A 144179-nucleotide genomic window follows, 5' to 3' on the forward strand; every position below is an offset into this window, starting at 1 on the left:
TCCAGGATAATATAATTTCCATTTTGTTTTAAAAGAAATAAATATATTAATAGTTATGAATCATAAGAATTCTGTTATAAAAAGGTACAACATAATAGTGACCCTTCATGAATGATAGCTTATTAAGTGATTTCAATTAATTTTTGTTTATCCTTGTTTTAAGTTTTTCTTCTCTGGTCTTATATGGCTCAGGTTATAGTAAATGACTAGAGGCCCAGTGCATGATATTCATGCACTAGGCGGGGTGGGGAACCCTCAACCTGGATTGTATCCTTTAGCAGTCCTGGAGCCCTAAGGGGATATGCAACTGATGGCTAGGCCACAGCTGGACATCCTTAGCACAGCCACAGAGGTGAGAGAGGCCCCACCACCACTGCTGCACTTGCCAGACTTCAGCCCTATGGGAGCACACTGACCACCAGGGGGCAGCTCCTGCATTGAGCATCTGCCTCACGGTGTTCAGTGCATATCATAGCAACTGGTCATTCTGCTGTTCAATCAATTTGCATATTACACTTTTATTATGTAGGATAATAAAGAGGAAAATATTTCCCTAAATAGAATGCACCTATCTATATTCTGCTTGTATTAAAACTACATGGTTTTATAATTAACATGTTTAAATATAATTTTCCCAAAGAATCTTAGGATCTGTTTTGTTTGTCTAGAAACCAAATTATGAATAAATAGGGTTAATTATGCTTACCCCTCCACCCTCTTCTTTCTCTTTCTTTCTTTCCCACAACCAGTATGAGCATGCAATATGGGACTGAACACACTCAACTGGGTATTCCCTGAGTGTGGCCTATTTTCTGCAAAGATTTTAGGTCCTGTGGGGCAACAATGTATTAACCTGTTGAAGGACCATCCTCTGTTTTTTTTTAAGTGGAAATTTTTAGACATGTGACTTGAAGAGCATCCTAAAGGTCAAATGTCTTCCTGGGGAGTAATTTAAACAGAGGGGAAAACCAGAATTTCTTCTGTGAATCACTTTACTTGAGTTCCTATGAATTCAGAATGCATGGAGGTTGAAGTGACTTTGTGGAAAGCACTTGAGCCAACTCTTAGTGCCTGTGAGAAAATTCAATCTAATAATGTGTGTTGAATATTTACATTTTTATATGGTTCATAATATCTTTGTTTTCCCCAGCCTTTGTTATTACTTATGTATACTTCTCCATTCGATACTTACCAAACCCTGAGGCTACCCAATAACAGTGTAATGTTCCTCACTTAAGTCAATGAACTTTAACAGAAACCAATGCATTTTTACTGAATTTTTGTTTATCTCAAGGAGCACATTTTAATGAAATCAATACATTCTTGCTGAAAGCCACATGAATCCACTGGAAAGCATACATTGTTACCAAATCCAATATACAGTTTTTTAATGTCTGTATGTTTTAGGGTAAGCATAGCCATACATTTTCGCTGTAACCAATATATTTCTGTAGGGCTGATACTGAGAAAGCCTTATTTCATAATGAAGCAATTCATTCTTACAGAAACAAATACTGTGTTCCAGCAATGTCAGGCTGAATGAAGACTAAGATTTATAAAATGTAAATTCTTCCCAAAATTACATTTTTTTAAAAGTAGTTTTGAAAGTGTATAAAATATTTTAATATCTTTATAATGTTAAAAAAAAAAAGAAGCTGGAGAAAAGTTTTCAAAATGAAAAGCTAAGGGCCTTGTTTATAATTTGAGTTTAAAAACTCAAATATATTTATTATATTTATATCTTAGTCACTACATTTTTGAAAATCTGTGTTTATTTCATTAGATACCTATAAAAAGTGGATATATTTTGGGAAAAATCATAAGTTAAAATATTTAGAAATTTCCAGTCCTAACAATATTACATCTACTCTGTCTTGCCTAAGAATGACAAACCTCATACGATTATTCCTGTGAATTCCCTCCCCAAAATATTAATGAAGTCATTGTAGTAAAAAAAATCAATCAAACAAACAAACAAAAAACCCTACATTAAAGAAAATAAATATGACTCAACAATAAAATGATCAAATAAAAATACATTAAGTGTCATGCAAAGTTTTACCTATGTAATACCCATGCATGTATATTTATATTTGTAGTTGTTGTTGCATAAGTCTCTTGACATGTGTTTATGGTACTTTCACACCTAGACTGGCCTATTCCATTTAACACTTAGCCCAGAAATTGAAAAAGCATCACCTTTTATAGAGTTAATATTTTAAAATTCAAATGTGCTTGTATTTAGAAAGTGGCCGGTTATCTCCCAAGACATTATCTAATTGGGAGAGTAACCTTGTTGTATAATTCATCCAGAAGAAAAGCAAGGGCAGCTTGTTTCCCCAGATATCTTAATTTGCTCTTTTAGTTTTCTCCCCTAATGACATTTCCAGAGGATGAATAAAATGAAGGGGAGAATTTTACTACAGTAAATGTAATAAACCTAGTCAAACTTTTTAAAAAGCAGCTTTCACGGAAATATGCATCCTGGTTAAAATTAAAATGTTATAGTTCACATTCATAGAAACAGTAAGAACCCAATAAGCAATAAAAAAAATTCTCAAACCACCCAATGAATTTCTCGAATTAGAAAACGTAGAAAAACTCCAAAGTTCTAAAGGAAGTACAATATTGTTGTTAAAACCAACAAATAATTCAATGACACAGATGCTAAACCAAAATATAGCCCTGGAAACATTTTCTCTTATTAAAACAACTCTAAGTTATTCCAAGTCCTTTGTCTTCAAGGCAGCTTTGTAAACTTGTCCCCCTTAGGGATATGTCTCTGCACCTATAAAGATCAAAATTTTTAAATAGTTATTTTTGCTCAAGATGTGTGTGTGTGTGTGTCTCTGTGTGTATGTGTGTGTGTTTAATAAGGTCAAACTCAGATGTAGCACTTCATTTTACACAATTAAATAGCAAATCCCTTTAATCTCCTTGTTTAAGAATTAGGATTCCAGACACTGAAGCAGTTAGTGCATCTCAAAAAGCACATTACTACAACCTGGAACGTCACAAAAAGAAATGCCATATTCTCTCACTTCCCCTATTTGGAGGGGCAGGAGGTCTATAGTAACTTTATCGTAACCTGAGAAAGGAGGCAACAAGAAATGTATGTGACTAGAGGAGAGGGGGGCTATCTTTCCAAAGCTTGAGCCTGAGCTCAGTGGGCAGCACACAGGTGAAAACCAAAGCCCAGGATGTGATCTTTCCTGGTTTCCCCGCACTGCCCAACTCACCAAGTGAGGTGAGCGACTGCGCACGCGCACAGAAGGCAGCAAGAAGTCTGCCTGGGCAGAGGCAACATCCATCCCTACAGGAGATGATCCAACAAGCATTCAGAGGATGCTGAACTAGGGTGCAAACAAGTGAACCCTGAAGCTTAATTTAATGTTTTAATCCACAATTAAAGCTCTTCCATATGGAGCCTGGTAGGCTACTCCCCAGCTTCCACTTCCAGGTTACTATCCGCTCACCCACCCTGAAGTAGCACCATCGCTGTTAATCATTGTCCATGTACACATCATTTGAGATTGAATCTAAATCTCAGCTCCTGCTCTGCACAATCTCCCCATATCATACTGTTTTTTGTGGTGTGTGTTTGTTTGTTTTTTCGTTTTTAGCAACTTCTGGGCATTTACTGTTTCCTACCTAGCACTCACAATGCTCTTCACGCCCAGTAGGTCCCCTTTCCTTTTTCACACCACTCCATAATTGGCCTCTCCTCCCCTGGCTTCACTTTGTCAAGCCATCAAATAACCTTTAAGCCTCAGCAATTTACCAGCAATAGTGTGGCCTGTCACACGTCTATGGATGCAGCCAAGAAAGCTAAACTGAATGAACTTAGACGGTTTATTGCTTATGGCGCAAGAGGCCTGGATATCATGTTTGTAATGTTCAACCACAACCCCCAGTGTAGGAAGAAGTTATAGGGTTAAGCCCTGGACTGACCTACTGGCAAAGTCGTAAACAAGTTTCAGCTTGGAGGAGGGGACAGTCCTCTAAGCATAATTAAGCTTGATCTTGTAACTGCTTCATAGATCTTTCCTGGGTAGCAGGTGGCCTGAGGGAGGGGCAGCAAGTGCTGCCAAAACAAGTGAAACTTACAAGAACATTGTAAACTACCTTGTTTGTCCCTGACTATAAAATAAACCATCAGCTTACAGTCTGGACCTGTTCTGTGGCCTCAGCCAGGCACAGAAGATCCACCTAGACCCAGCTTTTTCTCTTTGTCTATCATTTCTCCATCTTTCATCACCCCAGCTCAGGCTCACCGAACCCTTGGCATGGCACACCCTAGGTCCTGAGGTGCAATGCAAAGGCAGGCCCACAGTGGATACTACACACATAATAAGTTGGTGTCACAGTTGAGAAATTCCAAGATAAGGAGATCCTGATCTTATATAGGACACCCTGGCAAACCTGCCACTCTCTCCCTCCAAAAAGTGACATTGTCTTTATTTCCAAGAGCACCTCTAGGGATGGGAAGGAGACATTCAGGAAGAGAAAGCCCTCAATGTTTATGGAGGGAATCGCTATTTCTATATGCCCCATACCTGTCTACTGTGCAAACATCCTTGGCAAGTTATTAATACCCTTTGCTCAGAAGATGTGCAGGAATGCCAGATTGTGGAGAATAATCTCCCACATACTTCCATGTCCAGCCTAGACCCCACGGTTTATTATATCAACATGTTTCTTGCCAGCATCATCAGATTTCTGCACCTGTCTTGCCACAATTTGCACATTAACTTTTTCATGGAACTTAAGCAATGTTGGAAGGAAGATCTCACAATAGAAGAGACTGGTGTCACTTCAAGTTACTTATCTCAAGGTCAGATGGGCCCTCAAAACTCCTGAGTAAGCCTTTTCTGTCTTTTATCAGGTCCTTTCTCTTTCTCCCCTCCCCCCCCCCAATGGCTAATTCAAACCCTGAAAGCTCCTATAATATAAGCCTTCATATCTCCCTGCCAATCAACCTGCGGGAAAACATCTACACCATGTACCCAGCCTAATTGCTCAAGTCATCTGCCTTAGACAGAGTCACTTCTTGTTCTGTCCCAGGTTTATGATGTAAATCTCACTCCTTTTCATGCCTTGCCCAGTCCGTATTTCCTGTCTATCTTGTTTCTCCATCCTCTTTATTCCTCATTTCCCTGAAATCCAAGCTTTCTAAATTTCTTTCATAGCTAAACTCCTTAATAAACTAATTAAATTACATTTACTTTTCTGCATACTGTCCTCACCTCCATCAAACCAAAGCTGCTTTCTCCAGAGCAGCGACAGTGAGCAACCTCTACTCAGTCACTCAAGCCAGAACCAAAGGACACCTGCTTTAATAGACATATTTTCAGTAGGTCTCTCTCTTTAAAAAAGCTCCAGCAGAATCATTTATAAAGCTCTTTACAAAATAGCACAAGAAGTATACATCATTTTCCAGACTTGATGGCATCCCCCCAAAGAAATTATAAAGGATCCTAACTTCTCCTTTATTTTCACTTATAAAGAAAAACTTGCATGTTACTGAGTGAGGAAGAAGTTAATTGCTCCCCAAGAAATCACTATTGTGTTTTAAAGGAAGGGAAACTGGGGCACACAGCAATTTTGAAGACTGGCACAAAGTTGCTGCATGGATAAATGATTAAGCACAAATTTCATTACTTTTGCAATAGATGGTCCTCCTTTCCAAAGAACAAAAAGGACATGAAATTCGCTAATTAATACTCTCGTTGAAGAGAATTTTACAGAAGTTAAAAATATGGGTTCTAGAATATTCCATGAAATACTTGTCTACTACTTTCAAATCAACACATAGGTTAATGTTACTACCCTGTTTCCCCTAAAATAAGACAGTGTCTTATATTAATTTTTTCTCTCAAAGTTGTGCTAGGTCTTATTTTCAGGGGATGTCTTATTTTCGGGGAAACAAGGTATTAACCAAGTGTTGCCAAAGATAAGACCTGCTTAGATAGTCTTTAATGAAGAGTTAAACTCCTTCAAGAGTTAAACATAGGTTGCTTGCAATTAAAACATCAAAATGGTGGCTGTTAAAATTAAAGTGCTTTGCAATTGGTTTGTTTCCAGTACATTAAATACCCCCCTAAGACCTTTTCACCCTATTAATTTACTTAGGTAGTACGAAGGTAGACTTCAACCAGCCACATAACTATTACAAATTTTGAGATAGGTGGAATTAAAAAATGAGATTTTACTATATAAATTTAGGACAAAAGGAAAGCATTGAATTGTGTGAGAACTTGAAAGAAAATGTGTGATATTTTTTTTAAAAGTGTTGTCATATTGCAACTCAAAATGTGCATTTTCACCTCTTCTGTGAATGGCCCACATCAGACAGACCCTTCCCCCTAATATATACTATGTTATAGATACATCTGCACCATAGCACTTATTACAGTGTTTTGTAACCATTTATATGTCTGCCTCACCTTTATAATTTGTGATCTTCAAAGGAAAACAGATTTGTCTTGTATGTCTTTGTATGAAAAATAATATGGTATTATTTGAGCATCTTTTGAGCCAAATGGATTAAAATTTAGCGGCCTGCTCTGCAAATAGATATGAACATTTGTGTTAGAGACTTAACATGCCTGGCACATAAAAGGCTCTTAATAAAAGATTGCTGCTATCACTATTAAAATGACCATTATTGGTATTATTGATTCTCCAGTGTACTCCCCATTGTCTGGTAACTTTAGGTGCTCAATAAACAGTTTACCAATGAATAATGTATAATCTATAATATTATATAAACAATAGATGCTTGATGCACAAATTTGTATACAAGGTGGGGTTTCTAGGGGAGGAGGAGGCCGGGACATGATGGGCCCTCCAGGCGGGTAGTGGGACGTCCTTGCAGGCCCGGGATCCAGATTTGTCCCACTGACATTCATGTCAATTGTTGGGAGCCACCTGGCAGCCACTTTTATATTGTTCCTTTTTTTTGTGGAGCATCCAGGGAGGGGAAGCAGCTGTAGTCGTGGAGGCCAATTTCCAGGAGGTCTGAAGTGCTGTCGGGATTCTGCCACTGGCACTGGTCCTTTGGTGCCTGGCCCATCCTCCGGAGATTGAATCTGCAGGACTACTGAGGGAGGGAGTGGCTGCTCCTGGGCTGGTGGGGTCCCTGAACAGATCAGTCAGCTGAGCTGCACTCCCACTGTGGGAACTTAACTGATCCTGCATTGAGCATCTATCCCCTAGTGGTCAGCGTGCATCATAGTGACTGGTTGTCCATAGTTCTGGAGTGACATAATAGTCACTTAGGCTTAGTGTGTGTGTGTGTGTGTGTGTGTGTGTGTGTGTGTGTGTGTAATTACTTTAAATTATTAATATCTTATTTGTTGACAATGGCTCTATGTTACTTCTTGGTATTCTTCCAACAACTTTTCAAGTAGGTATTCATTAGATGTTTATTAACTAAATTTCTCAGTGGTCTTTCACTTCTCTGGAGGATAAAGAATAATTATTTTTCTATTTTGGTTTTATTTATTCATCTTTATTCAAATTTTTATTATTGGCATTCATAATCCTACAGAGAGTTTTATATCTTTAAAGATGCTGTTTGAATTCAATTAAAATTTTCTTGCTACTTAAAAGACGTTCAAGAAAGAAATTAAAGATTGGGCTTTTGAAAATAAGCCTACTTTAAAATACTCAAGCCTCATGACCAGTTTTCAAAGCTCTCAAAAAACAACTTGAAAATGTTATACACTATGCACAGGTTAAGATTAAAGTTCCAGTGTTTCATTCTTGAACTCGTCTGGATTATGAGACATTTAAGATGTTTTGATAAAAATCAAGTGGCATGGTTGTGAATTTAGTTAATTAAGAAAAGGATTATAATAAGTGCTAAACATAGTAACATTGCTTTGTGTGGTGTAGATTTAATATTGTTAAAGACAGCAGATCACATTTCTTCCAGTCCTTAAGGCATTTCCCACCAGGCTGGGAAACCAGTGTGGAGCTGGTACTTGCTATAGCTGCTGTGAGTGGTTATGATGATAATCTCATGGACGAGTGTCAATAGACATAGACTCACAAACAAAATTATTATACAGTCTGCAAAACCCCCTTTCTAACCACGTTACAAATGCCTACTTTTGATCATGGAGTTTTCAAGTACAATCAATGTCAAAAGACCTTGATTACTTCAACAAAACCACCTCAATTACCAATGGCTGGGGGCGGGAAATTGAGACCAATTTCAGAAACCACTGTTTTCCCCTCTTGCTTATATAAAACTCACTCTTTTTAAGGGCAACTTTTAAAGGCTTTATATCCTTCTAACCCATAGGGCATCATTATAATAATGAGTAAGAGTTAGAAAACTCAGAGTTAACTGACTTTTCTTCACCAAAAAGGATACTGTATTCAACAGTTAGGGGAACATGACTATCAGAAATATTTATAAAGCATATAGCTATTACTTTGAAAATACAGGTATTTTCTTTATTTTGTGATACCTTTCAACATATTCCTCATTGAAGTATAACCTATAGGACTCCCAAAAAGAAAACCTTTGCATGTGGGAATCACATTAGTCCTGTGAAAGGGAACAACCTGGGCTTCTATTTGGACTGTTGTTCATTTTCATATCACATGACCTTATATTCTCATCCCTTCATCTACACAGTGGACAGCACTCATAGCTTCATAACTTCAAAGGCATATTGAGTGATCCTTGACAGTCTCTGAGTATTTTAAAAATAAGGTAAAAAATTTCTATTGTCTGGGACTCACCTCACCCTACAGCTAGAGTTTGTGACTGAAATCATAGGGAATAATGTTTGCAATGGTGACCTCTGGTGGTGATTTTTATTCTACTCTTTTTTTGTTTGCTTACATGTCCTAATCACTTTCATAGTAACAAACACACACAAAAAAATGTTTAAGTCAGTATAAATACCAAATAGAACCTTTCAACTTTAACTTTACACATGAAACTGGACCTATCAAAACTACTGAGATTTGCTCCTTATCCTTTAGTCACACATTTAGTTAAATGTACTTTTATTATCTCTTAACTCTAATCACTAAAAAACTCTAATCATTATTAAGCATCTTCCATAATCATTTAAAATAAGTTAATTCATATATCTTTACCTATCCACAGATAGATTATTATTAGTGAAATGTGTTTTTTATTTTTCCCTCCTATTCATTTCTAAAATATTTTAGCATAAAATTGTGCTTGCTGTTAAAATCTGGTGACTACAAAACCAATGGTTTTATTTTCTTTGCTCATGCCTTTTGTAAAATGCAGCCCTAATTATCATATTTCTTCTATCTGTGAGTCATTATTCTAGTCTATGTCACATCCTTTGCAGAATATGAAACATGGCGTGAAGTCCAAAGCTTCACTGTCTCTATCAAATGATGACTGGTAACCCCAGTGGAAGCTATATTAGAACATTTTCTCTCAGCACACTTGGAAGTTGGTTCTTCTTAGATTAGAGAAATAGACTAGCATCAATCTAGATAAATGTGATCTTTAAAAAAACATGACCTCTGGGTACTAATTTCTAACGTTTGAGTAATTTGGGATGCCACTAACCCTCTGTACTAAATCTCAGGGCTACAAAGATACAGAGTTCCTAGAGGTGAATAAAGGTGTGCTGTGGACAGGAATTAATATTTGTGCTACGTTCTCAGGTTATGTGGTTGTAGCACTTTCTAGATTGTTTTAATGTGTTTGACAATTTAAGAATTATAGTTTGCATCCCCATAGCCATGTCATTTCTCAACCAGTGCATGCTTTGATTCTATCTAGGGACACTAATCAACCCAAGCATATACACAGACCAGTGAGCTTCTACTATTTCCTATTGTTTGGTTCTTTCTTCTCCATCTATGTCATATCCCAGATTCAGCTTACCTTTCTCATTACTCCAATCACTACCTTCACTGCTAAATCTCAAGTTGTAACTTTAGGTAGAGTTAACAGTAGGAAGGCAATTTCTTTCCCACTGTTTGGATGGTGGTGAGGAGCATTTTCCCCCATGATTGCAATCTGCAGAGTAGATATCCAAAGCTTGTTCAGAAAAATCTACTGACTGAATTAAAATGTTCAAACATAAAGATTAGGCCAAACTATCAAAGGAAATAAGCGATTAAACCAAAAAAGAGAAAGCATTGATTACCTCCACTTGTGCATTCCATGATACCTTATACAGTTTTCTAATATTGCATCAGTCAAATTATATTGCATTTTCTATTTTATATGTATTGCTCATGTGTTAGATTATCAGCTCATCCTGAAGAATGAATATATCTTATTTATCTTATATCCCTGGTGCTTAGGCCAGGGCCTGGTGTACACACACATACACACCTAAATGAGTGAAAAAATGAGAAATGCAATGTAAGGTCTATGACTCCTCCATAAATTCTATTAAATATTAGTAGATTCACAGGCTCTCTGAAGCACAGAGTCTTCGCTATTGAAGGTCTTTAGGTGCAACCTCACCCAACAAAGGACCTCTTTCTAACCTGTGATTTAAGATGATAGGAAACTTACTGTCTTCTGAGGCTGTTTGTTCATTCTTTGACCATTTTAAATTGTTAGAAAGTTGTTACTTTTATTGACATATCTGTCTTCCTTTCACATTCTAGTTGTGTCCTTCAGGCTTTCAGTGAATAAATATAATCTTTCAAAATATTATCTGTAGTTTATTTGAGAGCTTTGTCTAGGACATATTTGATTTCATACTGAATTTGTTACCAGTCTTATGTCATTTCATTTACAAATCATAATAAATCATTATCAGAAACCCAACTGAAATTGTTCAGTACAGCAACATCAAAGAGATGGCTGCTTTTTTAGGATTTACCCATGTTGAATCAAGAAGGGAGAAAAGAACTGCGAGTTGTTTAGTGCCAGCAATGTGTCAGCTAGTTTCCACACACTTCTTACTTCATCTAATTTAACTTATCTCATCAAATTATGCTGCAAACAGTATCATTATTCTCCTTTTATAGATAGGCTAACTGGTATTGTTAAAGGAGAAAAGTATACGTAGTTCAATAACATAATAATCTGTATGTGATTTTAGATAACATTGACTGGAAGATTGTCATAAATTAATACATGGATTTTTAAAAATCCATTATTGGCAGAGAAATTTACTTCCTCTAGGCAGGCACCATGGATTTTAGAATGAAAGAAATCTTGGCTCTTATTCCTGGCTCTGCCTCTTTCTAGCTGAATCATAGAGCAAGTCATGTAACTTCTCTGGGATAGAGTATCCAAATATGTGAAATGATAATTATCGTTCAGACTCGGGAAGGTTGAAGTGTGGAAAAAATGAGATCATGTATGGGAAGGTTGAGTACAATGCCCAAAACATGACAGTGGTGATAATGATGAAGAGACATTTAGATCCAGTTCAAAAGACTCATAAGATTTCAGAGCTGGGAGGTGCTTTAGCAATATATACACAGACCCTGAGGGGACATGGGTTTTATTTAATGTCATAGAGCAAGTCAGCATTGCCTGCCAGTTCCCTAGGACTGTGCTACTCCCTGCAGTCCACAGAGTCCCCACACTTGACACCTCTTTCTACAGGTTGGGACAGAAATCGGCAAGCAAGGCAGCCCCTGCAGTCAGCATGTCCTCCAGCCTGTGAGAGAGGTCCAGTAGAGAGAGAAAGCACAGCCTGGTTATCCCCAATGTGCTCTTTCTCTACTGTACTCTTTGTATTTAATGGCTAAAGACAGTCACATGAAAGATAAATTTTCATTTCTGTGTGGTCCATCTGTTCCCATTACTCACCTGCAGTGAAAGTTGCCTATTCATAAATGCATCTCAATTTCTAATGAACAATCAAATAAAAAGCTACTATTATCAAGGCTGCCTCATAGGTGATCAAAGCCACAAAGCAGGGCTCCTCCTGGGGCAACAAGCTCATGGCTTCCCAGCATCACGACCATGCTCCTAATACTGAGGCAGGTAAGAAGAGCCTGTCAGAGCCACTTCCCCAGGACCTGGGTCCCTCAAGCAGACAGATGTGTTGAGCTGGAAGAGAAGTTTCGAAAAGCTTGCTCAACCCCAGCCTGAGGCAGAGCAAACAGGGCTGGGAGCACTGAGTCCAGAGATACTATAATAGCTTCAGGGCTGAGGCCCTAGGTACAGGATTTTAGCTTCACCTTCTTTCTCACCCCTGCTCCAGTTAGTTTAGTTGTGTGTTTTAGTACACTTGTAAAGTTATTTTTCTTTTATCTTTTCCCTCTTACCTATGAGCTACTGTGATACCAAATTGAAAAGTCAGGCACCTGAATAATTCTGACTGAGTGAAGAAGACATATGGTTGTCAGGAAAATGCTGAATCTTGTATTTTTAGTAACTCCCACTTTTCTTGATACTACTATCCAATTTGTGCATTCTACATAGCAGTGATGGGTGGGAATCATGCCTGAAGTACTGTGAATTTTCTGAAGGAAATAACATTTCCCCCATAAGGTTTATTTTAGACTATTAGAAAAGAATTAAGTTCTTGCATCTGTGGACTTCAATAGGGAAATATATGAGCCTAGAAATGTTGGGGACCACCATGTGGAATCAAAGAATGAAGGCTACCCAATTGAAGGCAGAGCCCAGAAATGAAGAAAAACTGAACTCTGATAAAACCAACTGAAAAACTAGATTAAGCAATGAGTGAAGCTATAAATATTCCTTTTTGCCAGTGTCTGCATTTTGTTATTCTTTTGTAAAAAGAACTAACTTATCAATTTAATTCAATAATCTTCCTTAATAAAGACTTTGGTAAGACAGATTCAGTGCAAAGATATGTGAATTTGCTAGCACAAAATATTGAAATAAAGCCTCACATATTATTTCATAACATAATACGATGATTTCTTTTGGCAAGTACCAAACAAGAAGAAAGCTATTAGGAACAAGTTATTTTAATGATGTATTCCCTCAAATGTATTGAGCAGTACAATAAATTGTCACCCATTTACTACCTTGATTAAACATTTTGAAAGTCCAGTTCCCACTTTGTAGCAATGTCCTCTTTTCTTTCCTAGACAATGAGCACCTTCCCTGGGTTCCTTTCAATGCAAAGGGTCAGTTTGACTGGTGTTCCTGCATGAGAAAAAGTAAAGAGCATGCTCAATGCTGCAGGCTCATGTGCTCCTCAATTATAGCCATCGCCAACATCTGTGGCTGTTAGTTTTAGGAGCTACAGTGACTGAGGACTCACTAAATTTATGGCCTAGAGAGAGAGTTTCTCTAGATGCTAGAGAAAGAGAATGATCCTTCATCCTCAGTGTGATGCTCCAATATTGTCACTCCATGTCAACATGGGCATGACCCAGTGCCAAAAGGTTCTAGAAATCTTGCTAACCGTTCTTTGGGGTGTGGCCAAAGTACCGGGGTGACTTGGATTGCATAGAATTTGGCTATGGGTCCCATTTTGTATCAAGAAGTAAACCTTCCCTAGGAATATGGAGAGAAGGAGGGGGTGCTCTTATGCAGGAGCACCTTTATTGGGTTCAAAAGGTCATTCTGGTTCCTCTCACTGAATGTTATAATTCCCTGGCCTCAAGGTGGTGTAAGCATATGGATGGAGGAAGGTTCGGAGATGATGGGCAGTCAAAATAACTCTCTTTCCAGTAGCTCCCAGTTGACCACCACACATCTTAATTTCAGTCTGATTCTATGTTTCTCCAAGACATCATGTTTTCTAAATAATTTGGGTTTTCCTGTAACACCCAGAGCAGGTTATATTTTCAATGGAGATCATTTCTCTATTCCACTATACACTGGATCCTCCCAGCATTAGTCCCTGCATCCTGCACTTGTTTTTTCCTTCATCACAAACTGTTCTTTCCTGTTTTAGAACAGCATTAGCATCCAGTGTATGCATGAAAGAGTACCTAACCCACTTTCTATCTGTGGTATCTATGGAAATAATGCATCTGCCAAATACTCTGAGATATTAATAAAAATCCAAAAGTTTTATCTGTAAGCTACCCTAGGCATGATATTTACCATCAAGTAGGGATTCACACTTTCACAGACAATGCAGTCCTTCCACATTGTCGGAGGAGGGCTGGCCTCACTCCAAATCACTCTGACTCCATGTAAGAAGCACTGAGACCTGAAGGGCCAAGTTGCACTACCTTGATCAGAAGAGTGAAACCTCCATGCTCTTGAGTGAGGACACCCTTCTCCTCACCTAGATTTTCTGGGCCCAGATGAAATGCTTCTGATGTGTCGCACATGATTGCAAAGTCTCAGCCAGGGGTTTCTCGTTCCAAAATTTGGAAGCAATGTGGGAATGTCGATCTGGAAGCCAGGTAGTAACCAGCCATTTTAGATGTCACACCAGCATAGACCAACCCATACTAACGGCTCTGTAAGGTGTCAGGAAAATGAAAAAAAAGACACTTCGCTGGGAACAGACACAAGAAGTTAAGAAAGAAAAATGAGAGTTCATCTGAAAATCTGAGAAGAACTGACCATCACTCTCCACCTAGTAGCTTCAGCAGCTCCACAGAAATAACAGAATGACAAGAGTAGACCAACAGGTGACATTGAGGGGGACAGAGTGACACCCTCAAAGCAGCCGACCTCAGTCTGACAGCCTCCTGTGCCCTCAGGATTCTGACTACGTGTCCCGGGGACTGTGTCAACCTAAAGAATTGGGATTTGAAGCTTTTCAATCACATCAAAATGTTGAATCTCCAGCAGCTGTTGAGTGGATGACAGAGAAAGCGAGAGAGTGTTTTATTTATTTGTTTTGGTTTTAGTTTGGGGTTTTTTGTTTGTGTTCAGTGAAACTGTCAATTCTGAGAGAAACTGTGAGGGAAGCAGAATCTGCTCATCCAGATGGAAGGTTGGACACCCGCCTGCCAGAGGGGCTGTGGGAGTAAGAACACGAGAAAGAAACAGGAGGGAGCCCAGGGAACTGGTGGGAGGGGAGGAGGAGGCTACATGAGCAAGGAGGACAAGCTTGAATCAGGGGTGAAAATAGAAATGGAGGGGGCCCGGGCATTCTGACAAAGGCACCAGGTGAGACCTGCATTTGACTTGCAGCCAAAAGGGAGGGACTCTGGTGACCCATCATTGAGGGAAGGAAGCTACACTTGAAATTAGAAGTGGAAAGAAGAGCAGTTTTTTGCATAGTTTCTGAATGGTAGAAATTAACATAGTTGAAAAGGACACTTTTTGTCTTATAATTGTGTGTTCTGTTTTTAAACTTCTGAGGTATGACATCATTTTTAGCAATGTTGTAAACCTTATTGACTACACTCAGACTTAATAGGGTTTTCTGGAGACTGTTACTTCATATGTGAAAGTCAGACTTTTGTATTCAGACTCTGCCTGCTGTAGTGTACAAACTGATAAGAGGAAAGGAGGTAAAAACACAGTTTTGTGGATATATATTAAATTTAAAACATTTAATTTTTGTTGTTGTTGTTAATCTTCACCAGAGGATTTTCCCCCATAGATTTATAGAAAGTGGAAGGAAGGGAGAAAGAGAGACAGACAGAAACACTGACAGAGAGAGACATGTTGATTGGTTGCCTCCCACAAATGGCTCTAGGGGTCCAGGGATCCAACCTGCAACCAAGGTAAATGCCCTTGACTGGAATTGAACCCATGACCCTTCAGTCTGAGGGCTGATACTTTAACCCCTGAGCAAAACCTGCCAGGGCTAAAACATCTGATTTTTAACATTTGGATGTGAATATTAAGATAGAGACAAAAGCTACAGGTGAAATAAATGTTAAATACAAAAGACTAAAAATCTTCCATCACAACAATAATTGCCTAAGTCACTTTTAAAGAATTAAAATGTTATTACTTAGGATTTTCTGAGGTAGGTGGTAAAAAGATCGCCTAGTGTGGATGTGAGCATAGAGCATTCTGGTCTGACTGGCAATAAGATGTGTTAAAAACAAAGGCTGAGTGAGTTATGAGCTTCAGTAACTAAAACTGTTGAAAGTTTTTTTTTAAATAAGATTTAGATGAAATGTTATTATCTACACTAATCAAGAGTAAGATGCAAATTGTCCATACCTTCACAATGCCCACCACCAAATCATGGCAATGATGCAGGTGTTCCGTACCACTCCAGCTGCTCCGGGCATCTGGGCAGCTTGGGAAGGCAGAAAGGCAGCTCCTGACCGGAGCAAAGGCAGTGCCAGCAGCCAGGGAAGGAAGGCCCATTCTTACATGAATCTTCGTGCATCTGGCCTCTAGTATAACTCATAATGAAGAAAAAAACTTTTTTTTTCTCAAAATGCCTAATTTTAGTTTTCAAGGAATATGCTAAAAATAGACAAAGGATTTTTTTAGCAATTCCCCAAACAATATATACTAGAATAATGTAAATCCTGTAATAAGCAAAGAACATCAGTTCTCAAATTGCAGGAAAAGATGAATTCTTTTTAAAATTGTTGTTAGCAGGTGTAATGAAGAAAATAAGTTTGAACAATTAGAAACTAATGAAGACTGTATAAAAATTGTTATTTACAAAGAATAACTGAGAAAATTGAGGGGGGAAATGGACATATATTAAGTAATAGATCTAATTTGTGGTTAACACTGGTATAGGATATTAAGGAAATTAGTCAAGAAACTTAACTTAAAATGGTATTTCAAAACTCTTATAGGGGATCAGATACTGGCAGCATGGTGTCCAGCTTCAAGAAAAGATCAGAAAGAATGAACTCAGAAATTGCCAGGGGCAATATTTTCATGAATTATATTAATCATTAATAAAATCATAAGGTTAGAATGCAGTATATGATAAAAATATCATTGCAACAGAATCATAATAATCATGCGCATATAATTGTTTAAAAAACATACAATGTAAAAAAAATCATTAATTTTTCCCCCTTAATACAACTAACGTGCAGAGAGAAGGAAAATAAAGTTTACATTGACTAAGAACATATATAGTTCTATAAATTTGGAATATAAAAAAATCAAACATTCACTTGAAAAATTACTTTGAATTGATTTGTTTAGAAGTTTAGCTTTGTACACTGAAACCTGCCCTTGGCAAGGAAAGACTGATCATTATCTTCACATAAAAGAAATCCCTAGTGAAGAGTCAGAATAGTTATTGGAGTCTAATTTCCATTAGTCTGTACCATATAGTAATGATGTCAAGACCCAATATTGTGACATTTGGTTAAATCTCAATAGTAAAAGTAATCTGAGGATTTAAACTTTCATTGCATTGGGAATTTGTGGTTAATACTGGTATTGGTTAAAAAAAAAAAAAAAAAGAAGAAAGAAAGAGAAAGAAAAAAGAGTGTATCTAAAAACTCAAAGCCAGGAGAGAAAATAAATAGCTTTAAGTGGAAAAAATTAGAGACAAGTATTTGAGAGGAAACAAAGTCTTTAATGAAGATAAATGTGTGGATAAAAAGCAAGTAATCAGTGGAAGAAAGATATTCCCCAGCCAGTGGCCGTCCTGATGAATTATTCACTAGAACCATGCCCAGGGCCTGTCCTCTCCTCAACTCTGCAATTACTGGCAAAGGCAAAGGCTGTGTCCAGACTTGACTTCATGCACCCAGTGCCCAGCCTTGAGAGGAGTCAGACTGTGGCAGGTTTGGGGAAATTACCTCCATATTGTTGAAATAGACAGTAACCTACATAAAAACCTGGGTAAGATGCTTCGATATTTGATGTTCTATCTAGAGACTCTTCATACCATGTTTCCTTTTTCTTCTCATATTCTGATAAGAGAAGAGAGAAAGAAAGAATACTTGATACATTTTGTTTGATTCTAAAGACAATATTTGTCATTCAGAAGAGGAGCTTGGGAGAGCAAAAGTTGTATATCTACAGTGTAAGTGTTGCATCGTCTATTACTTCAGCATTTATGCATTTGCATTTAAAACTCAGAGCATATATACTGTGAGTCAGAATCAATTTTGCTTTAAATCATTTGGGTAGGTCCAGAGCCAAGGCACACTGGAAGCCAAGGTACCTGTTAAGGGAGATGATAAATTGAGTCCTTAAGTCCTTGGCAGAGGAGCTGACTTGGAGATAAGAGATAAGAAAATTAGTTTGCAATAGAATCTCTAATGATTACTTGGGATGAAAATCAGAAGGTCTTCTGCAGTCTTTATTGCATTTTTTATTACCTTGGCAACTTATTTGGCATATCAGCATCTTTGCAACTTTTCCCCCTCAGTCCCTTCAGTGGCATCTTTTGCTTGAGTGAGCAGTAAATAACAAGGAGAACTAAAGACAATTAACTATTATCGTAGCCCTATGACTAATGAAAATCCGTACATTGGACTTTGGGGGGAAATGTACTTATTAGCATGCCTGTGGGGGGTAGGTTAATGTTGCTATTTAAACTTTGCTTGGGAGAAACTGAAGTAGAATAACTTAACCAAGGTTATACAGCTACCTATGGCAGCCAGAATTACACAGATTTCCTCCCAGCAATGGCCCTAAGCTGCCTTGAGAAAAAAGTCCAGAGTACCTACAGCATCCTCTTGCCATACCTCAGACTCTACACAGAGGATTCATCTCTGCATAGTGAAGTGGCTTAGATGACTAACTAAAAATGTATGTATAAACTAACACATCCTAATACTCCCAAGTCTTTTCACATGCATTCAAAATTTACATAATCATTAATTTTTGAGGATTTTTTAGCCCAACTCAAATTTCCAGACTTCCCAAAAAAATAAAGTTTCAGTGGTGTTGTAGCAATCGGCAGGGTTGGAGTGCAAGTCTATTCTCCATCACATCACACTTAAATTCAAATTTCCTTGAGCACTTTCTGGTAGTTCAATGTGGCCATAGCATAAATCTTGGCAGATACTGTAATATTACACAGGGAGTAGATGCTAAGGCTTTCTGATTTTTATCCTGTAGTTAATGGTTAGATACTGGGAAATTCTGAACACAAGTGTGACTTGATTAGATTTTCTTGGCTGGTTCTGGCAATAATCTAGAGGACAGAGTAGAGGAGAAACTGGGGCAAGAGTTAGGAAATAGTCCTATTCTGTGAAAGAGATGATGAGAACTTGAACTAGGTTATTGGCCATGGGTATGGAGAGATGAGGACAAATTGTCAGAGATATCAGTATCCAGAGGACAGACAGGAAGACATGAGTGACTGGCTATAAGAGACAGGAGAATAGGGAAGTCCAGGATGACTTCTAGGCTTTCTGGCTTGAAGAATGGGGTGAATGATGGTGCCCCTGGAATCCCAGGGGGCAAATGAAATGGGGGCTGGTTGGGGTGCAGCAGATACAGGGATGAAAATGTCTTTACTTTGAAATATGCTGAGTTTGAAATACCTTCAAACATTCTCAAAGACTAAGACGTTTGCTATACAGGTCTAGACCTCAAGGCAAAATCAGTACTAACATAAAGATTTGGTAATCATGATGTAGGTGACTTTCATGCATGTTGATTGGCCTGGATTTTTCACCCAGCTGGTATTTACTCTAAAATAAAGGTTATAATCCTTGTAATTGAAAAACTGAAGACAGTTTTTCTTTTTGTCTTCATTATTAATATGTATTTTATTTAACCATGAAGAAATATGATGAATTTAGGAGCAATGTGCAGTCAAATATCAAGCTGTCTAATAAGCTTTGGTACACTTTTATAAATCCATAATAATAGGGAGTATTACTCATGGATGTTTCTCCTTTCTCTTCTTTGTTTCTAGTTTCCCTGCGTATTTTTTGACATTTTCCCTCTGCTTCATGGGAGTCATTAAGATAATGCATAATATTAAAGAATTAAAATGGTCATGATGATGATGATTAGACTTTTAAAATGTTAATCACTTAACAAAATATATCCACATGGTAAGTACTCAATCATTTTTTTTCTATTCACCTCAGTGGACCACATGCTTACAACTTCAGCATCATAAAAACTAGAACAGTACTAATAACCAAGTTACCATTTGGAAAAAAACAACTCTAAATATTCCAACTCACTTTGCATTGATTTGGCCTTGACAGCATTTTTAAGAATTTCCTTCTGGTCCTTTTATTTCTGCTCAAAACACTGAGAAGACTTGGATGCAATAACCAAGGCTTTTTATTCTTAATTATAGATCTATTTGTTCAGAAATATGTCTACTGAAATAAACCCAATGTTTTGAAAAATAATATTTAAAAGCAAGACATTTAGTTGAATTCTGATATATCTATTTCAGCTTAGCCCAAAAGTATTTCTTTAAAATAAGCAAGTTGTCATTTGTCTAGAATATATATACACACTGAAAGGAAATCATTGTTTGGCCAACAGGCTAACAGCGACATCAAGTGGTATCATGATAGAAATGTTTTTAGTCTGGTTTTTAAACATCTGAGAGAAATTACAACATGGGAGAATGGTTATTGTGACCAGCCTATCTGTGATCTGGCCCTAAGTGGGTGGAATTTTTAAAATTATAATTACAACCAATGCTTCTATAACACAAGTTTTGTCTCCAGCGCAGACTCAGAGTCTAATAAGAAATTCCACTGAGACAACCATGATTAGTACGTAAATGAGCATAAGTAATTTTGCTTGTCCTTTTAGAAATAAGAGGGAGGCAGGTGTTGAGCAGTGTGGCGTCAGCATTCTACAGAGGGACCTTCTAATCATGAGAAGTACCAATGGGAGGTTCAACCCAAAAGGTTAAATCCTCCTTTGCTGACTATTAGGTGTACTATTTGCAGCCCATTAATCTCTCATTAATATGTTGTTCCTCCACCTCTAAAATGGGAAACCTGACCTTATCTGTATGAGAGAAGGCCAAACAGTGGATCTGTGAAAACATTCTGATAGCTGTGCACCTCTTGTCTTACATATATCTGGAACCACCTGAGTTTTCCAGGTTGCAAGATGCTCCATATGATAAAAAGAAATAGAGAGTAGGCCCCTTTTTAACTGATTCCCATGGGCATGAGGACACGAAGCCATGTGGGATATTTATCAAAGAACTCCATTCACCACAGCTGAAATATTATGTACAAGTGCCAGTAATCTCATACCTCCCTTCTTCCACACCCATCATTCAGGACTGCCACCAACAAGATTTGTGCTCCAGAACACTCAGTCAAAATAGTTAATAAACTTACAAAATGTGTAAGGCAGGGTTCTGGGTAATTCATACAAGCTTTATAGGTCTTAGATATCATAAAAAAGAGTGGTATTTAGATTATTCAAAAATCCCTTCCCATTCAAATACCAAAACTGTGGCTTTCCAACAAACCAGTCTCCATCTCTTGTCTTAGCAATAACAATGTTTAACCCTTCCACTCATCACCATTGGCGTTTCTCTCTGGTGTCTACCTAAACATACGGAAATCATCCTTCAACTGCCCCTGAAAACAGAAGTATCAGAGATTCTGAGCTTTCTAGAACAAACCTGATTTCAACTAAAACAATCTTGATTTCAAGCTAGAAAAGAAAACCTGGGTTCAAACCTGTTTCTCAGAAGATACACCTATGTTGTGCCCTGATTCCACTTGAACACTTTCTTTGTGTGCCTTTAGGAAAGCTCTCTGACCCACTGGATAAGCGAGGTCTCTCCTGGCTGAAGGGCTTTATGGTGTCTCACCAGCTATGCTTCTCAGGAAGGGATAGCCAGGTCAGCTACCCCCTCTCCCCCCAAACCCAGGGCTCCCAGGCCTCTCTTGGGGAAGAGGGAGGCATAGAGGGTCTGGAATATAAATAAGCTAATTCCGGTTAGCAGCAGGAAGGCTACAGGAGCCACCAAGCCTTAAGGGAGTTGTTTCCTCCAAATTGTGGTCCCCTAATTGAATGCCGGCTCTCTTTAACCAGAGGAGAGGAAATTGCCCAGAGACCTTGGTTAGCACAAGCAGGTTTGCCTAAACCTCTTTCTGGGGCACAAGCAGCAGCCCTGAGAACTATTAGCAGAAGCTTTAATTCTGATGAGAAAATCTTCAAAGGCCCTGAGTGAGGGAAGAAGTGTCACTGAAAAATGTTGAAATGACAAATAGCAATATTCCCGCTGACAAAAGATGAAGATGAGACAAATGTTAGAACAGAAAACATGATTTTATTTGATGATGCTCTCCCTGGCAACTGTCATCAAAGTCTTGAACTGAAATGAAAAAGGTTATCGATATAACAAGCACACGAGAGCATACTTAGATTTCTAACAACAAAAAATCATATTTGAAATAACAATAGCTTGTAACAAAATGAAAACTCAGAAGGTAGAAAGTAAAGCATGTGGCCTCAAATAGCCTCGTGCTGCACATTTGTTAGAGAACGTCAGAGCTGGAAGCCACGTAGGGATCATCTGGACAAATCCTTTAATGTTACAAAGGAGGAGATGCTGAACCCAAAGAACTTTAAGTTACTTGTTCAAGGTCATATAACTAGTTAGTGACTTCTGAATTGTTAGCAACTGCCTTCTCTGCTTCCACAGAGCCAATTTCTGAAGTCCTCAACCTGCAAACTTACCTTTGCCAAGCTACTGAAGTTCAAGGTCACTAGATGCTGCGGCCTTGTATTTGTCTTGTTGTCTTTGATCCATTCTGTGTTCTGCTCGTATAGACTTGCTGGAAGGCACATCACTACCTTTGACTACCACCCCCTCAGACTGTAAATCCCAGGAAAACCTTGAGCAAAAAAAAATAGAGAAAGAGATGGCATCCTAGAAACTGGAGCCCACAGAATTAAGTATTATGAATCAAAGGAAAGATAGAAAACCTAAAAAGTAAAAAAATAAAAAACTTTAATCACTGCTCAGTATGAGAGGTCCTGAAGATCAGTCAATAGGTGAGGCCTTTGGATAATTTACTTTTTAGAAACGTGTCAAGGATTTGGAGCTCTGTAACTTAATCTCCTTTTCAGATAAACAGATTGTACATTTTTTAAATATTGTGGGAAAAACATTTTTAAAAAAAGCATGGAGCATATAGAGCAAAATAACTTCAGATCAAAGGGAAAGAAGCAACATGAAAAATACTGAGAAACACAAATGGAGAAAGGTCTGCAGAATCTAGTGTACTGGGATATGCAGCAAAAATCAAAATGTGTTATTTATGAAATAACATCAAGGAGAGAAGAGTCTACATGGCAAGGCTGAGATAACTGGCATAAGGAAGGATGTTCCACGAACTCAATGCACTCTCTTTTCCCAGGTCTCTGGCTTTCCCAGCCTCTTCTGAGCTCCAGACCCAAATATGAAGCTGTCTTTATGAAATAAAATGGTGGAATCCCAATGTTAACAAGTTCAAGATGGGACTCTTGGCCCCCATCCCACCTGAAATCTCTTACTCCTTAACCCCTTCAGCTATTTCTTATTGCAGGAAACACTTCTCCTTCCATTCCTTTGCTCATCCCAACCCTTCAATAACTTTACTTCTCTGCACCAAAACCACATGTATGTTGACACTTTCTGTCCAACACTTGGACCTATGATTTCTTCTCTAAAAGATGACTCCACCACATTCTTTTTCCTACATATATTTCTCTACCAATCCAGTGTGAATAGGCCTCATCTCTTGTCAAGCCTATTAAATAATCTTCCAATTGGGCTTCTTGTTCCTATTTTTGACCCTTTTATTTTATTCCCCATTTAGTAGTCCAAATAATCTTTAGAAATTGCTAATTTAAATGTACTTTTCCTCAATATAAACTCTTTATTCATTGGTTTAACAGAAAGACAAATATTGACACTCAGCAGAGTTGATCTGGAAGAAACAATTTAGGTAAGAACATGAAAAACCTTAATTAATATATTTAGCTAATTCTAGAAGTTATTGTACATGCTTACACACACATAGACAAACACACACACTGATATGAAAAAAGATATAATCAAAAGGCAAAAAAAAAAAGCCACATTATTATCTCCCAAATCAATAGAGGAATCAGAAGAAAAAGCTCAAGAAATATTTTAAAATTCAAGAAGGGAAAATAGAAAAAGTTGAGTTGTAGGGTTCAACACTCAATGCACATGCATTCTAGACTATAGGATAGTAAGAGAAGAAATAACCCAATAAACTATACCCCATTTCATCAATTCTAAAATGACCTCAGCTCTGAAATGCATTATTATTTCATGTACCACTAAGGAAATGAAAGCTCTGTCAATTGAATTAGGATATGATACTCTTACTTAAATTTTTATTCTGTATGTATGTAGTGTTCTTTTATGTACTTAGATATATATTTTAATATACCTTATTCTTGTTCATAAATAAAATTAAATATTTGCAATATATAATTCAAAATAACCTTAGAACATATTTAGAGTCTGAGTCTTTTTCATCATCATGGGGCATAAACTATGGATGTTCATGTTTTCCATCACAACACGGTGTATTGATTGTGCCATCAAGAGCTTTGCTATGTGGATATCACCAAACACCATCAAACAGGAGCAAACACAGCACTATTGTCTCTGGGATTTTCTTCCAAGCAGCTAATACCCTTTCTGCAGATTCTGCTGTTGGTATGTGGTCAGTCATCCTTTATTTAGCACAACTTCTGCTGCTTGTCTGTTCTTAGCACCTATAAATCATGGCCACTATTTTGCAAGAAAATAGAAAAAAGCACTGATTCCTCCAAATATAAAGTGTTTGCTTCTCTAATATCAAATTCCACATCAATTTCACTTCAATAATTTTTTACATTCACAATAATTTTCTCAATATCAAATAATAATATAATCTTAAAAATAATGACAACTATACTCAATACATATATCACCAATGATAACTTAAAGTGGGGAAAAATTATAGGCACCTATGACTAAATGCAAGCATGTATGGGCCATAAAATTACATCAAGACATATCTTAATTTCAAAGGTATAAAGGTGAGCAAAAATGGGTGTTAGTGTAAAGTACAGTGTAATATTGAACTTTTCATCCAACTTTTATGATTTATTTTTTCTATATTCTTCTGTCCAGTATTGAAAAATTTACCTTTCCTATGAATCATGCCCTTTTGTATATCAAAAAATAGCACTTCTCTATTTTTATTAATTTCCTTAAAGTCTACTTGTTCTGATATTATTAATAACTTGACTACTGCTGTCCTTTTAAATTTGCCTAATACATTTTTACCTACCAGTTCACGTACATATTTTGTGTCACTTTGTTTGAGAAATGCTAATTGAAATCACATTTGGCAAAATACTGTTTTTTCACCTTCAATCTAAAAGGTTTTTCTGTCTTTTAACAGGAAAGTTACACTTAGTTTGATTATTAAATTTGCAATATTTGATTTTTTCTATCTTAACTGATTGTAGTTCTCACCACATCATATACCATGATTTATCAATTATTTTCTTAAATTTCTTTTCATTGTTAAACGCACCATACATATAATGCAATAAATTTACATATATAAACATAAAATGTAATAATAGATTGAATAAATATCTAATATCCACTACCCTGTTTAAGAAACAAAATCATGAATAATTTTAAGGTTCCCTGCTGACCTAGCTAATCACATTCTTTCCTGGATTTAATATTATTCTATGTTTTGCATGAATTTCTTTGTTCTTTCCTCTGTTAGTTTAATATATAAATAATCATAATCAGTTTGCCTATTGTTTAACATTATGCAAATGCAACAGATACTTGTTATTTTTGGTTGGCATTGTGTTTTATGGTGGTAGCTATGGTAAATTTATTTTGCCTAATATATGGTATTCTGCACAAATTTGTACAAACTTTAGAAGAGGCCAGTAATATTATGTTCTGTATGAAATGTGCAGACTATGTAAATGGTGCCCCAGAGCTGAGCAAGGCAATGACCCTGATTCTTTCCATTGCATGAGTGCAACATGATTTATTCATTTTAATAATTCAGTGTTTTTCCTATATTTCTATATTTTTTCCTTGCTATTATGAACAATGTTGCTATGAGCATTATTTTACATGCTTCTTGAACATAGAGTTTTTCTTGGGTTTCTAGCCAGGAGTGGAATACCTGGACATAGTATATACAAATGCTTAACATTACTAAGTCATGCAGGATTCTTTTTCTAAGTGGTTTTACCAATTTCTGCTTCCTCTAGCCTTACATGAGAATTGCTCCTGATCTTTGCCAAGATTTTGTATTTGCAAGCTTTTTTTTTTAATCTAGAGACTATAAAATATAATTTATATTTTTAAAGAGTAATTCAAACTTATTAATGGTTTATGAGTATGTGGTAAAATATGCTTTTTTTTTTTTTTTACTTTGACATATCAGCACAAACATCATTAAAAAGATGATTCCATTTCCTGCAAAAATGCCACAAAGCAGGAGTTTGACTCTCTTTCCAAAACTCAGCTCTAGAGAAATTAAAGGCAGGAGAGAAACAAGAGAACTAATCAATCAAACAAATAGTAAAAATAAGATAAGACTCACCAAGCAACAAGACAGCAAAACCATCCATGGGAAGCAGAACGGTGCTTGGACTCGTGCTCAAGCAGTGCACAGCTGCCATTTGGAAAGGGAGACACCTGCTGCCTACAGAGAAGATAAGCTGGGCCAGATGTTTTAAGTTCCTGCCTTGCTGGCCTTGTTCCTTCAGAACAAAACTCTAAATCAATAGACTATATCATCTGTATTAGATCCTTGAGATTATATTGGTACGTTTTAAAAGCCTAGTAAGAGGAGGAGTTGAAGTTAACAGGTATGAATTTCGTACCCTTTGTGTATTACTGTTCAATCCTGACCATGAGATTTTCCTGGTGGACTGACAGAAAATGTGTCATCAAACTAGGTAGGACTGTCACTAAAAAAATAAAAAATAAAAAAAGGTTTGACTTTGAAGCCTTACTCATCCCCTATCAGCAGATCATATCTGATAACCCAAGGCACTTGAACCCACAGACCAAAAACTGGATATTTGAGGAAGAAAAACACTATAAAATAAATTGACTGAGGTGAGCAAAATGGGAGTAGGGGCTGGGAAGGGAGAATGTGGGATATCTGTAATAATGTCAATAATAAAAAAAGAAAGAAATTGACCAACCTAAACATTTGAAACAGAACTGTTGCAACAGACATTTTATTTTTTATATTTTTATTGATTTTGAGAGAGAGGAAGGGAAAGGGAGAGACAGAAACATTGATGAGAGAGAAACATCAACTGGTTGCCTCCTGTGGGACCCACTACTAGGGATTGAGCCCACAACTCGGACATGTGCCCTGACTGGGAATTGTACCAGTGACCTCTCAGTGTATGGGTCAATATTTAACTACTAAGTCACATCAGCCAGATACAAAAGACATTTTAAATAAGAAAACAAAAGGAGATAATAGTGATAAAAAGTAAACAATTTAAAATATCTGATAAGAAAACACAATTAAAAAGAAAATAGATGAGGTCCATATAGTAAGATTTATAAGGAAGCCAAGGACATCTAAGATCAAACTATTAGGTCTAGTAATAATTAATGTCGTTTTCTAATACTTTTTTAAATCGAATTTATTTAAACAATACAACAAAATTTAATCAACAATATAGTTGCAATTGTTTTCTACTACTTGTGCCCAACGCTCAGGAAGCATTTTAATCCCTCTGTTGTAAAATTCTTGTGATTTTGATGCAAAAAATTCGGTCAATGCATTTTTGAGGCATTCTTCATTATTAAATTTTTTTCCAAGAAAGTTTTGCAAAGAACGAAACAAATGGTAATCGGAAGGGGCAATATCAGGAGAATATGCAGGTTGAGGGAGAACTTCCCATTCCAACTGGCGCAGTTTTTCAGCAGTGATTCTTGCAGTATGCGGTCGTGCGTTATCGTGGTGAAGAATTACGCCCTTCCGATTAATCAGCGTGGGTTCTTTTTCTCTTAAAGCTTGGGCTAACCTTTTCAATTGAGCACTATACACTGCACTTGTAATGGTTTGGTTAGATGGTAAAAGTTCATAATGAAGAATTCCTTTAAAATTCCACCAAACACACAACATCACTTTTTCGCATGCAAGTCAGGTTTTGGCGTGGGCTGCGGAGCCTCATTTTTGTCCAACCATTGAGGCCGCCTTTTCAAATTAACATACAGCACCCATTGTTCATCTCCGGTAACAATTTGCTCTAAAAACGGCAAATGGTTTTGACGAGAGAGGAGCAAACTGCAAATTGTGACTCTTTGATTATGGTTGTTGTCGGTCAACTCATGAGGAACCCATTTTCCAAACTTTTGGACTTTGCCAAGTGCACGCAATTGATTGGAAATTGTTTTTGTGAACAATTTAAAGTTGTCGCAAGCTCTTGTTAGGTAATTTGAGGATTTTGCACCAAAAGAGCTTGAAGAGCTTCTTGATCAAAATTGGACACCCGGCCTCGACCACTCTTGTCATCTAACGAAAAATTTCCCTCGCGAAATTTCTCAAACCAACGCTGGCATTTTCTGGTGCTAACTGCATCTTGACCAAGAGCACTACAGATGTTTTTTTGCAGCCTCACTTGCTTTTCTTCCTAATTGGAACTCGTAAAGCATGCAGTGCCGAATATGCTCTTCATCCGCCATCTTCTTAGCCCTAGTTTTGCAACAAAAACCAAACCAAACACAAACTTTTTCAAGCAAAACTTGTTAATTGCACTTCATACGTTCTGTAGATACCACGTGTTTGAAGGTTATGTCAATACAAGTCAACGCCAAACAAGATTTTAAACGAATGTTTAAAAACGACATTAATTATTACTAGATTGACAGCATTTCTCTATTTCAGATATAAATAACTAAGACATACTACAAAGCCTACCTAATTTTTTTTTAAAGGTAGTTTGTTCAAGGACAAATAGATAGAACTCCATTAAGGGTATAGAAAGAACAATATGTATGGGAGCAGAAAATACTATAATATGTTACTGCAAATCAAAAGCAGATAGTTGTAAGGGTAGAAATTAGCTACAGAAGGGCATGATTAGCTTGTGCTAAAATGTTTATAAACTTCTATTTACATATATAGAACAAGGAAGGATATTATCATTGTTAACAATAGTGATTAAAGCATTAATTCAGACTAAAAAAAAAAAAAAAAAAAAAAAAAAAACCACAATAGTGATTGATGGGTAGTCAAACTTAGAGTGACTAATTTTCTTTGTATACTTTTCTATAGTTTCCAAAGTGTTGCCATTACACACACACACACACACACACACACACACACACAAAAGTGTGTGTTTTTTTCAATCTGAAAAAAATGATGTAGGGAGATCTGCTTCCTCAGCAAGGCAGGGTGCTTGAGCCATGTCTGACTACATGTGGTTAACTAGAGGGTCATTGCTTCCAAGAAGTGCTTGATGTGGGTTCCTTCCTGGTTGTGTGTGTTTCAGAAGCAAGGGAAATGGAGAGGACTGGGCATGTTTCAGAGATTTGGCTCCAAACTCAGTCCTGAAGCTCCCTGCTGGGCCTCTGAACTCATATCAGGTTTAGGACAAAAAAAGATTTGAAGGAGTGAATTGCCTATGAAACTGTGTGAGATGTGGAACATGCAAGGCTGTCTGTGGGATATTGCCCGGGGGACACTCTGTCCCAGCTGTTATGAGACATGGGTGGCTAATGTTCATTGTAGCATCCACCCCTGGCCTTGTGTGCAGGGGGCCTGGACACTGCCATCTCCAACTGAGCCTGGCAGTGGTGGTGGGCACCTCAATGATCTTTGAGATTGTTGCAGAATAAAGGGCATGTGGAGGGCTGATTTATCAATCCTTGACATGTTCCTAAAGATGCCCACAATGGGCACAGGCTTCGAGGACTCCTGGCCATCTTATGGCAGGTAGGTGAGGGCAGAGTCTTCGAGAGGGAAGAGCTCCCCAAACATTCCAGAACAAGCATACCCTTCTCCTTCCCAAACTCCACCCATTTGAAGTCTCAATTATTCTCAGCGGCAATGGAATATTCAGTAAAGACATTCGCAGACATCCTAGGTGCAAACACTTTATTTTGGCATTCATGCCACCACATGCACCAATTTGGGCCTACAGAGTCTGAATCAAGGCAAGGTTGGCAGAAGGGAAAGGAGCACCTGTGAGCAACAGCATCTCTTTATGGAGAAGAGAACCTGCCGCAGAACAAGATGCTGTTGGTTTTGTGGTGCCTGATGAAGAAAAGGAATGGATGGTCTGCACAGAATTTTGGCTCTATTCTGATGCTCCGGGAATTCCTGATGACGGCAGTGGCTCCAGCCGCCTCTGTGCCTTCCTCATTGACCTCTACAAAGCACTTGTGTGCAACCTTGGACACGGGCACATTCTTCTTAGTTGACATTCCAGAAAAGTCTGCCTTGGTTTCCTCAAAAGCATCAGTCATTCCTAAACTTCGAAGAAAAGACTCCAAGTCATAGCTCTCCTCCAGTTTTAACCGGGGAAGGAAAACTTGAACTTTAATCTCACTCATGTTTTCTGGATCCGTCCAAGTTCTGAACTTCTCATATGTAAGTGCCTTTTCCACCTGAAATAATGAAGATTCAGATCCAAAAATCTAGATGACAATATCCTGGTGTAAACCTCTTTTATCCCATCCCCGATAACATGCAACTAGATGCTGAGTTCTGATCCAAGACAATCTACAGAGATTGTCCCTACACCAAATACACCAAGATTTCCCCTCAAATTCTTACCTTTTTCCTTTTTTGTGGAACCAAGTATAAAACAACTAGAAAACACCTAAGACAATGGGAGATGTTTTTTAAAACCCTCTATACCAAATTAATTTCAAATATTTTTAATATACTTATATTTTAATAATCAGGCAGACCCCACCCTCAACATCCTGTGCATTGGTGTGCTGGAGGAGCTAGCTTGTATATCTGGCGACAGTCAATTGTTAAACTCTTGGTAACCTAAACTTAGCCAAAGTGGAGTATTTGCATGAAATCAGCAAACATTATAAATGAGGGTTTATAAATGAGGGATCCAGACAGCCAGCACATTGATGGTCCTGTATCATCCATCTTACAAATTTACCTTCTTCCTGAGTTCTGTTCCTTTTCTGTCATGGGAAGAGGGCTCTCTGCTCCTGTCTAAGATACACTGCTCTCCTGTACTCTTGTTACTCAAAACGCAATCCATGACCAATAATAGCAGCTGTATCACCTGGAATCTTGTTAGAAATGCAAAGAATTCTCAGGCCATAGCCTCTAGTCAAATCTTCATTGTAACGAGATCCCCAGGAAATTTGTACGCACACAAATGTTTGAGGAACTCTGCCCAGATCAATCCTGTCCTTTTCTAGTACTTCCATTCAATAGTTACTGGTCCCTCAACGAGCCCCTCTCTTCAGAATAAAGAATAATGAATAATTCTCTTAAATTCTTGGAACTTTCCTTAGCTTCAACATTTGTCCTTACCCGCAATTCCATTCCTAGATATATTCTCAACAGAAATGCTTATACACCCCCCCACCAAAGACATGCCATAGTGTTTATCCAGTACTCTGTGTAATAACCCCTAATTAAAAATGCCATCTGATGGGCGGCCTTGAAGAAAGGAGCTAAGGCTGGATACACACATTCACTGTCCCGGACTTACCACTGCAAGATCCATGCCTTCATCAGGCAGCAGAATGACCATGCTCAGCTCCTCTCCCGCATAGGGCAGCTCCAGGACCTGGCTTTGCACCTCCTCTATGCAGCCCATTTTAAATTTGTCATGCTTAAACATCATCTGCACTGTCTTTTTTTCCTAATGAAAACATGAAATTAAAATCAGGTTATTGAAAAAGGAGCACAGTTCACTAAAAATATATCTAATTCACAGAACCCCTAGGTACATATAAGAGAACGATTACTTCTGTGCATTTATGCTGATAGATAAAAAGAATCCTCATTATTACATATTAGTATTGAGTACAATATGCGCATGTCCCAGCCAGATCAATTATAACCAGATAAGAGAATAAACTGGAAAATATGGACAGACATAAAACTCTCTCATTATTTTTGGAAGGAGTTTAGGTTTTCTTTTTTGAGAAAATGCATAAAGAAGCACTCCAAGAGACCTTATAATTAAAAATTATTTTTCTTAGTTTAGAGGAGAATGAACTAATATTCAGGTCTTTGGGCTGAAGGATCAGGTTATAGAAGATGTATAGGCCAAAGGAAGTTAGACTTTCATTCTGAAAAGTTGCTCAATTATACCATTGATTGTACAGCTTTGATTTTCTTTAAGGGAGAACCTCAACAAGATGTATAGAGTCCACCATTTTTAAAGCTTGTATCAAATATATTCTAGATTTTTAAATCTTTGTGCAAAATGCTATTGTAAAGCTAATGGAGGTGAAATTTCAGCTATTAGCACCAGCCATTATGATACTCAGAAAGGAATGGAGAGATGTATTTTTAATGTTAGACTTATACACCTGGATACCTAATGTACAACATGATGACTAAAGTTAATAAAACTATATTAAGCCAAAACCGGTTTGGCTCAGTGGTAGAGCGTCGGTCTGTGGACTGAAAGGTCCCAGGTTCAATTCCGGTCAAGGGCATGTACATTGGTTGTGGGCACATCCCCAGTAGGGGGTGTGCAAGAGGCAGCTGGCCGATGTTTCTCTCTCATCGACGTTTCTAGCTCTCTATCACTCTCTCTTCCTCTCTGTAAAATATCAATAAAATAAATAAATGAATAAATAAATAAATAAATAAATAAATAAAACTGTATTAAATACTGGATAATTGCTAACAGAGTAAATTTCAGGGCTCTCATTACACACACAAGAAGATAAGTATGTGGAGAAATATGTTAGTTAGCTTTTCACTATACATATTAAATCATAATCTTGAACACCTTTAAAATATACAATTTTTATTTTTAAAAGATTCCCCCCAAAATTAAAAATAAACATTCAGCCTTAACATCTGTTAACAACATTTTCCTTGTGCTTAGAACTGCATAGCCATGGATTCTAAGGCAATAAATAGGCACAGTTTTCCATGACACTAAAGAGGTGTCTAAGTAAATACAGGCAGTGATAGTACAGTACAAGCATAACTCCAAGGCTCAGAAGAAATTTTCTTTCCATTGCAAGAATGTGACCAGGGATAGAAGGTCAATTTGAACAAGGACTGAAAAAAGGAAACTATCAATAGAAAAACCATTTTCATTTTTCTCCTCCCTTTTCCAATAACATATATAGGAGGCATGAAATACATTCAGAAATGGGTCAACAATCAAAATAGTGTGAAATAAACAATTGACTTTTTTTTCCCATTCACAACCATTCCCAGTGTGCCACTTTCAGAAAATAGCATGTATCTGAAGTCACTGTCCCTACCTGGTTGACTTTGAAGGGCATCCCCCTTGTGTGCTTCCTGTCGAACTGCTCCTTCCACCTGCCTTTGAAGTAGATCGCATTCACCAGAACCAGTTTGGTCAGTGGATCAACGGTGCCAACACCCAAAATCTCCGAAATCTTACCTGTAAAGAGCAGGAGAGAAGTTTATTATTATTTATGGGAGAATAAACATTCTTTTACAAAAGTCCTCTTGACATAGAACACTGAGGCTTGGTTCACAGCCAGGCTGGAATCCTGTCTTTTTGGCTGCCTGATGACTCAGGACGATGATGCTTCAGGCAGGGCACCCACGCAGAGTACTGTCTGTCCTTCAGCAGCAATCCTGAAAGAGGCCGGTCCACTATCATTTTGCCCTCAACTGACAGATGCAGAAATCCAGGTTCAGAGCATTTGCCTGATTTTTTTGCTAAGGTCACTAGATGGCAAGTGACTGGGCTGAGAAAATAATCCAAGAGACCTGATTTGAACGATAAGCCACTCAACCTTGGCACCATAATTTCTCAACCATGCCACTATTGACATTTTAGGCCAGATAATTCTTAGCTGAGGGGAGGAGAGCCTTCCAAAGAATGGGAAATGCAGCCTGATCGTGGGAGAAGGCAGGCTTCCTGAAGAGGGTGAAAAGAACAAAGGAATTAGGGGGATGCAATGAAGAAGCCCAACTTGTCATTCAATGAAAGTGGGGACAAGGTGATCCCCAAAGTCCCTCCAGCTCTAATATTCTGGAAAACATGTGGGATGGTCAGCCTGATGGAAGGAAAGGTGTGAACAGCTATGGAGGGGATGCAACAGGTGAAGGAAGGTGAGGTACAAAGCTTCTGGCTTCGCTAGTGACTTACAGCTATTCCAACTACGGGGACGAAGAAACCACCACACATAACACCTAAGAAAACATAAAAGTCTCTTTCCTTGCAACAGTCATTATGTTATGGGCTTTCAGTATAATCATGATCGTTGCTGCTACCTGAGATGGTGGGGATGCCACAAAGATTGAATGAATGGAGTGATGAGTGCTGGGTGGGCATGTGGACATATTGAAATTAAAGTTCAGGAACTAGGGGAACTATTTCTGCTGAGACTGAACTTGGTTTGGACAGGGGACTTTGCAGGCTCTGCATAGGCTGTGGTTCCTGAATCTGGAACAGACTCAGAAAATGTCACCCTCTAAAAGCAAACTTAGCCACAGCCTCATGGCAAAGAAGGAGCAGGCCACGGATGAAACCAGAGCTGTTCCATTACCATAGGGAGATCACGTGAAAGGCGGCCCTATCTCAGCTGCCACCCAAATCGGGTGTTATCCCAGAGTGGGGCAAGGCTCCCCCAGATAGTAAACAACAGGACCCCCATCAGGATGCATTATTCTGGTATTTTCTAATAGAGTCCGGGGGGAGAAGGGGAGGAATCATCTGAGACCCCTACACCTGGTTTAAGTTTTTATTTGTAATCACCACTCTAAGATCTGATTGTTAATTACAAACAGAAAAGACCTGCAAGCCCCCACCCCCAGCCCCCCCAAAAAAATCACAGAACTGCATGCTGGCCTGAAATCACAGCAAACACACTCACACACACACAGGTTACAGGGTGCCAATAGTGGCACTGGAGGTCACAGTGCCACTCTCACCTCCTGTTCCTTCCCAGCTTCCCAAGTCCACTAAAATGAAATCTCTCACCTTCAGTCTTTTCTGCCACCCAGTCGTTGATGTGCTTCCTGCATTCCTCAGTGTCTTTAGCAAAGGACAGCTCCTCCAACTCGGCCTGATAGAACTTCTGGCAGGATTCCTTAAAGTCCTGCAAGCACAAAACACTGAGTCCGGCCCCATGCAGCAAAGGTCCCCACAGTGGGAACACATCTGTTTTTTCTGAACATGTTTCTAGCCTAACTGCTTGCACAGCTCATCCTGCACATTAACTCATTCATGCAATTATCAAAAATGCACAGACCACCCACGGGATGATGGACACCAGGGTGAAGACATGGCATGAGACCGGAGGTGGCTCCCAGCCTGTGAGAGAGATGACGTACACACACAGATAGTTACAAGATGTCTTGAGAACATGGAGGGTGGCAAGCATGCACCAAAGAGCCCATCATGAATGTCCATCAATCACTTAAACTGTGTACTGACTTTCTGGTTGATTTTTCTGTCTCCCTCCCCCAATTAAGCACTCTAACTTTCTTTATCATTTTTGCATCACTGACACCAGCCCCAGGGTCTGAAACATCTCTGTGGAGTGATTGGGAGGCTCCATGGCAGAACTAGATTATCAAGAAATCTTATAGGTCTCCCAGGAGTGGAATGTGACTGGGGTGTGTGTGTGTGTGTGTGTGTGTGTGTGTGTGTGTAAGGGATTAGAGGGGAAAAACAAGCAGCAGCAGATGACCTTTGAAATGTGAGGTAAGATAAATCAGGAAGGCCTTCTACCCAATATATTAAAACCCAACAATAACTCACCTCATAAAAACTTGGTCTCAGATATAATGTGCCTGGCAACTGGTGCCTATCCTCCGCCCATCTCCTGTTCTCAAATAGTTTAGCTTCTACAGAAGAAAGAAGATGTGGAGAGAAGAGCCCAGCAACTGAGAAAGGTGGCAGGTGGTTCGTTGTGTCCCCAATATTCCCCAATTACAATATTCAAAGATTAGGCTGATGTTCAGAATGAACATTGTTTAACCAGTAGATTCCTGGAGTCATGCTTATCCTAGAAGACCTAGCCAGCTAAAAGATCCAGAATCATCTCCAATGACTTTTTATGCCCAGTGCAGGCAACCTCCACGGGGTAGCTAGCACCCACCAGTAGGGATGTGAGCCCTACTGAAGAATCTTGGGAACTGCCAGCCAATAAGATGGCCAGGCTCATTTATCTCAAGATAGCATCTCTCTGTATATTACGTAGCATCATTTTTTGGAACTTATTTACTGAATCGTGGCAGGCTTTCTTTCACTGGACAAGGGAACCCTGAAATTATACACTGCAATCAATAACAACTACTCAGATCTAGAGGAAAAGAGTCTGTGTGTCAGAGGATGGACATGTTGAAATTAAAGTTCAGGAGGGATATACCAGAAGCAATTTAAAAAGAACATAATTCAGAAGCTATCAAAAAATTCAAAATTATAATTACAGAGGTATAAATTCTAAGCAAATGTTGAAGGCAGTAGAGTTATACTTTATCTCAGTTCCTCCTAAGTTTCATTTTATTTTCAATATTTTGTTAATCAATGTGTGAGTACTACTGCCCTGGCCCATGTGGCTCAGTTGGTTGGAGCTCTGTCCAGTACACATAAAGGTCACAGGTTCCATTCCTGGTCAGGGCACATACCCAGGTTTCAAGTACAATCACAAATCAGGGCTTGTGCGGATGCTATCTATTGATGTTTCACTCTCACATCAATGTTTTTCTCTCGCTCTCTCTCTGTCTCCCTCCCTTTTCTTTCTTTCTAAAAGCAACAAAAGTATGTCTTCAGGTGAGGATTAAAAATAATAAATAAATAAATAAATAAATAAATAAATAAATAAATAAAATGTGTGAGTACTACGTACTGGGAGGAAATCACACGTCTTTTCTCCAAATAGTCTGTTGGCAGTTCTGAGCAAGTACTGGGTGTCAGATCTGTTAACATCCGAGAGAAGTGCCTGGAAACCTTGGTGGACATCACCAGCCTTGTTCAAACAAAGTGCCTGGAGAGAGAAAACACACACATTTAACATTGTCATTTTGCTCCCCCAAACACATCTCCGTGCTGAAAATCACAGCAGATCCTATCTCGAAATGAGTTTGCTTTCACCAGTCAGCGCGGGGTTTCTCAACCTTGGACTTCTGGCATTTTGGACCAGTTTCTTTGTTGTTGGGGCTGTCCTGTACATGCCTGATATGCTGCAGCATCTCTGGCCTCCACCCACTAGATGGCAGCAGTACCTCTCAGTTATAACCACCAAAACTGCCTCCTTCCTCCACTGCAAACCCCACCCCGCCCCGCCCCTACTCACAGCCTCCCCGACATGACATCCTGAGGCCAGGAAGGCAGGATGTGAAAACCCTTGAGGGAGACGGAACACAACAAATAGGTGGCTGGAATGGATCTAGCCTGATCTGGGAAAATTTCAAGAATGAGCAGAAATAAACATGAAAATGCCTCATCAGCAATTTTACAGAGGTTCTCCGGCCCAGACTGTGATTTAAATGTCAGACCAGAGTGAGAATTCAGGTTGTTCCTGTATCAACCAACAACCCCAGCCCAAAGCCTCAGTCCTCCCATGAACTGGATGAAACAACCACAGAGATTCAGACAGTGGACTCGCTTCTGTACACCCTGATGTGACTGGCAAAGTGATGACCCTAAGCAGTATTCTGGGTCCCTTTCACAAGACGATTAAAGAAACTAAGACACAAAGAGGTTAAGGACTCTTTCCCTAAGGTATTATCCTCTACTTCAGTGTAGCTGAGGTCACACAGAACCCACATCAGATCAGTCAGATCATATATCCTACGTGACTCTGGATAATAAAAGTCCACTTCTATGTGCATTCTTCCTCCACTTGTGCACAATCATACATTAGAAATAACTTGTTTGACAAAAAGTTCATTTACATAGCAACATTTCCATTTGAAATGTGTTAGCAAAAGTTAAAATATAATAAAGCTTAAATTTTTGGCCTTCTTATGACACAAAATTATAATTTACCTTAATTCTCAAAGATAAAATTTTGCTGTATCATACTGATGCTTTATCTACAGAAAATAACCCTAATACTTGATTTCTCCCATAAACACCAAGAGGAGATTCCCTGTCCTATATAATTTCCCTGCTCTACCTATATCTGCCCTTTGTCCATCTGCAAGTGTCCCCCTTCCCACCTACCAGCCACCTTGACTTTCATCAGCTGGGACAGATATGAAAAGACCAGCCCTGCGGAAACAGAGAAAACCATGCATTGTTCTTCCATTGTGGCAGCACACCTACCTGGGACATCTGGGCTGCAGTGTCTCCTTTGGCCCCCATGAAGACCATGGCCAGGGCAGAAGAGATGCTCAGGGGAGAAAAGAACACATTCTGTGAGTTGTATTCTTCACCCAACATTTTTAATAAGGTGATGGCAAAACTGCCATTTGCTTCCCCAAAATCATCCATCACGGAAGGTCTGTTGATACCGAGGGAAGGTCTGTTGATGGATGATACCAAAATGGATCTTGCCCAATGAATCTGAAAAGGAATTAATTTCAATATTAAAACAAATGAACACCTTTGGGTACCAGTGCCACTATTCAACTGTGTCATAAAAACACAACACAGAAGCACATCAGCCAAACCCTCTGACACTGGATGTGGTCGGCAGAATAACTCTACCCCCAAAGACATTGAATTCCCCAACCTGTGACTACATTATCTTATGTGGCATGGGGGACTTTGCCGATGCCACTGAATTAGGAATAATGCGATGGGGAGAGTCTACTGGACAATCGACGTGGGCTCACTATAATCACCAGGTCCTTACAAGAGGAAGGAGGAGGATCAAAGTCAGAGAGGTGATGATGGATGCAAAAGTCAGAATGATGAGAACCCAGGAACCAAGGGATGCAGGCAGCCTTTAAGGGCTGCAAAAGGCAAGGAAACTGATTCTTTCCTTGGGCCTGCAGAAAAATAAAACAAAACAGTAACTCCGAGGACCTATTTTGGACTCTGGCCTCCAGAACTGTCTGATAATAATTTTTCGTTGCTTTCAAGCCACCAAATTTATGGTAAGGTTTTATAGCATTGATAGATAACTAATGTTCTGGTTTACTCACCAAGTAAATACCAGAGCTCATAACTGATCCCACTCTTAGCAACGGGACTTCTGCAGAGGCTCGGACACTCTCTGAGACCTGCAGACTCCTAATCCCATCTGTACACTAAAGTTGTTAAAGGATTGGAACTTTACACAAAATGAACCTTGCCCAATGAGTCTAAAAATGAATTAATTTTGATATAAAACAAAATAGCACCTTTGGGTACCAGTACCACAATTCAACTGTGTCATAAAAACACGACAATGTGATTTCCAGTCAATAAAATGAGTTGGCATGAAACTAGTCTTCCCTTCGCAGGTGAACAGACAAGGTCAGGACTCACAGTAAGGTCTCATAGTAAGAGTGGCCTAGTCAGCCGCAAAACAAGCTTTGTGGTGCCAAGTGTGTGTCATCTTCCTCTTCCTGGGAGCTTTGAACATCTGCCAACGCCCCGCTCCATCCCCTTCCTCAAACACACATTCCCAAAGTGAATCTGTTCAAAGAGCAGGCAGACCTTTCCTTATATGGGATTGGGGAAGGAAATGAACAATAAATGCCGTAATTCCCTACTGCGACCTCCCTCCCTATGGTAGACACAAAGACATAAACGCGTGGTTTCAAGCCAGCCAAGGGCCCTACAACAGGAGGATTTACAAGGAGCCATGGAAGACCACAGAACAGCAGAATGAATTTATGGTAGCAGCCGCCCGTGGTGAAGATGAGCGGTGAGCTGGCCCTACAAGGTGGGGCAACAGTTTCTGTAAGCTGGTGAAAAGAGGGAGGTGAATTTTAAGGCGGTGGCTGTGGGATTGGCAGGTGCAAAGAATGTAGCAGGGGGACATGTTTGCGTGTGGCCAGGGAGTGGTGTCCTCACAGAGGCAGCATGTGGTGAGACAGGATGGGCCCCTTGTACCAGGTTTAGAAGTCTGAACCTGAGCTATGAGCTGGAAAGCCATGCATGGTTTGTACACAAATGCTTTACAGGAATATATTAGAACTTTAGAGAAATACTATGGCTCTCCCTGTAGCATGAACAAAAGGCTGGGGATCCAGCTGTTGGAACACTGCCATTGATCCGTATAGCTGAATACAGAGGACGCTCATGCACTAGAGAGTCGGAGATGGAACTGCCCTGCTGGGGGACTGATCACATCAGGGCAGGGAGTGGCAGGAGTCAAGGATTTCACCGAAGCTTCTTAAAAGACAAGACACCCAAAATGGAGTCACTTATGCGAAGGCCCGCCTCACCAAACCAAGACTTAATTACAGTTTTGTTCTCCCAGAAATTGAATCTTAAAACAGTGGGTCAGGGATCACCTGGTCAGCACTAGTTAGGTCATCTGCCTGAGACACCCCTGCCGGCCCTAAAGGAAAGTAACTGCAATAACCAGCCGGCCTTTGGCCCGTCTAGGTTCCTTGTCCTGGTCCCTTCTGCCTACAAAAACCTTTCGTTTGCTACAGCTCCTTGGAGCTCCCTTCTGTCTGCTAGATTGGATGCTGCCAGGCTCGAACTGATCTTTTTTGCTCAAATAAACTGAGAATTTTTAATGTGCCTCAGTGTATCTTCTAATAGACGGCTAACTAATTATGCTGAGGAGGGGCCTGGAACCCCAGGCAGTTTACATGAGGAGCCGGCACGGAATGGGGAAGGTGTACATTCCAGGTGACATGTGTGGAACACACCGCACCAACAGAACAGAACTGTGACAGCCAGGGCGTCTGCCAAGGTCAGCAGGTGGCATAAGGTGAGCATGAGTCCTAGAGGGAGAGATTGGGAACCACAGCATCCTGATTCCAGAAGAGTCTAGGCAAATGGGATATTACTCAAAAGGTACAGTGGAGGTGGAAGACAAGAATGTCACCTAGTTCTGGAGAAGGTCCAATATTTGCAGGTAGCAATCAGGGACATTCTGGGAGATCTGGGAGCCTGTGTGTGTGTGTGGGGGGGGGGGGGGGGGGTCTAGGGGAGTGAAGCTGAGAGGCAGGCAGGAGGATGGGCCAGGCAGGTAGTGAACTTAGAGGCCCTGTGGGCCAGAAGCAGCCTCAACAAGGAGAGGGAGCTGGGGCTGGAGCTACAGGGCTGAGCGGCTAGGAGTGGGGACTCCATTCTATTAAGTACTGTAGCTACTGCGAAGAAACAGGTGAGGGCGCACCTTCTCAAGCTGAGAGAGCGAAGCCCATGAAGAACAGATGAACGAAAGAAAAAATGGACAAAGAATGGAAGAAAAATAGAAAAAGAAAGGAGGGAGGGAGGAAGGAATCAGAGGGGGAGGGAGGGGAAAAAGGGGAAGGAGAGAGACAAACAAACAAGCTGGATCGCAGAAGGACAGTCACGGGACAGGCATTGGCGCGGGAAGGAGGTGGCTCGACCGGAACTTGCCCCAGGAGGCACAGAAAATCCAGGCCAGGGTGCAATTAGCACCCAGCTTTCCGGCTGCGCCCTGGGGCTCCTCCCACTCACCTCCCAATGTCCCCGCCCACCCTGCTGGGTCACCTGCTACTCCTCCTCCACCGGCAAAGCGCAACGCAGGGTCCCTCCCACCCGGGGACCCCCCAGACCCAGGCGCCGCTGGAGCGCTTGGGTCCCACGCCCCCGGCCCAGGCGGACACGCACCGCGCGGTAACGCACCAGACTGCACGGCAGAGCCAGGGACGCGGCGGAGACCACGGAGACCCCGGTCCATTAACAATCCTGCCGGGTTACCCCTCGCCACCTCGCCCCTAATCCTCTCCACCCCTTCCTCCTCTAGCTTCTGCCATCTGCCTATCTCCCTCCCTTTTCTCCCTCCCTCCCTTCTTCCTCCCTGCCCCGCGCCCAAGCTCCAGGCCCGTGGGGTCCTCGCGGGAACCTGAGGGCCCCAGCGCCTCCCAGCCCGGGTACCTGGGAAGTTCCTGCCGCGGCTGCTGCTCCTGCTCCTGCAGCTACTAATCCAACTTGCAGGATGCTTCCCGTTCGCTCTGATTTGCTTCCGGCGATGACTCACTGTAGTCCGCTTACACCGGCGGAGCCCTGTGACTCCGCATCCCCAGGCTGGAGCCCGGGAGGAGCCTAAGCTAGGAGCTCACCCTCCGCCCAGGCGCCAGTGCAGAGGGTTGGCAGGGAGCCTGGTGTCCTGTCCTTCACCCAGTGGGGGATTGTTCCTTTTCCTGTGTTAGTATGCGCAGAATTCCTGCTCAGTGTGTGCAGGCAAGGAAAGTTTGGAGACTGAAACTTGCTTTTGAAAATTAACCAAAAGCAAAACCCACACGTGAAAAATGGTTCCTAAAGCCACTTGTTTCCAAACTGCGTAGGGTACCCCATCAGAACAATTGTTGAGCACACATCCCCAGTACCTATGTGAACTTATGTGTACTAATATGTTAACTATTAATATATGACGGACACCATAAAACACATCAACAGAAATTAAAACGAATAAGAAATAAAAATTTTATTAGAAATACACTTTTTTTCTGCTTACAAAAATTTAAAAATTTAATGAGACCAGTGTAATTAAATGTTTGTTTGTTTGTTTGTTTGTTTTTAGTTTAAGGCTTTGAAATAGAGTTAATTTGAAGACCTGGTTTTAAGTTCAGTTTATTTCTAAACTTGCATCATTGATGGCCATCAGGAAGAAAGGCTGCTGGAGAAATGGGCTGATTTAAATGGAATAAAAGTAGCTTTGGTTCTACTTACTAAATCTTGACACTTTATTTTTTTCAATCCATATACTAATTGTGCAAATATTTCTAGTTGAAATCTCACTGGTAAAAAACCGTTCATCCTCTTGAAAATCAGTTCTTTCTGCAAGATAATTTTTCTAAACCTTGTGTTTTAAACATTTTTACAGTTTGAAGCCCACCAAATGTTTTCTGTTTGGAGGATTTTTATGAAGTTTTGGAATTGTGTTTCCAAGTTTAAATGCAAATACATGAGAGTTTTCATATTATTTTAGTAATATTTTATTTTAGTAATAAAATCATCTAGTGATGGAAAAATATACAAAAGATGTTCTTAAATTGATCACATTTAAAAAAAAATAGTTTATTTCTCATTCACAGACAAGAAGTACCTTTACCTACAGGCAGCTTAATGCCCTGGGGCAGAGATTCAGACTTCTTTGAAGGTATGGGTGACACAGAAATGTGCTGTCTGCCAGTGGCAAAGAAATTTGCCCGAGGTCAGAACTAGCTCACAGAAGCTGTCTGCCATTACAGGAAGGTGTGGGCAATCTACAGCTGGCTGATGGAAGCAAAATGCCAGGCGGCAAAATCTCCACAAGTGATTTCTTTCATTGTGACTTAATGTGAAATGTTTCATAAAGAGATGATAAAATATCATAAATATTAAAATTTTCCATCTTTGTAGCTAAGGCATAGTCATTTGTTTAATACATTTTCTTGTACTAATTTATATAATAATGTTCAGGTCTGATCCACTCTTCCAATTGTAAAATAAAGTTAAACAAGCAATCTAGAGTGATACAGTTAATCTCTAAAGTTAGAATAACAGCTGGTGAGACTACCAATAAGCAGTTTCTATAGAGCCGAATCACTCACCTGGGCTCTATCCTGTTGCTACTTCTCCCCTGAGACCTCCTTTTGTTTCATATTCCCAGCTTTAATAATCATATCCTAAAAATTACTTGGTCTGGTACTGTGAAATCTATCTTGCACAAAGTCAAGAACCCATGCATTACAGGCCGATCCTGCTCAGAGCTTGCTCCTTTTCCAGTGACACTATTATCTAATATGACCAAGACACATCTGTGAAAACTAAGAAGCCAACATTGGTGCATTGCTGTTAAGTAAATTCCCAAATTTCATTTGGCTTTCACTAGCTTTGCCATTAATGTCAACATCGTATTTTTAAATAGATAACAGAAAAGGCAAATTTAATTTTCCAGGGGTAATTTATGAACTATCAAAATTATACTTGTCAAAACATTCTTGTTTATCAATATATTGTCTTTATAAAGATTTTTCTTCATTAAATTATCCATGTGAAACATAAGTGATAATACCATGACCAGACAGCTCAAGAATTATAAGGCATTTAGTTGAGTAACAGTAGTTTGGAAATGTAAGTAAAGGCCACATTTTAAAAAATGTCTAGTGGAAGAAATAAAATTTGCCATTCTTTCTAGCCATAAAGATATGACAGTATCACTAGCATGCATTATTTCAAGATTTATTTGCTAATATTCAAATGTGAAAAATATCTAGACTGCAAACTAGTTTTTAGTATAATTGTTTTTCCATCTTATGATGTATTTATCACATCGTCTTGTTTGATGAAAAGGAAGCAGGCTTAGGGGGAGCAGAATCTCCCATAAAAGAGAATACTATTGGTTTTGTTGTGCCTGATGAAGAAGAGGAATGGGTGGTCTGCACTGAATTCAATGGATGGGAGTCTGATTCGAAAACCCACCTCACTCCCACTACCAGCTGCAGCCTCGGTACCTTCTTCATTTATTTCCACAAAGGACTTGTGGAAAACATTGGACAGAAATAGGTTTTTCTCTGGGGACATTCCAGAGAAATCAGCCCTGTTCTGGCTGAAGGCATCGCTCATCCCCATGCTGCTTAGGGCTGACTTGAGATCATAAGACTCTTCCAGCTTAAACTTGGGAAGGTGCAGCTTCACATCATACATCTCCATCATGTCTGCACTGGTCCACTCACTCAGCTTTTCAAAGGTGATGGCCTTTTCCAGCTGCAGGTATGGAATAAGGGAGAAAAAGTCAGTCATTCCAAAGTGGAGTGGGAAATATGGGTTGAGTGAGGTCTCTATATAATTGATGGATTACGATTACTCCCATTACCCAGGGTAACAAAACACATATGTATGGAAATTCTTTGGGTCATGACATCCTTCACATGGTTGACCTACAGAACCTTTGGTCTGCAGATTGATGGGTCTCAGGATGTAAGAGAATTCTATCTTGATTCAAACTGAAAGTACTTCCATGATAATATGCACAAGATGAAAAATACACTCAGAAACATAAAATTAGATGTAATTTACATGTTATCAACACAAAAACATATACTATAGGACAAGTTGTATGTCAGGGCAAAAAATCCATTCATTTTATTAACATTGGGGACAATTTTTTTAACATAAAATCCTAGATAGAATAAGATGTCTATAATCACAACAGTATGAATTTAGTAACCATAAACAATGCAAAGAAAGAAAGGAGAAAAGAGAAAAAAAAGATAGGAAAATCCCCAAATCTTAAGAGTAATGACTTTTAAAAATTTATTGGAAACATTGGTTAATAAACTTACATAGGTTTCAAGTATACAATTCTATAATACATCATCTGTTTATTGTATTGTGTGTTCACCACCGCATGTCAAGTCTCCTTCCATCACCATCTATCCCTGAGTAATGTCTGTTTTTATAGTGATTTTGAGGGTGCTTTTTTCCTCTTTATGTTATAAATTTTAAAATAATAAATATATATGTATGGATATATACATATGTGTATGTGGAGAAAAACAGTTTTTGAGTTTTTTTAATAACCTGTTTGTCTCAAAGTATGTGCTTTTGCTACTTTGTGAATTTTTTAGACCCAAGTTTTGCTGTCAATGACATACTTGTAAATGACATCCTAATATATAAAAATCCTGGATCCATCACATCCACAACAACCAGAGGCTTCACCAACCGGAAGTCAGTCCTGCAGTCAGTGCTGAGTTGCTCTAGTGACCCACCACTGACTGCTGCAGCTACAGGTGCAGTGACCCAGCACTGACTGCAGAGGGAGTTGTGACTCAGGCCTGGAGAGAGGCCTGAAGAGAGAAGCAGGGTCTGATCTGTAGCCTCTGTGGCATCTGTTGATCAGCACTTGCCTCTCCCTTTCTAGGCCTGGCCAGCAACTGAACCTCCATTTCTCATCAGGCCTCCACTGGGGCTGCTGATCAGCCCTGCCTTTCTAATCAGGCTCCATTGATAGACCCAGAGACACTGACTGGCATAGAAACTGACCAATCAGAACCAAATTGGCCAGCAAAGGAGGGCAGTTGGGGGCAAGAGCAGACCAGCAGGGAAGGACAGTTGGGGGCAATCGGGCCACCAGGAGAGCAGGTAGGTGTTAATCAGGCTGGCAGGGGAGTGGTTAGTGGCAATTAGACAGGCAGGCAAGAAGTGGTTACCATTAGTGGCAATTAGGCAGGCAGGCAAGAAGTTTGGAGCCAACAATCCCATACTATGAGAGGGATGTCCCAGATAGAAGAGGGTGCAGGCTAAAGGGACACCCCCCAGTGAATGAATTTCATGCACCTGGCCTCTAGTACATTAATAATGTGACAATATCCTAAGTTTAAGACTGCACCCTTAGGAAGAAAGGTTTATCTTGTAAAAATGTGACTCTCACGGTTTAGTGTCCACATGTGGTCTTATTTTTACCATCCTCTCCAGTTTCAAAAATTTTATGATACAGTGAAAAAATCTTCTCTACATACTAGTAGGATCCTGAAAAGGTCTAAGTATAAAAAAAATCTAGCACACATAAAAAATCAGGCACTGTACAAAAAAAGACTGGCCACTTGCTGCAGAGAAATCAATATTCAATTTAGACATACAAATTGCTCAGGTATGTCATCTGATCAAAATTATGTATGTTTAATAGAAATTTGGTTGATAAATAAATAATACTTGAAGATGATACTTATATAGACTATTTCTTCTGAAGACTATTTACATGATAAAAATGTGTTTACAATTTTTGGAAGTAAATTTACTGTTTAAAAATGTACATCTAATGCTACTTTAATGCAGGTGACTAAAAAATTAATCTGCTACCCTAGCCAGTTTTTCTCAGTGGATAGAACCTCGGACCATGGACTGAAGGGTCTTGGGTATGATTCTGGTCAAGGGCTAGTAACCTCAGTTGCAGGCTCAATCCCCAGGCCTAGTAAGAACACATGCAGGAAGCAACAAATGGATGTGTCTCTCCTACATTGATGTTTCCCTCTTCAGTCCCTCCCTTAGGAAGCTGCACTCTTAGAAAGGCTTATCTTGTAAGAATGTGACTCTTCTTACAAGGTAAGATAGGGAGGTTTCCACTCTCTCAAAAATATCAATGGGAAAATACTCTCGGGTGAGGATTAACAAAAAATAATAATAATAATTTCCCATTAGGTAGGTCCTGCCAAAGGGAGAAGACCTGAATGATCAATCCACACAACTTTTTGACTGACAAAGAATATCTTTGTTGTTCGTGTTGCTGTTCTTGGGACTACCCCAGGCTACAGGTATCTGTCAATTACTGACACTTTCTAAGAAATAGCCATATCATCCCTACAGAGTTTTGTAAAGCTGAAATGGTATTGGTTGCCTTCCTCTACAATTTAGGAGACAGAGAGGCCATGTTACATGGAGGTAAACACCAGAATCATCCTCGAGTCAGACAGATGATGTCTTACCTCATCCAGCCCACTGATGTCTTCTGGCAGCAGTATGAACAGGCTGAGGGCCCGGCTCTCATAGTAGAGTTGAAGGCCGATTGCTTGTGGCTTTTCTATGTGAAAAACGGGAAGCTTTTTTTTCATCGACATCATTTGCACTGGTTTGCTTGTAGTCTATAGAAAATAAGGAGCAAAGTCACTGAGGAGGTGTTTCACCAAATCCTTCATTCTTTATCATCATTGGTCCCCAGGAGCCTGGTGCTTGGGCCAATTTGGTGGTCCCCTGTTAAATACTAAATAAAGTTATTCAGACTTTGCTTTCTGTAAATATGCCTTCAACTGGGTAGCATCATATGTGATAAAATATGTGAATAGTCTATTTTTAGATTAAAAAAAAAACTTTCAAGGTGGGATGAAACTGGGAATGCTCACTTTAGCCATCTGTGCCCTAGTAAGAGCCATATTTTATAAGAACATATATTTAAAAAGAGGAGTGAATTTAAAAGAGGATTTTCTTTACAATAACACATGAAAATCCATACTGATTATTAAATGATTCCTACCTTGTTTATTCTGAAAGGCTTTTCTGTGGTGTCTTGGACTAAGAATTGATGTTCCCAGGTTCCTTTAAAGTAAAGGGCATTCACCAGGACCATTCTGGTTGCAGAATCTACAGCATCATCAGGTAGGAGATTTGGGATTTTTCCTACAAGAGAAAAAGGACAGATTTCAAATGGTATAGTTAAATCTTGATGAAATACCACACTTACAAAAATGATGATTATGAAATATAATATTCCAAACCAGGAAGTCATCTTTTTTAAAATATTTTTTATTGATTTCAGAGAAGAAGGGTGAGAGAGAGAGAGATAGAAACATCAATGATGAGAAAGAATCATAGGTCAGCTGCCTCCTGCATGCCCCTTCCCAGGGATTGAGTCCTCAACCCAGGCATGTGCCCTGACCGGGAATCAAACTGAAGCTTCCTGGTTCATAGGTTAATGCTCAACCACTGAACCACACTGGCCAGACCAGGAAGTTAGCTTTAGTAGAATATTATGAACAGATCTTATTTAAATTTTATCAGTTGTTCCAATAACTTATTTTTCTGGACTAGAAATCGATCCAAGATCTCAAGCTATGTTTAATTGTCATTTCCTCTTAGTTGTTAGTTCTCTTTAATCTGGGAGAGTTTCTCAGTCAATGCTTGTCGTCCATGACCTTGACAGTTTTTAAAAAGTTGTGTAAGAATGACCATCAGCCCTAGCCAATTTGGCTCAGTGTATAGAGTCTCTACCTTGAAGACTCAAAGGTACCAGGTTCGATTCCAGTCAAGGGCACATGCCCAGATTGTGAGCTCGGTTCCCAGTAGGGGGCGTGCAGGAGGCAACCAATCAATGATTCTCTCTCATCATTGATGTTTCTATCTTTCTTTTCCTCTCTGAAATCAATAAAAATATTTTTTTTAAAAAAAGAATGTCCATTAATTCTCAGTTCAAATTTGTCTGATGTTTTCTTTAAGATAATATTTAGGTTAAGAATTTTTTTAGAACACTACCATTGTCGGTTTGTATCCTCCAAAAAAGATACGTCAAGTCCTAATCCCTGAAGAGATGTGAACTGGTTCTTATGAGCCTTTGCTATGGGCTCCAACATACGCCTCAACCGCTACAGTTTTCACAGGGGCATCTCCCAAACACTGTGCAGCTTTATTTAAATGTTCTAAGGGCAGCACTTTTAGAGATTCCACTAGATCCGAGGTGTAGCTAGAACATGTCTACTCAAAACAAAATAAAACAAACACACTTTCCCCACAAAACAGACTTTTAGGTTTTAAAAATTAAATATAAATTTGTTTTTCAATGCTGATGTAAAAATTTTCTGAAACTTTCATATTTGTTTTTCCATCTGATTAAAGACAGTATATTAAACTTAATTTGGAAAAAAAAAAAATGATGACTTAACCTGGGAGTCATGTGTCGTTTTTTGAATATGGTTTTTTGCACAGAAAGTTTTTTTTAAATCTCTGTGTCATACCAAATAAATTATTCTTTCATTTGTAGAGGGGTAGATGCAAATAGATAGCATACCGAGGACTGTGGTTTACACAGGTTGATCTCAAGGTAGTTGACTTAAGTTTCATTGCCCTGTTCTCAGGGTTCATAGGTTTTCAAGGAGCATAGCCTCTTGAATCCACAGCCATGTTGTTAGTTTATTTGACAAAGGGCTTACAAAATGTACTTACAGACAACTTCAAAGCAATGCAGAGCAAACTGACTCTTCTAAGAAATGTTGTGCTATCCTCTTCAGAGTTAAAGTGCCATCTACTGGCTTGCTCATTGCACGCATCCTTGGTAGCTCTAGGTAATGGGAAGGACATTGGCTTCACCGATATTCAGGTTACTGGTAAGTCCTGCTGGGCACATATTAATGTGACACTAGAGGGTCCAATTTGCCAAGTGCGTGATAGATTTTGAGATCACAAATATGCACACAATAACTTTCTCCAATCCCTCACATTTTAGGAGCTTATAGACTATAAAGAAAACAAATTAGAAAAAAAAATCTGTACCAACAAATGACTGGTATTATCTTTGAGAATTTGACTCTGAAAAGCCCTGTGTCCCAGTAATCCATGCGGCTATTTGGAAAAAGACCTATTTGAAGGGCTAAGGAAAGAAGCTTCTTTCAAGTGGTTCAGCTAGAACTTAGGCATGCCTAAGTGTTCCTAGCATTGTCTCCATAAGAATGAGACAAATTCAAAGTTCCTGAACAGCTGATCAATTCTTTACTTAAATTGATGTTGAATAGTCCCCATTTGTGTCCAATGTGTAAAATAACATACAGAAAATGTTCAACTTTCTTCCTCATTAGAAGGTTCCACTTCTAAGAAATAAAGTCCACAGAGCCAGTGGGAGGAATGCAGACAAGAAATTAGAGAAACAGGGACTTAAAAGATTCTGACCATGTCCAGGGTGGGCATAATTTGGGGGACCTCTCACTTGATGAGTGCAATGACAACAGAGGATTTTTCAAAGTGTGCCCATTCTGTATTTTGACCATATAGTGACCATAATCTGAAGTTTACTCTTTACTCCATAATTTAAAGTATTTATTTAGTTCTTCTAAAACATAGCATCTATGTTGTTGAATATGGTAACCGCCAGACACAAAAGTCTACTTAAATTTAAATTAAATTCATTAAAATGAACTAAAGTTAAACAATTCAGTTCCTCTGTTGAGTTAGCCACATTTCAAATCATCTCTGATCACCTGTGGATAGAACATGTGACCATATCAAATTGGGCAATGCAGATTTATGGTACATTTGTCATTACAGGAAGATTTCTAGGACAGCTTTGTCATCTAGACAGTTATCATGCCCCTGGAGTGTGTCAATCTACACTGGGAAGCATGACAAGGACCAAGCTATGTAGCATCTGATGACAAGTCTCCTCTTATGTCTGAAAGGCTTTGCTGGGTGAAAAGGTAACAGATTATTATTTGCTCCTAGCCTCCCTATCTGTAGGGTTCCCAACTGTCTTCCAGACAATATACCAGTCTTTGGGCTAAAAATTTAAGACCAGAGAACTAGTTCAGCCTCTTTCTATTCTTCTACCCTTTACCATTCTTCCACCTTTACCATGTTGAATTTGAGTTATGTATTACAAAGAGCTTTTCCTTCTACAGTCCTATTTGGTCCTCTTGTAAACTGGAATGGTGCAAGTACCCAGTAAATGCTAGCTAATTCTAATTCTAAAAGAATCAACTTTTGGATGACTCCAAATCAGGAATGAGTTCAATATAATGGTTACTCTTGCCTCACCATGGCTTTTGAGTCACTAGTTACATGAAAAAGAAACTGAGAATTTAGGGCTGCCAATTTCCTCAATTCACTCCAATGAACATTAATATTCTGAGTAACAACTATGAGTGGGCCTTTTATATGTTATTTACTTAAAGCTAAAACTAGAGCTATTATGCATGGGATCCTTCAGGGGAAGCAGAGTTAATTTCAAAAGCACTGTGGACAGTGTAGCAATAAACAATGCTTGGCCCTAGCCCATTTAGCTCAGTGGATAGAGCCCCTGGACTGAATGGTCCCCATTTTGATTCCATGCAAGGGCACATGCCTAGGTTGTAGGCTCCATCCCCAGTGTGAGGTGTTTCTATCTATTTCTCTCTCTCCCTTAAGATATGAAATCAATAAAAAAAAATTTTTTTTAACCAATGCTTAGAGAGAGCACACAGACAAGCACTTTGGTAACAGCTTACCTTCAGTCTGGCTTTCAACCCAAGAGTTGATCTCCTTTCTGATTTGGTCAGAAGCTCCCAAAAAGTTCACAGGCTGTGGCTCTGCACCAAAGTATGCTTTCATGTCTTCTAAATATTTCTGAAAGATACAGGTAAAATTTCCTTTTGTAGGGTTTTCCCAAAACTGAGAAATCAAGTCTATTTAGGTTATCACTCACACTGCTCCCTTCTTTCTTTTCCACTCCTGTATTGGTCAAAGACTACACTCCTCTTCTTTAAATTTTGCTGGGCACTGACTAGCCTTGCAAAACTTCAGGTATAGAGGAAGGTCTGCCACATACAGCTCTGACATTACAGCTTGAAATCTCAAGATAGGTTTATTGACTCTATTGCTATCCCTCCACCTTGCCAAATGTCCTTCCTCTTTGCCCACTGGACACCTCTATTCTCCTGCTCCTTTCTAAAATGTGCCAAAGATATAATGAACAAATATGAGATAAGTAAATGTTTGTCCTGGCTTCTGGGTAGATCCCTCTGAAAAGCCCTTGAGTCTGAACTAAGGATGAAGTCGTGGCCTGCTCCATGGGATTCCAAGCACTCAAGAAGGGGCAAAGTTGATATTATCTCATGTTAAGAATCTTCCAAAATCTCTGAACTCATGATGGAAAATGACTTGTCTGATTCCAATGTCAGCTTTGCTCTCCATTACACACTTTCCAGGCATATTTCTGTGGCCAACATTGCCCTCTGCTCCTTCAGATTTACCCTATGTTCATACTCTACAGATTTTATTCCATTTCCCATGAAACAAATTCTGACACACAGATTATATAAATCACATTTATATATTACTACTTTGAATAAAGATCTGATAAGTAGATCTGATTTGAGACCTATTATTGGTTTTCTTTACAAGTAGACACTTATTGACTGGTCTACATGATTGTTTACCAGAAATGCTGACCACCTTAAAATTGTCCCTGGGATCCCTAAAGAAATGTACAGAATTCATCGATTGAACTCACATAGCTCTTTTTTTTCTCATCAGCTTTAAATAACATATTTGCACTTACATTGAGAAATGGGTATGTTTTTTCTGCATATATCCCATTGGCTGTTTTAAGTATATAGGCATTACTGGGATTGTTGATTTCAGAGATGAGTGTCTGGAAATTGGAGTGTATTTCTTCAACCTTCCCCAAGGTGAAGTCCTTTAAAAGAAAAGGGATTAGTCAAATAAAAACAAAGAACAAGAATTGTATATATAAGAACAAACAACAACTAAATGAAATAATTTGGTGTATTGTGGACAAAAAGATGAAATTAATTATAAAATAGATAATATTTTCTCTAATGTTATCAGGGCAAAAACATAAAAATGATTGAGGGCATAAGTTATTTTGCAAAAGCAGAAATAATTTTGAAAGTAGAACAGTTTTGAAAGAGAAGCAAAAGAGGAGAAGAGATAAGGTTAAAAAAGATAACCCTTCCAAAGAGTGTAGACATTTTGTATTATGAAAAAAAATTTAACGTATGTTTCTAAGAATATTTACCCAGTAAAGTTTGATTAAATTAGCCATTATCATGCAGGTGCTAAAAGTGGTCTCCCCCTTATCAGCAAATGGATATTAAAAAACAAAATATACCGTTTTCCTTTTCTTTTCACCTTCAGGATAAGATTTGTTGTCCTGATCTCTGTTAAATTGAAGCACCTGTAATTTCAATAAAAAGACAGTATGTGAGTGCACTTTGCAGAGAAATAATCAAACGGATCTTGATAAATACGTTGCCACAGAACATATAATTAATAAACCAAGGGGGTTCTGATTTGATTGAACAGTAGTCAGCTGAACTAGATAGTATAGTAAGTCAAGAGTTGCTTTTAGCCCTTCCAGCATAGCTCAGTGGTTGAGTGTGGACCTATGAACCAGGAGGTCACAGTTCAATTCCCAGTCAGGGCACATGCCCAGGTTGTGAGCTCAATCCCCAGCATGGAGCATGAAGAGGCAGCTGATCAATGATTCTCTGTCATTACTGATGTTTCTATCTCTCTCTTCATCTTCCTTCCTCTCTAAAACCAATAATTATTTTTTAAAAAGAGTTGCTTTTAAATAAATTTTTTTAAAGTCTAATTTCAGTTGCTCTTTATTTTAATATTTATATAGGACATTTAGGATGATGTTGGAAATTCCCATAGAGGTAAAGTTCTCTTGTTTTCCAAGTTTCCTTTTTATGTATGGTTGCTTTGAAAAGAAGGCTAGGTGTTCCATTGAGTCCAATTAGCAATTTAAACAAAAGTCACCACACGATTATCTGGAAAATGCAGGGGTTTTAATTGTTGTTTTTCCAAGGACAGTGCTTTTGTTCCCATTGTCTATCACAGTGTTTTTCAACCTTTTTTGGGCAAAGGCACACTTGTTTCATGAAAAAAATCACGAGGCACACCACCATTAGAAAATGTTAAAAAATTTAACTCTGTGCCTATATTGACTATATATAAAGTAATTCTCTTGAATAGGAATCAAATAAACACAAAGAAAGTATTTTATAATTACTTTATTATGAAATATTAAGTAAACAAAATAGTGAAAAATTATAAAATTCTTGTCTTGTCTGCACCTACGGCACACCAGGCAACATCTCGCGGCACACTAGTGTGCCGCGGAACAGCGGTTGAAAAACGTTGGTCTATCACCTGTTGACATATGGATGCATTCTTTATTTACACCCCAGAGTTTTATTTGCAGGTTAATAGGAAGGATGTGGGCACCCTTGTTTCCCCTGAATTGTACAACTGTAAAAAAACAAGGCGATAAGTCCATCTCCTACATCCTGACCCAGCTCACAATGAGGAACAAAGTCTGACCAAAGCTCCTGCTGTCGCACAGTAACAGCACAGGGACCATTTGCCATAGAGAAAAGGGGTGCAAACTAAAGCTGTTAAAGTTTAAATGGATATGAAATAACACAAGGGCAATATATTTATATGAAACAGACCCAAAGTGAAATTCGGTTAAACCTCTGATAATTAATTATTGACCACGATTCTGGTTGTTGCTGTTTTAAACCACATGTATCTTGTGAACTACAAGAATAAAGTTGATAGCCTAAACCTAAACTCACAGAATATATATTCTGCCCATCTTACCCAGAATTACGGGCTGTACCCATGTCCATGCTTGGCACAGAAGACACCTTTTTGGGTGAAAATTCTGTAATTTGGTCTTTCCATTGTATGATTTAGGGCTGAATTTATTCTTTTTTGTTTATTTTTATTTAAAATGCACACACATATATGTATAAGTTTACATATGCATGCATACACATGTATGTGGCGATTTTATTGTGTTATTTATCTATGCATACACATACACACATACATACATACACTATGTTTTGAAGATGCTTATACCAAATCAGTAATTTGTTTTGCATTTTCATGCTCCAAATAGGCTTTTTAGATTAATCAAGACAAATAGGGATTGAAAAAAGAAACGACCAAGGTACGAAGGACAGAATTCACTTGACTTTTCTATTTGTGTTTTCAAGAAAATCCTTCTGAAATTCGAAACATACTAATTCTACTATTTAATGTGTGAACCATTACTTCTTGAAATGTCTTGATAATCCAAATAAAATAATTCTTGGTGTTGAACCAAACTTGATAAACTCATCATCTCTGTGTATGATTTTGCTAGAGAACACAGGTTCTTAAATGGTTTTCCTAGAAAATCAACTTCCTTTCCCAGAATTCTTTTATGGTCTATATAACTTTTAAAAATATATTTTTATTTATTTCAGAGAGGAAGAGAGGGAGAGAGGGAGAGAGAGAGAAAGAACATGATCAGGTGCCTCCTGCATGCCCTGCCCTGGGAACCAAGCCCCACAACCCCAGGCATATGCTCTGACAAAAAATCGAACTTTGATCTTCTGACTCCTAGGTCAATGCTCAACCACTGAACCATGCCAGCTAGGCTAGAAAACTTTTTAAAGTGCATCTTTTGTTTTGGAGGCTATGGTTATAAAATGTGATCTATCTGGAATTTAGGAGAAAAATGAAGATAAAAGGTAAATAAAACATTTTGTTTTAAGGCAAGAGAGGGTGACTGAGCTTTGCTACTCACCTGGGCTATTTGGGATGCTGTGGTACATCTGGTGCCCAAATACACCATGGCTAAGGAGGTTGAGATGCCCCAAGGAGAAAAGAAAATATTTTTACCCTCAGCAGATTCAGCTAGCTTTTTGCTAAATTCCAGGGCAAATTGATTGATTGATTTTGTTAGAGAATCCATTGGGAAAATCTAAAAAAAAAAAAAAAAAAAGCAGAGAGAGACCATGTTAATAATCTTAATAATTCTTTTCATCCATTTTATTTTTATAAAACAATTTGTTGGGTTATATGTTACTTTTTTACTCTACTTCAGTGAAATGACACAAATATATATTATCTAATTTGTATTCATAAGACCTTAATGGACTTATAGACATTAAAAACATATTAGTCCAACATTATTATTTTACATATTGGAAAACTGAAGTCCAAGGTGTTTAAGAAAATTGTCTCAAATTGCAGTGCTGATGTATTGTACATCAGAGAACAGTTCTGGTGTGTCAGCAGCTCCTTGATGAGACAGTCACAATAAAAGTGGCAATGGAACCAGGTCCCCCTCTCAGCCAGTGCCTCTTTTCATTATACAGTATAATACTACACTACTACTGACTCTGCACAGAAAATGAGGAATATAGATGCAGCTCTTCAAAATTGTACTTTTTCTCACCCACTTTCACCCATATTTTTATTTATTAACCTTACTTAACACTTTATATATATTATTCCTGTTTCCTAGAATGCCTTTTTTCCTCCTTTATTCCATTGAAATCCAAACTCTGTACAAGTACTCCTTTTCCCTGAAAGCTTTACTTGACCTTTGGGGTGAACAGAAGCATGTCTGCCACCAGGTTTCATAACATAGCTCTAGCCATGTACTTGGCATTTGTCACACTGCTAGTTCTATTTCTGTCTTTCCAACTCCAGGGTAAGTTCCTCCAGAGAGAATTTTTCTTATGCTACTTCATACATCCCACAGCTAGTAATCGCACTTTGTACAAAATGGATTCATAGAAATACTTTGTTTATCATGTTCATTGTTGGGTTCTAGCTACCCTTTTATTTATTTATTTTTTTTAGCTACTTAAACTTGAAATCATGCACAATTTAATGGGAAATAGAGAAGTAGAGAAGTAGAGAAGTAGAGAAAGTAGAGAAACTAAGATTTTTTTTATTTTTTTATTTTATTTTATTTTATTTATTTATTTAATTTAATCCCCCCTCCCCCCCCCCTCTTTATTCTCATTGACTCATGACCTTCTGAAACTGGTCTTCTTAAACAAAGGAACTCAGGATTTCTCTCTCTCTCCCCCTTTGATATTATATTCAACTTCTAAATATCACTTTTAATTACTCTAACATTTAAATTTAAGTCTTTTCTAACCGGGTCTGTATTTTTAAAAATAGCAGTTTAATTTACTGTCTCTTTATAGTCAAATAATTTCTCAACCTTGTTAAATGACTAGAAATAAATCAAATACCTGAGCGTGGAACCTCCTAAAATATTACCTAGAACTGAGTCTTCCACTGATACTACCTGACACTTGAAGGAAACTAGAATGAGAACCTGAGAAAAGCCAGTTCTCTCTAGTCAAATAGTTGAATCAAGGGAGAGGCATGTGTAGGCAAAGCCTTGGTTTCATCACATCTAGGATTAAGTGATACCATTGAAATTACTTCTAGCTACAGTCTTGTACTTAACAAAATATCTTCTCAGCCTTTAACTCATGTCCTAGTTCCATTTCCTACATATTCCAGAGGCTGATGCTAATCATAGGCTGACATTATTGATTAAAGGGAAAAACAAGTTTAGATTTATAGTAATGCTACACCTTCATAAGACATTAGAAATTTTCCTGTGAGTATTTTGTTTCTTATCAGATTCAATGTTATCTTGGAAATAACTTCTATCTTTCCTTTAGGATGATATTTATTCAGATAATGCTTTCTTTGCTGCCTATATATTACTTTATCTTTTTAGAACTCATGCATTACATTTATATGAAAAATGTTTAACCAAATCATACTCACCATGAAGGTAGAAGAGAAAATATTATCTTAGGTCTGGGATTTTTATCTTTTTAACTAATTATTCTAGAATTTAGTGTCTTACAACAAATTCCTACAAACAATAATTCTTTCCAATGAAAGAGCTAATTTCTTGTGGAAAGCTAATATTCAGTTATCTCCCACTTCATGAATTCTCCCATTAATATCATTATTAATATATCAGATGTAGCCCATATATGTTAGCTCATATACAATAGAAAAATATTTTTTTCACAGAAATTTACAGAAGTGCTAAGCCAGTCATTAGTAAAGTTTAACCCAACAGTGGAAAGTGTTTTCTGAAGAATGTGAAATTTCATGATGCAATTTTACAGGAAACAGTTTGTCCATATAAAGGTTGTACTGTTTTTTTATTTTTTTTTAGAGAAGACTATAAATCTCTAAATCAAAAGCCTAGTGTGCCTTTTTCAGAATGAAATGCTCTTTTGCTCAATTTGTAAAGGAGCTTAGAGGATAATCTAGAGAACTATGAAAATAAGAAAATGATTATGTCTTTCATCAAAATGTCTCATTGTAAATACACATACTCTTGCATATCAGAATTGGGAAGAATTTCAGAATCCCTCTAATTCAATTATCTCATTTTATCAGCTAGGAAACTAAGGCCCAGAGTGGTTAAATGGGCTGAACAGCAGGTACAGCTATCTCATAGGAGAGTTATCACTGAAATCCCATTTTCTGGCTTCTGAATACACTTGCTTTTGTCATTGTATTTTATTGTCGCTAAGATTTTAATAGTAAATCAAGGAATCAGGTTATGAAAGAAGATAGACAAAAGGAGGGTAAAAAGAGGAATGATGAGGAGGAAGATGGCATGGGAAGGAGTCCCATGCCCTTTTTCACAAGAGGAGGTCAAAAGTCCCTTGACTTCCTCATGATCCTGACGATGGTTTCATCTACTTCATGGAATTGAGTGTATCAGAAGATGACATCTCTTCACCACCCAGCACATCTATGTCCACCCAATGCTGTTTTCCCAAGGAAGTAATAGCTTGGGGTGTTTTATGAGCACCTACTATAAGGTTGGGAGTTGGGGAGGGATTTATATTATTTGATGAAAGAGAAGAAAGTTAATGGCTCATGGTATGGTGGCCAAGACAGGAGTGTAGAGAGTCAAGCCATTAGTCCCACATATTAATAGACTAAGATCAAATTCATGTTGCCAAGTGAATGATTTGGGCTCAATTATTCTGAGAAGGTTCTATTTCTCTGCCTAGGATGATAGATACAGAAGTAGCAAATCCAGAAATGTGACTGAAAATAAACAAACAAACAAAAACACAAAAAAACAAAACTCCATTCATATGATAGTTTCACAATCCTGAAAAAACTATTTTTCTAGCTTTCTTTGAAAAATGAATGCTCTCTCCCCCTTAGCCGTCTTTCCAGTTTGGGATTAAATCTCTCTGATTTGCACAGAATTCCAGCTAAATGGAGCTCTGTTTACTATTTCTGCTTCTGGGGCTCTTGATCATTTGTTATTGAGCTAGGCACTTCAACAAAGAAGGAAAACATAAATAAGCATTTTTAAACAAAGAAGTATTTACAATACCTTGTTTTCTTCCCCTGGAGCAGAAGTGGAAATTTGTTCCTAAAGTAAGAAATTGTGGCTGAGTTAAGTAACTTTTAACTGTAGGAACTTAAAAAAAAAAAAATGGTTACACCTCCCTCTTCTTAGCCCCACCCTTTTGATTCACTTTCATAAGCCCTTACACTCTTCCTTTCAGGTTCATCATGGCTAGAAGCTCAAATCAAAAGACAGAGAAACTGATGAGCAAGGTTTTGCCTGCATTCTTTAATTACTCACATTTTCCATGTCTGTCCACATGTGGAGACCTGAATTCTGACAAACTGTAACTCACAGTTTCCTTACTTTACTTAATCTCTTCTCTAATCTGCCAAATGGAAGTAATTAGAGTGCTTCTTCTTAAGAAAAGGAAGAAAGAAAGAAAGAAAGAAAGAAAGAAAGAAAGAAAGAAAGAAAGAAAGAAAGAAAGAAAGAAAGAAAGAAAGAAAGAAAGCATCAAATTAGTGGGATATCAATGGACAACAAAATGGAAATGTAACTGGTGAAGTATTTACTGTGAAAGCACCTCTTCCCACTTACATTGGTGTAGAAAACCGAGAATAACTATGATGAGTGGGATGTCCATCTCCGTGCCCCAGGCACAAGGGGACTGGATCAGTTACTTAGTCTGGTGTTGCTTCATCAGTTTCTAGTTCTTTTTTGTTTCTCCTTATAAATGTCCCCCTCACTTCTCCACCATATTTATTGGAAACAATAGGCTACAGTTTTGTTTTCTATCACAGCTGCATAGCTTGGGGGAATGCAGGAGACAGTGAAGGGAGCGGTGGGAATGGAGGAACAATCCAAAAGGGATGAAAGGAAAGGAGGAGCTTATTTATAACAGACTTGGCACATTTTCCTGCATGCGGTTTTTATTTTTCCCTGCCTAGGGGCACACATACCTTCTGGTAAACTGGCTCAGAGTTTGGTATTTGAAGGCTGGTGTGGAACCGAGAGCAGAATGTTCCTCTGTATTTCACTAGGGAGTGTGAGTTGTGGTAGGAAGTTCTGTGATGCCTGCCTGCCGTGTGCTGAGCAGATATTATTATCCATGGATGCCTCCAGACTACTCGTAGCTGCAAGTATCATATGGAGGCCCGAGATAGAGGGACTGTCCATCGTGATAGACAGTAGCCCACCAGTGAGCGACTGGCGCTGCCTCTCGGTACAGCATGAAGACACTTCAGTTTTAACCCGTTAAATGTATCAAAGTAGATGTGGCTAAAACAGCCAAGAAATTGTTCCATCTCTTTAAAGTCACAGGCTAAGTTTTACTTATTTTCTCCAAAACCTTCACCAGATTCCTTTCTCACCCTTTGACTAAAATTCTTACAAATAGATTACCTACATTAAAAAAACAACATGGTTGTGCACTATTCTGATGCCTGTTTAGAGGGTGGGAGAAGTATTAGTATCCTAAGTTAACAATGTAATATTATTTGCATGATTTTATTAGTTTATTGTTCTTATTTATGGCCTGCCCTTTATTTAGCAATGTGCACAGATTATTAGGGGGATGGAGGAAGAGGATCTAATTGAATAAGGAAGGGGGAGTGGGAGGGAGAGTTTTTGTTCTAGTCTTTTTACAATATATTTGATTTTTAGACAACATAAATTCGTTCATTATACCAAAAACTAAAAATAAAATAAAGAAAAGAAAAGAAGCAAAAGAACTCCAAGTAAATCAATATTATTCTAATAGGAGTCCAGAAAAAGAAAGTAGATGGAGGGGGGCAGAGACAATTGAGGGGTTAATAGCTGTCTTATTCAGTTTGCGTTGCTATAACAGAATACCATTGACTGGAAGGCTTAAACAAGAGTTTCTCTGACTGTTCTGGAGCCTGGAGATCAGGGCACTGGTATGGTTGAGTTCTTGGTGAGGGCTATCTTCTTGGGTCACAGATAGCTGTCTCCTCTCCGTATCCTCACCTGGTGGAGACAGCAAGCTCTGTTCTCTTCATCTCCTTATAAGGGTACCAATTACATCATAAGGACTTCACCCTCATGACCTAACCTAACCCTAACTCCCAAATGCCCTACCTTACATTGAGAGTTAGAGTTTCCACATAGTATGGGGGTGGGGAGGACACAAACATTCAGATCATAGCAATGACTGAGAGTTTGCCAGAACTGAAGGAAGATACAAGTTTCCAAAAGGAATAAAGCTGCTGATGAACAAGATTAATTTTTATTTTTTTAAATATATTTTATTGAGTTTTCACAGAGATGAAGAGAGTGGGATAGAGAGTTAGAAACATGGATGAGGGAGAATCATCAATCAGCTGCCTCTTGCACACCCCCTACTGGGAATGTGCCTGCAACCAAGGTACATGCCCTTGACCAGAATCAAACCTGGGACCTTTCAGTCCGCAGGCCGGTGCTCTATCCACTGAGCCAAACCGGTTTCGGCCAAGATTAATTTTTAAAACCCATTTTACAAAGTACTCAATGCAGCAAAATTTCAAGAGCATTGCCAAGAACAAAAAGAAAATTACTAGAAATACAAGAAGTAAGGATGATCTTGACCTCAACTTTCCCATCAGCAACTTCAGTGCCAGAAAATAATAAAATTATACCCTAAAGTACTGAAAAGTGTTTTGAACTTAGAATTCCACACTCAGACCCTAATTCAATAATGACTGTGCAATATGGCTATCTTAAGACTCACAACGTATTGCCTTGCTGAATGAATTATGAAAGTACATAGACAAATGAATCTAAAAGTAAATGAGAGAATGCACAAAGTAAGAACCTCTAATTTTCAAGAATGTCTTAGAGAAAATAAACCACAATTCAAGCCTTAAAAATTATTTAAGTGAATAATTTTCTGCGATTCTGTTTGATCATCTGACAGTAAGTAAATAAAACCAGAGACAGTTTATTACTTACAAAGATAATAATCATAATCACTAGTATTTTTAAATACTGTATGAGCCAAAAATTATTTTAATTGCTTATTATGCATGAATTCATTTAACCATCATAGCAACCTTATAAGAAAATTATTTTCTATAGTTTACACTGAAAGAAAAGAAGCATAACAAAACACCATTCGCCATCCATGGTTAGAGAACTCAAAAGTGTTAGAACTGGGATTTAGCTGCATATAGTCAGTCCTGAAGTGGCCTATCTAGCCACCATGCTCCATGGGTCATCCACACCTGCCTTCCTTCCATCAAATGTACCTGGGGTACATTTCCAGCATCCAGTCACACTTCTATAAGCAGACTCTCAAGCCAGTTCGAACTCCCTAAACTTTAGGTGTCTTAGTTTCTAGGTCTTAAATTATGTTAAATTCTACCTCTGACCCACTCAAAAGTATTGAGTGCTATTTGGAACAAACACCATTAAAAGAAGCTCTCCTGACTGGTGTGACTTAGTGGTTGAGCATTAACCTATGAACCACAAAGTCACAGTCCAATTTTCAGTTAGGCAATAAACCCAGGTTGCAGGCCCAATCCCCAATGTGGGGCAATCCCCAGTGTGGGGTGTGCAGGAGGAAGCTGATCAGATTTTCTCTCTCAGCATTGATGTGTCTATCTCTCTCTCCCTCTCCCTTCCTCTCTGAAATCAATAAAAATATTTTTTAAAGAAAGTCTCTTATATTTCTACTACTGCTCTGCCACCAACCCATCATAACTCCTTTGAATTATCAGATCAATAACTGTGACCTTGATTCTATGTATGAACCACTGGATTTGGCATTTATTCTCGATTTTTTGAGGTTTAAACACCAGTGTCCAAAGAATGCTGACTATTCCTCTGAATTGCTATACCTTTTGCTGCCTTGAAAAGGCAGCCCTAAACCATTTTTCACACAACTACATTCAATCCCAAGAGTGGGGCTCTGTGTAAAAGTGGTGGTTATCTCTTTGGTTCCTTTATTCTGTCTTGGGAATCAAACTATAACAAGTCTTATGATCCAAAGATCTAATAAAATAGCAACAAGCAAATGATTGTGTGGAAACATATTTATTTATTGTGTATTTGTAATCTTACATCATTGACAGTCACATCTATATGATATATAATGTTACAAATGTACATAACATATATTTGCTTGTTGTTCAATGCAATCTTCTAGGTTTTCATCATAGAAGGAGATGGAAAGACACCTACTCATCCTTCCTCACAAAAACAATAAATGTACTTCCTTAGAAAGAAACATAACTGATCACCTGTTTTCTGTATCAGCTACATTAAATAGACAGCTAACAATAATAAAATTATATAAAATAATAAATAATACAATAAAACTTATTGCTATAAAATAAACAAAGAATAAGAGAGAACTAAATTCAACATCATCCCATTTTAGGAAACCAATTAATAGGGTTGCAATGTTACGATTGACAGTTGTCTGGTTAGTTCTGTATTTATATTTAGTGTGTAGTAGAAATTGTTTAGAAACACATAGAAAAAGTCCCTACATTTTTGGTAATTACAGCAATTCTGAGGCTTATACCTCATGCTACAAAATTCTGTACTGAAACAGAAACTTCCACTTTTAGGGTGAGACAAATCTGCCAAAAAAGAGAATAGTTTTAGCTGTTTTGTGCATTATAAAGAAGAGGAAAGGATGATCGGCCACAAACTGTGGGCCTCCATGGCCGGTTCTCCCTGACATGATAGCCCCGGTTCCAGCAGATGCTTCAGTGCCCTCCTCATTGACATCCACAGTGGCTTGGTGAAACACTTCAGAGAGAAACAGTTCCTCTCCTTCTGACATTCCTAAGAAGTTGGCCTGGCCCTTGACGAAGGCGTCATTCATGCCCATGCTTCTCAGAATGGGTTTGAGTTCATAGCGCTCTTCTAATTTGAACTGGGGGATATACACCTCAACATCATCTTCTGCCATTGTGTCTTTGCTGATCCACTTGTTGAGATTGTCATATGTTAGCTCACGTTCCAGCTACAAATCCAAAAATTAAAAACAAAAACGCAGTGAGTGCTTAGAAAAGAAAGGAAAACAACTTCTAAGTGTAATGTTAAAAATCAGTGACTTTAACGTTACTATTGTACAATGTGAGTGATATAAAAGTTTAATAGACAGGTAAAGTTTTTGCAAGAAGGTAATAGGTAATAGGTAATAGGTAATAGGTAATAGGTATTGACATAAAATGAATGAAAGTTGAGACAAGCCACACTTGCTATCAACCAATTCACATATTCATGAAAAAAAATTGCACATAATTTTCTAAGCGTATACATGTTCATCATAAAAAGCAAGTTTAGTTCCAGAAGTCTAAAACACCTAAAGTTGGAATGGCTTACCAACTCTAAGCCAGTAGACACATTAGCAATTCCATCTGGAAGCAATATGAACATGCTGACATCTCCAGCATATGGCAGTTCTAGAATCTGAACCTTTAGGTCTTCTATGTATCCAATGTTCAGTTTTTCATGCAAGTACATCATCTGTACAGATTTACGCTGAGTCTAAAGTTATTAAAGAATAAAATATGAATGTTAATACTAATGCATCAAGAGATTTACAATTTAACATAAAAGAGAATGGGTTCTGCTTTAGTATTTAAAAATATATTTTTAAATCAACAAAATAAATTGCCTGCATACAATATTCTAATTGTATTACCTTTTTCAAGACTACACCCATTATGGACAATAATAATAATACTAAAACATTTGTTTAGTACCTATCATAGTCCAAAAACTCTGCTAAACCTCATTGAATCTTTACAATAACCCTTGGAGTTTGATATTATTATTATCCAAGTTTTGCTGATTAGAAAATGGAATTCATGGAAGATAAGTGTTAGAGCCTACATTCGGGTCTAGGATTTAAGAATAAAGCCCATGGTTTTTCATCATTTCTCATATGGCCTCATAAAATTACTGAGTGGTATTCAGTAGCTCAAAAGAGTTAATCAACTATCCAATGTCCATAAGTTATAACTAGCACATCATGTAGTGCATTAACAAGTGGTCTATATTTTTTTCTTTCTCTGTCTTATCTAAGACCCTACAATATATGTTAGGAAAATCTGTCTTGTTGTCTCATACCGAGTTCACACGGAAAGGATAAAGTCCACTTAATTTCTTCTCAAATGGAGTTTTCCATTTTCCTTTGAAGTAGACAGCATTCACCAGGACCATCCTAGTGTCTGAATCTACAGAACCTTTGGGTAACAAGTTTGAAATTTGACCTACAAAGAAAAAAAGGAAAGAAATAAAAAGATGTCTGTTTAGGTCTCATGATCAAAAACTGTGAAATTGCTATAATTACTTGAATCTTTTGTGTTGTCATTTAACTCAGAAGACACATTTAGTAAACTCTACAGAGATATTGATCTTCAAGATCAAGTTTTCCTCTTGATTTATTTAAAGCATAAGTAAAAATTAGAGCAAATTCCTCAGAAGGTTTTCAAAATTCAAGGGAAAATGAAGAAGTAATGCATTTAAATTTTAGAATTACTATCAAATTTTCAGTGGATATTTTTACTTCCTTTTATTTTGTTTTCTCAAATTTTACAGTTGCATAAAGTTATTTAATTCCATTGGGAGTGAAATATAGTCTCTTAAGGAAGATAATAGTGTCTTTCAACATTATGTCACATAGTGCTCCTATTAGATCTGGTCTGACCCATTGATTCACTCAAGACAATTTTTTTTGGAAGTTTAGACTCTTCCTATACAAAGTGTAATGCAGATTCATGAGCTGAGCAAGGAGGAAATGTCCTGAATGTCCTGATGGAATGACATTCAAAGTAAGTTCTGAAAAAATGTGTGATAAATTATATAATAGAGCTAAATAATGCATAGTACTATGACAAAAAAAGAGCAGGAAATAACAGAGTGAGTTAGAGAAGGTTCTCAGAAATGAAAACATCTGAGCATGATAGTTTTTTTTTTAAAGTAGTTTAAGAAATAGCACATTATAGTGAATATTTCTCTGCATTATAAAAATATTATTTTATTTAATCCTCACAACTACTCTATTAGGTGAATATGAGTGCCATTTTACACAAAAGAACACCATTGTGTGAGATGTTAATAATCTTCTCAAGACTACAATATTAGTAAGCTAGTTAGGATTCTGTCTCCACTGTCCTCCACCCTCCAGTCCTACTGACAGAAAAAAGACTAACAAAAAGGTCACTGTATTCTGACCAGTTCAATATATCTGCTCAATATCTCCACTCAATATTCTCCAGGCAATTAAAATTCTTGATTTCCTTTGAAATCTACTAACGTTTTATTTAACTTTATGGTGCATGTGACAAAACTAGTGTTTGATCATAAGAAATAAAACAGAAAATTCTCTCAAATTATTATAAAATTTGGTAAAACAATCAGCCCCAATTTCTCCTTGGTATTTTAGCAATACAATTGATATTTATTTACAGCCTTTTGGCACAATGCTTAAAGAGAAAATTTATGCTTTTCTCAAAAGACATAACATTCAAGTGTCTTTAATTTTGCACTTCATTTTTACTTTCACTTCTTTAATCTTCACTTTTCCCATCCCTTTTATGGCAGCAGTTTGAACAGTGGTTTAAAAATCCAGAATGGAAATGGAGAAGTAATATAAATAGATCAACTACTTTCACAGAGACAAAAATATTTTAAATTCTATAACATTTAGTTCATGGGCTTTTTCCCCCCGTTATGGTAGCTAAGCAATCAAGACACAAAATTATTGTTGGAAATGATGTTTTAATCCAAGAATTTAAGAAAATCCTTTTTTTTCAGTCGTTTTTTGTCCTCAGTGGATGGAGTGCCACAAAAATTATTTCAATCCTGATGTTTTCTATATTTGAAAACATCTGCCATCTGTCATATTCTATTTTAATGTAATATCAAAAATCCAATTATTTGAGTATTAAACACGTCTTCTATTACTAGCCCTCAATTAAAACACTCACTAATCTAAATAAGAATAAGGTTGCATTAACCAAAATAACTAGGGTTGAATGAATTTTAAGGGATTAAGGACTAAATTCAAGAATGGTTTTAAAAAATAGATTCAATTTTCTAAGTGGAAAGAACAGAAAATGTTTCCTTGGTTTTACCTTTTGTTTGAGTCTCAACCCAGAAATTAATCTTTTTTCTGGCTCCTTCTGCACATTCTAAGAAGTCAACTTCCTGGGGTTCGGTAGAGTAATATTTCTTAGAGAGTCGGATGTATTCCTTTAAAGCAGAAAAGTGCAGGAGGTTACATAGAATATATGCTGAACAAGCCTTGGTGCAATTGTGAATTATGGGCTTCCTGTCAAGACTGGAGGGCCTGAGGTTGGGGTGCAGTGGGGGTAGAGATTGACTAAAAAAGAAAATGGTGCAGATTATAAGCACTTAGTGGACCTCCTTCCCCATACTCCAGTCCCAATACTATTTGTCCTCCCGCATTGTTCACATTATAGACAGCAAATAAGGAGGTGGACCTTGAAGATAGTGACTCTGGAAGTCCGTTGTGTTCATCCTGACTTCTCTACTTTCTCAGCAGGTAGAGAAGCACCAACAGGAAGAACACAGGGACACTGCTAAGGCCTTGGGGAGCCTTAGAGAGCCTTAGGGAGCCCTGTGCAATTCTGACTTTCCCTACAAGCATGAATCCTACAGAACAGCTTTAAAAGTGACCTCACGGCAGGTTTAGGCCCCTGCATTTCAACAACAGGCTGTACTTACCTCCCTGAATTGTGCAGTCTTCTCTCCAAACAGCTTATTGGCACTTTCCAATATGTAACCCCCCTTGGTCTCATTGATAGCAGAGATAAGAGCATGGAAGCCAGAATGGATTGTGTTTTCAGCTTGTACCTTGAACAGAAAGGACAGATCCTCTTTATATAATATAACATGGGACTGCTAAGTAAGATATTTCTTAATCAACGGTGTTTTTTCTATATAATAATAAAATAATGCATTAACATACACTTTTTCTGGCACTTAAGAGGAATATCTGAGCAAATACTTTGTATATGGATGTGATACAAAACATATAAGATAATGTTTTACTGTATGTTCCATTACTTTGCCCATAGATTGAATTTCACCATGAAATAAGCAACATCCTAGAAGAAAGTGGGGCTCCTTCTATAGTTTTGTAAACCTTAAAGTCTCTAAAGAATTTTTATATTAAAGTGTTACTTTACAAATGTTACTTTGCAAGAGATTATTTGATTTCGGGTGATGGACTCACAATGCAATATTCAGTCACGTGTCATAGAGCTTTACCTAAAGTTTGTAAACAGAATGATGGACATGTGGCTGACAGCTGTCTTCAGAGACCCAGCTGGATCTCTATAGTATCTGGGCCCTCTCCACCTCCTTTAGCCCACAATTCCCTCTGTAATAGCCAAAAAACTATGGGAGATACAGCCACATAATCTTTCTCAGGAGTGTAATTATGGAAGTTAGTTACCAATAGGAACACATCTGTGTCCATTCCTATAACTCAACCGGACAGCTGATAATTAAAGATTGGAGTACTGAAAAAATATCAGACTACCTGAGATAGATAGATGGATGGATGGATAGATAGATAGATAGATAGATAGATAGATAGATAGATAGATAGATAGATACAGGGGATATATAAAGGTCATTGGCTTCTTATGAACTCATTGAGCCTGACCTTCTTTATTCCTCAACTATTTGTCACTCCTTATCCTTTCTCCACTGGAAGTCTGCATTCATCATTGTGTATCCTAGGAGTCTCTCTAACATAGTTTTAGAATAAATTACACAAACCCAACTAGAGGCAGGGTGTTGTGACATAATTTAGAAAGTCTTGGCCTAGAAGTCAGGAAGTTTGGATTCTGCTCTGGCTCTGTCCTTTTTTTAGCAGTGAAACCTTAGCTAGAATAGTTACTTAAGGATTCTGAGTCTTTTTTTTTCTGGAAGTGGAAAGGTTCTGTACCAAGTTCCTTCTTAGTCTAATGTCATGACTTTAAGACAAATAGATTTTAGAAATAAAGTACAAAAGAAATATGAATGAATGAATCAGATACCTTCAAAATAGCATCAGGATAAGTGACCTGCATCTGCTGCATGAGCTCACAGCTGGTGTCATTCTCTGGGGTCATTGGGGTCACTTCAGGGACTCCAATACTGTTAAACTGAAGCACCTACAATTGAAATTAGAGGGAATAATTGCATTACATTTTCCTGATAAATTACTTAACTTTTAAACCATTGCCAACAGGTACCTCTTAGTGGCCTGATGTCTAGTTCCCTATCATTGTATATGGGATACAAGCACAGATACTTTTTATATGTAATATGTGTCAGTCAACTTAAATTTCCCTCACAGGAATCAGTATGATGTATTTTATACTAATATATGTACTACTCATTAGTCTCTAGGCTCTGAGACCTTCAATGCCTTCATTCATACACCTCATAAACTCTGGCAAAGCCACCATTTTAAACACAGATAAGTCTTATTCCCAAAGTTTGTGCTCCTTCCTCCAAACCAAAGAGCTTCTCCTCTTGCTTTAAGTAGGAAATTAACCAAATTTGCTTTTGAATTTTAAAACCTGTACTTACAGCAGAATAACAAAAAAATAATTTAAAATCTTGGCATAGTCCCATGTGCTTAAGCACTTTCCAGGTACAGAGAAACTGTCTTGTGCCCAGAGCAACCCATAAGCTAATTTTCTTTTGTTATCAAAATTAATGGCTTTATTTTAACAACTTAAAGTACTTTATTTACCATATGCCCTCAAAATATATTGCCTCAGAGTGCTAGTGATTTCTTTACTTTAAAAAAATTAAGACCCTGATGTGCTCTAAAGTTGTGCAGTTTACTGTTTTTATTTTTTCAAGGCAAAGAAAATAAAGGGGAAGGAGGGTTGCAAAATGTTGCTGGCATCAGAGTTGAGCAAATTGAGTTTTGTTGTAAGTCTTGATGTTTTAACTGCCACAAACATAGGCGGGATGCAGCTATATTCCTTTCCTCCTGCGAGGACATTGGCCAACACTCTCACCCTTCAAACAAGGTCCATTCTAAATGGGTCATCGTGTACTTGGGAAGGATATATACACACTCAGGTACAATTCTCATGGGAAACCCCAAAGCAGCCAGCGGCATTTTGGTGTGACTGAAAGCACAATATGTGCCTGTGAGAAACCAGAGCATTCAATGTTGATGTTCATGTACATGTGTGTGTAAAAGAATTTTAATTATAGGATGATCTCGTCTGTGTCACTGACCTAGAAGATAATAGGATCATGTGAATTCTCAATGTGTTGAATTCATCCCATAGGAATATTGCAATGTGCAATTGAAGTAGCCAATCTATTTTTAAGGCCCTAGACTCAGTAAAAGCGTCCCCTGGCTGAGCTTGTGTCCATTCGCTCAGGAAGGAAACCAGCTGCTGGACATCCTGTCCATCTTGATTTTGAAGACTGACCATCAGGCCAGCCCTCATTTTGCTGACATGATTTCACGGGGTTGATAACATGAGTCAACATTGCTCTCCTTGTGTCTCTAAGAGTGTAGTGACCACTGCTCTAGGACATTCTTTTCTTTTGTGACACTCCCTTAAAACTATTAGGAGTAATTAATTCCATTAATAAGCAACAAACAGAAAAGAGATATAAAGAATGCAGAACACTTTCAAACATTAGAATATTATAATGTAAGATGTTGTCAGTATTTATCACTTGCAGCCCTGCAATAGAAGAAACTCCTATATGCCTTCTGCTATCTACAGTCAGTGGTTCATGATTTGCCTATTTTGTAGATTTGAATCTAAGGAACTAATGTTGTAATAGCAGGTGATGATTGCTGACCTTGAGATTGTCAGGATATCGCAAGCCCATACTCAGAGCAATTCTACACTTTGGTTCAGGAATCATTCAGTTCTTATTTGGAGCTTCAACAGAAACTTACCTTTGCCATCTGGTCTGCAGTGTTGCCTTTGGCACCCAGGTAGACCATGACCATGGTGGATGAGATGCCCCATGGAGAGAAGAAGAGATTCTGGGTGGTGCTTGTATTTGCCAGATGCTTGAAGAAATTGATGGCAAAAATTGTGTTTGCCACATAAATGTCTTCCATTGTTTCAATCTAGAATGAAAGTGAGGAAGAAAACACAGCTCTAAAAAATGAGACAACATTTTGGGTGATGTCATCAGAGGTGTAGTACAGGCTGTACTCTGCACAGGGTAGGGGCTTCCTCTCTGTTCTGCCTTCATGAAACAATAAGAAGTAGAGCAGGGACAGCATTAGGGTCATGTGACCCATGCAGCCATATGGGCCCCAAGCTTCGTGCAAGACTGTGATGTTACCATCTTGAAATTCTCAATAAGTTTAAACAATAGGCTCTACATTTTCCTTTTGTGTTGGATGCTGCAAATTTTGCAGCCAATCCTGAGATGTAGTGAACAGTCTTAATGATGAATAGTGACACTTCATATAATAATAATAACAGCAATAACAATAAATTGCTCTTACTGAGTCTTACTATGAAAGAGAGTCTGTTCGAAATATTTTACCTGTACTAGCCATTTTGTACTTACTGAAATCCTACAAGGAAACTCTAATTCCTCTTTTAGGAAGGAAGATAAGAAAAGTAACCAATGTCGCCTGACTAGGAATTAAAGTCAGATGGGTGGCCTCCAGGGTCATGCTCTCAACCTTTATGATACACCTGCAAATACACACCACACACACAGGCACAACTGAGTTCATTATTGGGAGTACTGGAAAGGCTCCTTTCCTCTCATGTCTCATGCTAGCAACAAAGTCAATGCCATACACACTGTGTAACCTTATACAAGTTAATTAACCTCCCTGAGCATCAGGATGGAATCTATACTTTCAGTGAAGGTAGCACTGTAGGAATGATCCTAGATATCACACACACACACACACACACACACACACTCACCAGATCAACCATCTCTGCGAAAAATCAATAAAATATATTATAAAATAAAGAAAGAAAGAGAGAAAGAAAAATAACAGACACACCTTCTAGGACCAAAGCCTTCCCATGCAGCCAAATGCTTGGACACGCCCAGATGTGTGGGAGTATCTGTGGGTACTGGCCAATGGTCTTCTCTCTGACTGCATGTTATGCTTTCATAATGGCTTATAACACACCCTACAATTACCAAAATATATGTATGCTGAACAACACTGACACTCATTATTCCACAGGAAACCATCTTGTGGAAGTGGTTTCCCAGAGCTGGGGAGGAGCTGGGAGGCCCACAGGCTGAGGCATGCCCTGTGGCTCTCACCTAGGCTCACTCAGCAGGGCTTCCCAACCTGAGCCAGCACTCACTTCTCTGCCTCATCCATGGATGTCTTATGTGAACACTTGGGTCATGGATATTTCTTTTTAAGAAGGTGATTGCACTTTGTATCAACATTTCTCATTTGAAACACCACCTGATTGTATGTTATCGAGACAAAATAGTAAATTAAGTAAAACTTGTCTCTGAAACTCCCTCACCTCTTCTCATTTTATCTGATACTATGATCTTCATTGAGAGTATAGGTTCCATCTTGATGCTCAGAGGGGTTAATTAACTTGTATAAGGTCATACAGTATGTATGTAGGGATTCAAGCCTAGGTCTGTTTCAGAAACCCACTCTATCCAATGTGCCACACTGCCTCACCTGTTGCTGTTCAACTTCACTCTACAGTGTAAGAGTTTAGGCAAGGCCCTAGCCAGTTTGGCTCAGTGGAGAGAGCATCAGCCTGTGGACTGAAAGGTCCCAGGTTTGATTCCAGCCAAGGATATATGCCTGGGTTGTGGGTTCAATCCCCAGTAGGGGCATGCAGGAGGCAGCTGATCAATCATTCTCTCTCAGAGGCTGTACTATCACTCTCCCCTCCTCTCTAAAATCAATAAAAATATATTTTTTAAAAAGAGTTTAGGCAAGTTTCACACTTAAGAAATGCTAGAAAGAGGAAATAAAAAGAGGAAGTTTGTAAGTTTGTAATGCTCCTAGAAGGCTTTTTAAGTAAAAGGTAGTTACTATATTTTTTCTCTTGCTTCATCACTGAGATTAGATCTGAATGGCTCAGAAATGTGTTTCCTCTTCCGTTTTCTGATTTTAAAGTATCTTTATAATCTTACTAGGTAGATTTTTTTGGTAAAATATCTCAATATTTTGGAAATGAACTGATAATTAATTTTTAAAAAATTTCTTTAACCCATGTGAAAAGAAAAACAAATAAGTTGTCAAAACCAGAAAAGTAAATGTAGCCAATTTTTTATAAAAATGGACATAGTTGGTCACCTGGACACTAACAAAATTTAAATATCAAGAGAAACTATCAGAGAGAGCTATTAATACCAAGTTAGGATTTTAAGTGTGTGTGTGGGGGGGGAAAAGAGATAAGGACAAAATTAAACGATCCCCAATGCATTTACCTATTTTTAAAAAAATTAAAATTTTATTGTTAAAATAATGTACAATTAACTGCATTTAACATGAAAATTATATCTAATATCTACATTGCAGTTACCAAATTTCTTCAACTGAGTTGTTTTGTTTGATTTTCATAATTTTGTCCCCAGCAAAGCATAATAATTCCTGTTATACAGACGAAAATATGAAGATGTAGATTGCACAGCCAGTCAGTTTCGAAGCCTCAATTAAATCACAGCCTTCTGATTGCAAGATGGGGGCTTTTCCTACATAAGGCTTGAGAAGCTTATTGTTTTAGAAATCTCTGAAGGCATACATATACAGTGTCTGTGACCCTCAGACAACTCCATATTTTACATATGAGTGGGAATCTGCCTAAAACAATATAAATTAAAGTCACAAAGTGACATCAAATAGCACCATCTCCCAGAACAGGTAGCACCTGTTGTGAATTTCTTAACAAGAGTAAGTTATACAACTTCATTAGCTCCTAAGTGCTATGCTCATAATTCATGTTTACTATTATCCTTGAAAAGAAGGATGGAAAGCACATGCAGGGCGGGGCCCCATGATGTTTGTGGCAGTTCCTGCTACACAAGTTGACAAATGTGCCACTGAAACTTGGCACAGGCCATGAAGAACTCGGGAGGTGCCACGCTACCACAGAACCTCTTCATGTTGGCACTGGATATTAGATTTGAACTTGCTGGGGCATTTAAAACAAAAAATTTTGTGACTACACAATGCAAATAGTTTGAAATTGACCACAAAAATCCTCAAGAACAAAGAAAATAATAATTCCAAGGAAATTTCCTGTTCAAAAAAAGCAAATGCCCCCTCTCCCTGCCACACACACAAACAAAATAAAAAACAGTTTCTGGTATTTGATGACTTCCATAGTGAATAATTGCCTGTTTTCAGAGCACAAAATTATTTTTGCACTATTACTTCAGTGAATTCAACAACAAGTTTGGCAGATTTTTCCCTTTCACTAAATTGACCAAGTATGGAACTAAGTTCAATAGATATGTTCTGGTATTGATCTGACCTAACCCAGAAAGCTACTTAATTTCTGATTATTTTAGATTAAAAACTCAGTCATCTTTTAATTTTTTAAATATGTATGTACAATTGATAAATTACTTTCAATTGCTTAAGTGAATATACTTTAATTAACTTAGCTATTCTTATTAAATTCAGTGTCAAAACACTAGCTATTAAAGAATCTACATATTCTAACCTACTCAACAAAATTAACATCACAACTTTAGTGTATATTTTGGTTTACTAAATGTTACATAGGCATTTGCTGGCTTCTGAGATTCAAGATCAAGACACACACACACACACACACACACACACACACACACACACACACAACTATCATAGCCATGCTACAAAAGAGCTTCTGTTGCTGAATTCATTATTGGGAGTGCTGAATGGCTATAATATTTCAAATTTTGCACTAAAATATTTTCAGTTAAACAACTAAACAAGAAAGCACCACTAAATTTTTACTCATCCTTTGAAAACATCCCACATTTTAAATTTCATTATATTAGTAACACTAGAATGAGAGAAGAGAAACAATGAAACCAGAGTTCATAGAGATGGTCATGGAAATACCTTGCTATTCTCTGAGGTGCTGTCTGACAGGAAACGGTCCTCCAAGAGTTGTTAGAATTCAGACATGGTGATGACTGGTTTTATAAAGCATGGCCCCTCCCACAGAGCAATTTTTTTCTCTCTCTCTTTCTAATCAGTATCCTTTGAGTGATTCAACATTTTACTCAGAAAGAGCTTGTTTGCTAAGGCATCATTTCAGAAATTTGTTGGGAAGATGACGTCACACAGAGACTTATGAATTTGGCAATATCTACTCATGGCCTGTTAACATTAGCTAAAGCCTGTCAGCCTCAGTTTAAAGGGCCCTGCTCTATACCTGAATTTAAGGATAGAACTAAGCTCAACAATATCCCTTCTAACTTTCCACAGGTGTGTACTGTGGACTCTTTGCAATACAAAGGCAATAGAATCCTTTATTTTGCTCCTAGCAATCCCTTAAGGGTCTTTTGGTCGTAGGAAGAATAAGAAAACTACTATCTTTCTCAAAAATTCTCTATTTTAGCCGAAACCGGTTTGGCTCAGTGGTAGAGCATCGGTCTGCAGACTGAAAGGTCCCGGGTTCGATTCCGGTCAAGGGCATGTACATTGGTTGCGGGCACATTCCTGGTGGAGGGTGTGCAAGAGGCAGCTGGTCGATGTTTCTCTCTCATCGACGTTTCTGGCTCTCTATCTCTCACCCTTCCTCTCTGTGAAAAATCAATAAAAATATATATATATTTTATTGATTTTTCAAAGAGGGGAAGAGAGAGAGATAGAGAGCCAGAAATGTCAATGAGTATTTATATATATATTTTATTGATTTTTCACAGAGAGGAAGGGTGAGAGATAGAGAGCCAGAAACGTCGATGAGAGAGAAACATCGACCAGCTGCCTCTTGCACACCCTCCACCAGGAATGTGCCCGCAACCAATGTACATGCCCTTGACCGGAATCGAACCCGGGACCCTTCAGTCTGCAGGCCGATGCTTTATCCACTGAGCCAAACCGGTTTCGGTAATAAAATATATTTTTTTAAAAAAATTCTCTATTTTAAAATCTTACATTTTTCTCAAGCTATAATTTCCTAAATAATTCTGGGTTCCACTCTAATCCCCTGTCACCAGCCACACCCAAAACTCTTTTCATTTGACCTTTTTAGAACATAGATTGTATCTATTGAATAGTGAAAATCTGTGGTATAATTTAATTGACTTTTATCTCTAGGTAAATAATGGATGTTGATTAGAAATTGTGACATTAAAAACTTGATTGAGAAAATTGGGAGATTTTTTTTTTAGACCCAGCCAAATGAATTTGAGGAACAAAAATAAATAAAAGATATGCATGAAAATATAATTTGAGTTAAAAGATATTCATGCTGTTAGAGCTTATTGAAAAGTGTTTGCAACACATTGTAAAGATGGATTCACTTCTATTCTCTTTACTTTTATGTTCAAGAAGTCCCAAAAGAGGTAGGATAAAGAGAAGTAATGGCACCATGCTTCTTCACAGTTCGCGTGGGAAGCTCCATGCCTGTGCAGGGAGAGCTGGGTGGACAATCTGAGGTGTCAGGGAAACCAAGACTGTGGGTTTGAGTCCGTTGTGAGTCCTCAGTTTGGCTGTGGTCCATAGAGCCAGATTTATCCTTACCTCATCTTGCTAGTGTGAGTTTCCAGTCAAAAGTGAGTGGGAGGCATGGAGAACAGACTGACATACCTCAGACAGGAAGGTGGGGTGGGGGTGGGGTACGAGAAGAGATTAATCAAAGAACTCATATACATATATGCATAACCAATGGACACAGAAAACAGTGTGGTGAAAGCCTCAGTAGGACAGGGGTTGGGAGAAAGGGAAATTGGGGGACATCTGTAAATACTGTCAACAATAAGATAAAGTCAAAATATCTATAATAATAAAAGGTTAATATGCTAATTCGACTGAACATCATTCCAGAAGATGTCTTTTCGGAAGAAGCTGGGGCCAGATGAAAGCCCAGATCCTGGTTGCCAGAGGAAAGCTGGTGCTGGCAACCAGGGGAAGGAAGATATACGCTTGCACGGATTTTGTGCATCGGGCCTCTAGCGAATAAATAAATAGTTAAAAAAAAAATTTAAAAATCACTGGAGTTATTTAACCCAAACTCCTCATTATCGTTAGAGGGACAATGGCATAGGTGTGTTCTTCAGAAACTTTGTCCGGCAAACAAAAGCCAAATTACAATCACGTGCCTCTTAATGATGGAGGTAAGTTCTGAGAAATGCATCTTTAGGCGATTTCATCATTGTGCAAATATCATAAACTACCCTACACAAACCTAAGTGGTATAGCCTACTACCTCAATTATATGGTATAGCCTATTACTTCTGTGCTACAAACCTATGCAAAACAACATGAGATTAAATCAAGCAGAAGAGAAAATAATATAATTAAGAAAAATGGGATGTATGAGGCTGCTGCGATGTTACAGAACACACTGTTTTATTCCAAACTTCATTTTTTTTAAGTATAAAGAATAAAAGTTTAAAATAACAATAAAAATATCTATACTAATAAAAGGGTAATATGCTAATTAGACCAGGAGACCAGACATCTTCCTACCGTCTGACTTCTTTCTGGACAAAGCCACAGTGTTGGGGACCGAGGCAAAGGTGGTTAGGGGCAATCAGGCCAGCAGGGGAGAGCAGTTGGGGGCCATGAGGCCAGCAGGGGAGTGGTTAGGCAGTAATCAAGCTGGTAGGCAGACAAGTTGTTAGGAGCCAGCAGTCCTGAATTGCAAGAGGGATGCCCGACTGCTGGTTTAGGTACCATGCTAGATGGTGCCTAAACCAGCAGTTGGACATTTCCCAAGGGGTCCCAGATTAGAGAAATTGCAGAGGCTGAGCTGAGGGACCTCTTGCCCCATGCACAAATTTTGTGAACCTGACCTCTAGTAATATAATCAGTACATAAACCAGTACAAGCAGTTCTCTTCTGCTTGATTTAATCTCATGTTGTTTTGCATAGGTTTGTAGCACAGAAGTAATAGGCTATACCATATAACTGAGGTAGTAGGCTCTACCACTTAGGTTTAATACAATTATCAAGTATATTGTACATAACTGTGTGTGCTATACTTTTATATGACTGGCAGCACAGTAGGCTTGTTTACACCATCATCAATAAAACATGTGAGAAATTATTTTACAATGGCTACAATGTCCCTAGATATTGGGAATTTTTAGCTCCATTTATAATCTTATGGGACCAACATTGTGTATGCTGTCCATCATTGACCAAATGTTATTTATTATATGATGCATTTGAGTGTTTAATTGATGGACGATCTCAGGTTCAAAAAGAAAAGGAGCTGGAAGTCCACCCCCAACAATGATCTTTCAAGAATTCAGTTCCTTAGTTAGACCAGTGGAACAATCAATGGCTGCCTACAAATTTTAATATCTCTTGGTCCTCAGTCAGTTCTCTGCTATTGCTTGGTGGTCTAGGTCTCTCTCCCTTACCAATCTCAGTCCCCTGGAGGACTCCCACTGGCAATATATATATGATCTATCTATTCAACTGTTTCTTAACCACACTTTGTGAATGTGCCTGGAACTTGGTTTCACTCACTTTTCATGCTCTACTTTTTCTATCTTCTTCCTTCACTCTAGCTCTTCTTCTCAAAGGGAATATCATTATTCCATCTGCCTGCTGATCTTAATCTTACACCTCATAACTTTCATGAAATCCAGTCTCACTTCTACAATCCTCAGTGAACTCCTGCTACATAGAACTGTACCTTTTAGGGTTATTATTAATTAATTAACCTTGTGTATTCTAGTTGTTTCATCTCAGTTGGGCATCTGTCTCTAACTAGATTCTATACTTATTTCTCCTTCAGCAGAAAGAAGAGTGCTGAGCATCAATGGGTACTTACTAAATGTTTTTTGATGAATTGAATAAGGTGTTAAAGCTTGTTATAAGGGCCCTAAACTGTGATGAGCAAAGATGTGGACTCTGAGAGACTCAGAAAATTTTATTTGAAATCTCTTCCCCTTTCCCCAGCTTTTTAGTTATATGATCCTGCACTGATTTCTCTACGTTTCTGAGCTTTAATTTTCTAAAATACTATATGACTGGTACCATTCATTGACTACACAAAAACAATCTATATTTGCTATCGTTCCTCCTGATTTTGTCTAAATATTATTATGAGATTTCTTGATACTGAGAAAAGAGGACCTAGTTTCTGTTCTAGGGGATGACTTTATAATCTGGTATGGTTAATGATATGTGGATGAAGTCTGCTGGGGAATGTTTTGGGAAATTTTCCTTTCCTATAAGAGATATACATGCAAAGAGAATCTTTCCTTCTCTTCCTACCTGACCTTGAGCATGGTTGTCTGAGTTGTGATGTTGGAGATGCTACAGCCATATTGCAACAACAGAGGAAGGGGGAGGTATTTGAAGACATGCCAAACCAGAGCCCTGACATCAGAGAACTCCTAAGCCAAAATGGAAACCACCCACCCCCAGTTTTTGTTCTCATTACATGAGATAAGAAATAATAAGTTTGTATTGTCTAGGCATTGTTAGACACCTTAGATCCTCTATCATCTGCAGCCAAATTATTCTTAAATGACACAGACCTTTGTGAAGAATAGATGAGATAATGTCTATTAAGTAGTTAACATATTATCTTTCATACATTAAGTGCTCCCTAGTGTTATCTGGTATGACAGAGGGAAGGTTGTTGACCAGAGGTAGGAGTTGTCTTCCTGTATCCATTAGAGAAATTTTATGAGTTCAGCAGAAGAAAAAAATTCTTGCACAGCAAACAATTGGAGAAAGTTGTAAAAGACAATATTTGATTAGGAGCCCAAATAAGTGGCACCAATGGTGTGTGCCATAGTAAAGAGGGAAAAAGATTGAGAAATGTGTGTTAGGACCTCAAAAAGGGTTGAGATAGTGAAGTAAAATGAATATTGAAAGGAGAAGACCCTGAAATTATACAAGTGGGAAGGAAAGATCATTGAGTGGCTGTCTGAGGAGAACCAGCATTATAAGAGAGAGGAAAAGGAACAGATAATATCTTACAGGGGCACTGTGATTTCAGACTGAGTTGAGATCTAATCCAAAACCCACCTACTGCAATCTCTGGAGAAGGGAAGTAACTTATAAAAAGTAGTGTTTCAAGAAGAAAAATCTGGAAAGTCTGGGAGAGGAGGAACAAAGGTTGAGACACCTCTTAGGAGATCACTGCAATGACTCATCAGTAATCAACTAGAAGAAAGAGTCCAGTTATTGTAGAGTCCCTAGATAAAGGTCTATTAAATGACCTAAAATAGTATATGCTACAGTTTTAGGGAAACTTCTAAAGAAGTTGAAAATAGTAAAATAAAATGTCTTTCACCTGCCCAGCGAGTGCAGTTGAGTAGTTAGGCATCAACCTATGAACTAGGAGGTTACAGTTCAATTCCCAGTCAGGACACATGCCTGGGATGCCAGATTGGTCCCCACTAGGGGGTGTGCAGGAAGCAGCCTATCAATGATCCTCTATCACCATTGATGTTTCTATCTCTCTCTCCCTCTCCCTTCCTCTCTGAAATCAATAAAAAAATATTTTAAATGTCTTTCACCTTCTCATTTTCTTATCCTCTAGGAAAATGTAATCTTAAGTGGAAAATTGGATATAGAATTATATATGCAGTATGTCTCAACTATATAAATAAAATATGTGCAGAAATATGACTTGAAGGAAATACATCAAAATGTAAATAGTGGTTATTGCTAGGTAGTAACTTTATAGATAGTTACCATTATTTTCTTTATACTTCAAAAAATTTCCCACATTTTCCATAATAAATAGGCATTGCTTATCTAAGTACTATATTTATGGTAGGTGTTTATTCTCTTCCCAGGAGCACTGCAATAAATCATACATAAAGAAGAAATAATACCCCAAATGTAAAAAGAACTTTATGAGTAAAGTTCTAATATTCTAATTTGGAGATGGCATACACTGTGCATTTTCTCTGAAACTCCTATCCAACTATGATTGAATAGCCTGTACAATTCACTATTTAGTGTCTATCTCACTTCTAGATGGTAAGCACCATGAGTTCCACAACCACAATAGTCTTTCTCAATGACCGGGACAGGCTCTTGGTTCATGATGAGTGCTCACTAAATGTTTGCTAAATGACTTACTTATGTTCAGCATATTGCAACGTATTTCTACTATCTCCACTTTGAATGAGAAACCATGGGTACTTCCATAATTACCCTTTACATACCATTTACTGGTAGATGTCAAATATGCAAATTTTTAAAATGTATCACTGTACATCAGCAGTAATGTCACTACTGAAATGTCACCACTAAAGCATGACATACCAGTAATTGTAGGTCTAAGAGGAATTTTTGTTTTGACATAAAATTCCATTAATTGTAAGTCTAAGAGGAATTTTTGTTTTGACATAAAATTTCATTTAATCTTATGACTTTCAGTTAAATATATTAAAATACTATTTATATATAACAAAAATCACTAATGCTAATTAGCCATAGTATTGAAGTAGCATGGTTTGCTCTAGAAATTTAAATAGCTGTTGCTTTGAGCAGAACCAAATGTATGTGAAGGTAGTCACCTCAATTGTGTGAATTTTGGGTCTCTTTGACTAAGACAGCCTCCATAATACTAGTATACTTTTCAAAATATCTTTATCAGAGTATAAACATCTTTTATAATAAAAACTTAATATACTAAGTGTCAGTTATCCGGTAATCCATTCAATCAATCAAAACATAATATACTAATGATATGCTAAGGCTTCCCAACCATTCACTATAACATGCACTGACCACCAGGGGGCAGATGCTCTAGATGACTGGTAGATTAGCTTGCTGCTGGGGTCCAGCTGAATCAGGACTGAGTGAGATGGGCAGGACACGCCCTGGAGCTCTCCTTCTGTCTCTCTCCCCAACTGGCCAACCTCCCATGTCCGTCCCCCCGCCCCCCCATCGTGTACTGGTGGGGTCCCTTGGCCTGGCCAGTACCATCTCAGGGGATAACAGAGAGCCAGTTTGACCCAATTCTACAGGCTGGGCCAAGGGACCCCACTGGTGCACAAATTCTTGCAATAGGCCTCTAGTCTTTTATAATTAGCAATAAAACTTGATACGTTAATGACTGGGAAAATAACACATGTATTTAAGTTCTTGCAGAGAGGATTTTGATGGAGTGGAGGCAGAGTGGTCCAGGAAGCAGTTGCAGCATGTGAGAAGAGGATAAGCAAAAGAATAAGGCTCTAAATGAGAGTGGGCCCCAGAGAGGGTCAGTCCCAGAATCCAGGGAAACAAAAAACAAACCTCTCCTACTTTCAGCTATTGCCAAGGGCCAGGCATGAGTGTGAGAAAGTTTGCACATGAAACAAGCTTTGCTAGGGAGTGTTAACACCTCAGATATTTATCTTGTTGCCAAGTGATAACCCCAACATAGATGCCACAGTCAGTAGACTGTGGGAACAAATACCCAGTGTTCTGTGAGTCAGCACTTGAAAAAAACCAATTGCCATTCTAAAACTTGTCATGCCAAAAGCACGCAAAGAGAAATGACATTTTCAGAACAACTTCAGAATGCATTGTGAATCATGAATTCACCCTTCATACACTCCAGGTGAAACTCTATGCTTCCAGTGACACATTTCCTTCCTGAGTCTAATGATATACCATTGGACTCATAACCACAATGGGAGCATCATCCAACTTTCTATTATTCTTGGATTATGTGTGGATAAGTGGATTATTGTAGAATTTAACAAGTCTTAATTCAGTCACTCTCTTCTCTAATATATTCTCTGCCAATACTGTATGACGCATTAAAGTAACACATTTTAATGTTAACTTTCATGAAACATACTAAGGTGAACATAAAACCACATAGTCATAGAATACATTCCAAATCTATATGCCAATTACTTCTTTTTACCCTTTTAAAGATTTCTGTGTTGTGGTTGTTTTGACATTAAGAGTAGATAAAAGACCAGAGACCAATCCACACTCACTACTAAATATACACATGATTCATACACAGACTTCAGAATTGGTTCCATTTAAAATGACTGGGAGGATCCCTTGATTTATAGGAAGGAAATGTCAAAGAAAAAATTAGAATGGTAAGCTGGTGGTGCATTTTATCACAGGGTTGGACAAAAGAATTTGCATTGTATTCAAATCATGACAGCCTTATTTAGGCTGGTATAAAAATGAGGAGGAGGGAGAAAAGATTATCACTCAGTTATTCCCCTGTTAATTAGTCATAATCCATGGAATGTATAAGCAGGAATAAGGAAATGGAAATATGATGTGTGAGTGACTGGGAAGGAGGAAAGAAAAAAAGACAAGAATGGTTCCTACCACTCTATCTCCAGCCTTGACCTCTCCCCCAACCTTGGGATTGCCAAATCTAGCCTGTTGGTAGTGGACATCCCATTTGACGGCCCATGCCACTCTAGTTTCAATAGGTCCTATAATAGACAAATCACCTCCCCATCATTTTCCAAGACATTTATTCTCATCTACTTCCCACTTGTCTACTGGTCAAAAAGAAGCCACATCCTGCACTCCTCTTTTTATCCACTTTCATATCTATCACTTAACAAGTCCCACTAATTTCAGTTTTGAATTACTTTTCTCTAAAACTATTACTCTGGCTCTGGTCTTCATCATTTCTGGCCTGTTATCCCTGTCTCTAGTGTCTTGTCCCTTAAGCCATAAACTTGATATATTTATGTGAATCTGACCTAGTCATCATTCTTCTTAAAATCCTTCAATGAGTTCCCATGAAATATAGGATGAAGTGCTAACTGGGAGCACATGAGTCCAAGACCATCTGTGATTTGGCCCCTGCCTTCCTCTTTACATGCATTAAATTCAAGAATCTGGGTAAGCTTTTATCATAATATCTGGCACAAACTAGGTACTCAAAGTTATTAGCATTAATGAATACTATAACTTTTACCTGTTACTGTACTTAAAAATTTTTATTAAAGTTTTATCTTTACATATTTTTCTCCATTTAGTGTCTTAAAAGCAGAAACTGAGTTATCTCCTTTTTTTCTTAGTATAATATGTGCTCATTGAGGCTGCCTACCTAATTTTTTTTTTTTTTACCTAAGCTGAACACAGACTTTTGCATCACATTTTTAAAAATATATTTTATTGATTTTTTACAGAGAGGAAGGGAGAGAGATAGAGAGCTAGAAACATCGATGAGAGAAAAACATCGACCAGCTGCCTCCTGCACACCCCCCACTGGGGATGTGCCCACATGTCCCTGACCAGAATCGAACCTGGGACCCCTCAGTCTGCAGACTGACGCTCTACCACTGAGCCAAACCGGTTTTGGCTACATCCCAATTTTTATGCTCCATAGCACTACTGAGATAACCCCAAAACTAGACTTTCCTTCTCTTCCCCCTTCTCTATAAGGATAGACAATAATCTTACAATAGGAAGAAGTTAAGGTTGAATCCCACAAAATAGAGCTGATGCAAATGTTGGGATTTTGTGTGTAGGAATTTAGGCAACTTGAGGAGCAGGTGCTGGGAGAGGACTCCATAGGCAAAGTAACAGAAACATTGATCTTGGATAACTGCAATAGGCAGAGAAGGTCTGTGGAAGGGAAAATACTTCCTCTCTTCCAGGACTTGGGAGGAGGTGTCAACAGAGCTGAGATCACAGAATTTCTAAGATTCTCGCAAATATCAAGTACTAAGGAAAAAGGCAAAGAGCTAAGAGAAGAGGGTAAGGGTTAAGGCCACAGGAGAACTCACAAGGGAAGAAAGCTACTTAATTTTCCAAGTTTTGTTTTGGACACTTGACTACAAACAGAAACAAATAAAACTTTTTTTTTTTTTTTTTTTAGGGAGGAGGGAATGTTGATGATGATGCTAAATACTATGTGACATGTAATATATTACATAAAATTTGCAAGAATATTGGCTTCAGGGAAAGAAATAATTTAAAGTGTTTATGTACTAGGCATTGAAATGAATAGGCTAATGAGATCATACACCGATCGGAGCATCTCAGAGTTCCATCAGGTCTGGACTTGTGATGGCTTACTTTTTGGTTCTAGATACTTAATCTATCCCTTTGAAACTCTTGCTTACCTGAGATCTGAGTATCTGAGTCAAAGGAAAGAATATTCCCCATAGTATGTTATTACTCAGTGGTTTTTGCTCTTATCATCCTGCCAACACTATTTTAATCATACTTCTTTGTGATTTCCATTTTGCATCCATATGCTTATTGCCTTAATATGAGAGTTTGGCTTCCTTTTTTCACACACTGGCAGAGCATGGTACTGAGCACAATAATTTAACTTCTCTATACTAGTGACTTAGTGTTCTCCAAAATTTATTAGTATTATATTCTTTTTTATTCCTTTTAAATAAAAGGGAATATTAGAAAGGACTTGAGGTTAAATGAGTTGTGTAATTGCTAACTTTTAACCAAATGTTTCCTCAAATTTCTCACAACAGCCCTCCATATTAGTTGTCGCTGTGTTAGTTGACTGGCTGCATTGTGACTGTGATGGCAGGAATTTTCAATGTTGTAAAAGATATTTTTGCACTGTTGGGGCAAAAACCTGCAACATATTTTACCCTGGAGGTTTCTGCTCATGTATGAATTGGGTCATGAGTCCTTAATGATGCATATCTGAGTCAACTGGTTTACCTGTGACTTTTCCAAAAGCCTTTCAAGCTTAAATTGTGGTGGCAGCTATAAATCTTGCCTTATTTTGTATTTTGCTCTTTCCATGTTCACACCCACACCTTCCTCTTTCTCTCCACCCTTCCTACCCTTTGACACCCACACTTAAGTTGGTTCCTGATGAAGTAATTACACTGCAGAGTAGGGGAACTTAGGACCTGCAAGCCTAATGAAATAGAACACTGAGTGGGCACTTCCCTGCTTTCACCTGTAAATGATTTGTTAACGAAAAAACCATTGAAACCTGTAAAGAATTTTTGTGAGTTTACATATGCCGGGAAGCAGAACCTCAACAGATTGAGATAAGGCTCCAAAGAATGGTGGGGTTACATTTCTATTTATACATTGAAATCAAAGGAGGGACATTTGTGGGTTACATGAAATTCATTGGTGATAGAGTAAGGAGGTGGGAGAAAGCAAAGTGGTGGGAAACTCCTGGGATTGGATAAAAAGTAAAATGACTGACAGGTACTCTGGTGAGAGCAAGAACAATTAACATGATAACGAAGAAATTTGAGGCATCTGTGGAGGGGTTGGGGGGGCGGGGGGAGCCACCACTTTTGGTTGTGCCCCAAGGGCTCCAGAAAAAGGGAAGTTACAAGTTACCCAGACATCTCATAGATATGTTATCTTAGAGGAAAAAAGGCAAATGGGCTCAGTAAAAAGATCTGGGAAAATATCGGCCTAAAACATGAACTACCCACTATAACCTGTTTGTAGTTAGATATTTAATTTTCAAACCATCTTTTCTGGTTATTTTAGGTCTCTAAGTTTGCAAGACTGCCACGCAGGCCTCCCCTGAGCTTGTCAGGTTAGCATGTGGCTCTTTTCTTTCACAGATTCTCTTTCCCCTGGTTTCAGCTGCTAGGCCAGGGAACCGTCAGGCTTAGAACTTTCCAAACCCACCACATTGCAGGTCTGACCTTGATACTTAGTTCTGCCAGTTTAGGAGGCTAGTAAATCATCTTTTCTAACAATTTAGAGCCAGGTTTCCTAGAAATTAATGTACAAAGAAATCTGGAGATCTTCTTAATATTCAGATTCTGATGAAGGAGATCTTCAATGAAGCCTAGAGATTCCACATTTCTAACAAGCTCCTCCATGATGGGTTCCGATTAGGATCACACTTTGTTCTTTCCTTCTTTATGTCTTGTTTACAACCTTCCACTGTGGTGGGTGTGGTGAACACTGTTGTTGTTTTTTTAAATATATTTTATTGATTTTTTACAGAGAGGAAGGGAGAGAGACAGAGAGTTAGAAACATCGATGAGAGAGAGTCATCGATCAGCTGCCTCTTGCACACCCCCCACTGGGGATATGCCTGCAACCAAGGTACATGCCCTTGACCGGAATCGAACCAGGGATCCTTCAGTCCCCAAGCCAACGCTCTATCCATTGAGCCAAACCGGTTTCGGCGGTGAAAATTGTTAGTGTCTCACCTACATGCCCATCCCCCAGCTTCTATATGAATTGCTGCTAATGGATTGCATCTGTAACATCCAGAGGATTTCCATTTTACGCTAGAACCATGTCTCCAGTGATGAGAGCTGGAAGTGCCTGGGAGTTCTCCACCTCCCACAAGAGGCCATAGCCAATGGCTGGCTCAGGTGGGAATACAAGAACCCACCTCCTGTGTTCTGATGTGGTGCCTACTCAGAAGTGTTGCCCTCCAGAGCTTTCCACAGGGTCAGGCTGAGTCTGAGTCTTCACCTGAAACCCAACCTTATTTGGCTCCTTCTCCTTCCTCATCTGGTCTTCCCTAAGTCCTTCCTTGTTCCCCTGGGGCACTTCCTTAAATTAATAATTCTCCGTTAATTCTAAACTTAAGGTCTGCTATTGAGTTTAGATGGCCTCCTCCAAAGTGGTTTTAGATTCTAACAGAATCTAAGAGAGGCATTCTAGCAGAAAACTACCACAGTGAGAGATTGTATGCTGCTGTTTCTCAGCATCCAGAACACCTCCTGGCACACAGTGTACACTTCATCAATTTTAGTTTGATAAAGTTAATTCATATGTATCAGGACCCACAAAACAGAGGCACCTCAGGGGCCTGGCCCATGTCATAAGTCTAAGCCTAAATAAGCCTGCATTTATAGGAAACACAGATCAAGTACACCAAACCTATACCCATCATGATCCTCCACCACAGTTTCAGCTAGTTCACTTCACCCTAGAAAACAGACCTGCTAGGCTTCCAAGGAAATTCCCACCTCTGAGCCCATCCTGCCCTATTCCCACATTGCTTCTAATGCTCCATACACTTCGCTCTTGTCCCAAATTCCCAGGCACAGTGTTCCACTGCTTGTGAGGCACTGTACTTCCCAATCCACTGACTGTTTTCCCTTGAATAAAGGACAGCAAACCTGTTACTATATTGTTTTGTCATTTGACAAGGTGAATGACTTATTGGGTATCTGAACCCAATTTATTTATAGAGTTGAATTGAAATCTTATCTGACTTCCTGATCATGTGGTCATGAAGAACTGGAGCCCATCATCCCAGAATACTCGTCTAGGCAGGGCTGGCCCATGTGCCCCCTCACCTCTAAACCATCCAATTATTATTTGGGGATCTCCAGGAGGTGTAGAAGTCTCAGCAACAGACATCCCCAAATCTCAAAAATTTTTAACTTAGATCTTGGCTTGAGTTCTTAATGTTGGCAAGCCAGGCCCTACCCCTTCTGCAGGGAAGAACACCAGAGCATCTAGTAATTGCCACATCAACACGGAGCTGCTGACCCAGCACTCGGCCCCAAGAACACATCTCTCTAATCATGAGTAAAGACAGGAAGGTCACTCCACACCCAAAACCCATTTCCTGCACATTTGTAATGGCAGCCCATCTCACAGCTGTGTCGTGTGGCAACCCAGCAGTGCAGGGGTTGTTGCAACATTTGTGTAAGGCAAGCTGAGCCACAGGCATGTAATGGGAAGCACCATCCTTCTACGGACAATGAATTTACATGCAATATTTTGAAGAAAATGTTCACAAAATCCTATTTTTATGGTTCCTCCAAATCACTGCAGAGCATAATAGGAAATGGAATAGAAAGTGATCGTGTATCATGACCCCTGCAGACACAATACAAAATAATAGAATTCTAGATGCAGTCGACAATAGAAACACGAATGTAAAAGGTAAAACAAATGTTTCACTCAAGTAACAATCTTCATCACTGAGGAGAGATTTGAAGCATCTTATTTTGGCCTTTAAAGGGGTGAGATCAATGATAGATGTTCATGGACCACACTCTCCCACACATGTGGGTGGCAGGGAGAATGATTTACATTTTGCCTTGCTGTCTGTCCTTGCTAATCCTCCGAATCCCGCCACCCTTTTAATAGCTTATTGTAGCAATGGCCCAATCTAGTTCATTTATAATTATTTCTTTATCTTCTATAATACACCATGGAAATAAAAACCAACACTTTTCTTAACAAGAAAAGCATTGCATTCAGAGATCATTAAGAACATAGTCAGAACTGGTGATGGTCTTTCAAATAATAAAACTTGGAATAAACCTAGACTCCCTAACAGAAACCAATGAATTTTTTACTTTTTCTGTTTTGAGACCTGAAGCTATGCCCTGAGCCTTGTGAACAGGCAAGGTACATGAAAGTTATTTCTTCACCATGAGTGGATTACCATCCATTGGGAAACCTTGGTGATTTTGCACATTTTTTCCTTTTGAAATCTAAAATTGACTTTATTTTTCTAAATGTTTCTGTCCCTGAGTCTTTCTGGATGCCCCCTTCCCAACATTCCACCCAGGTAAAGCTCACCAGAGTTCTATAATACATTCGACACCAACAGGAATGTGTGGCTTACGGTGCATTTTGACCATCAAGTACTGACCAGAAATCAAAAAGGAGTTCCATCCTTTACTGCCATCCTTGAAAAAACATTGAAGCGTTTCTAATTGGCAACAATAGCACCACCATGTAAATATCTTTGCAGTTCTTTTCCAAATCTCTCAACGTGTGCCCGCCCCACAGCATCTCACTGTCACTCTTGCCTTTCTCTTCCACCCCCACGCTCTTGCTCTCTACTGTCACACTCCCTCATTCACCCAGGATCCCCTCACTCCACAACAATTCATCCTGCCTCTCTCCTCACCTCCATGTGTCTGTTAACTTACCATCTGGCTTCTTTTCATTTCCTCTGTGTTCTGTGCATTACTCAGTGTCTTCTGCCTGGAGATCACCCATGAAGCAAGAAATCTCCCCACATAATAGAAGCAAAGAAAACAGAGGGAAGTAAGGTGGGGAGGTTGTGATTATTTATTAGTAATTCATTAATTTAATTATGACTTTATTTAATAAATCCTTAATTGTTAAATTAATTTAAAATGAGGATTTACACTATATTAATTTAAAAGTTTATGGTACTGTCATAAAACTCACCCACGAGCACAAACAGCCATGCCAACTATTAATATTTGCCACTCTTTATCCCCTACCTCACCCCACCCACTTACGTCCAAGATGTTGAAACATGTTTATTTATACCTTCCAGACTCCCAGTTTCTGGTTCCGTGTCCAAGTTTTTCATCCTTGCTCTTTGGACTCCTTTGGCTTTGGCAATTCTTAAATTTCCCTTTCTGCTTTTGAAAAAATATACATAAAGATGTTCCCATCAAACTTTTAGTTCCTCTTACACCTTTTTGTTGATATGAAACTTTCCTGGGATGGGAACTTCCCCAAACCCTCACCACACATTTCTGGTTCCTTCATCCCAAATTTAAGCAGGTAGTGCTGTACATGCCTGTCTTCTCTAAGCTCTGGTTTTACAGTAAGTAATGCACCTTTGCTTTGAGTAATGCATGGATTTAGTTCGTGTTGTGTGAATTGGATTCAATTGAATCATTTCCCCAGGCACCCAAACTCCTCATTCTTGGCATGTCGATTCCAGCACTTTTTCTGTGAACCCTCCGGGCATCCTGTAATCTCTTCCTTCCTCCTTTAAACCCACAGTCCTTGCCCATCACTGTTGGACTAAATCATCACTTCATTTGTCCTTGCCAATTTTTGTGCTTATACAAAGACAGTGTTGGTTTTTTCTAAGTGAAAATAATACATGTTTTGATTCAATTAATAATAATAACAATAGCAACAGTGAACATAGGTTTACATATAGCACCTCCTTCATAGGGTTTTGTGAATATTAAATGAAACAATGCAGGCAAAGTTCTGAGGACATTATCAAATAAATAGTTGCTTCTACAAATAAAAATATTAACTCTACATGAAAAGAAGCATACCAATTGCAAGTTTACCAATTGTAAGATCTAACCCAGTTTCAGAGGCATGAAAATAGCATATACATTTAACACTTTCCTGGTTTAAAAAATCTCAGCCTTTTTTCACGTGTTCATTGGCCACATTTATATTTTCTTTTGTGAAGTGTCTGCTCAAATGTTTTGCCTATTTTTAAAACTTGAATCTTTGTCTTTGAGTTCATTATCATTTTGAATACAATTTCTTCATCTGATATATGTGTACAAGTACTTGCTCCCAATCTTGCCTTTTTGTTTTCTTAACAGCTTCTTTCAAAGAGCAAATATTTTAACTTTGATAAAATACAATTATCTTTTTTTCATTTATCGTCTCTCTTTTTTTTTTTTTTTTTTTTTTTTGGTATTTTAAGAAAGCATTGCCTACCCTAATGTCATGAACCTTTTCTCCCATATTTTCTTGCTATTTTCTTGAAGTTTTAACTCTTACATTTAAGTCTACAGTCAAGGTGTAGTGTGTCTATACCAGCGTTTTTCAACCGCTTTTCCGCGGCAGTGTGCCGCGAGATGTTGCCTGGTGTGCCGTAGGTGCAGACAAGACAAGAATTTTATAATTTTTCACTATTTTGTTTACTTAATATTTCATAATAAAGTAATTATAAAATACTTTCTTTGTGTTTATTTGATTCCTATTCAAGAGAATTACTTTATATATAGTCAATATAGGCACAGAGTTAAATTTTTTAACATTTTCTAATGGTGGTGTGCCTCGTGATTTTTTTCATGAAACAAGTGTGCCTTTGCCCAAAAAAGGTTGAAAAACACTGGTCTATACAATAAACTCTGACTCGGCGATAAAAAGAAACAAATCACTGCTACACAGCTATTCTGACAATCATTAGGCTGAGTGAAAGAAGCCAGGTTCAAAAGACTACATGCTGTGCCATTCTGTTTATAAAAATTCGAGAAAATGCAAACTCATGTACAGTGACAGAGGGCAGACCAGGATTGTCCTAGGATGGGGGTGCAGGCAAAGTGGATTACAAAAGGGGATGAGGGAGCTTTAGAAGGTGATGGAAATGTGTTTTGATTGTGCTGGTATGGATACAACTATCAAATTGACCAAATGGTTTATTTTAATCATGTGCAGTTTATTATATGTTTATATTTTAATAATTTTAAAATGTATATATTTGAGGTAAAGGAAATATAAAATTGTACTCAAGCTAGTTGGTTCAGAGTTAGATCCTACCATCTTTGACTCGTTATACCTACCCTGCAGCTGACATTGGCTCTTGGTGGTTTGCATGCAATGCCTGTCCTCTAGGGGTCAGGCTCATTCCAGAAAAATAATTTAGAAAGCTGGATCATCTTCACACTGTGAAGTGACCTTAAGACATATTGACAGAAATCTGGTGTGTGTGTGTGTGTGTGTGTGTGTGTGTGTGTGTGTGTGTGTGTGTTTAATTGATTTTAGAGAGAGAGGGAGAAAAAGAGAGAAGCATCAATGTGAGAAACACCGATCATTTGTCTCCCATATATGCACTGACTGGGGATTGAACAACTGGGTATGTTCCCTGAACAGTAATCAAGCCCACAACTTTTGGGTGCATGGGATAATGCATCAGCCAACTGAGCCACACTGGCCAGGGCTATTTTTATTTGGTTTGCATCAAATAAAAATTGATGTGGTTTAGTATGAGAGCCACCTGCCACCCCCCTTCTAAAACATGTGTTCAGTGAGGATGGTGACAGTTAACACTTTATGGAAGAACACATTAGTGGAATCTAAAAGGGATCTTAAATTAGGAACCCCTGGTTCCATGAAGATTTTACTTCAAGCACTTTGGCAAAAACAGACAGTTATTCATGTTATTTTCTGCCAGAAGTAAATGTTTGAAGAATTTTATCATAAGCAATTACTTATTGAGAGTCTATTATGTGCCTGGGACTGTACTAAGTGTGTTATATATGCCATCAAATTAATACTTACAAAAGCTTTCCAAAGCTGGTGCTAGTTTTTTGGTTTTCACTGGGGAAGAAGCAGAGAATGAGAGAGGCAAATTAAGTCTCCAGATTGCCATGGCTTTAAGGCCTAGTCTTGTTGCCTCAAAACTTAATTGATTACTGCTGCAAGATACTACATTTTTATTTTAATGAGGCTTTTCAGGCCTTAACCCAGTTCACTAAGATAAGCAATTGCAGGTTTTGGCCAGAGGGTTTTAAGGGCTGCTCACATCACACTCAAGGAAAACATTCATTGGATGCAATCTTTAAAAAAAAATAGATTTTTATTTATTCCAGAGAGGACTGGAGACGAAAAGAGATAGAAACATCAGTGATGAAGGAGAATCATTGATCTGCTGCCTCCTGCACACCCCACACTGGGGATCGAGCCTGCAACCTGGGCATGTGCTCTGACCAGGAATCAAACTGTGACCTCCTGGTTCATAGGTTAATGCTCAACCACTGAGCCACTCTGGCTGAGCCGTTGGATACATTCTTCAATGACATCATAGGGGCCTTGATGACAAGTTGTTTGAATTTGTAGATGAAATAATCTAAGAGTAAAAGTTTGATATATCCTCTAGGACAGCGTTTTTCAACCGCTGTTCTGCGGCACACTAGTGTGCCGCGAGATGTTGCCTGGTGTGCCGTAGGTGCAGACAAGACAAGAATTTTATAATTTTTCACTATTTTGTTTACTTAATATTTCATAATAAAGTAATTATAAAATACTTTCTTTGTGTTTATTTGATTCCTATTCAAGAGAATTACTTTATGTATAGTCAATATAGGCACAGAGTTAAATTTTTTAACATTTTCTAATGGTGGTGTGCCTCGTGATTTTTTTCATGAAACAAGTGTGCCTTTGCCCAAAAAAGGTTGAAAAACACTGCTCGAGGATATATCAAAATCCAAAAAATAACATTTTTAATAAAGATTAATTTTTAAAAGCCCTGCAGAGCTTTGCAAGAGTGATTTAGAGAGAGAATTCAAGCATCTGAAAACGGAGAAGTATTCTTGAGAGGCTGAGTCTGTGACTCCCATTCCTCCCTGTAGGAGACCATTGACCCAGACTAAAAGGGGAATTAGATTCAGGCTATTCGAAAAAAGCAGGGCAAGGAGTACTTCAAAGCAAAAATTCTCTATGATTCCCATCTTGATGATGAAACAATACATTAGGGCCACGTTTATTTTCTAAGGTTGATTTATTTTAATATTATTCTATTTGAAAACAGCATAGCAATTTTTAAACTCCACCATAACAAAGTCTACAGTCCTAGGAATGTGGGAACCCAATGTTGAATGAAACAGTCTAAAGAATCTAGTAGTAACTTGCTTTTTTGTAATCAGAAAGTTAGATATTTTTGTTTAGAAAGTCATTGTAATAGCATTCCTCGCTACTGGTATAGACAAAGCATTGCTTCTCAACCTGGTGATTTTGTCCCCCAGGAAGCATTGTTAACGATGTCTGAGACATTTTTGAAGGTCACAACTCGAGGAGGAAGTTGTGCTGTTCACATCCAGTGGGTAGAAGCTATGGATACTGATTCTATATACTAATGCACATAATAGCCCATTACACAGAGAATCATCTGGCACAGAATGTCAAGTGTTGAGGCTGAGAAAACATGATGCTTGAAAACTGCAGATGCAACAAAGGAAACACTAGGGGTCAGTAAGTACTCATGAAAGTCCCTTCTTGTGTCACATTCCATCTGGTAAAAAGGGTTCTACATTCATTCTAAAACCCTCTGCAGTAGGTACCATAGGAAGTGAGTAACAATGGTTTGGGGGACCAGGTCTTTTCACTGTGGGAGAAGGGGTCTACAAATATGAAATGGAGCAAAGTGAGGAGGAACTTTTCAAGGTTGGCTGTGGCTTGCAGATATTAGTGTAAATAGGTAAACACACATGGTACAAGGAAGAATTCTGATGTCCACCCAAATTTGGGTTTTATGTCTAATTCTTTTATTTTTCTTGGAGAGGCCTTCTCTGAAAACCCACTCTGAGAAGATTTCCCCTTCTGGTTTCTCTCCTCACACACCAGGATTTCTCTCCTCACACATCCTCCATAGTGCTCATCAAAATGGGTAATTGTTTACATACCCCTGTGTTTTTTAAATGTTTGTAAGCTCCATGAGGGCAAGAGTGGGTCTGTTTTGTTCTCACTGTGCATCCAGTACATAGCACTGTGTCCGACACCCAACAGGTATGAACAAGCATCTCTCAGCAGAATGACTGGTAATATTGGTTGCTGGTTCCTGGTGCACTCAGAGCAGAAGACATAGTGTGTGATGAAGGCATGGGTTCAATGCTAAAGCGGCTCTTGAATCTCCACATTCAGGCACCTGTAGCCCCCAGAAGTAAGTGAACCTGATAAAATTCAGAAAAAACCTTCAAAAGATGGAGGCAACAAAAAAATTCCATATGATTTTATTCAATATTAAAATTTCCCTCCTATGTCTTTTCTTCCTCCTGGAAATTACTGAAATTAATATTGTTCATTGTTCCCCATAGAACCTACAAATATTTATGCTAAGTGTGTGTGGGTTTTCCAGTTTGAACTCTTGGTCCAGTTCATGCTACTTGATGGTAAATATTTGAAAGGTATAATTAAAAACAGGACTACAGCTGAAACCAGTTTGGCTCAGTGGATAGAGTGTTGGCCTACAGGAAGGTCCCAGGTTCAATTCCAGTCAAGGGCATGTACCTTGGTTGCAGGCACATCACCAGTATGGGTGTGCAGGAGGCAGCTGATTGATTTTTTTTTTCTCATCAATGTTTCTAACTCTCTATACCTCTCCCTTCCTCTTTGTAAAAAAACCAATAAAATATATTTTAAAGGAATAAAATAGAATGAGGACTATAGCTTGGCCAGCGTGGCTCAGTGGTTGAGCAGCCTATGAACTAGAAAGTCACAGTTTGATTCCTATTCAGGGCACATTTCCGGGTTGTGGGGTGTGCAGGAGGCAGCTGGTCGATGGTTCTCTCTCATCATTGATGTTTCTCTCTCTCTCTCTCTCTCTCTCTCTCTCTCTCTCTCTCTCTCTCTCTCTCCCTTCTTCTCTGAAATCAATAACAATATATATTTTAAAGATAAAGGACTATAGTATTTAGGGCCTAAATAAAGCATGTACTTGAAAAGTATCTTTCTCATCACAATCCCTATATTTTCTAAAACTTGAATATAAGCTTCAACTGAAATGAATTTTTACACTGAAAAAGGAAATTGCCTCTGCTAAAGTGGGAGTGGCCATCAGTATTACAAGGGAATAGACAGCCTTAAGAATAGTCCTGATGAAAAAGTATTTTGAGAAAAAAACTTTACTGAGTTTTCTTCACTGTTTCTTGATTTTACACATAAGTAGCCCCTAACTAGCTTAACAAAAAGTATTACAATAATAATATGATATATATAATGTATATCTCAAATAATTTTGTAATTTGTTACAATAGCAAATAATAATATAATAAGAATAAAAGCCTGGTGCATGAAATTCATGTACTTGTAGGGGAAGGGGCAGTGGTGGTGGTGTCCTTCAGCCCAGCCTGTGCCCTCTCACAGTCTGGGACCCCTCAGGGGATGTCTAACTACCTGCTTAGGCCAGTTCCCCTATGGGCCTACGCTGGCAGTCAGAAAGCCTTAACACTGCCACAAAGAAGAGGCTCCTGCCACTGCCACTGTGCTCGCCAGCCATGAACCTGGCTTCTGGCAGAGCAGTTCTCCCACTGTGGCAGCGCACTGATCACCAGAGGGCAGCTCCTGCTTTGAGCAACTGCCCTCCAGTGGTTTGTGCACATCATAGCAAGTGGTTGAACAGCCTTAGCATATCATTAGCATATTACACTTTGATTGGTTGAATTGACAACCAGAGGACTGGACACTTAGCATATTAGGTTTTTATTATATAGGATTGAGTATATGGAATCTTATTTATACATTCCACTAAATCTTGTTAGAAAAGAGCCCTACAAATAATAAATCCTCTGACTTACCTCTAAAAACTGTATGCAAAAGAAGATACTAATATAGTTTTAAATATCCTTTCTCACTTTATTAATTCATACTTTATTAATTCCCATATAGTTATTACGTTATAATTTAAATAAAGATCACTGGCCAGTTCCAAAATTAAACACATATGACTAGGCTATTTCTTTTTCTCTTTTTAAAAATATGTTTTTTAATTTAGAGTGACACAAAGGGAGAGGGAGAGAAAGATCTATGAAAGAAAAGCATCAATATCTATCAGCTGCCTTCTGCTTGTCCCCTACTGACTGGAGAGTGAGCCTGAAATCCTGCAAGTGCCCTGACTGGGAATCAAACCAATGAAGTCTTGGTAAACAGTTGTCAATGCTTAACCACTGAGCACCACCAGCTGTGCTAAGTTGTTTCTGTAAAGAGAAAGTGCCAATGTGTCATAGAAAGAAAGATATGAGCCATCACTGGGAGGGTTTTCAACTCGTTGGGAGAGCTGCATAAATTCAAGGCATTTGGCTCATTTGTCCTTCTTTTTTTATTTCTTTTGTTTCTTCACTGATCAAAAGCCCTACCCAATTTTAGAAATACTAGTGCCAGCCTCTGACATAACCTAATCATGACCCAGATAAAATTATTAATTAGAAATGGAGGCAAATAAATACCATTCCTCTTATTTTTGTTTTAATTGCCCATATTAAAATGACTCATTAAGATGATGGTAAAGTATATGTTCTGGGTTGTCAAAACTGCAGAACAGTCACAGGGGAGGAGGGATGGAAGGAAAATGTGAGATTGCACAAGTTGCAGTCCATGGTGTTTTATGGTTCTTTGTTTTAGAAACAATACCCAAGGAGAATGTTTGTTTCCAAACAGCAACTTATGCAAACATTTACAGTTCATTTTTCAAACAATATTGTTCTTCATAAAGAAATACATTATCTGTTCTAAAATTTTAATTATTGCCTTATAATTAATTACAGGTGTTTACTCCCGATCCTTTGAACATCTAGGCGTCTCGGTCTAAGACAGTGAAAGAGGAGCTTATTTTAAGAGTTCAACTTAGTGATAATGATTTATTTGTTATTTTGGCAGATTTCTCCTCACTCCTTGTCCTCAATTTTTCAATGTCAAGATCACAGAGATTAACTCCTAAGATATTTTTGTTTCAAATTTTATCTTTCATCATGTGCCATATTTTTCTTAAAATAGAGACACAATAAACCAGCATTTATCTATTAATACAAGAACAAAGTTGCACATAGAACAGGCCTCAGGCATTCCGCCCTGGAATGATGGCTGTGAGGGAGGCAAAGCTTTCTTGAGCAACTGTGGATCCTTGTTGCTGTGTTGAAGGTGGAGACAACTTTGGGTGGCACCATGTTCCCTGTAGATGCTCAAACAACAGATAGGAGCTGACTAATTTGTCTAACACTCCCATTGATTCATGTATAAATCCATTTGTAGCTATACATTAACGAACCAGGTAAGCTGTATACAATATGAGGCATATAAACACTTAAATGTTGATGAAGAGAAATGAAATATTTTTATCAAGTATTCAATATGGATTTTTTAACCTATTATCCATGCTAATATAGGGTAGGGCAAAAAATAGATTTATAGGTGAATGTACTCAAAACACAAGAGTTTTTCTTGTACAATTATTTCTTGATGGTTGTATTATTTTCCATATAAACAACTGCAAACCTACTTTTGCCCCACCCTGTATGTAACTCTGCAGTCACTTTTGCCTGTCTCTGTGTATTCCACACACATTCCAAACTTTTTTGAAATATGTTTTTTTTATTTGAAGTGAAAGCATTTTTCTTTATTCCATGCTAACTACCAGAGCCATTGTTAGTTTTAAAAAAACATATTTATCTATTGTCATAACTATGAATGTTGCCAAATGGATACTGGAAATATCGGGGGGGTGGGAAGGGAGAAGGAGGGGGAATACTCTGTAAAGTTATGTGATTGTCTAATCACTATGTACATACAAAACTAATACAAAATAATATTGAGTGTAAAAAGTACAGATTTATACAGTCCCTATAAAGAACAATTTGGTGATTTGTATCAAAGTTACAAATGCACATTAATATTGATTCAACAGATATGATTTGTAAATCATGGCTAATGAAATAAGCTCTGAGATGCATTGTTAAGTGAATAAAACAAACTAAAGAAAAGTTAACATTTGTTTTAAAGTGAAAGAGAAGGCAAAAACTAAGCAAATTTGATTATATGTGCTGTATATACCTGTCTCTGGAAAGATATGTAAGAAACTCACAGCATTAGTTAGTTGCTTTTAGAGACTGAAGTGCTTGGGACTTAGTGAGAAAGAGGTTTTTCCCTTTACATCCTTTTGTACCTTTTTTTGGTAAAAATCATATAAGTGTAATATTTATTTAAAATAATATTAAAATTTTAAAGTAAAATTAAAAACATTTATCTTCAAAAATCAGTATTTATTAGGGGTCATTCTAAATGGTATATAAATATATGTTTTCTTTATTGTTTTTCTTAATAATTGTTTTGTTTTTTTTAATATATTCTTTTCTGTCTTATACAGATCCCCCCCCCCTCTTTTGCTGTGAGTGGAGATTTTTTTTTCTTCTATTTTGTTTTTATTTGTCTACATCAGGCAGGTAGAATTCACAGAATTCTATTTCTATTTAAAATTTCTGTCTTTAGATGTTAAAAGATGTAGTGTATTTGTGGGTGGTGGTTAGTTTATGTGACTCTTGGTATGTCCTGTATGCAATATTCTTATCTAGACATGTCTTTAGGAAATAGAAATTGCAATTTAAGTCTGATTGCAGTGTGTTTCTGTGTATCAAATGGATCCTATGGTGTTTTAAACAAAAATATATTAATCAAAGTTGTCAAACTACTTATACATTCAGTAGTGATTTTGTGATTAAAGTGATGATCTAATACATTATAGTGGATAGAAAATATCTTATTCTTATCTAATGTTTGGTATGGTTTAGTATCATTGAGTAATATTTCTCAATGACATTCTAGTAGACCCGGAAAAAAAAATGATCTTTCCCTGGAAGAAAAGCAGAGTAAAAAACCTAGCTAAAAGAATAAAAATGGAAGTGTGAAAAAGGGCAGACCAATAGCTGGAGAGTGAGATTATGACTGTGTACTGTGAGGGGGGAAGGATGGACGGTTTGCAGGGAGAAGGCAGAAGAGTAAAACAATGAATGTAAAGATGAAGTCACAAGCTCATATTATCTAAGCATTATTGAAGTGCAAGTCTAGCAAATAATTTCAATAGTCTGAATGTTAGAGGAGAAAAAATATTACGAACTGCACCTGATCAGGTAACCAATAACATAATCCAATGTAGAATTCAGAATGTATAATCCACGGATTCATTCGAGGACAAATCCAGGCATTTCATAAATTACTTATTTAAAAAAAATGCTAAAACCTTTTTTTAAAAAACTAATCACATTTTTTAAATGAGGCGCCACATGAAAAACCATGGCCCATTAAGCTTCATGATTCTACTTGTTGGGAAGAGCAGGCTGCCATCCAGAAATTAAAGGCTGCCTTCAGCAGAGCTGGCTGCCACACCCTCCAGAAACATGTCCTTAGCAAGGAGAGCCTTGGGGAGGAGACTTGTTTGTTTTGTTTACATTAGTGACACACTCGTTTAGTACTCTGCCTCTTTTCTTAGACTTTTATTTTTGTAGAAAAGAGTTCCCAAAACTATGTGAGTCCCATTTTCAGCAATCACAGTTTTCTTTTCTTTTCTTTTTCTTTTTTTTTCTTCCTCCTGTATAGCTGAGCAGGGGAGTGGAGATAAAAGCTTAATAATAAGAAAAATTCCAACCTGGCCAGTGTATCTAAGTGGTTAGAGCATGGCCCAAGCACCAAAATTTCCAGTTAAGGGCACGTATCTGGGACCAGCGTATTCTTTCTTTCTTTCTTCCTTTCTTTCTTCCTTTCTTCCTTTCTTTCTTCCTTCCTTTCTTTCTTTCCTTCTTTCTTTCTTTCTTTCTTTCTTTCTTTCTTTCTTTCTTTCTTTCTTTCTTTCTTTCTTTCTTTCTTTCTTTCTTTCTTTCTTCCTTTCTTTCTTCCTTTCTTTCTTTCTTTCTTTTCTCTCTCTCTCTCTCTCTTTCACTCTGAAAAAGTAATAGAAAAAGGAATCCTGAGGTGAAGATTAACAAAAACAAAACTCCCCAGCACTCAAATAAAAAAATCCGCCACTGAAATGCTTCACCATCTCAATTGCCCTTGTCCTTGCCCCTCACCTTTCTTTCAGATCCTTGGCTTGACCAGTATCAATTGGCTGCTTCTGACAGTACTTCATTTGGAAACTATAGTGACTCAGATGTCAGCTTAGACAATGAAAGTTATTTATAACAAATTCTGGGAGTGTGTTATTAGGGTGTACCCCATCACTTGTGTAGCACAGGACATGCAAAGTTACTCAATGCAAAGTGCTCTAGGCCACTAGTAAATGTTTAATAGTGCATTGTTACCAATACTTTTCAGTAGTTACACATTACAGAATTTTTGTTCAGTTCTCTCTAAAGCTATTAAAAATCTAAATTGTGAGTTAGTGGAGATAGAGAAGCAATCTTATTATAAGTGAAGCAGTATCATGGGAATAATTCACCTGATACAAGTTTCCAATCCAGCAAGTTAAGAAAGGTGGCTAATATTATGGTTATTACATCAGTAAATTTCAAGTTGAATTAGGTTTGACATGAGCAAAAGTATTGAACTAGTTGTATGCTGGAGTATGTTCCCAGCTCACTTAAAAGTGGAGATACTATTCAAATTTTAAGTATCTGTAGAAAATACTCAAAACTTTTTCTGAATCATTGCCATTAGACAAAACTAAAAATACAGAATGATTGCAAAATTAACACACACACACACACACACACACACTCACAGAAGAGATAATAAAATAAAAACACATTTTCCTATTAAATAATTTCAAGTATGAAACTTCTTTGTAAACTTGAAAAATTCTGCAGGTGTCATTTCTAAACTGTGCCTGTTGCTTTGTGAGATAAAAGAGAAAAACAACTCTCCTCTTTTTCTTTCTACTTCATTTTTTATCATAGAGGCCCTGGATCCAAGTCCCAGAAAAATAGACTTGTGAATAGAACAGGGTTGATCATGATTAAGAGGTGGGATCTTGTATCAAACTTTCTGGGTTTAAAAATACATCCAGTCATTTATGTGTTAAGTAGCTAAACCGGTCTCAGTTTCTCATATTTAAAATGAAAAAAACAATAATTCCTGACTCTCGGGATTTTTATGGAAATTACGTTAGTGGTAGGCAAACTCATTAGTCAACAGAGCCAAATATCAACAGTTAAACTATTGAAATTTCTTTTGAGAGCCAAATTTTTTAAACTAAACTTCTTCTAATGCCACTTCTTCAAAATGGACTCCCCCAGGCCACAATCAAGGGACCAAAGAGTCACATGTGACTCTGGAGCGGCAGTTTGCTGACTATGCTCATTAGGTCATCCTGGGAGTGCCTGATACCTGTCACACACCCAATGAAGATTAGCTCCTCTTATTAAATGCTTTTAGTTCAGCTGCTGATGAATAATATTGTTTCTTTCAGGGGAAGAATACTGTGAGGTTTAATAACCTTTAAATAAGGTTCTGAGCAAGTTGATGTTGACTTAAGAAAAAAGTGATATTGATCATGAATTTTAATAAGTAAAATTAATGGCATGCTATAATTTGTTTAACTAATGTAAACAAAACTAAGGATGGATATTCTATGTGAGATAGTTGAAAATTAAAAACATTATTAAGAACCATGGTTTAACTCTTTCAGTTGCACCTATATTGAGTGTTTTCTACAAGTAAAATTAAGCTAATTTGAAGAATCAGGTTGTTTGAGTACAGTCACTCCCTTGTTTAAGGGGTGAAAATTCTGCCATAGAAAAGAATAGTCTTGGTTTCTTTGTGAAGGATAAGGAAGAGGAAAGACGTGAAGTCCACCCTGAAGATTACAAGATTTTCCCCTTTGCTTGTGTGGTTAAAAGGGTTAACTCTGAATTATCCTCAGTAACATCTAGCATGGACAATAGATTATCTTGGATACTGCCAGCTTTGACCTGCAGTTATGCTAGACTAGGGGTGTCGAACTCAATCAGAGAAGGGGCCAAAATCTAAAATCCAGCCTAAATCGCGGGCCGAATGGTTTACTGAACAGTCATAAACTGTCATTGTGCTGGAAACGCAGCGGAGTGCAGTGATGACAGCGCGGTGTGGGCCACATTGCAAGGCCTGGTGGGACGGATTTGGCCCGTGGGCCTTGTGTTTGACACATGTGTGCTAGACAAATTAGCCCTTAAGTCAGGCGTCTTCAAACTACAGCCCGGGGGCCACATGCGGCCCACAGAGGAGTCTGATCCGGCCCGCCAGGTTTTTTGGGCAGTGAGCGCAGCCGAGGTGTTACAGTAGGAATTAGTAGTTCATATAGTCCAGCCCTCCAGCTCTCTGAGGGACCGTGATCTGGCCCCCACTTTAAAAAGTTTGAGGACCCCTGCAAGTGGTCAAAGACATCAGTCATTCCTAAAGCTGCCGATATGGAAGTCAAATCTTCATGGCACCCATCGGGTCTGAGCTGAAGCAGATGTAGAACCACAGCTGTGTCTCTCATGTTGGCTGAGCCTATCCAGCTTTTTAGTTTCTCACAGGTGAGTTCCTTGGTAACCTATGGGAGAGAAAGTGAGAAACAACATGTAAATAAATTTTATTTTGAAAATTACATTTATACTAAAACATGAAGCATCCTAAGGATTGGATGAGAGGTTATGAGTAGGCAAAGCTAGTTCTCACTGTCATTTTGGAAAGCAGATTCTATCACAGTAAGTGGAAGAAATCAGGCCATGGGCAAGAATTGCAGTTGAAGCATGTAGCCCTAGAATCTGTGCCTTTGAATCTATAATACAAAGCATGGAATTTAGGCATGGGCACAACCATCCATGAGCCACTCAGGAAAACACATCATCATGAGAAGTTTCTACTTTTCTTCCTCCTATAATTCCTCTATAAATTGCTTAATTTGTATATTATAACTGAACACTTATATAAGTGTCCACCCTTTTTCTGGTAGCCATATTAAAAGAAATCTTTGGAACCTGAGATCCTCCAATTCTGCCAACATAAATTATAATTCTTGATTGACCAACTCAACTTAAAATTCTCATTAGTCAAGTATCCAAAGAAATTGTGTTTATAGCAAAGTAAGTAACGTATAAAACAACCACCAACCAGGAAGACCCAAAGAAGTGCATGGTTGTGCTTTGAAAGTCTTAAACTTTTACAAGTGCAAGCAACACATTCCAGTGCATGGGTGTCCTTTATTTAGAGATCTTGCTTACTTTTTAAATGGACATTAGCACTGCATTAAGTAGAGGGTACACGGTTGTTTTTAATGCCTCAGCTTCTGTATGTATAATCCTCAAGCTCAGAGCCTTCTCTTGTGGCTGTGGCAATGAAGGCTTCGTGGTTTTCCTGTTCCAGGTGGATGTCCTCCCTGGGGAGGAGGATGACAATACTCTGGTGATCCTCCGTATCGGGCATCTCAAGTACCTGGACCCCAGACTCCTTTATGAAGTCCAATTTCAAGTGTTCTTGCAGCCTCATCATCTGCAAAGCTTTGCTCTGGGACTGTAAACCTAAACACAGTGAAACAGCAATACTAATGCCTTCTTGTTTTTCCATTTAAGTCAGGAAATCTACATTTATATTCATCCTCCAAAATTGTCCACATTGAGTATTCAAAACAAAACCACTCATCTTTCCACAGAATTTATTGTGATGATTTAAAGGTGACAGAAGCCTAAACAAAGAAGCGATTGAAGAACAAAGGATATTCTGTTTTTATTCAACTATCCTTTCTTGATGCCCACAAGCAGTTAATTCACTTCAAAGAGCTAAGAAATATGCACCATAAGATCTTATCAGGATAACCATTTTTAAAAGTCAAATAGGTTCTTCCAAGAATATAACTTAGAAATCTCTCCAGCTCAGGTAAAATCTGATCAGTCTGCAGCATTGAGTTGCAGATTACAAAAAGTTATGTCAAGAATGTAGAACTCAGGTTCTACATAATGATGCCATTTAAGGAAATTTAGTTATGACTATAACCTTTTTTTATGTTTATCTCTTTGAAATGCCTATTAACTGGTTAAAGATATCTATATTGACCAGATTTTACTGAGAAATTAAAGATTCTGTTTATTAATTGTTTTCTCTAGCAAGTCTGTTTGTTTTCAGTGTATGTTTAGCCCTTTAAGTATCTCTATGAATCCTGCTAAAATATTTCACTCCATCTTCGTAATATTATGATCCCCTCAACTGGGATGATCCTTGAACAAACCTATAGAAGCTACTTAAAAATACATATACTCACGCGGCAAATCAGAATCTTCAGGGCTGTGGTCCTGGAAATTTATATTTAAAAAAAAGAGCTACAAAATATATAATTTCATAATTTGTCTTATGGTCACAATATCTGATGGCAATATTCTTTGGAAAGAGAGTTCTAGATACTTCCAGAGGTGACTGATGTGTTTGGCTAGAGAATTATATTTTTTCTTAAAGTCATTCACTATTCCTTTTACAGAAAAAATATTTATTCACAGGTATAAGCTCTCCTAATTTTTACAGTTCACTATAAAAAATTTTTAAATTGACCAATAATTTTAAATATTTGTTGGTAATACATCTGATAGAGTGTATACATTTGATAGCTTTAGGACTTAATTATAATGTATAAACTCATTCTTTCATGTTAAATAGCATGTTTTGTTTTGATTGTAGTCTGCTCTTTGAGAGGCACTAAGGAAAGAAGTTGGAAGACTAAGGTTGGTAGGACAGTGTACATGGAACCTTTTATGTTGACTGTGTATCTTGTTCACCAATGTTGATGTACTTCTTAAGATCACACCCATTCTATGATCTGCCTGGTGTGTTGTTGTTGTTTTTCTGACTATTTTTTTTTTTTTAATTTTAAAAATTGTTTCAATTAGTTTCAGGGCCTGCCTCTTTATTCCAGGAATGTCTATTAGTTCTTCCCCATCATCTGACTTCATTTCTAGTTTTAAGTAAGTAAATTACATCATAATTAAGGTTAGCCCAAAGCCTAAATGTACTGTAAGGCCTTTGAAGGCCTCATATTTTTTACATCAGTATTTAATTTTACAACTACGGTGCTAAAAAGCAGCATTTCTCCTTTCAAAATATGATAAAAGTATTATGATGAATTTTTGTTAAGGTTCAATAAATCTTTTAAATATATTGAAAATCAAACCTGCACTTTATTGAAAATATAGCAAGGAAAGTCACTTGGAAATTAATTTACCTACTGAAGGCCAGAAATAATTTAACAAAATTTAAGGGGAAAAACTTGGAGGTTTGTCTTTAAGAGAAAAGCAAATTAAACCATGAGACTAACTCATCCAACCTGAAAGCCATAGTTTTGGTGTGGCCTTTCTGAAATGCATATGTCCAGGTCCCTCCACAGGAGATGGCATGAACCAGCACTAACTGAGCAAAGATGTGAGTGAGGCTTCTGGTGGCAAGGGGTCCTTGATTTCACCTTTGGGAAAACAATCAGTAGGATCACACCTGGTAATCCATGAAATATGAGTTATTTTCACTAGTTTTGTGTTGAATTGACATAACTGCACTCAATATCTTCAGCTGAACTAAAAAGATTTTTGAGCAAATATGTAAAGCACTCATACTTATTTAATAAATGAAGAGCATAGGCTGCAGAAGAAAACAAAGTGAGTGGATAGCCTATCTGCTTTCTTTATGGCTATGTACAAAATTGTTGGTTAAGTTTTCTTGTCTGTCTCTTTTAATAAATGCTATGTTTCTCTTTCTTTGGTAAAATTCTTACACTAATAATAACTTGGATTCCAGATAAAACAAAAGTGTAAGGGAAAGGACCATGAAAATCTCCTGAGGAATGCTTACATATTTTCTTATACATATACTTACATGCACTATCTTACGGTGAGAAGGATCTTCTTCAACAATCTGTACACCTTAGGAAGATCAAAACATCTACAGAAATGGCCTCCTTTATCCTGGAGCTCTAAAAGGAGAGATTCTATTGATAAGGTTCCAAAAGGAACTTCTGAAAAGGAAAACTAGAAGTTGCTGAGTTGGAGTGAGACTATAAATAGAAAAGTTGTAATTCTTTCTCCTGACAACTTAACTTATAGAATGTCTTGCCAATGTTGGAAAACAAACTGTAATGTCCCTGGGCCAAGGGGTGCAGTTCCAGTAAAGCAGCCTAAAGAACTCCTACACAGAGAAGAGCAAATTTAAATAATTTGGCTGGTGGGTGGTTGATGTCTTATAGGGACCAGAAATGTTCCCCACTTCCTTGAATAGCCATCACTCTTCACATCAACATGGAAGTAAAATCCTTTAAGACATCAGTAGCCAAAGCCGGTTTGGCTCAGTGGTAGAGCGTCGGTCTGTGGACTGAAAGGTCCCAGGTTCAATTCCGGTCAGGGGCATGTATGTTGGTTGCGGGCACATTCCCGGTAGGGGGTGTGCAGGAGGCAGCTGGTCGATGTTTCTCTCTCATGGACTATTCTAGCTCTCTCTCTCTCTCTCCCTTCCTCTCTGTAAAAAATCAATAAAATATATTAAAAAAAAAAAAAGACATCAGTACATTTCTGTTGCCTGTTGTTCTATAACTAGGAACGGAGTGGGGAGCAGGCAAAAATTTGGGGTCAGGTGGGGTTCAAGTTCACAGAAAACAGAAATAAATGTACAGACCAAAACGTGTTCCTCAGAGTCTGTGAGGCACTTGACCCACTGTTTGTTGTTGTTCCCCCCACCCCCCACCTTTTGCCCAACTCTTTAGGAAGCCTGTTCCCTGGTAAATCACATGGTCACCCTACAATCAAAAATGTTCCTCTGGCTATGCCAGGTTATTCTAATTGGATCCACATAATCCAATACACATGAAACACAATTAGTTGAAATGGGCCACCAAGGGTCTTCATAAGAGAGATCTTTTAAATCAGACACACTTGAGTTTTAAAATGAACTTTGCCTTTTGTCATACATGTGAGTAACTAACTTGACTTCTCTGAACCTAGTTATTAAATAGGGATAATAACAGATACAACAAGGTTGTTGTAAGGCTTAAATGTAATAATGAAAACAAAGCTTCTAAATAGAAAAATTATTCAATAATGTTTATCTTTCCTCCTCCATTCTAAGAATTATGGATTTAACTCAAAGAGTCACAGACTTGAGAAGAAAACTACCAGGCTCCCAAATTAATTCTACAAGTGAAAAACAAAAATCTTCCTAAAGATAGAGTCCAAGAATATGTTATACTTGAATGGCAGTTGGTGGGAATGGAGGTAATCAGAAAAAACAGTTTCTACCCAAAACTCAAACCACTGCATACCAGTTAAATTCACTCCCTGCAAACGTCTCTGAAAGACATCATAGTTATTTCAGGAGTGGCAGGTTAGTGACCAAATTATTCTTGTCAGGAGATACTCTACATCTTTACAATTATGTCACATTCACTCATTCATGCCATATTTATGGATTCCACAATATTTGTTGGAAGTCAAGTATCTGCCAGGTCTAGCACAAAGCATCACAGAGCCATGCTATAGGCTACTAGGAAGTTCAATGTGGTCTACTGATTCTCAATTTATTTTTAATCTGTTTTATAAAGCTACCTTGACCTATTACAAATATACATAGGTTCTAATCTTTTCCCCTTATGAATTTAAGTCCTCATATTTAAAATTAGCTCATCGACCTATATAAGTAGATGTAAAAGTAACTTTCATGTGTAATACATTAGCAACATTTAATCAAGTCAGACTGATATTTGTAAATCATTCTTTCTTTCTTTTTCATAGCTTGTTTGTTCAGCCTAGAAAAAATATATATATATTGCTGGCCGTCTCACAACTGGTCATAGGAGAACAATCACACTGGTGTAGTTATGTTATTTTTCTTTATTTTGATAAGTAGAGAAAACATGTAAACTATACAGCATATGAAATAATACACTGTACATAACAACTGGAAACAGTTATTGTAGAAAGATATTTAATATTTGAAAAAACTATGTACATACTAAGTGTCTATCAAAGAAAAGCCAAAAGAGATTCATTTACTTGAAGTTATTAATGAAATATTTTGGTTGGCCCCCAAACCCAAATCCTTATTTTTTTCGATTTTAGATTAAGAGACTGTTTTCACATCAATGTTCAAGTAATGTCTTCTTAGGTCAGCAAGGAAAAGTGATCCTTCACACTTATTTCTAACAGGTGGGCTTATTTTCTAGATTATGTACAATAAAACTAGATTATCCGGGACACCTAGAGGTTTCAGAAAAGATCTCCAGGATGACATCTACATTGTCATTACCAGTGGAGCACATGTCCACAATTCCCAGAACTCTGTGCAAGTGGCTATGGAGTAGACTGGTAGAAATGAGTGTGGGTAGAAAAGCAATGAAATTATAAATGGGTGGGGCAGATGGAGGTAGAAATGCTAAGAGCAAGGTGGGGATAATCAACCAGGTGTCAGAGAAGGGTCAAGTCACCAAAGTCCTCTGCTGACCAATGTTAGAAGAAAGTAACCTAAGGGGAGCTCCATATGCTTCCCATCTATTCACACGTGGTGGTTCCTTGATATTGATGAGACTATCATAATAGAAACCAATTGGATTGTCAAGGGCAAGAGACTTTGCCACTAAACAAGATGATGTCATTCTTCCTGATGACAAATAAGAACGGGTGATCAGCCTTGAACAGGGTAGACTCAGGGAGTTGCTTTTCTACGATGGTGTTTTCTGAGACAGCAGCCGCCTCTGTGCCATCCTCGTTAACTTCTATGTACGACTCGTGCATCAGTTTTGACAAAGATAAACGACCTCCTGAAGCTATGCCAGAGAAATCAGCTCTGGTTTCATCAAAGATATCTCTCAGCCCCAAGGCTTGTAAATAACGTTTAATTTCGTATTTCTTCTCTATCTTGAACTGAGGAAGAAACACCTTGACGTACCGGTGATTCATTTTTTGGGGGCTGGTCCATTTCATTAGATTTTCGAAGCTCAGCTGGTTTTCAATCTGTAGGAATATTCAAAAGGCAATTTAGGACCCCATGCTTAAAAAACAACAACTACAAAGATATAGGGCTTTTCATAATTATCCTCTCCCAGACACTGTATTTATGCGTAAGTATGTGAATAGGCCCTGGAGATTTTGGAAATTGGAAATAATTAAAAAAAATAGTTCAAGCACTCTTTCATAAATCACATGCTTAATTTGCTTTGCTATGACAAGGTGTGACTTAATTGTATTCCGGGGACTTTCTATTCTCTGCCTACATATGAACATGTGTGGCCAACGTGACACAGTGAGCTGATGAAGGAACTAGGGGATCAGAGATCTTCAGAGGGAGAAAGGAACTCAGTAGTCATTTAAGTCAGTGTTGCCTGACCATTTTCTCGGGATGGATGGCAAAGAAAATGGTATTTGCATAGCTTGCTGGAGTAAACTAATGGATTTAAGGAAAGGAGCATAGAGCTCCAGCCTCAAGGACGTGGGGGATCAATAGCTGCCAGCACGGTCACCCATGCTATCAGGGAGGCTTGGGCCCTAAATACCTCTCCTACTGGACCCATGGGAGGACTGAAACTCAAGAGAATGTTGGGAGATGTGCCCAAAGTACACATGTAGGAAACTTAGTTGTATAGCTAGGAGCTCCTGTCTTTCTCCAACACCCTTGCTGACCCCAAATGACTCACATATTAAATTCACTAATTCCGGAGAACCGCTCATAGGTTAATGGGAAGATTTTTCATGTATATTGTTTCCAGATCTCATATATGGACATTTACCCTCAAATTCAGGCTCACTGAAATCATTAACAGATTTTCACAGCTATTCATCCTTATCTGTATTCTTATCAAGAATCCAAATTTACAAGCAAATTTAGTCTTATTTAAATTTTCTATAAATTATCCAGTTTGAAGTTAATAACCTGTAGTAACTTTTTATTCTAGATTTGTTTTTCTCATTTAGCCCACTGCAAAGCCAGCTTCCTCATTATTATTTAGTAATATAGGATTGTGTAGTCGATTCAGTAGATATTAATACTAAATACCTAATGATCCACACATTAGGGGAATCTATTACAGGAAAAGATGACTCAGACAATAAGTACAAAAACAAATCTATCTTTTGAGTTACCTCCTGCTTGTTTTATCTAGGCTATCTTTTCTATCATTGCAGATTATTTGAAGTTAAAATATTTGATATGTGCTAAAATCTCATTGATATAACAATGCTTGGCACATAGTAGGTGTTCATGAAATATTTAGCAAATAAATGAATAAGAGGATAAATCTCTAGCATAACAACAACCTGAAACCTTAAAACTGAAAAATGAATACACGAGTACCAGTATCCCAAAAGTCGTCCCCAGCGGTGGGAGTGAGGGTGGTAACTTACTTCGGAGAGGTTTTCACTCTGAGGCAGCATGATGTACATGCTTATGCCTCCCTGATATCTGAGTTCAAGAACTTGCATATGCGGGTCCTGAATGACAGACATATTGAACATCCGTTCTTGGTACATCATCGCAACTGCTTTCCCAGGACACTGGAAGTCAAGTCACAAAAACATTTTGATGAGCCCACCCGTTTCACTTATTAACCAAGTACAAAAGAAAAAATGTTTTCCGTTTTATTCAGTTGATCCTGTAGGTTTTTCCTCACATGTTACCATTGGTGCACATCTTAGTGGTGAAAGTATAGACTTTAACTGCCTGAGTTTAAAACTCCCCAGCTGTGTGACCTTGGGCAAGTTATTTCACTTCTCTGTGCCAGGGGAGTCCCAGGTTCAATTCTGGTCAAGGGTATATACCTTGGTTGTGCACATATCCCCAGATGGGAAAGTGCAAGAGGCAGCTGATCAATGTTTCTCTCTCATCGATGTTTCTAACTCTCTATCCCTCTCCCTTCCTTAAAAATAAATAAATAATGAGGATAATAATAGTCTGTACTGCAAAGGGTTATGACAGGGTTATCTAGCATTTGGAACTTTGCCTTGCACTTAGTGTTTTATCTATAATGTCTATATAATCCTATATAATAAAACTCTGATATGCAAATTGACTGAATGGCAGAACGACTGGTCACTATGATGTACACTGACCACCAGGGGGTAGATGCTCAATGCAGGAGCTGCTTTCTGGTGGTCAGTGCATTCCCACCGAGGGAGCACCACTCAGCCAGAAGCCATGCTCACGGCTGGCAAGCACAGCAGTGGTGGCAGGAACCCTCCCAGCTCTGTAGCAGGTGGGTAGTAAGGAGTGAGGGATCCCAGACTGTGAGAGGGAATAGGCTGGGCTGAGGGACATTCTACCCCATGCACAAATTCCATGCACCAGGCCTCTAGTAAGTAATAAACAATTATTAAATACCATTATAATTTTAAATGACTGCTATAGATTTTTTTTCCCTTATCAGAAATAAAATACAACCCTGTACAATCAAAATTACAACATTTAAGAGTGAGGTCTTATAAAAAAAAAAAAAAAACTAGAGGCCAGGTGCATGACATTTTTGCACTGGGTGGGGTGGTCCCTCAGCCCAGTCTGCACCCTCTCCTAGTCTGGAATTTCTTGGGGAATGTCTGACTGTTGACTTTTGCCCACTCCCCAGGGAGAGTGGGCCTAAGCTGGCACTCGGACATCCCGTGAGGGGTCCTTAGCTGGCTGCTGAGGAGGCAGGAGAGGCTCCTGACTGAGAGGCACTCACCCTGTGGAAGTGCACTGACCACCAGGGCAGCTCCTGCATTGAGCATCTGCCCCCTGGTGATCAGTGCATGTCATAGCAACTAGTCATTCCTCCATTCAGTTTGCATATTAGCCTTTTATTATATAGGATTATTTAACTTTTATAAAATATATCGCTCAGATTAACACAGTAGGTGTAACCTTAAGGACTACAATTTGCAGATTTAGAAACACTATAGAAGTGTCATAAACCATCCTTTTCCTAAATGATATTGTGAATCTGCGAAGCTGTCATCTTGCCTGTCATATCTCGCTTTAGTACAGAAAATTCTATAGGAGGAGGAAAGGTAATGATTTGTGCTGAAACCAAAGGCCCTTCTCCCTCTGGAAAGAATATCCATTTTGACTGAAAGTTTGAACATCATAAGTAACACACCTAAAGCAGTAAAGTGGAAAAGGCACCTGCCTAGTGAGACAGATCAGCCGAACTGAGCCTGGTGCAAATGGGGGCTGATGTCAGTCAAAATATCACTTTTCCATGCCAGGGCAAGAATCACACAGCTGAGTTATGCTGGAGAAAGACTGACACAATAATACTTTTTAGCAAAGAGGTCACTTCACTAAAACTGATGCAGTGATATAGATTCCATAGTCTGTTAGATGCTGTATATCATAACTATATTATAAGGGACATGCAATGGGCAGGAAGATTATTTTAAAGAATTATTACATGTTAACACTTATTTAAGTAAAAACTTCTTTAAAAGAAAATAACCCACAAGCAGTGCAGGGGACAGGCCCACTGTGTCTTCATTGAAGGAAATGAATCAATAGAGTCTACCTGGGAGGCACTGAAGGAAAATTGTGAACAATTCCAGCGGTTCCTAAAGTTCTAGTACTGCCTAATATTCTTCCTATTCAATTATACAGATAATGTCTATAGAGACAGCTGCATTCTTATTAGGATTTATTACATTATTATTTTTTCACATACAAATTTCAAAATATTTCTGTGCTCTTCTGTTCCCATGGAGACACTTGCATTGTAAACTTCCGCCTCAAGGTTGTGTTAGGACCCTGCAGTCAGGGACACAAGGCAGGGCTGGCTGTGCTCCATACAAAGGGCAGTCACCGAGACAAGCCAGATAGTCAGCCTATTACCTTTCGATTCTGTATTTATGCCTTCTCCTTCCTCTCAAATATCTCTGAAATGCCTTCCTCCTGCCCTACCTGTGGTTCCAGTCTGCCTAGGTGACCTTTCGTTCCCCACCTCCTCACTCATCCAATGACCTCTCATTTCTACCAGCATTCTGTCTTAAACTTCTGATGAGGGGAAATGTAGAAAGGACATTTCAATTGTATTTTGCACTTGAAAAATAAAACTAAGTTTAAAAGTCAAATCTGAATTTCTCTACCTCAGCTTAATAGACTGGGTGATTGAAAGAGAAATTAGAGAAGCTTTATGGAATCACTGTATTTCATTTGTGAGGAGGTCTGCAATGGTTGGTTAACTTGCTAAGACAAGGCAGTGTCTATGAATTGAGGTGAGGATCCCGATGTGGTATTTCTGACTCCAAGGCCTTTGATGTTTCTACTATACTAAGGTTATTATGTACAAATTGATCTAATTTTTTTAAGAATACACACTTTAAAAGATTGTTTTAAATCAAGGAGAATTAAATTAAGGAACAGATATAACCAATATTTGGAAATGCATAACTTTATTAAATATAATTTTATGTTATATAAAAGGAGACACATAGTTGCCTTGACTCAGGGAAAATCATTTATATTAAATGACTCTGTGCACCCTGCAGTTAGAATCATGAAAAATAAACCTAGACTCTAGTCATATTTTCTTCTTACAGAACCCCTACTGAAATGCCTTCAAATAAACTCGTATGCTATTCCTTTTCTCAATTTCAAATATGTTTTAAGAAATATCAATTTATAGGGCACCTCCAGTTGTATTCTATTACCTGCATTAGCAGGAAAATAGAAAGTTTATCTTATAAGCACTTGACTGTATAATATTGTTAACACACTAGAAAATGAGGGAAGAACTGCTGAATCCAGACTTTGTCTATGTAAACATCACAATTGCTGTTAAGAAACACTATCAGCAAAATACTTCCCAAGTTAAACAGATCTCCATACCTTGGGAGATTTGAAACGGCAGTGCCTAGTGTCGCTCTTGAGGAAGGCCGACTCCCACTTGCCTTTGAAGTACACAGCGTTCACCAGCACCATGACCACCGACGAACTGATGCTACCTTCACTAATGATGTTCTTGATCTTGCCTTTGGAGAAATAAATTGAGGAGGGGAAATGTCAAATATTTAATGTAAGGTTTTTTTAAAAAAAATTAAGATAAGCATATTTTTATCACATAGCTATTATAATAATCTATGAGCAATTAATTACTCCACCAAGCATTTTTTAAATGCTGTATATGCAGTATTTAGTTTAATCCTCACAAAATCCCTGTGCAGCGGGACTATAATTATCAAAGAGACTTGAGCAGAGAGAAGGTAAGTAATATGTACAAAGTCTCGCAACAAGAAATACTGCCAAGAGGATTCCGATCCAGGAAGACAGTTCCCAGATCCCCTCCCTATTCACAGGCACCAAAATGCCTTTATTAAATTGACCAGGTCCCAGCAATCCAAGTATAATTTTTACCCATTCTAGTGAAAGAGCGAATTCCTTCCTTCATTTCACATTTAAGAGATTTTTGCACTTAACTCTGGGTACTTGAATCACAACAGTGAAAGACAGTCCATGTCATCACTGGGCTCACACTCCAGTACAGAGAAGGCAATGACCAACAGAACAAAGGCACCTGGTGCCAGAGCCACATGCTCAGTTTGCTGGGTCAGAGGCTAGAGGCACTCATCTCTGGCTCGGTGTCCTGCTAAGGGGAGGGCAAGGTGGGGACTGGGAGAACTTCTAGAAAGCCAGGACTGTTTATTCAGACCTAGAAGCCTGGGAGAACAGTGTCTGGAGCAACCCTAATTCATTCTGATGCTACAGGAAGAGTAAAGCTGAAGAAATTAAAGACAAGGGCCAGATAATGAAGAGCCTTCAATGTCTGCTAAGAATTTTGGGTTATCCTGAAGGCAGTGGAGAATTCTTGTTCACTATTCATTGGAAGACAAGAAAGGTCATGGTTTTAATGAATCAGATTTGTCTTTCAAAAGGATGGCTCTGGTAGTGTGTACAGGATGGGGAGCAATAAAACCTACATGGGTTTGCTATAACATGGGCAGTATTTGAAGTGTTTCCCCAAATAACACTGAGTTCATATGCTTATCAAAATGAGAATATTATATATGTATTTTTTGCATAGAAAAGAAATAAATGATCAAAATTGAAAAGAGTACTAGTAATCTCAGACCTTTAAGTACTAAACAGTAAATAGAAGCTCACTCAGTTATTTTTAAAGTACCAATAATTGTGTAGTTTCTCTTGATGTATGAATAGTATATTTGAAACATGTGGTGGCTAATGGTCAAAGTCACCTCTACAGATGTAATGATGAATTATGACAAAAAGAATATTGAGACACTGTATTCTTGGTTGCAGGACTAATTATATGCTATTGAATGTTTGCCTTTTATAGTACAAATCACATGTCTCATATTTCTAACACAGAGCCAGCCTCATCAAATACATGTATATTGTTCAAAGTACAAAACAAAGCCAAGCATTAGGTAAAGAAATGGCTAACATTGGAGCCAGTCAATTAACAAAACAATAAGGAATAGATGTCTTTATTTGCTTTGTACAGAACATTAGCTGTGATTTTGTGTTAAATTGTGAAAGAGACTTACCTATAAAGAGATGTATTTTTTTCTTGAAGGTACTACCTGAAGCCACATATACTATTTTGATAAATAAAAATAACTTTAAAATTAAAACTAAAGAATTAATCCCTTAGAAAAAGCAATAATATTAAATATATTTCTTAGATAGTAGGATGTCATAATTTTAATAAGACCCTTCAGTGCAAGAAGGAACACTAAGATGCTGGGTTGATCATTAGAATGAAATATGTTGTGGTCATTTAAAAATGTCCTATAAACTGCTCTTAATCTTGTTCACTAACCAAGCATAAGATATTGAGGGTCACTGAGTAAATTACCTTAGCTTATAACTAATTTATGAAATGGCCATAATAAAATCTACTGGGCTCACAAGATTATTTCCCAATCAAATGAGAACATGCAATAGCCACGACTTCTTAAAAGCGTAAAGCATTCAAATTATTAAGATTGCTCAACACCACATTACAGACAAATACTAAAGCAATTTTAAATAATAATCATTGCTTTGGATCAGGAAAAGCAGCGCCTTCTGTGTACAAAAGACTCCTAATTGTAATGCTGACAGTTCTCAACATTCACATATAACTGACCAATCCTGTGGGAAAATTGAGCATTGCACTCACCATGTGTCTCATTTTTAACCCAGTTATTAATTTTATATCTGGCATCTTCTACAGCATTTGTAAAGTCAACTCGTTCCACTTTGGCATTGTATAGTTTTTCAGCACACCTAATATATTCCTATAAATACAAATAATATACAGTTCTGTAAGTAATATGCAATTCTTATATTTCCAAATCACCACAAACTAAGTAATGTTTGTATTGTTTATGAATCCAGTAAAATGTTTATAACTCCAGAAAATATTCTCATCTTGTCCTTGGTGTTAAGGCAAAAATATCTGGTATTTTACCAAAAACATTTTATGTAGAAAATTTCTTTTCTAGTTTGTGAAAATGTAGTGAAATACATTTATTGATTTTTAAATGTTAGCTCAAGATTGAATCCTGTCATATTTCTGCATCCTCTCTATATCTTGTATGATTCTTTGCACTTGGTCAGAGCTCAGGAAATGGTTGTTGCATATTGAATGAGGATGGTACATTAATAAAACTTTAGTTTAGCTACCACAAAAATACTATACACAATTTCCATTTTCAATGTATATTGTAGATTCAAAAATACAAGCTCAGCCATGAAAGTTGAGAGCCTTAGAGACTATTAAGTATAATTCCTTCATTATATCAATCAGGAAACTGAAGTTTAGGCATATCAATTGATTTTTGAAGGACACAAAGCAATAAAATGACAGAGTTAGGACTCAGGTAAACCTGACCTTTAACCTGGCACTCTTCATTCTACCTTTAAATGCCTTTAAAAAAATGAATATTGGATTCAGTCATTTGGGAGGCCCTTTGTTACATATAGTACTGCAGGATTTCAGATTGGGAAAGAGTGTTCCTCTGATACTTCTTGTCTTCTTATAGACTACTAGAGGCCCAGTGCATGAAAATTCATGCACTGGAGGGGTGGGGGTTGTCCCTGAATCTGGCCTACCCCTCTCACAGTCCAGGAGCCCTCAGGGGCAGGAGGCAACCCACCAATCAGGGGAAGGCAGTGCCCCATCACACCTCTGCTGCTGCTACTACCAGCAGCACAATCCTCAGCTGGCCCTGGTTACCTATGTCTCAGGCCAGCCCTAGGCGGCTGAGCAGCTGACATTTGAGGCTTGCCTGCATCTCAGGTCAGCCCTGGGTGACTGGGGGGCTGAGGAGATTGGGCTCCACCAGCATGTAGCTGTGGGTGCCGCCATCTTTGAGGGTGTGACAGTCAATTAGCATATTCCCTCCTTATTGGCTGTAGGTGCTGCCATCCTTGTGATGATATGAGGATCAATTAGCATATTCCCTCTTTATTAGATAGGATGGTTCTCTCTTTGTCCCATCAGGGACTGTCTTCTTTAATCAGTGGCCTGGGTGATACTCTTCTCTGTGGTCTGTGTTGATGCAGTCACCTGGTTGAATTGTTGAATTAAGATTTTTTTTATTGTGTGTGTTCCTATGAGTGAAGGGGGAGCTGAGGTTTCCTTATCCTATAACCAATAAAACAGTTTTCTCTCTTTTTTTAAATTGCAGAATAAATAGCTTTCATCATTCAAAGTTCCATTATGGTATCATAATACTTAGACTGTTACTCTTGCTTTTGAAAATATCTGATGGTCATCAAGTTGTGATGGAAAGAGCCCTTGTTGCAGTAAAACCACCTGGGTGAATACTACATGCTAACCTTCAGTTTCCTATACATTTAATGAAGATCAAGTGCATAGCTTTTGATTTGTAAGAATCAACTGCTCTATAAATGTCACTGTGTCATTATCTTCATGTTGGCAAATCATGAGCAGACTTTCAATGTCTCCATTTTTCCAAGTTCTTGATCAGCTCTCACCTTTATTGTGCTTCTAGGTGCCTGCTCTATGTACACACTGAGGGCCAGAAAAGGGAACATGGGACCCTACTATAAATAGTAGCATGATAGACATGTCAACTACCGATTGAAGAGAGTTGACAGTCCTTCAGGGACACAGTAGGTTGCATGGGAATAGAGACAAAAAAAAAATGTGGGGCTGAACATCTAGGGTGGCCCCTGGAACATGTGTCTAGGATTCTTTGGATAAAATTAAAAAACAGCGTGGCTTAATGCTTTATAATTGGCAGGCTGACAAAGGATTTGGGAGTGGTGCTGAAAAGGGGCAAAGAATGTGAGTGGGTGACAGGCAGAGAACATAATAATGGCTGGGTGGAACACAGAGACCTGGGAAGATGCAAGTAGGAATTAGTCCAGAGTTGTCACAGAAGTGCAGTTTTATAGTTATCTCAGAACTAGAAAATTAAAAGGGAGAACAAACATTCCAGAGAAACAGTGCGTCTGTTTGAATAGCACTAAACAGCTTCCAGGTATCACAGCCATCATGGTTCTAGAGTATGGGATGAGCATAGCAATATATAGAGTGCATTCTTATCTCATTGGTATTTGGATGAGAAGATACTAGGATGAATACATTGATAATACAAATACCAAATAGTACTACTAAAATCCAGTCTGCTGACCTCAAGAAAACCTGCCATCCCCCACCTCTGTGTCAAGTCTTAACTGCTCCTCTGCCCATGGCTGGTCTCATCTCTACTACCAGCAACTTTTTTTTATAAATGATTTTACTGAAAAGATAAATAAGTCAGTCCTTCTAAGAGAGATGAAAAGCATGCCTGAGAAAAAAAAAGGAGGTGAATTCCACACTGGAGATGCAAACCTACGCCTGGAGACACAAAGCCCAGAGGAAAAAAATGGCACTTTTCCCCTGCTGTCCAGGAACAACCCTAAGTGGGCTATCTGCTTTCTCACCCCAGTGGCAGGTCCACATCCCATCCAAGGGACATGTTCTCTTTGGTCTGGGAGCCTGTCCATCTAGTGACTCTGAGTACAACCTGGGAATATAATTAGTAGTGACAAGAAGGAAAACACCTTTGCATGGCTGAGTAGAAAGATGCAAGCCCTTATTCAGATGCTGGATTGAGTAAGGCTCAGGTCCAAAATGAAAATAACCACTTAAGACAGAAGGCTGAACTTACCTCATGAAAGTCAAACATTTTTTCTGCAAAAAGACCACTGGCGATGCTGAGTTCATATTCCTTGTGGAATGTGTTTATATCGGAGAGAATTCTTTTCAGCTGAAATTGGAGTCCTGGCTATTATTAAAAAATATTCATAAAAATGTATTATTAGACTGAAAAGATATGCATACTCTATTTATGTAGGATGTGAAACATGTATGTATATTGGATAATAAAATAATTAAAAAATAATGGCACTATAAAAGCATCAAATGAATCTACAATTTCTTACCCTTTTTCACAGTAGTGTCTGTGATCAAAGTTAATTAAAGGATTTACTAAAGTAAATGATTAACCTTAGAATAAAATTATTAACTGAAGACAACGAATTTGCCTACTATGTGCTCTTAATAATTCATTTTACCTATGTAAGTTGGCTGTGAATATCAAAGATAAAAGTAAAACATTTAGTTCCACACTACCTTGCCCAAATCTGGCCAATACACAAGTAAAATATTGGTAAATTAATAATCAACAAAGATAATATTAAAAAAATCATATTTGAAATATTTGCAACATGGAAATCTGAGTGAAACATGTTCCTTTGCTTAAAAGGACAGGGAGCATAATTAAATGTGTCAGTGAGACAGGAATTTTTCTAAATTTAGACTTACAGTCTGTTTTCCTAAAAGAAAACATTGTCTTTACCTGAGTATTAGAAGAGTTTCCATGTCCTGACATGGAATTGGTGTGAAGTACCTGCAAATAGGGACAAAGAAAACAGTTAACAGGTCAGGCTGAACAAGAAGGGACCTGGGGAAATAAAATAAGGTGTGGAGATTTCATTGGTAGTCTGTGTATGTGTGTGTGTGTGTGTGTGTGTGTGTGTGTGTGTGTGTGTGTAGGGAGAGAGAGAGAGAGAGAGAGAGAGAGAGAGAACATAGAGCAGGAAGGAAATGTGCAGCTACCCTATTGACTTGGTTAAAACATGTGGTTCATTGGAAAAAGTATAAATTGAGAGAGTTAAATCAATGGCTACCAATGAAAGTGTTGAATTATTGTAGTTTACTCATTCTGGGGGAGTAATTTAATAAGTACTCACTGATTAAACTTGGACAAGGATAAAAGGGGTCAAATAAAAAGCTTTGTTTAATCATGTGGGAGGCAAGATTAAGGCTAGTCACATGGGGGGGGGAAGCATAATACAGAGAATTGTTATTGACTATCTAGAAATTCCTCAATGTGGAGCTAAACTGGGACTTGGGAGATACAATTTTTGATCCTGCAATTATTTGAAATAAAATAGTTTTAAGCTTTTCCTCTTCCAGTGTGGTTCTCACAACCCCATTATTCTAATAATTGTTCTATTCCCAAGTCTTTATTTTCTGTTGTATTTTAGCTGAATTCCCTAGACCACATGTGTCAAACACACGGCCCGCGGGCCAAATCCGTCCCGCCAGGCCTTGCAATGTGGCCCGCACCGCGCTGTCATCACTGCACTCCGCTGCGTTTCCATCACAATGACAGTTTATGACTGTTCAGTAAACCATTCGGCCTGCAATTTAGGCTGGATTTTAGATTTTGGCCCCTTCTCTGATTGAGTTCAACACCCCTACCCTAGACCCTTACATCTATGGGATCTGAAATGCAAACTCCTCTACGAGGAAGTGATAAAGGGTACTACCCACCTGGCAATCACTTGTGCAAGTGACTGGGTTAAACTGAATGTGTGCTGCCTGGGCTTGGATGGACAACACAGAGAGGCTACCCTGGACTCCTTTAACTTACATTTGCTTTAAATGTCTAAATAGCTGCCAGACAATGATGGAGTTGTACCATAGTCTATTTGTGATTCCTGAAATCTTATTGGTTGGATTTTTTGTAGAAATATGTAGGGTTTTTGTTTTTTTAAGGGACTCTGTATGCTATATTTGAACCATATCCCTAGTGGACAGTGGGAGTAAAAAGAAGGGGAATTTAATTAAACAAGTCAATCTTCTGATCAGTGCCTCTGTGAGGGCTCTTGATCTCAAGGCTTCAAACCCCTAATTCATAGCAACATCATATTGGCTAGGGCACTGGTCAGCAAACCATGGCTCATGAGCCACATGTGGCTCTTTGGCCCCTTAAGTGTGGCTCGGTGTTAGAACCACTTCAAAACAGACTTGCCCAGGCAGAAAACCGACTTGTACTCATGGACCACAAAGTTTCATTCGCACTGTACGTGTGCGCCCGCACATGATACAATATTTTGTCAGAAGAGCCACACTCAAGGGCCAAAGAGCTGCATGTGGCTTGCGAGCTGCAGTTTGCTGATCACTAGGCTAGGGAAAATGGAACAGCTTGGAAAGAGCTATGAAAACTTAACAAGGCCATGAGTGTCACTATTAGTTTTAATAGGTCACAGAGAACTGGAACCTACCACATTGCTAAATCCTCTTAATCTTGAATAATAATATGAGATGGAATGAGAGATAAGGTAAAATCAACAAGGCAGATTTATACAAATTAGTAGTCAACTTAAAATTCTCAGTGAGGTCTTTGCAGTCTGAGTGTCATTTTTCCTTCTAATTGATGTTATGAAGCATGAAGAACATCAGCCCCCTTTCTCATTTTGCTTTGGCCAAACACAAAGATTTTCAATGCTTTAAAGAATGCTATGTAGGGAAGGAGGTGTGGTAAGAGATCAATCAAAGGACTTGTATGCATGCATATAAGCATAACCAATGGTCACAGACAATAGGTGGGTGAGGACATGTGCTGAGGGGCAGGAGCAGTTGGGGAGAGGTTAATGGGGTGAGGGGGGGGAGGAGACATATGTAATCTTTTCAAACAATAAATAATTTAAATTAAAAAAAGAATATTATACAATAGTTATCTCTTCCCAAGTGGTAGAGTTGTGAAGGTCCTTAAACAATTCTGTTTCACAACTTTTGGGTCAATTTCATTGTGACTATGACTCCTCCATTGGTGAACATGGAGCTGGTAACTTGTCTAAGAGAAGAAGGTTCAATGAAGACCTTCCATTTCCATGGAATCATTTAAATTTTTGTTACAAGGAGAGGAAATAAAAGCATGAGTCTTTATAACTTCAATTATATCATTATCATTTTTTTTTCATTCTGCAATGTAACATTTATATTAGAAACTGGATGAGTTTACCTGTCAGTGTCCCTGAAATGAAAACAAAAACGTTGCAAAGAGAAGCTATCACCATCAATCACCTCAGTATAGGAATGGAGAGGGAGAGAAGCCCAGCCAGTGTGTCCCCCGAGCTTGCACTTAGCTGGTCCCTTGTGTGTCTTTCCTTTCTAAGAAGTGGGCCAGAGGTGAGAGGATCAAAACAGCTTAGGAAGAAATATTTAAGCAAAAGAAGGGGGAGAAAGCATTGGAAGTCATAATCACTAATGTGTAACCTTGAGGAAAACATAAATGACTTTGTGGAAAAACCTTTTGAATGATGTATGTCCCTCACCTTTAAACATTTTACTCACTCCCTCATGAAAAGAACCTAGTAGTTAATGTGAAGCATAGCAAGGACAAAAAAAGCTCTTCCTTTTCGGCCAAAATTCCTCCCAAAGTCAGACTAACTGTTTTAAATGTTCTGTAGCTTTATTTTTTAAATAAAAGTAAGAAAGAAAGAAAAGAAGAGTATAGAAAAGAAAAAGAAAAAAGGGTCCTAACATCATTATTGGCTAGATTGGCAAATGGAAGTAAATGAATGTACTAGAAAAATAAAATAGCATCATAAAGTGTCAGGACTCAATGATCCCAATGTCTCTTCTGAGCTAACGTTGTGGGACCCAGACAATATAAAAAGTATATGAATCTCCAGAAATCTTTCTTCACTTTTGAGAAAAACTTTAATAGCATCAATATTTAATATAATTCTTTGATCATTTCTAATTTTACTCCATTTTGAGACTAATTTGGTTGTTTTTTATGACATTTATAATTCGCTTTTAGTAAACTAGACTGATATGCTATTAAGGTGGTATATATCTGTTTCCATATTTTTCAGAATTCTAATTACAGATCCAATAATAAAACTACCATATCTAAAGATGAATAATAATACTAATAATATTTAAATGTGTTCAATGTAAATAAAATTTCAATGGGCATATTTACCATAATTTGAAAAGCTAGGAATCAAAAACCTTAGTGTCCCTATGTAAGAAAGTCAGAATTTCTTTATTTTAAATAACTGGTAACAAATACATTCAGATGATGGCAAAAAGAAAAATTATGGACCTATATCATGTAAGAAATTTCAGGAATTTAGGATTGAGGGTAAAAAAAAAAAAAAAAAAAAGATACTATGAGTCACCTATATCTCAATAGCTTCTACCTGTATTTTCATGCCAAATTACAAAACTGTTATATCTTCCCACAGAAGAAGAATTTATTATAGTAATTATTTTTATAATGTTTTGGGTAAAACACAATTGTATTTTAGAAAATTTAAATTTGTATAACTTTTAAATGATATTATAATATAAAAACATGATTTGGGATAAAAAAAATTATGACATACTGTATTTCAATGGAAATGTTTTGTGAGAGATGAGAGGGGCAAGAAGCTCCCAAAAATAGATTTTTTATATTAAAACAAGAAAATACAGCTAAAATATAGCTAAATAAAAGAATATGAAACTGAAGACATGACTTTGTAAATCAATATACTTTCTCTGGTTCTTTCAAGTAGCTTCCAGGTCACCTTAACTCCACAAAAACCTCACTTAGACCAATCTAGACTTTAATACTATTATCCGGTAAAAGGACCAAGCTTTGCAGAGATAACTGGCCTTCTTTTGAGCCAAGAAAATTAAAGGACTATAAAATATCACTGTTAGTAAGCAAAGATATTTTAGTATCATCTGGAAAAATTATTTAAAAAGAAAAGTTTAAAGGGAATTCTACTGGCCCAACTGCGACCATTTGAACGTCAAAAGAAAAAAGACTTTGGTCCATGGTAGTACTCAGAGGAGACATATAGATGGATGTCATAGTGGGAGGAATTGGTGAATGAAAGGAATGACAATGGCCTCCATGTGTAGCCTGGTGTCTCTTCTGCTGCTAAATTTTGTTAACAAAGTGTGGGAAACCATGACCATGTCACTTCCCAGTGCAGCCTCGCTCAGGGCAGCATAGGAGAGTGAGCTAATGAGCACTTTCCAAAGGTGGTAGTGACGATGTGATGACCATTCGGGGAGGCTGCTATTACCCTAGTGCCCTATTATGTTCTTTATGCCCAGGTCACTTGCATTTCAATTAGTATTTCATTGCTGTCTCCTTGGAGCTTTTCTTTCTCACCCGTATCTACTCAAGCAGTGGTTTCTGAGCTTTTGTGTGCACCTAGGCCCTAGGGCGCTTGTTTAACAGAGATAGCTGGGACCCATCCCCATGGCTTCTGCTTCAGTGGCATTTGCATGTCCAACAAGTCCTCTAGGTGACACCACTGGTCTGGGAAACACTTTGATAACATATTCTAAGAAAAAACAAACAAACAAAGAAAAAAACACACACACAACTCTGCAGTCCTGGAAACATTCTTGCTGACTCCCAGCTGAAAAACAAGGGCTGTGAGCTATGTGCATTCCTCACATGTGGAGAGGGGCTCATTGGTATGTCCTCACTGAGCTGGGACCATTAAATATACTTGGGGCAGGGTAGAAGGAGAACAAGTTGCCCTGAAGATTCATTGCAGAAACCACAACTGAGACTGACCTTATCCATCTGAGCAGCACCATCGCCTCGTGCACCCAAGCGGACCACGGCCAGGGCAGTGAAGATGCTCAGAGAGGAAAAGAAGACATTTCCGTTTCCTTGGTTGTTATCCATCTCTCGGAATAGATTGAAGCAAAATTCTGCATTTACTGCAGCAAGAGAAGCCATTATGAAATCAAGTGTCGCCTGGAGAAGAATAAGGAAAGAAAATGAGTTCCAAGTGTATTTTTTGTGTGAATATAATGGGTGTATATTCTTTTAATTTTTAAAATTTTTCATTTCTTTAGCCTTGGTTGTAACCATTTAATAACTTAGAACAACAACACCAACAAAAAGTTCCTTTGGTCCAGTATTCTTACTGCCAACACTCTAAAACGATCTCTTCTGGCAACCATATTATAATACACTCTTTCCCCCCCCACATTTATATTCTCTAGTGCAATGCTACTGTGTTTCTGTCCACAGTCTCATATTCTTATCTAGGACAAATTCCTATTTCTCCTTGATGGCATTTCTATCCAGTGGCCTCTGATATTTTGTATTTTATTGAATTTATTGAGGTGACACTGGTTAACAATATTATACAGGTTTCATGTACACAATTTTACACTGCATCATCTGTACACTGTATTGTGTGTTCACCACCTCAAGTCAAGTTTCCATCTATCACAATTTATCCCCTATAGCCTCCTCCATCACTCCCACTCAACCTCCCCTCAGCATTTTAAAGTTCTAAGCAGACACATTCATGGGCCTATTCTAAAGTCACCCCAGATTTCTAAGCTGTTTGCAGTACAATAAATATTACAACATTAGACAGTCTATTAAAGGGCTATAGTCCTGGAGATTTAACAGCACTTTCTTGCCCATTGCCTCCATCATAGTCTGCATATAAATTCTTAAAATAATCATACATCCTAACTTTCTTTAGAACCATCCTAATTTCAAATATTATACATTTTTGGTCCTATAAGTATATTTATTATTTTCAGGCCATTTTCTGCTTATTTTCATAATGGAAATGTAATTACCATTTTATGTATCACAGACATCCATAAGACTTTCCAACACAGAGTTCTATCTCTTACTAGAGAACCTAAGGTATAAAAGCAAATGTAGAATCCAGAATAAAAATATTATCTGAATTCTTGATAATGTTGTTTCTGTCCCCACAATGGAATTCTTTGGGAAACTGTTTTGGTATTTTTTGCATACTTTCTCCACTTCCACAGTAGAGGTTACTCCAGACTATACAGATTAACATGAATATTTTAATTATTCCCCTTGTATATTCTGTGATATCACATCTGATAGTGTGGCAACTTCCAAGAGACATGGACCCCTTAAGAGACTCAGTCCTAATTCCAACCCTATTGCTAATAGTTATGTGACCTGAGTCAAGTCTTTAATTTCTCTGAGCTTTTAAATTTCATCGTATTCAATGAAATGATCGATTGACAGGACAGAAAAACATGCGTTCTTCTAACTTACACCCGTAAGAAGACCACACCATAACCGGCATTTGGGGTGAAGGGTCAGGGAATGGGGTGGAAACAAAAGAAGGTCAGAAAGAAGGGCATGCAAGTGGTTTGAAACAAGAATATTTTAAAATTGTCATCTGAGTTTGTTGAAGTCACAAAAATGTAATGCCTTTTAAAATTAAAAATGACATTAAAACAAGTTTTCAGTTTCTATTTTGCCAAATGGGAGCTTGAGTTTAAAAGTAAAATTGAGAAACAACTCTATAAAATGACTGACCTGCTATAGATGAAAGCTGCTACATTTCTTATTCTCTAGAAAATGCTAACAATCTGTTCTGTCCTGTAAACCAACAAATTGAAAGTTTGAGTGTTTGAGAACCCCATATTCTGAACTTTGGAATTTCAAGCCTTGAGAACATCACCAAGGGACAGGCCATAAATGAGAATGTCTTTCAGGATCAAATTTAGCACTTATCAATTCCAGGTAAGTTCCACTCTACAGTTATACCCCCAGGAATACAGGGTGATAAAATCTCCCTCCACACAAACTTTACTCCGAGAAAGAACACCTATGTTCCTTTAATAGCTACCTGAAACACATTTAACTAATTTCACATTGAATCCAGTGAGCAACATTGGCAGTGTCTAAAGTCCCCAAACTTTTCAGGGATTCAAAATCATATTTTGCATCTGAAATATAAGTATTGTTTCTAAAGTATGAAAAATGGTAAAATTAAAGTTAATGAGCATATAAGTAAATACACTAGTTTGAAGCACAAGTTGGTTTTTATATTAAATTTAATAGTCATAAAATTTCTTTAATTTTGGAGAGAAATTGTGAGCTAGATTATCTTGAAACAATTTCTAAGACTTCACGTTGATTGCTAAAAATCATAGTATATGAAATAAATCACTCTTTGAAAACTAACATTAAATGAAAAGTCATAATAATCCTTTTAAACTATTTACAATGAAAATTATATTTAAGAGAGAGTTGTGGGTATATTTTAATATATTTGATATAATATGGACAAGAATCTTTAAAATAAGACCTGAAAGATTTTTAAGTGACCCTGTTAGGGGACCTGACTGCTTGGTCCAATGGTGTCTGGAAGTTACTTTATACTACCATATCCCAAAGCACAAAAACACATTTTCTGTACATTCTTCTTTGCTCAGGCTTCATCTTATCTTGTTTCTTTACAAATTTATGTTTTTCTATTTTACCTTCTGGGATGGAAAAAAAAACAAAAAAAAACTCTTTCAAATCATCCTTTAAGTTACTTTCTAAACAATAATCACAAATTTTCAGTTTCTAATGTTTTAGTCATTCTGGCAACTTTTCACAAAACATACATAACAGAAAAAAAACTATCCAGAAATATGTGGATTCAGGCATCAAGTACATTTTTGTAATCACTTAGATAAGTTTTATGGCAAAGAAACCATACTAGAAAAAATAATCATTACAGAGACATATGAACCAACACATTCCTAGACCATTACCAGTTTTCAAGCAATGGCTTTTAAAATGATAAATGGCACTAGATAATATATCTTTAAGCAATCTTGTGCATGCATGTTGAAAATAAATACCAAAAAGTATGTTCAAGTCACATAATTAATTTTATAAGCTATATATAGGTGCACTGTAAGTTCCAGAAATGAATGCAAGATACTTTTCTTCTCACCTGACATAAAGTTGGAATCCCTTTGGCAAACAGAGAACTATATTTAAGGCTGTCTTAATTGTTTTGCAGCTAGGTTTCCATCCGGGACAGAAAAATAAATGTTAACATGGTACTAAAACTGTGTGTGTGTTTTTCTTTCTCCTTTAATTTCTTAAAACAACTCTTTGAGAAAAACACACAGCAAAATTCAACAAGCCATCAACAAGTACCTGATGAGTTGGGTCCTAGCTAAATAACTAAAGGAAAGTGAAAAGAAAAATAAATAATGTTAAGCTACAGAAAAGATATCATATGATACTACCTTTTATGCCACTGTCAGAATATATTGATGAAGGAAAATTCTTTTCATATGGTAAGCACTTGGCTTTTTATAACTTTATATTTTATTGCAAGCATACCATATTCTTACGTTCCTTACATAAATACTTTAGCTCAATATATTGATATGTAGTTAATTTATAATTTTCAAGTTAATACAACTCAAGTTTTCAGTCCCAAACATCAGACTTGAGGACCTAGAAGTCCACAGAAGCCTGAAGCCTATTTGCTTACTTATGGTATGTTTCAATCCAAGAAATGCTTGATCCCTTTCTTCCTATTGTCAACACAAAAGGATAAGTATGTACTCACTAAAGCATCTTTTAAAATCTGATAAAAAGAAAGAAAAGTAATTTTTAAATAAAGCATAGGAAAAAACAGAGCCAAAACACATTCAATAAAATAAGAACTTACAATGATAATATTTCATGTATCCAAGCTTACTATACTTAATTGATATGTGCCTTAAATGTTTGATTAAGATATTATCTAATCATAGAATAATTTTGTCTATAAAAGGAAAAATAATTATATTTCATGGAATATTACTGAGGAAAAAAACTCCTGTATTTACCAAACCAAAATACACAGATTGGAGAAAAAAATGAATAACTACATGTTATATTTAGCATGTTTAATTTTTATCATTACCATACAAGTTAAGTGCTATAAATAGAGTTACTCCTTTACACAATATTTTCTAATCTTTCCATTTATATTAAAAATGTGGTTTCAAATATTAACAAATCCCTAATCAGATGTACACTTTGCTATGCAATTAAAATAGAGTTTAATTCTAATCTCAGCAATTAGTATATTTCAACCTACAATATTGGAAATATAGAGGCTAGCTTTGTACATAATTCCCCAAATGCTATTTATCATTCCAAGAGTTGAACATGAAGTGTTCAGCTGTCTTGATCTCCTGAATACCGTGCTACCAGGATACCACAGAAAGCCAGCGATAGACAGAGCCATGAGATAAAGAAGTTGAGAACAGGGCCAGGCAACAATTTGGATATCGTTTGATGAGTTTAGACTATCAGATACAGAGAAGGAGCATGATTCATTCACTGCTCTCTTTTGCCTCTCTCACCAGTGTCTGCAAAGACTTTTAAGTTCTGGGCTTCAGAAATATTTACCTTACTTTCTTCATAGAGGAAGTTAGCAGCTGGTTGGGTGAGTCTGAAAGAGTTCCTTGCAGGACTGTGAAATATAAAGCCTCTGACTCAGACACTCCCTCTTTGCTTTTGTGATGACCATAGTAGTTTTAAATAATGTCGTTAAGATGGACTTGTGTTCAGGCCCTTTTTGGAGCAAATTAAAAGAATCAGGTAGAGTATTAGCTACAGATCCCATTCAAAGTAGTCAAATAGATATTTTGTAATGAACCAAATTTCAGCATGAAATTTTACTCATTTCGATATTAATGTCACATTAATATCACAGTTCTTTCCTATTATATGTGTAGATAATCATGCATTGTAGTACAACTGGTATTTTTATATGTAGAAAGGTATGCTTTTCAAATTCAAGAACGGATTTTATTTTAGTTATTGTTTGTTAGATTCCTCTTTATCCTCCTTCTTCTCCTCCAATTCTGTTGCCTAGTAAGGAACATGGAAAAAGCCTCACCTTTAAGGTTTTCTGGTCTAACGGGGCTAAATGTAACTATCACAGAGGAGCATCAGTGCAGTCCGAGGGGAATGAAGAGAGCAAAGAGCTGGAGGAGGTGGGAATGGGGGGAAGTGCAGCTCTGCCTGGGGTATTGGGGATTGCCGGATTTGAGGGAGGTAAGTGAGCCGACTGTTTCAGGAGAGAACGGTTTTACTTTACATAGTGCTTCTGACCTTACCTTACACATTATTTCTACAAGCATTTGCACACCTAAATTTATTTTTTTAATATATTTTTATAGATTTCAGAGAGGAAGGGGAAGGGAGAGAGAGATAGAAACATTAGTGATGAAAGGGAATCATTGATCGGCTGCCTCCTACATGCCCCACACTGGGGATTCAGCCCATAGCCAGGGCATGTGCCATTGACCAGGACCCTTCAGTCCACAGGCCAACACTCTATCCACTGAGCTAAACCAGCTAGGACATCCCTACCTTTAACTGTATGCTTTAATGCTAAATGGAATAGCCTGACCATTTGAAGTTCTCTAAGATGAATATTCTATCAGATGAACAGATGTGTTTGGAGAACTATCTACCCCCATCTAAAGGAATACATTAGAGATGGGAACACTGAATACTAACCAAACAAAAAATAAACAAAATGATAATAACTCCAAAGAAAACAAAGATACACTGTGAAATGTGTATCATATCATCCTTTATAGTTCATCTGCGGATAATATTCTCTTCGTTGTAATGATTTAAATATGTTGTATTTAGCAAACTTTTATCTCCACAGGAGGAGACTGTGGCGGGAATGTGGGAACAGAGCTTCCAAGAGGCAATGATCCTCCCACGAAAGGAAGTGAGTTTCTAAGTATGAAAAGCCTAAAAGACCAGCACTGGCGTGTTATTTAGTTTCCTGGAGGAAGATACAATAAGCAGCATTAAAAGTCATTGAGATTGGAAATAAGTATACATAGACCCTTGAAACCATCGCTAAGAATCAATCATATCTCAATAAAGTGTTGTTGGTGTTTTTTGTTTGTTTGTTTTTAAGGCAGTTGAGAGTTGCTGCTCCTGTTAAGAGGGAGGCAGAGTGGGAAGGGGAGGGGAGATAGCTTCTGTTTTACGTAAACTTTTCGGTCTCATTTGGACTCCTCACTCCTTAGATAATATATAAGCTTGGCATAGATGAAGGATAAAATACTAGGTGGAGGTTAAATCCCAACTCAGCAGCTCTAGTAGCTGTGTGATCTGGAGCAAGTAACTTCATTTCTCAGAGCCCCCATTTTCTCATCCAGAAAATAAGAATTCAAATCAATTATATTTTCATTTTAAATGCATATTTCATATATGTGCATGTAAGTATATAATCATCTGCATGGCTTTGGTGCAGGATAAACCTTCAATAATTTTCATCCTTCCTGCCTGCCTTCCTTGGCCACTTGACTGACATTTATAGTGTACTAAAGGTTATTACCCTACTACATACAAGGTTGGATCACTTTAGCCATTTTATAGCATGTACCTCCCAGAACCTGGGCTTTACTGCTACTACCCCTCAGCGTAATAGTACTATCCATCTGAGGCAGATAATACACTTGCTTTATCATTACGGAAGTGGGGAGAGCTTTCAGGAGTTGAGGACAATAGTAAGTAAAAGCTCAGAGACAAGAGCAAGGAGAGACAATGATTGACAGCATGGAGGTTGACATGTGGAGGGAAGGAAAAGGTGATGAACATGAGACTTCCCTGAGACTTTCTTGGTTTTAGCACCGAAAGTTCCACATCCTGGAAACCTTCCAGTCTTGGTGAAGTTCCCACTGGGATGGTTCCATTCTGTCTGCCACAGTTTCCAGGGCTTTCTCCAGACCATCACTTACCTGGGGCACCCCAAATCTGTGCTCCATGCCATAACACGGTATTCTATTCTCATGTCTTGAGGCACATTAATTATATTCCTAACACCCCAAAATATTTTCATATCAGCTCACTGATACTCAAAATCACTATGAAAGGAGATATGTGGGGTCCCACGCTACAGTTAGAACTCAGGCTTAGGAACCAAGTCAGGAACAAAAGAATACACAACAGAGTACCTTCTATGAAAAGATCAAGCCAAGCAAAATCGTATTTTTAAAAATTCTTACATGAATGGGCAGGCTAGTTAAGGATATGATTGCCTCTACTTGCCTCTAATGGGAAGATAGAATTTTATTAGTAAAAAGATGGGGAAAGAGCTGGCAATGTTTTATTTGTTAAGCTTCAGGCCTATATTGAATGCACTTTGATGTGTCCAAGTTGTAATTTCTAAAAGTCTATCAAAAAATATTTTTTAAAAATAAGATGCCTCTGAGATAGGATCACAGTGCTTGTGATATAGTAATCGATCTGAGAGCATGATTTGATGGAGGATGGGCAGGGACCCTGAGCCAAGAATAAACAGAGTAGCAGTGAAATAAAGAATAAATTGCCACAAAAAAAAAGAAGAAAAAAATACGCCAAATAAAACCAGGAAGACTGACAGACATGACATGTGACAGAAACCAGGGCTCAAGGTACTCCCTCTGGCAACCCCAAAACCTCACAAGAATTCCTGGCAGTGACACATGCTGCTTCCCCAGAAGAACAATCCCTCCAGAGGAGCCACCTGGAGAGATTTCAGGCTTCTGAAGGTGATCATTGGCATTTTCTCTTTTTCTCAAGATTCAGTAGTGAGCTTATCTCTCACCTAAGGCAGCAGAGATGGGAGCAGCCTATCTGAATATGCAAATCAATAATGTGTGCACACTGCATCTGGTAGAAACAATGATGAGAATCAGATCTCCTTCCCCAAAGTGGTCCGTTCTTGCTCACAGGTAAATGTTTTCCCCACCCACTTAAGAAGGCTACAATGAAGAGCTGGGTAGTAGTCTGATTAACTACTCTCTATTGAAACCAAGAAAGCACCTCAAAACTGATATTTTTTTTCTAAAATCCTTAGAATTGGGTTTTAAAACCAGGAAGACTGACAGACATGACACATGACAGAAATCAGGGCTCAAGGGAGTCCCTCTGGCAACCCCAAAAGGCTGTCCTGAGGTACAAACTACACCCTGCCCAAGCATCTGTTTGTTGACGTGTAGGCCTAACTTCTCAGATGGTTTCCCTGTGTCAAAGTAAGTGCTATCCCTAAAGAAGCTTATAAACATTTAGCCTTTGCACCAGGTTTCAAACTAGTATCTAAGGAGGTCACTATGAGGTTCATTCAGTTTGTGTTGGAATCAGATTTAAGAGATAACTTTCCCTTCTCTGTTCTTCCAATGTCAATGCATTTAATGTAGCCAAACCGATGAATGCCAGGTCCACAGTGTTTATCAGCCTGTGTCAGCACATACCTCTGCTTGTGAGAGGGACATCACTTGACTAAAGCAACACAGCAGTGACTCTGGGAGTTTAGCGTACAATGTTATTGCAATGTGTCATTGAGCTCTTGTAGTCGGATTTCTTCCAACCCTATCCTGTGTAAAGACTTTTGGCACAGAGACCTAAAATTGAATTTAAAACAATATTTTCATCATTCCTTAAACTCAGATGTTCATTTGGAACCCAAACTATTGTATTTTGGCTGTGGCTTCTCTTTGTACTATTCTCCATCTTTCCCCGACTCCCTCTTCTTCCCAGTTTTCTCTGACTTGGAATTTTCCAGAGGCCTATCTGACAGGTTACTAATCTCACCTGGACGCTTACATGTACTGAGCAGCTTCAGATAGGAGCTGAAACTTGGGGTGCTAGTTCATTCTTGTTACCCTGCCAGCCTCTTCTCCACCCTTCTGACCTAGCAATGGAAAGTCACATCTGGGTTTTCCCTTTGAGAAGTGGTCAGGTCTAGGCAGAGGTAGGTTAGGACCTTTGCCATTAGAACATGCCACAGAGAGGAATGCATGCCAGGCTTGGCACCAGGATCACCTTGTTGAGCTAGAAGTTGCACCCACCTGCATCTGCTATGCGCAGGAGGAACATCAAGCCTGATTCTTCTGGATGAATGTTTTCTAAATCATAGCCACTGCTTACCCAGATGGCTGGGCCCTCTATTTTGAAAGCCTATTGGAATCTGCAGGGACTATCATCTTAGAGTTTCTTCTCAATTTCATCTAGTTTTGCCTCTTTTCCAGGACAAAGGATATCCTGGAGCTTCTCCAAAATCAAATAGAGCAGCTATTGCTTACTTCCAGATAGTTTATGAGTAATATAACAGACGAAAATAAAGTCACAAATAATGCCTAAAAATTAATCTTGATTTAGTGGTTGCCATTAATTTTCTGATGGAGAAAATTGTTGTTAATATGAAAAATATATGCTTACAAATAAATTTTTCTGTTCTCTGAATACAGTGATCATTGACCAAAATGAGCAGAAGTATTTTTTAAGCCACATCCTTTCTATTATCTACCTATTGTAGGGATAAGGACTTCCAAGTGGTGAAATGGCTAGTAGGTAAAAGGTAAGATACCTAAGTGACACACAAAATGGCTAATCCTCCTGGAATTAGCAGTCACCCATAATTAAAGCTCTTCTCACCATTGTTTTCTCCCCCACTTTAATCTAGACAACCCTCCTACTATTGTGTTTACTCCCAACTAACCAATCCCAAAGTGACATAAGTCTGAGAAGGAAACTCAGCCATGGGAACTAGCGTGTCGTATACATTCTTCTCCCTTGCTGTACAGTGATAACCCAAATTTCCATGGGCCTTACCAGTTCCTGAGTACAGATTAGGTCACATGAATTTCAATAGCCTAAATTTGGCTGTCTCTTGTCTTCACTTATTTTCCCAGAACTGAAATTGGCTTGAAGTTTTGTTTACCACCTATAGCCATCACATAGGTCTTCCTTATTTCTCTTCTGTTCAGGTACTCTCATCAATATCCTCAAACTCTAGGATTTGGGGGAGTTCCTCACTTTTGTCACTGTTTCTGGTACTCATTGAGAGAGCACCAGTGTCCCTACTAAGAATACTAATTCCTGGTGCCCTTACAGACCCCCATGTAGGGGGTCAACACCTTCGTTTGGTTGCATTAAAAAATCAGAAGAAGGTTGCTTCCTCACTCTTACATCTTATTGCCAGGATCTAGCAGGGATGCTTACTGCACCTACATCTTCCAGAGCTTATCATCGCCACAGTTTCTTTGCCTGAGGCTTATCCTTGGGACCAGGTGAATAACAGAGATTCTTCTGTGTTTCTTCATTGACCCACTATACCCACAGATGCCCGTGCATAAACATTCTTCTTGTAGGTTCTTGCCTCAATTAAGAGAACAATCAAAAATAGGCACTTTGGGAAACCACTAAACCATCATATAACCCATTTTCTTTCCTGTAAATAAATTTCCCATCTTTAACAGTTTATATGAAGGTTTCATCTGTAACCACTAGCCATATTTTCTCTTTAAAGACATGATACAAAGTGAAGAAAAATATTCAACTTTCCCAAAAGAAGGCCAGGAAATAAAACAAAAATGGTCTGTCTAGACCAAACACCATTTTTTGCTTCAAACTGTGTATGCCCTATCTAAGTAGGGAGTAATTTAGTAAGTAATTAGGGGAAACCCCAGAGTCTGTGATGCAAACACTGCTTTCTCATAGTCATTCTCATACTAACTCCACAGGAAAGGGATGTTTTGCCACATAGCTTTGATGTCATGACTACCCATCTCGGAAAGCTTTTATTTGTGGTGGTTCTCCAGCTACCTGAACAACATTTTTGTTTTCATTTTTTGAAGATTAAAAATTATTTAATCAAGTTTAACATGGAGATGCCCCCCATTGTAAGGCTATATATTGTATATATTCTAGATACTAGAAGATTTCTTCAAGCAAGAAAACAAGACTTATTTCCCTTTCTTTCCCCATGTATATAATAGTATCAACCATAATAAATGTTACTGAATGAATAAAGTGACCTAGAGTAGAATACGTGTTATGACAGGAAGGCAAACCAATGAAAGCACTGATGAAGGCATAATTCATTGGAAGTGGGTTTCACCAATGACCAAGCATTTTAATTGGAACTTATAAAATAAAGATGAGAAGCATGCCAGGGAGACCAGCATGAGTAAAGACTGATGGGAATTTATGTACGTGATGTGTTCTGGAAATAACTAGCAAATACTTAGCAAGGCAATGGCAAAGAGTAGTGGATCTTCAGGCTCTGTCGCCTGGATGTATCAGGACGTCATTAACAGAGAAAAAATTCTGGAGTAAGACTATGCATGACAGAGGGAGAAGAAATAATAAGCTCTGCTTTGGATATATTAAACTTGAGATGCCCATCTGACATCCAGTTGGAAAAATAGCTGGAAATTCAGGTCCGTATATAAAAGTGGTTGGTGGTAGAGATACTAATTTGGGTGCCTTTTACACATAGGTTATAATTAAAACCATGAATGAGATTCTCGGTCACAGAGTCCAGAGTAAGAAGAAGAACAACTCATTAGGAAGACTCCTTGGGAAGTTCCTACATTTAAAGACTAGGCATAACAAAGTTGTGAAGAGGCAAACTCAAAGGTGAGAGAAGTTTATGAAAATTGGAATGAAGATCTGCAGGCCTCTAAAATTCTTATTCTCCTCACTACACTAAACTGTCTTGTATTCATTGACATAAGATTTTTTTTTTCACTTTTCTCCCCTGAAGTTTCTCTTTTCACAATTGAGATGGGGAAATTAATTATTATAATACATTTATGGCTACTTCTTGACCTTCCTCTTTGAAAAGCATTGAATTTCATACTACATCACTTCTTCCTTTTATTCAGGAGCACTATTTGGGGAAGAGGGTAATTATTAAAATCCATCAATAAAATAGCAATAAGACATTAGTCAAGAGAAATTTCTTTCACATCCTAAAATATATTCAAATATTCCCTGAAATCTAAAGTCACTTGTGTTTTATTTGTGTGTTTGGTGTTTTGTTTGTTCTGAACTGCAGAGATTGATAATTTGTTATAAACTGTATTTACCATATCTAATTCTTCTAATCTAAGTTATCTATTTGAATAAAATCCTGTAGTAGCAAGTTCCATGACTTAATTGCATGTTGTGTCATGGATAATTCATTGTAAATGCTTTGAATGTTAGGTCTATTTTTACTTCTTGAGATATTCTTTGTTGTTTCACTCTGAGCAGAGCACAAAAGAATTCAATTAGTCTACATTTCCTATTTACATGTAAATATTTACCCTCTGTTCTCTCTCTACCTTCTCCACTTTCTTCTTCTCTTTTATGTTTTATGCATTTCCTTTGGACATTTAAATGAATGCAATATTTGGAACTTTCTAGGATCTCTTCCCATCAGAATTACTACTACTGGAGGTCTGAGTGGTTTCACTTATTTGTGCCATGTCATTTTATTACAATATCATGATCACAACAGAATAATGAATGGTAAACTCCCAAAAGATTTAGTCATCACTATTGCCTATTCGTGACCTTTTTTATTTTAATTCTTTCATTTTTATAATATTTATGAACACACAGGCTGGAGGTTTCCAAAAAAAAATCTAATTCTAATTTCTTAACAAGTAAATTAGAGTCCCTTTTCCACCACAGAATTTCTACTTCCCAAATAAATGCAATAATTGGTCCCATTTGATTTCCTGAACCATTTTTTCACCTCATCTTGAATATCATTATCTTTCATGAAAAGTAAATATTTTGAATCTTCAGATTTATTGAGTTTTACCCTTGAACAATTCCAGTGGCAAAGTTAAATATAAACAATGTATTTATTTTTTCCATTAGCTTTTACTTTCTTATCCTTTAAAATCATTATTCTGCTTCTCAATGGCTGCTTTAAAATTATGTTCTATCTATATTCTTCTACTTGCATAAATCTCAGCATAAATGTTAATTAATTCTAGAAATTCAGTGACCTGGAAGGTAAATATAAATCCAATTCTTTCTTTATGAATAGAAAGGCAGTTAATCAGTGAAAGGAAATTTAGAGATCATTTAAATCTAATTCTCGCATTTTATATTACAAAAAAAAACACAAAACTAGGATTCAGAAAGCTTGTGCTTTTTCAAATAGGAAGTTGAAACTGCTTTATATGATTTTTCTCAACAGAGGATGAAAAAGCCATTGACACAATCCAATACTCATTCATCATAAGAATATTTTTAAAACACTTAAGAAAAGAAAAAGATGCCTACTATCTTTGCTCTACTGAACATCCCACTGACTGAATTAGCAAGTCAATCAAAGAATAAGAATGGGTCAAAAAATAAGTTAAATTATTTATAGATGTTGTAAGATGTATGTGGAAAACCATACAAAATTAACGATAAGAATGGCTCAGCAGTTGAGCATTTTGACCTATGAACCAGGAGGTCAAGGTTCAGGACTCATCCGTAGTGTTGTATGTGCAGGAGGCAACCCATCAATGATTCTCTCTCATCATTGATGTTTCTATATCTCTTTCCCTCTCCCTTCCTCTCTGAATCAATAAAAATATATATTTTTAAAAAAACAAGTCAAACAATAAAAGAATCCAGTGAAGTAACAGGTATAAAATTAATCTACAAAAAAAATCAATAAAAAGTCCAGAGTTATAGTCAAATACCTACAGTAAGTTAGAATGTGATAAAGGCAACATCTCAAATCAATGGGATAAGAAATAGATATTTAAATCTATAAGAAATAGATATTTAAATTTATAAAAAATTTAAATATCTATAAGAAATAGATATTTAAATTTAAAATTAGGGGTAATCAGGCTGGCAGGGGAGGGCAGTTAGGAGCAATCATGCAGACAGGCAGATTGGTTAGGGGTGATCAGGAAGGCAGGCAAGTGAGTGGCTAGGAGCCAGAGGTCCTGGATTATGAGAGAGACCCTGGATTAGAGACGATGAAGACCAGACTGAGGGACCTCTCTGCCCATCCCCATGTATGAATTTTGTGCACTGGGCCTCAAGTAAATATATATATGTCAATTCCTCTTTAACTTTTGTGGAAATGGCTTTCTAACTATGACTCAAAATCCAGAAAAAGACAAGACTGATAAATTTGACTACAAAATAAAAGTTAAAACTTGTGTATGTCAGACAAATTCTATATGATTTCACTTATATGTGGAATATAAAGAACAAAATGAACAAATTAAACAGAAGAGGACTCACAAATGCAAAGAACAGACTGATGGTGTCAGAAGGGAGGGGTTTGTAATGATCTCATTACAACCGAACTGCCCTCTGGTGGTCAGTGAGCTCCCACAGCTGACCTCCTGTGGCCCCTCACCCACCCCCCCACCAGCCAGCCAACCTCCCACAGTCCCTCCCACCCTCAGTTGGCACCCTGATCAGCCCCAATGGAGGGGCCAGCTGACCAACCTCCTGCAAGCCACCTCCAGCTGACTCCCACATCAACCCCAATTGGAGGTGGGCTGGCTGGCCAACCTCCTGCAGTTCCTCCTCTGGGCCAGTCAACCTCCCATGGTCCCTCCTTCTGGTCAACCAGCCCCCTGATAGGCCTCAATCGCTGGCCGGGTCAACAGACCCAACCTGTGCATGAATTTGTGCATTAGGCCTCTAGTGTAGTCAATAATATTTTAATAACTATGTATGGTGCCAGTTGGGTACTAGAAATATCAGGGGAAACACTTCGTAAAGTATATGATTGTCTAACTACTATGCTGAACACCTGAAACTAATACAAAATAATGTTGAATATAAACTATAATTGAAAGAAATTAAAAAATAAAAAATAATGTAAAATAAAAATATAAAACTTGTATATGCCAGAAAACCAAGCCAAACTGGAGAAAATATTGATAACACATACTACAAAGTCTTATATCTCTAATATGTAGAAAAACTCTTAAACATGAGGAGCACAACATATCAAAAAGTTGATAGGGGGCAAAAAAAAAAGTTTTCAAAAAAAAAAAAAAGACATAAACAGGTAGCTCACACACAAAAAAAAGTGTTTAGTTTTAAATAAACTTTCTTAGAGCAGTTTTAGGTTCACAGCAGAAAATGAAGAGATTTCCCCAATACTTCCTGCTACTTACATGCATTAGCCTTTACATAATCAATGCCCTCCCTCCCTCTGAGTGATACATTTGTTACAACTGAAACTGATGAACTTCCACTGACAGATCATTAACACCCACAGTCCAGAGTTTCCATTAGGATTCACTCTTTGTGGTGTACTTCCCAGGGGTTTTGACGAACAAGTGACATGTATCCACCAATGTAGTATCATACAGAATGGTTTCACTGACCTGAATGTCTTCTATGCTCCACCTAGTCACTCTTCCCTCTCCTTACTCCTATTTTATATTTCTTTGTAGTTAAAAATATATTATTTCTTCTGCTACTCTTAGAACTTCTTTTCTCTGAGATTTGGTACCCGATTACCCATGCCTTCTACTAGTTTGGTTTGTTTCATTTTTGTTTCCCTGTATAATTTTTTGCTATGAAGTAAAAATCTATATATGTAATTATAACAATAATTAATTATTCTACTTCTATTTCTTTATTTTTTATATATTTTATTGATTTTTTTACAGAGAGAGAGAGAGAGAGAGAGAGAGAGAGAGAGAGAGAGAGAGAGCTAGAAACATTGATGAGAGAGAAACATCGACCAACTGCCTCCTGCACACCCCTCACCAGGGATGTGCCCACAACCAAGATACATGCCCTTGACAGGAATCGAACCTGGGACCTTTAGTCCACAGGCCGATGCTCTATCCACTGAGCCAAACCAGTTTTGGCTATTATTATTTCTTTAAACTCTTTCTCCCAAATGTGTATGATTCCCATTCATCACAAGTTCAATTTTAACCATGTAAATTTCTTAGCTATGTTCTGTTCCATTAATCTGTCTACTTTTTTATTATTTAAAACTGTTTAACAATACTATATTTTAGCATTTGATAGAACAAGTCCCTCAAAATTGCTTCTTATTAAGCAGACTGTTGAACCTCAGAGGGAAAGCAGGGAAAGGTGAGTGGAAAGAGATTAACCAATGAACTTCTATGCATATATGCATAACCAATGGAAACAGATGGTCTGAGGGCCTGGGGGTGGGGACAGGAGTGAGCTGGAAGAGGTTAATGGAGGGAAAAGAAAAACTGAAGTAATACTTTCAACAATAAAGATTTTTTTTAAATTGCTTCTTGTTTTCAAAACATTCTTGATTTTCTATTTATTTATTTAATTTTCCACAAGAGTTTTAGACTTATTCTTCAAGAAAAACATCCCAGTACAAAGTGACATTAATTTCTGTGATTTAAAAGCATACTGAGTCACATGTCACTTTAAGGAGAATAGCTTCGGTGCTCTAGTAAAACACTTCTTTGAAGCAATACTAGGATCTGATTCCTCTGAACAACGCAATCACGGCCTGGGCGGAGCAGGAAACTATGTACAGATGTAGACACAAATAGGGACAGCCAGACTCAAGCAAGCACAGATCTGACTTTAAGAAAGGGCCAAACCAATCACTCAATACTTACTTGAATATGAATCAGAAAGAAGACAAATTTGGCTTTGAAACCTCAAACATAGAGAACCTGAAACATTCAAGCAAGGAAAGAATAGAGAGGTAGCAGCTTCTTAGATTAGGTAACCAAGGCTGTAAGTAATTGAGAAAAATTCATCTAAGCATATTCAATCAGCCAAGCCTCATAGAGTTTGAGTCTTAGGAAAATGTTTTTTACACTGAAAGTTGGGTAAGTTTCACTCTGGGACCTGCCTTCAGTTTGGTTCTAAGCATATAAATGGCATGCAGAGTTTCTGTTTTCATAACTTAGGACGTACTACTAAATTGTAATTGTATTATAACGCAATTCTCTATAGTGACCCATTTAGAAACACAGGTCAAACTTGTTCTTTTCTGGCTTTCATGGCCTGGAATATGCTCCCAATTCATGGAATTTTCAAAGCATGGCATGGTGAGATGTTAGGATTTAAGCCATCAAACATTAGTCCTTAATTTAGTATGTTAGTGAGCATATATTCAAAGGACATGATCTTTAACAAAGGAAAATAGCTACAGTAGTTTTTGCCTACAGTCAGTAATTTTTACTCCACTCAACCAAACTAGCAACTCACCTACATTATGGTTCATTAACCCTAACCTTCTTTCCTGACTTTCTGTTTTTTAAAATATTCTTCATAAATGCTTTATATTCCCAAAACACCTTAAAATCAGCTGCTTAATTTTGACTAGCAATTGTCCTTTAGGTCAAGCATTGGATGAATTTAGCTTCTGACTGCGACTGCAACCGGATTGTTTTAAAACTAGAGGCCCAGTGCATGAAATTCATGCATGGGTAGGGTCCCTAGAGGCTGCCACTTTGCACCAGCCTGCCATGTTCCACACTGCAACCTGGTGGTCAGCGCATGTCTTACTTCCAGTAGATTGAACTCCTGCCCATGGGGACAATTTGCATATTAGCCTTTTATTATATAGGATAATAAAAGCTTATTTTATTTAAAGTGGATTTTTCACAAATTTAAAGTGAATTCTTTTCCAATTTTTTAAATATTAAAAGTTAGACAAGAACAATCATAAAATCATTTTTGGTTGCAACAACAGAAACACTATTGAATAGTTTATTCTAGTGAGCAAATTTCTTTCTGAGAGGTGTCTCAGTTTTTTCTACTTGTTAGAACACTATTTACACTTGTTTAAAAATGAATAAGTAGCAGAAAAGTTTGAAGCACAAAGTTGAATGAAGGTGACAAATTTTCAACAACTCTGTGAAGAATCTC

General features: G+C 37.9%; 4 protein-coding genes and 3 long non-coding RNA genes across 17 annotated transcripts in view; all 7 read right to left on the bottom strand.

Moving 5' to 3' along the window:
• Positions 1-12879: 12879 nt before the first annotated feature.
• On the bottom strand, positions 12880-15465 carry LOC118707332. The gene is made up of 2 exons (XR_004984230.2): positions 14143-15465; positions 12880-13102 (listed from the first exon to the last, which is right to left on the bottom strand). It is a non-coding gene; the product is annotated as an uncharacterized LOC118707332 (long non-coding RNA).
• Positions 15466-16717: 1252 nt separating this feature from the next.
• On the bottom strand, positions 16718-19758 carry LOC118707333. Its single transcript, XR_004984231.2, has 2 exons — positions 19376-19758; positions 16718-17721 (listed from the first exon to the last, which is right to left on the bottom strand). It is a non-coding gene; the product is annotated as an uncharacterized LOC118707333 (long non-coding RNA).
• A 2256-nt stretch (positions 19759-22014) lies between these two features.
• LOC123651574 lies at positions 22015-22589 on the bottom strand. The gene is made up of 2 exons (XR_006740368.1): positions 22445-22589; positions 22015-22079 (listed from the first exon to the last, which is right to left on the bottom strand). It is a non-coding gene; the product is annotated as an uncharacterized LOC123651574 (long non-coding RNA).
• A 7276-nt stretch (positions 22590-29865) lies between these two features.
• LOC118707331 (serpin B8) lies at positions 29866-42085 on the bottom strand. Of its 5 annotated transcripts, XM_036417448.2 has the most exons (7): positions 41891-42068; positions 38204-38443; positions 36783-36920; positions 34910-35027; positions 33216-33358; positions 31472-31624; positions 29866-30392 (listed from the first exon to the last, which is right to left on the bottom strand). In XM_036417448.2, exons 2-7 carry the CDS (start codon positions 38369-38371, stop codon positions 29988-29990), a joined length of 1125 nt encoding a protein of 374 aa, XP_036273341.1. In that variant the 5' UTR covers positions 38372-38443; positions 41891-42068; the 3' UTR covers positions 29866-29987. The 5 variants fall into 5 exon arrangements, with proteins under 5 accessions (XP_036273341.1, XP_036273344.1, XP_036273343.1 ...); XM_036417451.2 differs by lacking the exon at positions 31472-31624 and having other exon boundaries at positions 41891-42085; XM_036417450.2 differs by lacking the exon at positions 41891-42068 and having other exon boundaries at positions 34861-35027; positions 38204-38342.
• Positions 42086-42826: 741 nt separating this feature from the next.
• SERPINB10 (serpin family B member 10) lies at positions 42827-59570 on the bottom strand. Of its 2 annotated transcripts, XM_036417447.2 has the most exons (9): positions 59391-59570; positions 58801-58850; positions 55785-55961; positions 53307-53372; positions 52734-52871; positions 51682-51799; positions 47970-48112; positions 47425-47580; positions 42827-44704 (listed from the first exon to the last, which is right to left on the bottom strand). In XM_036417447.2, the coding sequence occupies exons 3-9, from the start codon at positions 55950-55952 to the stop codon at positions 44300-44302; spliced, it is 1194 nt and encodes a 397-aa protein (XP_036273340.1). In that variant the 5' UTR covers positions 55953-55961; positions 58801-58850; positions 59391-59570; the 3' UTR covers positions 42827-44299. The 2 variants fall into 2 exon arrangements, with proteins under 2 accessions (XP_036273340.1, XP_036273339.1); XM_036417446.2 differs by lacking the exon at positions 58801-58850 and having other exon boundaries at positions 59391-59569.
• Positions 59571-63361: 3791 nt separating this feature from the next.
• SERPINB2 (serpin family B member 2) lies at positions 63362-75540 on the bottom strand. Of its 2 annotated transcripts, XM_036417444.1 has the most exons (8): positions 75382-75540; positions 71260-71436; positions 69374-69490; positions 68052-68180; positions 67439-67556; positions 65430-65572; positions 64680-64844; positions 63362-64317 (listed from the first exon to the last, which is right to left on the bottom strand). In XM_036417444.1, exons 2-8 carry the CDS (start codon positions 71425-71427, stop codon positions 63913-63915), a joined length of 1245 nt encoding a protein of 414 aa, XP_036273337.1. In that variant the 5' UTR covers positions 71428-71436; positions 75382-75540; the 3' UTR covers positions 63362-63912. The 2 variants fall into 2 exon arrangements, with proteins under 2 accessions (XP_036273337.1, XP_036273338.1); XM_036417445.1 differs by lacking the exon at positions 68052-68180.
• Positions 75541-109334: 33794 nt separating this feature from the next.
• SERPINB7 (serpin family B member 7) overlaps positions 109335-144179 on the bottom strand; it is a 41999-nt gene continuing 7154 nt past the window's right edge. The window contains exons 1-8 of one of the 5 annotated variants that reach the window (XM_036418821.2): positions 130944-131095; positions 126312-126497; positions 121290-121340; positions 120600-120716; positions 117596-117713; positions 115303-115445; positions 111858-112007; positions 109335-110471 (exon numbers count right to left, since the gene is read on the bottom strand). In XM_036418821.2, coding sequence (XP_036274714.1) covers positions 110073-110471; positions 111858-112007; positions 115303-115445; positions 117596-117713; positions 120600-120716; positions 121290-121340; positions 126312-126479 — 1146 coding nt within the window. In that variant the 5' untranslated portion in view covers positions 126480-126497; positions 130944-131095 and the 3' untranslated portion in view covers positions 109335-110072. Of the gene's footprint in view, positions 110472-111857; positions 112008-115302; positions 115446-117595; positions 117714-120599; positions 120717-121289; positions 121341-126311; positions 126498-130943; positions 131096-144179 lie in introns of those variants that run through there. The other 4 variants (XM_036418822.2, XM_045574454.1, XM_036418823.2 and 1 more) reach the window with 4 other exon arrangements.

The sequence above is a fragment of the Pipistrellus kuhlii genome, unplaced genomic scaffold, assembly GCF_014108245.1.
Source record: "Pipistrellus kuhlii isolate mPipKuh1 unplaced genomic scaffold, mPipKuh1.p scaffold_m20_p_6, whole genome shotgun sequence".
NCBI lineage: Eukaryota > Metazoa > Chordata > Mammalia > Chiroptera > Vespertilionidae > Pipistrellus > Pipistrellus kuhlii.

Bases quoted from the DNA above. Each gene is read 5' to 3' on its own strand.
- SERPINB10 (XM_036417447.2), bottom strand. From the start codon at position 55,952: ATGGATTCTCTAACAAAATCAATCAATCAATTTGCCCTGGAATTTAGC. The intron at 52,872-53,306 runs GTATATTTTGTT...TTTCTTTTAAAG, and splicing joins GTGAAAAGAAAAGGAAAACG to GACTTCACCTTGGGGAAGGT. The intron at 48,113-51,681 runs GTAAGCTGTTAC...TTTCTCTTGTAG, and splicing joins GGTTGAAAGCCAGACTGAAG to GAAAAATCCCAAATCTCCTA.
- LOC118707331 (XM_036417448.2), bottom strand. From the start codon at position 38,371: ATGGATGATTTTGGGGAAGCAAATGGCAGTTTTGCCATCACCTTATTA. The intron at 36,921-38,203 runs GTAGGTGTGCTG...TTCTCTCTCCAG, and splicing joins CTGCAGCCCAGATGTCCCAG to GCACTTTGTTTGAACAAGGC. The intron at 30,393-31,471 runs GTAAGTCCGGGA...TCATTATTTCAG, and splicing joins AAGGCATGGATCTTGCAGTG to GTGGAAAAGGCACTTACATA.
- SERPINB2 (XM_036417444.1), bottom strand. From the start codon at position 71,427: ATGGAAGACATTTATGTGGCAAACACAATTTTTGCCATCAATTTCTTC. The intron at 69,491-71,259 runs GTAAGTTTCTGT...TTTCAATTGTAG, and splicing joins CTGCAGACCAGATGGCAAAG to GTGCTTCAGTTTAACAGTAT. The intron at 67,557-68,051 runs GTAAGTACAGCC...TCTGCTTTAAAG, and splicing joins AGACTGCACAATTCAGGGAG to GAATACATCCGACTCTCTAA.